General features: G+C 52.0%; 2 protein-coding genes across 10 annotated transcripts; one reads left to right on the plus strand and one right to left on the minus strand.

The window, feature by feature from the left end:
* Positions 1-15,976: 15,976 nt before the first annotated feature.
* LOC120386494 lies at positions 15,977-78,732 on the minus strand. 9 transcript variants are annotated; one of them, XM_039505894.1, is made up of 10 exons: positions 78,528-78,730; positions 76,809-76,979; positions 59,900-60,098; positions 48,941-48,992; positions 43,119-43,309; positions 42,270-42,467; positions 30,536-30,700; positions 22,679-22,813; positions 19,833-19,925; positions 15,977-16,730 (listed from the first exon to the last, which is right to left on the minus strand). In XM_039505894.1, the coding sequence occupies exons 3-10, from the start codon at positions 60,035-60,037 to the stop codon at positions 16,188-16,190; spliced, it is 1,515 nt and encodes a 504-aa protein (XP_039361828.1). In that variant the 5' UTR covers positions 60,038-60,098; positions 76,809-76,979; positions 78,528-78,730; the 3' UTR covers positions 15,977-16,187. The 9 variants fall into 9 exon arrangements, with proteins under 9 accessions (XP_039361828.1, XP_039361822.1, XP_039361823.1 ...); XM_039505888.1 differs by lacking the exon at positions 48,941-48,992 and having other exon boundaries at positions 76,741-76,979; positions 78,528-78,732; XM_039505889.1 differs by lacking the exons at positions 48,941-48,992; positions 78,528-78,730 and adding an exon at positions 78,115-78,339 and having other exon boundaries at positions 76,741-76,979.
* Positions 78,733-99,947: 21,215 nt separating this feature from the next.
* Positions 99,948-111,068, plus strand: NEFH (neurofilament heavy). The gene is made up of 4 exons (XM_039505902.1): positions 99,948-100,759; positions 105,062-105,261; positions 107,702-107,826; positions 109,014-111,068. The coding sequence occupies exons 1-4, from the start codon at positions 99,955-99,957 to the stop codon at positions 110,290-110,292; spliced, it is 2,409 nt and encodes an 802-aa protein (XP_039361836.1). The 5' UTR covers positions 99,948-99,954; the 3' UTR covers positions 110,293-111,068.
* Positions 111,069-111,322: the final 254 nt, after the last annotated feature.

Consider the following 111,322-nt stretch of genomic DNA (forward strand, 5'->3'; position numbering starts at 1 on the left):
GGCGGGGGGAGCACAGGCCACTGGCTGCGCAACGGTGGGAGATCACCCGGCAGCCTCCCCACCCCCGGGACAGAGTCAGTGGTGGGGCTGCTCCTGACCCTGGCCTGGGCCTGCCCCAGAAAGGGTGGGGGGCAGGCAGGCGCCAAGTGTGGAGGAGCTCGGAGTGGGAGGATCCAGGTGTGGGCTGAGAGGATTTTGTGTGGGACAATCTGGGTGTAGGCAGCTCAGTGGGGTCGAGGTGGGGGGGGAATCTGGATGCACAGAGGCTTGGGGGGTTCCAGGTGCAGGGGCAATGGGACTCTGCAGGGGCTTTCAGGTGAAGGTGGTTCTGGCTCAGTGGAGGGGTCTCAGCAGGGGGGGTCTGTGTGCTGGAGGAGTGGGGCAGGGATCTTGGTGCAGCTAGTTGGTCAGCAGTGTGGGGGCTCAGGGGTGCATGGGGTGGGGCTTGTCAGGGTGGGGGTTTGAGTGTAGGGAGCTCAGTGGGGGGTGGCCTGGGTGCAGGGGGACTCCAGATGCAGGGGTTGAGGTTCAGGGGAGTGGGGTTTGGATATGGAGGGCTAGGAGGGTTCTGGATGTATGGGGTGAGGCTTGGTGGGGGTGTCCGGGTATGGGAGGTCCAGATGCACAGGAATTGCCAGATGGGGGAGCAGCTTCCCATACAGTGACCCCTCCCCCCGCAGCTGAGGACTGATGAGGGCAGGAAGCAGGGATGGATGCTGAGCTTCCTACAGCTGCGGGAGGTTTCTGGGGATGGCTCTGACACAGCCCCAGATGCTCCTTGCAGGGGAAGAGGAAGTTCTGTTATCTCCTGCCTCCATCCCAGCCAGGACTAACAGCTGATCCCAGTTCATGGTAGGAGCCACAGGCTGGGGTGTCCCCAGCCCTGTAGTGATTTACCTCTTTGCTGGCTGCTCTGGGTGCCTGAAACTATGTACCTGCTCTGCTAGGGAGTGGTGCATAGCTGCTCTTGCAGCTTCCCTGTCAGAAAGTCATTTTTCTCTGGGGAAGCAAAGAAATCTGTGGGGGACCTGAATTTTGCGCATGTGCAGTGGCACAGAATTCCCCCAAGAGTATTGTGTGCCCGAGGCTCCTGCACTGGCAGAGAAATGATTAAGTGAGATACACCCAGATAATGCTGGCAAATGACCTGCACCCCACACTGCAGCAGAATGCAAAAATTTCCTGACTCCACATATGGTGATCAGTTAGACCTTGAACATGTGAGCAAGAACCAGCCCACCAAGCATCTGAAAGAGAAAATGCTCAGTGCCACCTCACAGCCCTTCAGCCCCTCGATCTGCTGCCAATGCCCCTACTTATACAGCCCAAAAAGCCGTTAACCTTCTTGGCAACAAGGGCACACTGTCGACTCATATCCAGCTTCTCGTCCACTGTAACCCCCAGGTCCTTTTCTGCAGAACTGCTGCCTAGCCATTCGGTCCCTAGTCTGTAACAGTGAATGGGATTCTTCCGTCCTAAGTACAAGACTCTGCACTTGTCCTTGTTGAACCTCATCAGATTTCTTTTGGCCCAATCCTCTAATTTTGGCCCAATCCTCTGTATCCTATCCCTACCCTCCAGCGTATCTACCACTCCTCCCAGTTTAGTGTCATCTGCAAATTTGCTGAGGGTGCAGTTCACACCATCCTCCAGATCATTAATGAAGATATTGAACAAAACCGGCCCCAGGACCGACCTTTGGGGCACTCCACTTGATACCGGCTGCCAACTGGACATGGAGTCATTGATCACTACCTGTTGAGCCCGACAATCTAGCCAGCTTTCTATCCACGTTATAGTCCATTCATCCAGCCCATACTTCTTTAACTTGCTGGCAAGAATACTATGGGAGACTGTATCAAAAGCTTTGCTAAAGTCAAGATATATCACGTCCACTGCTTTCCCCATATCAACAGACCCAGTTATCTCCTCATAGAAGGCAATTAGGTTAGTCAGGCATGATTTGCCCTTGGTGAATCCATGCTGACTGTTCATGATCACTTTCCTCTCCTCTAAGTGCTTCAGAATTGATTCCTTGAGGACCTGCTCCATGATTTTTCCAGGGACTGAGATGAGGCTGACTGTTCTGTAGTTCCCTGGATCCCCCTCGTTCCCTTTTTTTAAAGATGGGCACTACATTAGCCTTTTTCCAGTCATCCGGGACCTCCCCCAATCGCCATGAGTTTTCAGAGATGATGGCCAATGGCTCTGCAATCACATTCGCCAACTCCTTTAGCACCCTTGGATGCAGCGCATCCGGCCCCATGGACTTGTGCTCATCCAGCTTTTCTAAATAGTCCTGAACCACTTCTTTCTCCACAGAGGGCTGGTCACCTCTTCCCCATACTGTGCTGCCCAGTGCAGCTGTCTGGAAGCTGACCTGGTGGCTGTGTTAGTCTGTATCAGCAAAAACAACTCCCAGTCTTTATTCAGGTCTAATTTGATGGTGTCCAATTTGCAAATTAATTCCAGTTCTGCAGTTTCTCGTTGGAGTCTGTTTTTGAATTTATTTTTGTTGAAGAATTGCCAGTTTTAAGTCTGTTATAGAGTGTCCAGGGAGATTGAATGTTCTCCTACTGGTTTTTGAATGTTATAATTCTTGATGTCTGATTTGTGTCCATTTATTCTTTGGCCAAACTGGACAGTCTCTACACAAATGTACATGGCAGAGGGGCATTGCTGGCACATATCACACTGGTAGATGTGCAGGTGAATGAGCCCCTGATGCTGTGGCTGATGTGTTCATAGAATCATAGAATATCAGGGTTGGAAGGGACCTCAGGAGGTCATCTAGTCCAACCCCCTGCTCAAAGCAGGACCAAACCCAACTAAATCATCCTAGCCAGGGCTCTGTCAAGCCTGACCTTAAAAACCTCTAAGGAAGGAGATTCCACCACCTCCCTAGGTAACCCATTCCAGTTCTTCACTGCTCTCTGAGTGAAAAAGTTTTTCCTAATATCCAACCTAAACTCCCCCACTGCAACTTGAGACCATTACTCCTTGTTCTGTCATCAGGTACCACTGAGAACAGCCAAGCTCCATCCTCTTTGGAACCCCCTTTCAGGTAGTTGAAAGCAGCTATCAAATCCCCCCTCATTCTTCTCTTCTGCAGACTAGGTGTTTAGGTCCTATGATGGTGTTTGCAAACTGGACACCATCAAATTAGGCCTGAACAAAGACTGGGAAATGGATGGGTCATTACAAAACCTAATTTCCCCCTGCTGATACTCACATCTTATCAACTGTTTGAAATGAGCCACCTTGATTACATTGGCCTCATTAGCACTATAAAAGTGATTTTTCCTCCCTTGGTATTCACCCCTTCTTGTCAACTGTTGAGAATAGCCCACTTCCACCTTAATTGATTTGGCTCATTAGCACAGACTCCCCCACTTGGTAAGGCAACTCCCATCTTTTCATGTGCTGTGTATTTATACCTGCCTCTGTATTTTCCACTCCATGTATCTGATGAAGTGGGTTGTATCCCACTTATGCCCAAATACATTTGTTAGTCTCTAAGGTGCCATAAGGACTCCTGGTTGTTTTTTCACCCAATCCAGTGTCCTACCTCCAGCTGTGGCTGGCCCTGATGCTTCAGAGGAAGGAGACCAAAAAAAACCCTCAAAAATCAAACCACCTGTGTGGGGGGGAATCCCTGAAGAATGAGCTTTTAGGAACATGAGACATAAACCAGAAGTGAGCCCCAGGACTACTGAGTCCTGCTCCCCCACCATCACAAGCAACCCAGCCATACAATCCTACTCATAAATGTGTCCGTCTCTCTCTCTAAACTAATTGTTTGCCCCACAATTCCTATCGGGCGGCTGTTCCAGACACACTCTCCTCTGATGGTTAGAAACCTTCTCACTTCCTGCCTCAATTTATTCAAGGCCAGTTTATCCTTGTTTGTTCTTATGCCAACATTGTCCTTTAGCTCCGGGAGCTCTTTCCTCTCCCTGGTGTTTGTCCTCCAGCGTATTAATAGAGAGCAATGAGATCTCCTCACAGCCTGCTTTTTGCTAGACAAGCCAAGTTTTCCCGTCTCCTCTCCTCCATACCTCTGCTCACCAAGTAGTTCTTCTGTGGCCCTGTTCCCACTTGAATATCTTTCTTGAACATGGGTGATGGCACGGAGCAGGTTCAGATCTCCTGGTGATGGATGCTGTATAGGAGCTTGTCTACACTGGCACTTTACAGCGCTGCAACTTTCTCACTCGGGTGTGAAAAACCACCCCCCTGAGCACAGCAAGTTTCAGTGCTGGGAGCTGCGCCCCTCGTGGAGGTGGGGTTTTAGAGCTCTGGGAGAGCTCTCTCCAAGCACTCTGCCCTGACTACACAAGCCACGTTTAAAGTTGCCAGTGTAGACTAGCCCTAAGAATCTAAACCAGAGGTGGGCAAACTATGGCCCGCAGGACCGTCCTGCCCAGCCCCCAAGCTCCTGGCCCGGGGTGCTACCCCCAGCCCCTCCCCTGCTGTCCCTCCTCCCCCGCAGCCTCAGCTCGCTCGCCCCTTCCACTGCCGGCACAATGCTTTGGGCGGCAGGGCTGTCAGCTCCTGGGGCAGCGCAGCCGCAGCCTGACCTGGTGCTCTGTGCCACGTGGCTGACTGATACAACGCTGAAATCAATCTGGCTCACCTGGGTGTTAGTATTGTTAAAATAGGTATTAGGATGATAAAAATGGGCTTAGTGATTAGACTTTATTGAATGTTTGTTTGTAAACTGCTGCAGGCATTAATCTCCCTCCTAACATCTGTAACCCGTATTGCAAGGTAATATTTAAACATTTGGATTGCAGTAGAAGCCTCTGTGACTGTGTAAATCGCCAGATAGGAGAGAGACATGAACTAGTGTGAAATGCTGGTCTCCAGCAGAATGTGTTACACCCTGGCCAACAAGAAGGGCCCACTGACACCAGGTGAACTACTGTGGAACATTAATTGCTCTCCCCTCCCATGAAGATGAGTCATGTGAGTGAATTCCTTCCGTCAGCTGAGTTTGCAGCTCAAGGTGCAAGGGTGGGGAAGGGAATAAAAAAACAAGAAGGAACTGTATCTGTGTGCTGCTTGCAATCTGAAGGGCAAGGTTTTCTAGCCATAAGCAAGATGTTCCCAACTGCTTAGCCTGGGTTAGCCCTTAAGGATATATAGAGCTTGCTTATTATCGAAGCTTCTGTTACCTTTTGAACCTTAAGATTGTAACTCATTTATAAGTGTCTGTGTTTGTGTATAAATAACTCACTTATTTCCTTTTTCCTATTAATAAATCTTTCAATAGTTTGGCTACAAGCATGGTCTTTTTGGTGTGAGACCCCAGGTCAATTGCACCTTAGATAAGGGACTGGTCCTTTGGACTGGAAGTAACTTGAATATTGCCAGGTTTCAGAGTAGCAGCCGTGTTAGTCTGTATCCGCAAAAAGAACAGGAGTCCTTGTGGCACCTTAGAGACTAACACATTTATTTGAGCATAAGCTTTCGTGGGCTACAGCTCACTTCATCAGATGCATAGAATGGAACATATAGTAAGGAGATATATACATATACAGAACATGAAAAGGTGGGAGCTGCCCTATCAACTCTAAGAGGCTAATTAATTAAGATGAGCTGTTATCAGCAGGAGAAAAAAAACTTTTGTAGTGATAATCAAGATGGCCTATTTCAGACAGTTGACAAGAAGGTGTGAGGATACTTAACGTGGGGAAATAGATTCAGTCTGTGTAATGACTCAGTCATTCCCAGTCTCTATTCAAGCCTAAATTAATGGTATCTAGTTTGCATATTAATTCCAGTTCAGCAGTTTCTCATTGGAGTCTGTTTCTGAAGCTTTTCTGTTGCAAAATTGCCACCTTTAAGTCTGTTACTGAGTGACCAGAGAGGTTGAAGTGTTCTACTACTGGTTTTTGAATGTCATGATTCCTGATGTCAGATTTGTGTTCATTTATTCTTTTGCACAGAGACTGTCTGGTTTGGCCAATGTACATGGCAGATGGGCATTGCTGGCACATGATGGCATATATCACATTGGTAGATGTGCAGGTGAACGAGCCCCTGATGGCGTGGCTGATGTGATTAGGTCCTATGATGGTGTCCCTTGAATAGATATGTGGACAGAGTTGGTATCGGGCTTTGTTGCAAGGATAGGTTCCTGGGTTGGTGTTTTTATTGTGTGGTTGCTGGTGAGTATTTGCTTCAGGTTGCAGGGCTGTCTGTCAGCGAGGACTGGTCTGTCTCCCAAGATCTGTGAGAGTGAGGGATCATCCTTCAGGATAGGTTGTAGATCTTTGATGATGCACTGGAGAGGTTTTAGTTGGGGACAGTAGGTGACGGCTAGTGGTGTTCTGTTACTTTCTTTGTTGGGCCTGTCCTGTAGTAGGTGACTTCTGGGTACTCTTCTGGCTCTGTCAATCTGTTTACTCACTTCCTCAGGTGGGTACTGTAGTTTTAAGAACGCTTGATAGAGACCTTGTGGGTGTTTGTCTCTGTCTGAGGGGTTGGAGCAAATGTGGTTGTCTCTTAGAGCTTGGCTGTAGACAATGGATCGTGTGATGTGGTCTGGATGAAAGCTGGAGGCATGTAGGTAAGTGTAGCAGTCAGTAGGTTTCTGGTATAGGGTGGTGTTTATGTGACCATTGTTTATTAGCTGCTTATTATTACTGCTGTGATTCCTGCTGTGAGGGACCATCTCTCACAATGGTTGACTTGCCTAGGTGACAAGATAGTGCACCCCAGGGGGACTGTCTGTGACTCTATGGCCTGTCTACACTGGCAAGTTTCTGCGCTGTAACTCTGAGGTTACACACTGCCAAGCCACTTAGTGCGCAGAAACTGCGCAGTTGCAGCACTTTAAAAAACCCACCCTGCCGAGAGGCGTGCAGCTTTCTGCACCGGGGCTACAGCGCTGCGGTGCCAGTGTAGACACCCTGGTCGATTCCAGCGCTGAGATTGGCCTCCAGGAGGTGTCTCTCAATGCCTGTTCTCACCTCTCTGGCCACCCGTTTGAACTCTACTTCCCTACCCTCAGGTGACCAACTGTCAGCCCCACCCCGTACATTCCTTTTGAAATTCCTTCCTGCTTGCTTGCTGATGCGTCTCAGCACCTCTTTCCAGGTGGCCATGCCTGCTCCACGCACCAGGCGATCCCCCGCTTGGAGCAATGCTGAGCTGCTGGACCTCATCGGCATCTGGGGAGAGGAGGCTGTCCAGTCCCAGCTGCGCTCCAGCCATAGGAATTATGATACCTATGGACAGATTTCACGATGCATGACCGAAAGGGGCCATGACCGGGACTCACTGCAGTGCAGGGACAAAGTGAAGATGCTGCGGAACGCCTACCACAAGGTGCGGGAGGCAAAACGCCGCTCCGGTGCTGTGCCCACGAGCTGCCGGTTCTACAAAGAGCTGGATGCGATACTTGGTGGCGACTCCACCCCCACTGCCAAGGCCACTGTGAATTGAGTGGACCGAGCCAGGAAGAGGAAATCTTGGACGAGGATGTGGACGGGGAGAGGGACCCAGAGGCAGAGGATGACTCATAGGTCAGAGATGCAGGCAGCCAGGAGCTCTTTTCTACCCCAGAGGAAGCTCGCCAGTCACAGCAGTCGGATCTTGGCAAAGCGCAAACAGGAGAGGAGGCCCCTGGTAAGTGGATCTGATCTGGGGAATTGCTGAAGCGAGTTGTTGGGGGCAGGAGGGTTGCAGAAAGCAGGCTTGTCTCCCACCACATGCCTAGTCTGAGCAGCAGAACAGGGTGCTGATTGACTCCCCCACTTCACGGGAATCTGCCTCAGAGATCTCCAGGAAACGCTCATGGAGATACTGGGCAATCCGCTGACGCAGGTTCTTCGGCAGAGCTGCTTTGTTTCTTGCCCCATTAACGGTAACTCTCCCGCGCCACTGTGCCATCACGGGGTGGGGTGGGGTGGGGGACGGACCATTGCTGCACACAGGCGAGCCGCATAGGGGCCAGGGTAGAAGCTGCAGTCTTGGAGAAGACCCTCCCTTGATTCCCTGCTCACCCTCAGCAGCGAGATCTTCCATAATGATCCGTCCTGTGGAAAGCGTGGGGCAGGAATGATTATCAGGTCCCCGCTACAGTGCTGGCTCTCCCCAAGAGCAACGTGCCCAGTGTACAGCAGGGTCCGGGAAGAGTGATTTCCCCTGCGGCTACTCACCATTTTGGGGGGCTTGTGGCTCACGTGTGCTTGCCTGGGGCCAGCCAGTTAGTGACAGGTGTGTGCGCACTGGCTGTGTTTTAAAGCACTGAATCAGTGTTGTCTGTGTTGCAAACAATCCTGCTACTGTACAATGTTGCATGTAAACTTCACAGAGATGACCTGGGGAGCCCAGCCTCCCGCTTTGTTATCGGTGGCTGAACGGCTGCGCAGAATTAGAAAGCAGCCAAGAAGAACTAAGGAGGACTTTCTGCGGGAGGTCATGATGCACTCCGATGCCGAGAAACAAGAATTGAAGGAGTGGTGGGACAGCGAGAAGAGGGACCGAAAGGAGAATTCTGCGCACCAGAATGGAGCCACAGAGCGGCTCTTAAAGTTTATGGAGCACCAAGCGGACATACTCCAGGCGCTATTAGCTCTGCAAACCGAGCAGCTCCGTGCCCGCCTCCCCTGCAGCCGCTGTCGCAAAACTCTTTCCTATGCGCCCCCCAGACAATGCCAACACACTCTTATCAACCTCCTGGCTCCACTCTATACCCGCGGCGTTCCACTCCTCCCGCCTCACAGGCCAGCACTGCAGAGTCCCACTGCACTCAACACCCATCCCTCTGCAGCTTGGCCCTGCTGCATTGTACTCCAAAGGAGAAGGCTGGATATGATCCCTGGACAGACACAAATCTTTATCCGTCCCGGGACCCCTCCCCCTCCTGGGACCTTCCCTTCCCCATCCCCCTCCCTGCTGATGGTTTTTTTGTTTGTTTGTTTGATTCTCTCCTCCGGTTGTTGTATTTTAATAAAATAATTGTGTTGGTCTGAAAGCAATCTTTATTCTATTCATTGAAAACAAAAAGACCACTGCAAAGCAACATACAATTATGTTAACCCCCCTTATTGCATCATGTGCACCAATCACCTCCTAGCATTACAAGCACTGCAATCCTGAGCACAGCAGCAAATACTAGTGGCTTTCAGCTTCAAATTGCTGCCTCAAGGCATCCCTGGTCCTTATGACCCTGTGCTGTGCCCCTCTAATAGCCCTGGTCTCTGGCTGTTCAAACTCAGCCTCCAGGTGCTGAGCCTCTGTGGTCTAGCTCTGAGTGAAGCTTTCACCCTTCCCTTCACAAATATTATGGAGCATACACACGCAGCTATAAGCACAGGAATATTGTCATCGGCCAGGTCCAGCTTCTCATAGAGGCAGCGCTAGCGGGCTTTTAAACGGCCAAAAGCACACTCAGCAGCCATTCGGCACTTGCTCAGCCTGTTGTTGAACTGCTCCTTGCTGCTGTCTAGGTGCCCCATGTATGACTTCATAAGCTTCATAAGCCACAGCATTAAGGGGTAGGCAGGTCTCACTAATGTCTCAGATGACACTAAACTACTCAAGATAGTTAAGACCAAAGCAGATTGTGAAGAACTTCAAAAAGATCTCACAAAACTAAGTGATTGGGCAACAAAATGGCAAATGAAATTTAATGTGGAATAAAAAAGTATGCATATTGGAAAAAAAAAAACACTATACATACAATAACATGATGGGGGCTAATTTAGCAACGACAGCAAAAAAAAAAAAAGATCTTGGAGGATAGATGTCCACGCAGTGTGCAGAGGCGGCAAAAAAAAAACAGGATGTTAGGAATCATTAAAAAGGATAGAAAGAATAAGACTGAGAATATATTTGCCCTTATAATAAAATGGACATACGCCAAATCTCAAAATATGTGTACAGATGTGTGATCCTCACCTCAAAAAAAAAGTTCTTTACTAGAAAAGGTTAAAGAAAGAACTAAAAAAAATTAGGGGGGGGGTAGAGGGTCAGTAGAAGGAAAAAAAAAAAAGGGGAGTCTTCTTCAGCAGTCAAAAAAGAAGACTGAGACTAGGGGGAAGAGGAGGTATATATGAATGGATAATATGAGAAAGAGAATAAGAAAAAGTAAATAATTATTCACATAAATACAAGAACTAGGGCTAGGTTCATGAAAAATAAAGGGCATAGAAAAAAGGTTAAAAAGAAATCTTCTTTGGTTGGAGGAGAGAGATCAAGACAACTTGTTCAAGGGAGGCTGTTAGAGGGGGCAAGGAGGGGATATAGGGAAAATGATGATGATGTATTCAAAATGGCTAGATGGCTAGTGCAAAAGGCGGCAATTAGCCAGTAAGGGTGGTGTCCGTAATAGTAGAGTCAGAGGATGGAGATGGATGGCAGATGAGAGAGAGAGATCAGATCAATGTGTTGCTTCTTCCCTCAGGCAGGCTCACCTGGCAGGCACCTGTAGACAGATACTGAGGGGGCTGATGGAGGGTCTGGACTCTGACCCACTTTGGCTCGTCTCCCAGGATCACAGTGGGCATTTCGACTTCCCCTACAGTGATCTGGTCAGGGAAGAAAGTCCCTGCTTGCAGCTTCCTGAACAGGCCAGTGTTCTAAAAGATGTGGGCATCATGCACCTTTCCGGACCAGCCTGTGTTAATGTCTGCAAAATGCCCACGGTGATCCACAAGCGCCTGGAGAACCATTGAGAAATACCTCTTGCGATTAATATACTCGGTGGCTAAGTGGTCTGGTGCCAGAATTGGAATATGCGTGCCATCTATCCCCCCTGCTCAGTTAGGGAAGCCCATTTGTGCAAAGCCATCCACAATGTCATTCACGTTGCCAAGAGTCATGGTCTTTCGGAGCAGGCCCTGCACACTTAATTAATGGCCCTACATCTGTCAACACGAGTGCCAATCCGAACTGGTTAGCGACTGATCGGTAGCAATCTGGAGTAGCCAGCTTCCACAGTTCATTCACTCCGGGCTTTCCCAATGACAGAGTAGCTCTCATTCTCATGTCCTTGCACCACAGGGCTGAGGCAAGCTCCTCACACAGTCCCATGAATGTGGCTTTTCTCATCCGAAAACTCTGCAGCCACTGCTCATCATCCCAGATGTGCATGACGATGTGATCCCACCACTCAGTGCTTGTTTCCCAAGCCCAAAAGTGGCATTTCACTGTGGTCAGCACCTCTGTGAATGCTACAAGCAAACTCGTGTCATAGCTACTACACGTGGTGAGATCAGTGTCACACTCCTCTTGCCTTTGTAATTTCAGGAATAACTCCACCGCTACTTGTGAGGTGTTGGTTAGAGCGAGCAGCATACTGGGCAGCAGTTCGGGATCCATTCCTGCAGCCTGAAGAGGCAGGACGCACAGTACACAAACGGTTGAAAGATGGCGCCAAATGCAGACAGAAGCACAGGGATTGCTGGGATGTGAAGCAATGCATCATGGGGCATTGGGACAGGACTCATGATGCCCCGTGACCCCCTCCGCCTTCCCACAAGTCTTAGCAGCAGAAGAGGAAGAGATGCTCTGTGGGAAAGCTGCCCAGAGTGCACTGCTCGGAATAGTGCTGCAGGTGTGAACACGCTATTGCTCAGGCAGCCGTCAGTGTGAACACACAACAGCAGTTTCCCTTCAGCGCTCTCTGAGCAGCGCTGTAACTTTGCCAGTGTAGCCGTCCGTGCCCCATGTTTAGGCTGTTATAGAGCCTGAGGTGTTTACACTTGATAACTGGGGGGTGAAATCTCAGTATAGAACTCCAGACAATGTGGGGTCTGTGCCCTGGTTCTTAGCTGTCTGCCCTGAGGCTGGTTCTCATGCGCCGGAGTCACGGCAGGATAACTTGATACTGATATTTTACGGGGCTGGTCCCAAATGCCACCAGGGTTGTGGCTATTACAACACAACGCTACCATTTCTTTAAGGGGGGGGCAAAAGGAGGCCTTTCGTTTTGGTGACTGGACGCTTTCTTAACTAATCCACTGCTAGGTAACCAGCCCCACCTCTTTCAGCAGTGATCCTAGGGGGGTAGCATAGTCCTCTTGGGAGAGGATAGGGATTGCGATGGCAGGGCTGCACCAGAATAGCCAGCTTGTGTATCCATTTCCAGCTGCTCCTACAGCTGCTGCAGAGTGAGACTGGCAGATTTGATAGTGTGAGGGAAGGAAGGGCTGCTGATGCAGCTTCAAGTGTAATTTTGTTAGTGTCTCTCCCCCTCCCATGTTTCGCTGACCTTGTTGTCCTCTGATCAGGCTGCCAAGGGCCTCAGAAAGCCAGTTGTAACTGTCAGAAGATCTTTCAGAGCCTGTTGTTTTCCTCCATTCTTACAGTGCTAGCCAAAGAGCCAGGACTCTTAAAACAACACCTTGACAAATAAAAGGGAGGGGATTGCAGATCTTGAGGATACATAGGAAAAGTCAGCCTAGATAGGTAACATTAGGTTGTCTTCTTATCATCATGAGTCCCTGACTGTTTTATGATTGGCAACAGTTACGACAGCAATGGGCCCAAGTTGCAAAATTCACATCCAGGGGCAGAGTTCAACCACCTCAAAATTGAGAGATGTTCAGAGCAGGCCAGTTAGAGAAGAGCTGCTGTTGGATTCCAATGCCAACACCTTCCTGCGCCCTTAAAAATCAGCTGTGTCTTGATCCAGGCTTTAGGTTTGGGTTTCCCTCTAAATATATTACACTTCTACCCTGAAGGCGCCCCAGCACTTTATTAGAGACCAGGCTGGTAGTGCTACCTATGCGTAAGGTTTCCCAACACTTTCCGTTATAAGATCCTGTTTTCAGTCACTTTTAACTTGACCAAACTTCAACCATTCAGGCTGACGTTTCCATGCTGGGTGTCTACCTCAGGCTAATTTTTTTTCTCTTTTTTATTTAACATTTCAGCTAAACCAGTTCAGCCATTTCTGAGGAGGAGGTTGGGCCCATGTTAAAAACAATTCTTACATATGTGTTGTTGAGAGGCTGTAGCGCCTCCTAGCTGCTTCCCTTGGAATTCCAGCTGTCATCTAGTGTGGAGCGCGAATCTCTAACTCTAGTGGTGCTCAAGCATATAGCAAAGACTAAAATCATGTTGCAATGTAAGTGGGAAACTAAAGCATTATAGTCACCAGAATAACGTGACTGAGGCCAGGTCTACACTACAGCCCTACATTGGTACAACTACATCGCTCAAGGGTGTAGAAAACACCCCTGAGCGACACAGTTACATTGACCTAACACCCCACCCCATCCCTATCATGTAGACAGTGCTATGTCAATGGGAGAGCTGCTCCCATCCACAGCTCCTGCCTCTCGGGGAGGTGGATTAACTACGCTGCCAGGAAAAGCTCTCCCATCAGCATAGTAGTGTCTTCACCTGAATGCTACAGGGATGCGGTATGTCACATGTGAAGATAAGCCCTTGTGGGCAGTCCCGGCAGAGAGCTCAAGGCCAGTGTGGCCTTTCACTGCTAGAGGTTGATCTCAAGCTCAGGGCTGAGACTCATTGGCAGGGCAGTGTCTGGGAAGCTTCCCTCCTGCTGACAGTAAAGTATCCGACCTATGGAAAAACAGGAGGACATAAATTTCCAGACTTGTCTCTCCAGCCCTTCCCCAGCAGGAAGTGCACAGGAAATCAAAAGAATATTTAACAGCACTTGCCATCCAGAATCACACTCACCTTGGCTTCACCGCATAGCTCCTTCTAGGACCAAGTTTATGCCTGGTGTAAATCTATTGACTCCAATGAGCTTTACTCCAGGGAGGAACTCAGTCCCATGTGCATCATTCCCACTGCATCCCCAGGTAGCCTATGCACTTCCTGAAATATATGGCAAAACAGCAAACCTGGGGGGCAGAATTGACAGAGGAAACTGCCACATGTTCAGATGTACCCTGATCGCCACCTCCATCCTTCCTGCAGGGATCAGTTATGGAGATATGGGCCCTTGCTCTGGGTATCAAGACCCATCAAATGCTGTAGCACTACATGACTCCTTACATCAATGTTGAGCTATCAAAGATACAGTGTGATTCTGACTGGGCAGATCAGCAAAGCAGGCACCCCAGTGATGGTGTATCTCAAGGATCTGTGCTGGCTCCTCTGCTAGTTAACATCTACATTAGCAATTTACCTGACACAATTTTGTATAAATTCATTTATGCTGACAACATCAATCTTGCAATACAGGGCAAAGATCTTACCACAAGTGGTGACACCTTGGCCATCGACCTCAACATAATACTTTTAATACTGGAAACGCCACCTCAACACCTCCAAAATCTCAGTAATAGACTTTCAAGTAAACGGCAAAACCACAAAGGAACAACTCAGTGTCACGTTTTGAGGTCAACGGGTCAGAAGTGAGCCCTGTCCAAAGTACTTGGGTGCAACCTTGACCAGAAGCTTGGCTCCTAAAGCTTGCATGGAAGATATGTGAAAAGGTAACAGCAAGGACTAGCCTCACCCAAAAACGTGCAGGCCCAACATGCAGTGTTGATGCACACACGCTTTGAACTGCGCCTCTGGCACTGGGTATTCTCAACTGCAGAATATTATGCATAGGCAGCTACATACCAAGTTTTTGGACATGCAGCTTAATGCTGCAACAAAAATTATAACTGGAACATTAAAATCAATGGTTGCCCACTCTAGCACATACACCCACACCCAAAATCCAGAGTACAATTGTGAATACAATCAAACCATGGCTAATTTGAACTTACCAATACATGAGGAGCTTCCGAACCTTCCGATGACACACCTGAACTCTGAAAGCCTTTTGGGGATCAGGGTAAATGCTTTCAGCATCCCCATTCAATCCTAGGGCCACTGGGGAGCGTTTTCAGAGAATGCTGATTCACAAACACACACCTGATGGCCGACCCCGCAAAAAAACTTTCAGGCTTCAACCTACCCCAGAAACAATGGTCCACATTGAATTTATTTCAGAAAATTGCATGGCAGATGCTGTTATCTCTTACACCTCTAGAAGATGAGAGACGACGCACAGTGTGACTATGGATGCCAGTCACAAACTATGGACATATTGTAAATCAGTGCCCATTTCAATCATTTGCTGGCCAAGCCACTTCTGAAGCTGCTTACTGATCTGGACTTGGTTCTTTGAACACTGCTAATCACCTCCCTTTACCTAACGAAAGAAGAAGGGCTCAGTTCCAATCCTATGGTGCTGGAAGCTCACAGATAAACGGAGATGCTAAGAAAGATTTGTCAGTCCACTCTTCTCCCCACCACAGCACCGTGATGTCTGTGTTGAACTGGCTTTCGCATACCTCCTCTGCTAGCAGATAGTGAGATGTCAGTTGCTCTGCTGCGCTGTTCAGGGTGTGGTGGTGGGAAGAGCCAGGTCCTAGGTGCAACTGCTCCACTGAGATATTTCCACCTGTCTAAGCAACCACCACCACAGCTCCCCCGGGCAGGGAGTGGATGGCAGGTTCACGGCTCCTAAGCACCATTTCTTGTAACTCCCCTGCTCCCGTCTCCTCAGGTCTAGCTTAGCATTTGAAACGAGCACATGGGGACATTGGGGTGGGGACTCCTTTGGCAGAGTCTTGCTCCTCAGGTTGCTGGAGCAGTGAACAGGCAGGGAACTTGCATCGTGTGTGTTTATAGTGTTGCTATAAACATGTGAACTGAGGGGGACAGATTTCTGTATTGCCTCTGAACACACCTTCCATTTTCTGGCCCAAATATGGGAATGGCGCAGAACATTTGGAACATAAGAACGGCCAGACTGGATCAGACCAAAGGTCCATCTAGCCCAGAATCCTGTACCTCACAGTGGTCAGTGCCAGGTGCTTCAGAGGGAATGAAGAGAACAGGTAATCATCAAGTGATCCATCCCCTGTTGCCCATTCCTTGGAATGACACGATCAGTTTATTTTGTTTAATTAACAGGCATTTCAAGGGTTAAATCTATTCTGTTGGAGAAAAGTCAGCTGGGCCCTGTGGTGTGTGTAACTCTTTTCTGCCCAGTACGCACCAGACATACGCCGAGGAAAGAATTTCATACTTAAATATATGGATAAATGTATAACTTAAGGGCAGTTTAATAACTGACAGCACCATGTATAACTATCAGTTTAAAGCACTGGCTACAAAACAGGGAACTGGCAAGTTTGTTTGGCTACGGGCTTAGGAAGAGAGAGGCTTGTGTGGTGTAAGTTCCCCGCGTGGGATCAGACTGTCCGCTGCTGTTTGGCTTTGGTTTCTCTTGCCAACATGTGCTGTGCCAGCCGCTTCTCTCCGCCCGGTGAAGGGAGCAGTCCCATGGGTTCGTTCATTTCACCAATGGGTAGGAGCTGGGCATGAGCTGGTGGGGAGCCAGCTTCCTGGTTCGCTATGATCGGTTTTGTGTCCAGATGCAGCTCCACGATCCCCAGCTTTTCCAGGCTGTTGCCCCCAGTGCCAGGTAAGCTTTCTGGCAGATCAATGAAGGAAACAACATCCCCAGTGCTAATGTCTAACGGCCTGGGCGTCGCAGTGTCCTGGGGACTGTTGGGCAGGGTGAACTGGGTGCTGTTTGTGGAGGCCAGGGCAGCGTTGGCCAGAAGAGTGTGCATGGAGGAGGTCACAGCTGGCTTCCTGGTTTCCAGGGCAGCGTCTGCTGGAGGTGTGGATTTGCCATTTGTCAGCCGACTCTCTTTCTGGGCAAACTCCTTCCGCAGGGCTGCCACCTGCATCTGCAGCAATTCCCGGTGCTGCCACTCCATCTGCTCAACCTGCGTGCAAAGCAAACACATTCAAATTAGGAGGCTAAGCCCATCATCCCATAGGATACTGCGGTCCCTGCTGGAGTTGGCAGGAGCCATCACTGGCAGATTACATCACGAGAAGGATCTTACAGCAATGTGGTACCTTTCATCCTGATGGAGGCCAAAGAGCTTTACAAACTATTTATATGAGTGGTCCCCAAACTGTGGGATGTGCCCCTTTAGGAGGTGTGGAGGAACATCCAGGGGGCACGGCAGGGCCAGAGCCAGCCCCCATGGGGGGATGGGGAAGGAACCACCCAGCCCCGTTCTGTCCCCATCTCTGCTCCAGCCCTGGCCACAGCTGCGGTCCCAGCTCCACTCCCTGGCCACCAGCTCCCGGCCATAGCTCAGCCACTGGCCTCTGCTCCTAGCCCTGGCTCAGCCGTGACTCCACTCCCAGCTGGGGGGCGGGGGGCGTGGCGTGGCCCCATTCCATTACTAGCAAGGGGGGACAAGAGTAAAAGTTTGGGTGCCACTGGGTTATAGGAATCAATTCATCCATCACAGATATGCAGCCCCCTCTGGTGTGGAATAGGACAGCTGTTTAAAAGCCATAGCAATGCTGCACAAACGCTTAGGGCAGAAACGAAACGGAAAAGCCCGTCCGACTGAAACAGAAAGGGGAACATAGGGAAGGGAGGTACCTTAGATTGTAATCACCCGAGCTGGAATTGGAGCAAGATTCTGCTTTAGGCATCTAACTCCTACTGAAATCACTGGGGGTTAGGCACCAAAATACCTTTGAGGATCTGGACCTGGGTTAACATTTCTACTATATGAAAAGTGTCATGTGACCTTCAGCAGCACCGTGCTGGGGCACCAGGGTTAGGAGTGACTCAAAGGGAAGGGCCCCACCTGCTGAGTCACTGACATCCCTTCCTATAGCATCTACATTTTCCTTAAACCTCTTCCAAGTACTGACCCCTCCAGCCTTAGCTCGGCATGTGACATTACAGTCATGGCTACAGGAGTCAGGACTGGGGCACAGGCCGGCTGACCTAGTGGTTAGAGCAGGAGTACGGGGCCAGGCCAGGTCAGATACCAGGAGGTCAGAGTCTGAGGCAAGCCAGAGGGTAAAACTAACAGTCACATGTCAGGAAGCAGACAGGGTCAGGTATCTCAGAGGAAGCAGTCCTGAGCAGGGAGAACCCAGTTGTGTGGACAACTTCCTGTTCCTGTGCTTGGGTTAAAATAGAGGCTGGAGACCAATCAGAACTGCCAGTGTTCCACCAATCAGATTCCAGGGCTGGGGTCCTCTGTCAGAGTTCGGCTGCTATTCCTGCAGCTGTTCGCAGGTTACTGGGTGGCAGGTCAGGACTGCCTAGCCCCTAGAGGTATGTCTCTATGGCAATTAGACTGGCCCAGGCTGACCCAGGTAAGCTGACTCTGGCTCACAGGGCTTCGGCTAGAGCCTGGGCTCTGGGATCCTCCCCGCTCGCAGGTCAGAGCCCCAACGTCTTCACCACAGTTAAACAGCCCCTTAACGCGAGCTGGAGTCGTGACCAGGGCCAGCCACAGGTGTCTAACTGCAGTGTAGACATATCAGAAGAGGCCTGTGGACCAGGATTCCAGACCTGCGGTCCCAGACATCAGGAGCTGCAAAGCAAAGATGCAGCAGGCACCGTTCCCAGACAGTTTGGCTTTGCCAAGCGGACATCTGCCTGTCCCAAGTCAGGGTAAAGGAGGAGGGGTTGGGCGTGGGGCTAGCCTCCACCCTGTAAAAAATCAGCTTGCTACAGAAGCGCCAAAACAATAGAGAAAACAGAGACTTTTAGCCTGGAAAAGAAGGGTTCAAGATGATGCATGCATGGGGGGTGGTGTGAAGCCCAAGAGCCACCACTAGGATCACAGCCCTTGCAGCCAGAGGGAGGACCCATCGGCACATGGAGAGTGAGGATGTGTGTCAGTCAGGAAAGGCAGCGCAGGCAGGCAGCAGAGATGAACAACAACCCCCTACTAGGCTACTAGGCATTAGCGAGACAAGATGGCTGGACAGAGGAGACAGGCGACTGTTGACAGGAGAGCTGTTGCTGGATTCAGGACACAGCACACAGACACCACACACAGGGATAGGATAAGCAAAAAAAATGGGCTATACCTGGAACCAGCTGAGCTAAGGATGAAGGAAGAAAGACTATGGAAATCGGTTGTGGTGGGCCATACCCGGGTGAATGAATGAATGAATGAAGCGGACATAGACCCTGAGGCCTTGTAAAGGTCTAAAGCATTAGGAATAAATGGCAGAAAGAGTTTCCAAACTGTGAGTATAGGGAGGAAGAGGAGAATCCCAACCAACCCCTTGGAAAATATATATTGTGGCACCAGAGTTGCCATGCAAAGAGTCACATGCTGGCACAGCAGGGTGGTCACAAGATCATGGTTCCTTCTCCTCTCCAGCTACTGCTAATGCATGTCCAGGCTCTACGCTGCCAGGCAGAACCTGGAGGGCTCTAAAAGCAGCTGGAAATGAGGACGAGGAGCTAGCTTGCTGCCTCTTGTCACCACTGGTGCTACAGATGGGTGGAAAAGGAAATAGTTTCAGAGCCTGGAGCTGCAGAAGAGAGGACTGTCCAAGAGTCCAGGGGACGAGGAGGATGAGATGGACTGGCAGCACATCCTGGGGATGAGGAGGAGGATGTGCTCACAGGGTTCAGTGGGAGTTAAGTATACTCCAGGAGGTGCCCAGCACCTACATTACTAACACAAGTGCTCTGGGTTTTACACTAAATAGCTTTTAATCACTAATGCTGCTTGTTTCCTTAGTGGGATAGCAAAACCAGGCTGGGCAGTTTCACTTCCTGGTTCCCATGCCCCGGCCCCATGCCGCTGAGTTCTCTGACTACAATGGTGCTGCACTAGTCTAAAATCTGGCACGTTGTTTAACAAACAAACAATGCATGAAATTCTGTCTGTTCTTGTTGTTTTGTGAAGCATTCACAGCCACAGCTAGAACGTTGGGCTCAGAACTACTTTCTCAGCATGCCCCAGGGTTTAACCATGAAGCTAGAGTCAAATGGTAGCAGCATAAGGCGATCATTCAAGCAGCGAAGGAGAAGGAGAGAGACCTACCATCTTGCTGACTTTCTTCTCCAGGTCATCTGAGGTTCGGTACCGTTTCAGCTCCTCTGCCATGCGGATGTTAGCTTGGACAATGCTGGCAATCTGAAACAAAGAAAGCACTCACATGGAGGCAGCATGAAAGAGGCACCCTTGATCATAAATAGGAGCTAGGGTCATATTTGGCAGTGGCCAATTCCTTCATGCCAAAACACAAGCAAAGCAGGTCAAACCCAATGCAGCAGACAGCTTGCTGGATACAGAAATCTTTGGTTCCCCATAGCACAAGGCACTGTAACAACTGCTGCTCTCCCCCACTTCCCCATTGCCGCGCCATCCTGCTCTGCACTGTGCACTAAGCTCTAGGGGTTACCTAGACATCAGCAGAGCATAGATCAGGTGGCTACAGTTAACCTCACCGGTCACCTCTGGGGACCTGGGTGCAGTTTTGACTCTGGTAAATGCATTTGCAGACCACCGCTTTGTCCCCACATCCCAAAACACCACATCATTTTACGATGTTTGCCAGTCCATGTTCAGGAGGAGCCCAGAACTACAACAGCAGGGAGGGCTGCTGGTCAGCACTGAGGGACAATGGCAGAGAAAGGAAAAAAGCCTGAATACAGTCTACCCTCTCTCTGCCTGGGCTGTAGCCACTGCTAACAACCCATCATTTCCATAAGGATTATATATGCACCCAGCAAAAAGAATGGGTGAAATCCCAGCGTGACACATCTCCTGCTGACAGCAGCAGGGTCAGGAGTTCAAAGCCTCTAAGCCAGAGGCAGCTGAGCACTGGGCCTAAGGGAGTCTCTCTTCATGTCGACAGTAGCTGGCTGGGATTGATTATCCCCAAGTGTTCTGAGTGCTTTAGCCAGGTGAGAGTTGACTCTGACTCCCAATGCCATTTGGATTCTGATAGTGTCTGGAACTCCCAGGTGTCTGCCCCCGAAGCTTCACTGCTGTGGGGACAGTAGTTTGTGGGTGACCTGAGATTGTGGGAGAAACAGGACACATCTGTGACCCTGCATGCTAGGCCTGATGCAGTCTCCTCTCTCCCTGCATGCCCAGGAAGGAGCAAGCTGCCTCTGCTGCACATGCTACCATGGGCTAAGCAGGGAGGCTTTTGGGAAGATAGAGGGAGGTAGAAAGTGACCAGGAGGATGATACAAGAAGGAAAAGGGTTATACACAAGTAACTCCTTTAGATCTCTGGAAGTAGAGAAAGAACTGACAGGGATTTGTAGGGGATCTTAATGCAAGACAGTCTCTGTTAGCAAGAGTTAGACTAACTGTAACCCTAATAATGCGAGATTTGTAGAAGCGAGGATTGTGTGAGGCGAGTGGAAAAGAACTGTGTGAGAAGTTGTTGTGACCTTGTGTAGATAATGTGTAGATAATACGAAATGTAGACTGGAGTCTCTTAAGTGAGAAAAACAAGATATCAGGATGACCTATGTATAAACAAAATGCAGCTGTTGCTTATTATTGTCTGTAACAAAAGTATAAATGCTGCTGTAATTGTTTACCTGTTGAGAGACCTGTCTAGGAAGGGGAGACCCTATGTCCTAGTGCACTCTCTCCCTGCTGTAACTGCTAAACAGAATAAAGTATCTGACTCTGCTGCACCCAAACAAAAAGTGAGAACTGAGTTTTTCTCCTTTAGATCTTCCATCTTCTTTCACATTCAGGTGAGATCCTTTCACATTCGGGTCTGAAATGTTACTGGGCAAGAATGAAAGCATGTATTAAAATCAGTGGTATGGACAACGCTTCTGTTCATCAGGGGTTATTAATTTCAGTTTTCAATTTTTGAGTTCTAGGTAGATCTCTAAAAATCAGGAGGGTTCAGACCGTCTCTTTGCATACACTGTCATGAGTAATGTATATACTGCAATGAGTAATCTCTTTGTAATGTTCCCTAGTACACTTTATGGTAGTAGTGTTTCAAAAGCATACCTTAAAGCACACTCAGGAACCTTTAGTGCACACAAGCAGGGTCTATGTGGACCAATTAACACATAACACATTAGCGCCCTTCAGAAAGCACAACCTCACAGAGCATGTTACTGCTCCATGTAGACAAGCCTTTAGATACAAGTAACCGTTTCCAGTGTTTTTCTGGTGGTTTATTGGATAAATGCCAGTTTCAGTTTGCTGGTATTGGGGGTATTTTGTTGGTCTTTAGCAGTTAAACCCAAAAGTCAGAAGCCTGAGATATGGAGGAAGGTGAAGGATGAGCCACATTGCTTCCAGGTGCCCTATTCTAGAGCAGTCTGGAGAACTCATGCACTGTGACTTCAGGACTCAGCAAGGCAGACTGGATGTTAAATTAACGGGATGTATTCTCCAGCAGCCTTGCTTTCTGCCCCCTTCCTCTACAAGGGTTCCAAAGCTGAGTTCCCCTCTCCTCTTCCCACCCCATGGCAGGAATTCAAAACCATTTGGGCTGAAGAACAAGGAGCCCCCAGTTACTGTTCTCCCAGCCTTCCTGGGCTGCAGATTTTCCAACCTGATGGAATGTCAGAGGCAGCCAGGGTGGTGCGGTGGGAGCAGACAGATGGCCTTGTTCATTACTGTTCCACAGAACAGGCTGCATGGATCACCCAAGCAGAGAGACCTGAAAAGATGGTCCTGCAGTCAGATCTCCTCCAAGAAAGGCCCACTGAGCTGCCTCTCTCCCAAGTCCAGTTGTTGCTTCCCCCAAGAGATTTCACACCTGAAGAACAGCTGCCAGAGCCCTTCAGGGTGCCTGTCATGGAGACCCTGTGCCCTGTATAAACTCTCAGGAGGCCCATCCAGCTGTGCTGCAGTCCCTGGTGCATGCTCCGTGAGGTGACACTCCCGCTCTGTACCTACATGTTCCTTTAGCTGCAGGATCTCTGCCTGAAGCTTCTGTTCCATCTCCTTCTTCTCCTCCAGCAGCTGCTGGTTCTGCTGGTGCAGCTCAACCAGTTGTTTCTCCAGCAGGTTCTGATCCAGCCCCTCACTGGGCTGTGGGGAGAAGGAAAAAGAGAAAGAGGTCCCCTAAGTGGAGCAGTGAAAGGAGAGGGCAAGGGACGATGCAGTGTAGCACCCTGCTCTAGCACCAGATCCTCAAGTCTGACTCCCTGCTCCTGAAGGAACATTCCGGACCCAAACGGATTGTTTTGGGTCCTGCCATGGCAGGTGCCCAGTCAGCAGGCAGCTTGGCTGGGTCTGGGAAGAACAGAAAGGTGGGACTCGGCTACTGGGCCCATGCTCAGTTTCAGCAGAAATGAGAATTGGCCAAGTGCTGCTACTGTTAAGGGATGAGGAAGGAGAAAATCAGAGAGTGACAAAGGATCATGAAGGGGAGGCAAAACTCTGCTATTGTGTAGTCTCAAAACCCCCGCTGCACCACCAGATTAATGTGCAGCGCCCCCAAGCCAGGTCTAAGGCTTGCAAGCATCATGTGTAATACATACAGACAATTGTATAAGGTACCTTCTCCCCACCTGGCCTTCAGCAGCAGACATGGGGGGGTTGCAGGGAAACAGAAAGAGCGACCTCTAGTCAAGTCAAAGCCCTTTAATCTCCACATTTTGCCCCCTTTTATTCTTAGCAAGTCTTGGCAAAACTCACCCCCGCACACACTCAGGGATTTATGTCCAGGCCAAAAATGAAGGTTTCAAACCAAGCCATTTGAGTGGAATTATCTAAGCACTGAGAAGCAATCAGCATGAACTCCTGGCTGCTCAGACATTTCTTCTGACCCTCCGAAGAAAACCTCTCGCAGAAATTTGGTACTGATGGATATTACAGGTTTTTAATCCTTCCTCAACATTTCTTCTGGCCAAGTCCCCAAAGCACACCAATGGCCTTGACTGACAGAGGAGGAAGATGGGGAAAGGAAAACCATCTACTATAGGCCAAAAAGGCCTTGCTGATCACTAATGCTAACAGTGCATTCCAAGAGCTCTAATGGGGTCAGGCGCAACCTCCAAAAAAGGGCTGAACTGGTTGTTACTAAACTAACAGCAGCCACCCAACCCCCTCTTCCTGTCCCTACACACATACAAGAAGAAGGGGGAGACATTTCAGCCCAGTGTAATTTTTTCTGAACAGGAGCTTATTGCCAAGGCATCTCTGTGCCACTCTGCCTTAGGACCTGAGTAGCCCTGTACGGCTGCTTAGCTGAATTTGCCTTGCAGAGGTACAGGTAGCAGAGCCAACACGCTGCAACCGAGAATCCAGTCCCAGGTGTAATGGCAGCCCGCTTCTACAGGCTCCTCCCCCAGCCTTGAAGTCGGGGGACAACTAAAGAATAACAGGGTCTGGAGTTGACCAGGCCCAGAGGTGCAGCAGACAACCCGGCATGACCTCGGTGACCTTCAGCACCTCGGGCCGTAGGTCGAGGGAGAACAGGGTGGCCACCCCAGCCAAATGAGTGCTGAGGGGCTAAAGTATACCCCATCCCCCCACTCCAGCCTCCAACTAGCCTTGGTGGCTGCAGCTGTGTGGGTCTCCTACAGGAAAATCACAAAGGAAGGAGAGCACCTGGCACCTGTGGAGACCCACCCTACAGCACCGGGTGCCCAACCCCAAAAGCCAGCAGGGAGTCACAGAAGTTGGGGGCGCACTGGTAGGCCGCAATGTCCTGCCTCTCGGGTCCCCCTCCGCTCCTCCAAAACAGCCTTCATGGCCTGGACGATGAGGTGGAAGTCCCCCCAGCGCTGGAGAGCGAGCTGCACCTTATCCTTGAAACCACGGGTTTCCACCGGGAAGGGGCGCAGCTCATTCCGCAATGCAGCGGGGGATGGAGTCACAGACCCACAATCGTCCTCCGGTTGGGTCCCTGTGATGACCCCACTGTTCACAGAGACAGGCAAACGGGGCAGACGCACGGTGCCTGTAGCGGTGGCACCGTGCAACCCGTCTGTGATAAATTAAGGGGCGGGGAGGTAAGTCCCTTTTATTGACAGCCAGTTAGCTATAAAGTCCCTCTTGGTGTCTGTTTTCTGCTTGCTTTACCTGTAAAGAGTTAAAAAGTCCCTCAGGTAAAGGAAAGGGAGTGGGCGCCTGACCAATAGAGCCAATGGGAAGGCTAGAACTTTTTAAAATGGGAAAAAAGCTTTCCCTTTGTCGTGAGGTGGCAAAGTTTGCAGATGATACGAAACTGCTCAAGATAGTTAAGACCAAAGCAGATTGTGAAGAACTTCACAAAGATCTCACAAAACTAAGTGATTCGGCAACAAAATGGCAAATGAAATGTAATGTGGATAAATGTAAAGTAATGCACATTGGAAAAAATAACCCCAACTATACATTCAATATGATGGGCAGGGCTGGCTCCAGACCCCAGCGCGCCAAGCACGCGCTTGGGGCGGCATTTTGCCGGGAGGGCGGCAGGCGGCTCCGGCGGACCTCCCGCAGAAATGCCTTCAGAGGGTCCGCTGGTCCCGCGGCTCCGGTGGAGAATCCGCAGGCGTGCCTGCGGGAGGTCCACCAGAGCCGCGGGACCAGCGGACCCTCCACAGGCACGTCTGCAAGAGGTCCCCCAGAGCTGCGGGACCGGCGACTGCCAGAGCGCGCCCCGCGGCGCGCCGCCCTAGAGCCGCTCCTGATGATGGGGGCTAATTTAGCTACAACAAGTAAGGAAAAAGATCTTGGAGTCATCGTGGATAGTTCTCTGAAGATGTCCACGCAGTGTGCAGAGGCCGTCAAAAAAGCAAACAGGATGTTAGGAATCATTAAAAAGGGGATAGAGAATAAGACTGAGAATATATTATTGCCCTTATATAAATCCATGGTACGCCCACATCTCCAATACTGTGTACAGATGTGGTCTCCTCACCTCAAAAAGATATTCTAGCACTAGAAAAGGTTCAGAAAAGGGCAATTAAAATGATTAGGGGTTTGGAGAGGGTCCCATACGAGGAAAGATTAAAGAGGCTAGGCAGCCTACCGAGGGAAACAGTGGGGGCGAAGGACCTCCATGACTTTAAGATTAAGCTGGATAAGTTTATGGAGGGGATGGTATGATAGGATAACAGGTTTAGTCAATAGGTCAATAACGTGCCACACTGGTAATTAGTACAAAGGGTCAATGATAGGATATTGTTAGCCTTTTTCCAGAGGGTCTGGCTTGAGAGTCTTGCCCGCATGCTCGGGGTTCAGCTGATCGCCATATTTGGGGTCGGGAAGGAATTTTCCTTCAGGGTAGATTGGCAGTGGCCCTGGAGGTTTTTCGCCTTCCTCCGAAGCATGGGGCAGGGGTCGCTTGCTGGTGGATTATCTGCTACTAGAAGTCTTTAAATCATGATTTCGAGCATTCAACAGCAGAGTCAAGGGAGATAATTATTTCAGGAGTTGGTGGATCGGCTTATGTGGCCTGCATCTTGCAGGAGGTCAGACTAGATGATCATAATGGTCCCTTCTGATCTTGAATTCTATGATTCTATGATTCTATGACTCTTCAGCTTGGAAAAGAGGAGACTAAGGGGGATATCATATCAGAGGTATATAAAATCATGAGTGATGTTGAGAAAATGGATAGGGAAAAGTTATTTACTTATTCTCATAATACAAGAACTAGGGGTCACCAAATGAAATTAATAGGCAGCAGGTTTAAAACAAATAAAAGAAAGTTCTTCTTCACGCAGCGCACAGTCAACTTGTGGAACTCCTTACCTGAGGAGGTTGTGAAGGCTAGGACTATAACAATGTTTAAAAGGGAACTGGATAAATTCATGGTGGCTAAGTCCATAAATGGCTATTAGCCAGGATGGGTAAAGAATGGTGTCCCTAGCCTCTGTTCGGCAGAGGATGGAGATGGATGGCAGGAGAGAGATCACTTGATCATTGCCTGTTAGGTTCACTCCCTCTGGGGCTCCTGGTATTGGCCACTGTCGGTAGACAGATACTGGGCTAGATGGACCTTTGGTCTGACCCGGTACGGCCATTCTTATGTTCTTATGTTCTCTCTGTTGTTCTCTCTTGGCTGAAGAGACGGGGCAGCAGGAATGCTGTGTAAAGTTTGGACCAGGGATGAAAAATTATCTTCCATAACTAGAAGGATTCATTGGGACAGGGAATGTTTAGATAGATGTGATCAGGTTCATTTCTTTATTTTGGCTTGTGGATTTCCTGTGTGCTAAGCTCAGGTATTTTTGTTTTCTTTTGTAATGTTAAGCTGGATCCCAGGGAGCCATTCCTGGTGTTTAACCCGTTCAGTTGCTCTATAAAATCTAGCATTAGCCTGATGTTCCAGATGTGTTTCTTCTTTTTTTAAATAAAATTTACGTTTTTAAAGAACCTGATTGGTTTTGTGTCCTAAAAGGTCTGTGCATACGTTTCTCAATTAGCTGGTGGCAATGGCTGGGTTTTGGTCTCCCATGTTTAAGAAGGATGAATTCAAACTGAATGATCCTAGATGAAGGTTTCTAACCATCAGAGATTCTATGATTCCCTTTTGTTTGTTTTCTTTCTCGGCTTCCTCGAGGGAGGGGTGGAAAAGCCGAGGGGCCTCAGGGAAAACTTCCCAAGTGAGTGTTTCCAGGATTTACAAGAGACAGTTTTTCCCTTGGGTGGTGGCAGCGTTTACCAAGCCAAGGTCAGAGAAAAGCTGTAACCTTGGGAGTTTGATACAATCCTTGCGGGCCCCACCTTCTGCACTCGAAGTGCCAGTGTGGAGAATCAGCCTTGACACCTTCCCCCTCCCCATCCCCAGCAAGGGAGGGAGTGGCGGAGGGAACAGAGCAGCCCCTAAAGGTTCAGGGAAGGGAGACGCAAAAACAGCCCCCTGAGGGTTGTCCGAATATTGGGGAAACGAGACAACGCCAGGGGTGGCAGCTGTACGGGAGGCAGAGGGGAAGAAGGCAGGCAATGCATCGGGGCAGGAGCGGGGCTGAGGCCAGCAGTGGGATCAGGAGCAGGGGTGGAAGTGGGCTATGGATCCCCAGCAGCTAAGCCATGAGGGCGTGGCACCTCTCGACCAGAATCAGGGGCTGAGGGGACGGGAGGGGGAACCTGAACAATGCCAGGCCCGGACACTGCAACGAGCTCAGCACCCACAACCATGGTGTTGGGCATGGTGGCATCAGCGGTAGGGCCCCCAATGGGGAAGGGAGGCAGCTGCTCCGCCTCAGAGTGGGGGGCACCCAAGGGCTCAGGCCCTGGCCGCTCAGCACCAGTCGTCATGCCCAGGGGCTCGGCGGCCATGAACAAGGTGCCGTCTGCGGGCAGGCAGATAGAGGAACCCAGGGGCGCCCCAGAGTCGAGAGCAGCAGTGGCAGCCTGGGGCAAGGGGAGAGAGGAAAAGGGGGCGACGTGACTAAGCTGCCCTCCAGATCTAGGTCTGTTGGCAATGGCCCTGGGTGATTGAGGTCAGTCTCCCTCCACTGCCCCAAAGTCCTCCCGGCCAGCAACCGAGGCAACAATTGCCCCAGCATCGACGGAGGGCACAGATGACACGGCGGCTGGGGCAACTCCATCCGAGGCCTCCTCAGGGACAGACTCCAAGAGGGGGTCGGTACCGCCCCCCCTCTGCTGCCATGGCAACCTCAGCCGGCTCCACTTGCTGGGCGCTATCAAGGGCCATGGTGGAAGGCTCGGCAGCAGTGGCCCTCCTCATGGTCTTGTGGGGGCCTCCTTCCCCTCTGCGTTGAGAGGTGCTGAACCTGCGCCTTCCTCTTGCCACACTTCCCCTGAACGAGTATCCAGCCAGACTACTCCCGATAGAGGCAGGACCCACCTGCTCGTCTGGGTGTGACAGGGGGCTGCTGCCGGGGCCCGAGCAGAAACGATGGCAGGAGGAGTGGTGACTACAGGGGCCATGCCACCAGGATCACCGGCGATGGCAGGGCCGGTGCCCTCCCAGGTCTCGGGGGTCCCAGGCGCCCCTCCATGCTGGACCAGGAGCAGTCCCCCGTCGCCCAGCAGAGGTAACACTGGGCCTCCCCCGAGGAATAGTGCATCTGGTAGTGGGCCCCCTGGTAGGGCACCAAAAAGGACCCCTCCAGCGCCACCCCGTCACACGCTGCCGATGGTAACTGAATCTGCACCTGCCGGCGGAAGGACAGAGCATGACGGAGGGCAGGGTCCTTACAGCCCAATGGGAGAGGGCTGGGGACAGAGATGGGCTTCCCTAGGGTGGAAAGGAAGGGCATAGGGCAGCGTTGGGAAGGAAGCGCGGGATGGAGGTGAAAAGCACCCCTACGCCCAGGTCCTCAAGGGGCTCATTGGGAACATATACACCCCCCACCACCACCACCACCAGGCCCTTCTCCACCGCCTCCTGGGCAGCGGCCTCCAATGCCAGGAAGAAGACAACCTTCCCATACCCCACAGCCGTGGGCCCCACCACATGCGCCAACGCCCACACGTAGGTCTCCATGTGGGACAAGGCAGGTGCCACGAGACAACGGACACCATGCTTCCTGGTCAGGGTGGGGAAGGGACCCCGGTCACTGGGGATGGAGCTGGAAGCGGCGGTCGGGGCAGATGATGTGGAGGGACTGTGGCCATCTGGGCGTACGCTCTGAGAGCCAAGGGTGGAACGCTTCCAGAGCTGGTGGAGGGAACAGCAGGGGTGATTGCCCTTCCCCACCCTGAGGGCCAGAGCCCCTAGGCTAGTGATTGCCCTGTCGTCCCGTCCCGTCCCCCCAAGGGCTGGTGACAGCCCTGCCCTGCCCAGAGGGCTTGAGCTCTGAGACGCCTGATTATTGCTAGGCCCTGCCCAAGGGGACAGGGCTACAGACTGGTGCTTTGCTAGTTCCCCTGCTAGTTAACGGCCACCGCTGTGATGCAGTGAGACAGAGTGGCCGCCTGCTGAGCCTCAGGGGGAGGGAGGCCGCCCGCCAATGCATTACACGGTCACAGCAATAAACACAGTCATATGCATGCTTGCCTCACCCTTTGACTAAAACTACTGCCCTGTATTTCCAACCTCCCCGTATACAAGGCATGAAATGTGTATCCAGCAGGGGCGGCTCTATGTTTTTTGCCGCCCCAAGCATGGCAGTCAGGCGGCCTTCGGTGGCAAACTTGCGGGTGGTCTGCTGGTCACGCGGATTCAGCGGCATTTCTGCGAGTGATCTGCCGGTCCCGTGCCTTCAGCGTACCCGTCGCCGAATTGCCACCGAAGCCACAGGACTGGCCCTAACAGCGACCGGCAGGCCACCCCCCACGGCTTGCCGCCCCAGGCACGCGCTTGCTGCGCTGGTGCCTGGAGCCGCCCCTGGTATCCAGGCAGGCTCTGACTGCGGAGCAATGGTTCTTCTATAGCACTGTGACTTGGAATCTCAGCACCAAACAATCCTTACCTCCCAACCCTGCTCAGGTCCCCTTTTTACAGATGAAGCAGCAAAGAATCCTGTGGCACCTTATAGACTAACAGACGTTTTGCAGCATGAGCTTTCGTGGGTGAATACCCACTTCGTTGGATGCAAGCAGCTTGCATCCGAAGAAGTGGGTATTCACCCACGAAAGCTCATGCTGCAAAATGTCTGTTAGTCTATAAGGTGCCACAGGATTCTTTGCTGCTTCTACAGAACCAGACTAACACGGCTACCCCTCTGATACTTTTTACAGATGGGGAACTGAGGCAGAGAGACTAAGTGACTTGCCCCAGGTCACACATGGTGTCTGTGGTGGAGCAGAGATTTGAATCCAGGTCTCCAAAGCCCAGCCTAGTACCCTAACTGCTGGGTCATCCTTCCTCTGACTGTCCTGCTACAATTCCAGCTCCCTTCTTACCTGCCCTGCCACAGAATTGGCTCCCTCTTCAAAGATGATGTTGCCACCATCTCCATCAGGGTCCATCAGCACCAGGGTCTGATGGGTGGGAAGGGATGAGGAGGAGGTGCTGAGCCCCGCCATCTCTTCTACTCCCAGCATGATCCTGCTGTTCAAACGGCTGTCCTTTGAAAAGAGAAGACAGAGTGAGACGCTACTCTGGGGGTGTGCTAGGGACAGAATGTGCACTCGGGACTCGGCACAAGGTGTACTGGCTTAAGGAGAATGTTCAAGAAGGAGATTGATAAACTGGAGAGGGTTCCAAGAAGAGCTATGAGAATGATTAAAGGATTAGACAACCTGCCGTATAGAGAGAGATGCAAAGACCTCCATCTATTTAGTTTAATAAGGAGAAAGTTAAGGGGTGACTTGATCACGGTCTATAAGTACCTACATGGGGTACAAATATTTAATAATGGGCTCTTACTGAGAAAGGTCTAACATGATCCAATGGATGGAAGTTGAAGCCAGACAAATTCAGATTGGAAATAAGGTGTCATTGTTTAACAGTGAGAGGAATTAACCACTGGAACAATTTACCAATGATCATGGTGGATTCTCCATCACTAACAATTTTTAAATCAAGATTAGATGTTTTTCTAAATGATCTGCTCGAGGAATTATGTTTGGGAGGTTCTGTGGCCTGTGTGATACAGAAGGTCAGACTAGATGATCACAATGGTCCCTTCTAGCTTGGAATCTATAAAGAAATTATGCACTCCTGGGTCTCAGCCTGACTCAGGGAACAAGTGATTGTCTCTCTGTCTAGGTTTTTTCATGGCACTCATCAGTGTAGCATCTGAGCCCCTCGCTACAAGGAGTGCACCTGGAGATAGAGAAATTGCTCCCTCTCATCCTTGCAGCCAGCAGGAACTCGACATTGCTCATATGCACAAAGACAGCTCTAAAGCTGCTTTTGTCTTGTGTTCTGAAGGCTCCGAGAATCACGCCCATTCTGGTGCCGTCTGGCAGCAAGTTCCAGATTCATGGCCCAGCCTCCTGCATTAACTGGTCTTGCTCTTGAGACTGACAGTCCCTGCTGTTCCAGCAGCTGTTGTGGGAGGCCACGATCTCACAAGGTGAGGTGATTTCCCATGTAACTCGGGCCAATCCCATGACAGGCTTTGAAGGGGTCGACCAAGATCTGGAGCCAGTGCAGAGCAGGGAGTAGCATCCCGCTGGGCTCTCTGAGGCCTGTGCTGCTGTGTTCTGGAACAACTACAGCTTCTAAAAATTGTCCCACTAGTAGGGAGGGATAGAGAGGGGAAGTGGGGGGGGGCATCGTTGCGTTGCTATGTATGTCTGAAGGGGAGAGGGAATGATCATCTCCATAGCTAGCTAGAGCTAGAGAGCTTTGTGTATCTGTGTCTGTTGGGGTATCCAGGTGGACACTGACTGTCTGGTCCAAGGAGAGCAGGGCAGTTTGGCCTCAGGGATACAAACATGACACAACATGGCTCTCTCTCTTCTCCTCCCTCACCACACACCACTTGATCTGATTCTTTCTCAGCAGGATTCAGCAGTCTGAGGTTTTTTGGCTTTGTGGATGAGTGTCAGTCAGAGCAGAAGTGTGGTGTGGCTTGGGCTGGCACCTAGGAGGCTGGGTAAGATGTCGAGATGTTAAAATATGCCTGAAAAATAAATATAATATGCCCTTTTTGTTTTTTTTTTTTCTTTGGCAACCAGCAGGTGGCAATCACTCCTAAAGGGCTAACAGGCAATAGGGCAATGACAGGGCAATAGGCCCAACCCAACAGGTGATGGTTTTGTGGGGGGGCATGGGCGAGAGCTAGAAGTAGAGCTAGGCCCACCCCCCTGCAGCACCCCCCCCACCCTGCCTCCCTCACTCTCCTCCTCAGCCTCCCTCGGCGGGGCGGGGGGGGGGGGGTGGGGGCTGGGGTTGGGGGGGGGCTGGCAGGGCTGCTGGGGCAGGGGTGGCAGGGGGCGGGGGCTGGCTGCTGGCTGGGGAGGGCGGGCAGGGAGCCTGGGACTCGGGGTGGCTGGGGCAGGCAGGGGGCGGGGAGGGGGGGTGGGGCGGGGCGGGAGCGGCGGGGAGTGGGGGGGCGGGGGGGGAGCGAGGGGGGGGGGGGGGGAGGGGCTGGGGCTGAGGGGTTGCAGCCCCTGCATTGGAAAGTGGGGCGCTGGGCCTGGCTGGGGCTGGCTGGAGGGAGGGAGGCTGGGGGGAGGGGGGGCTGAGCGAGGGGAGCAGGGGAGGCAGCCAGAACCAGAGAAGAAGCAGAGAAAGCCCAGAGTGCAGGAGAGTGAGCCAGAGCAGCAGACAGCAGAGGAAGCAGCCCAAGAGCCCAGGGAGAGCCAGAGAGCAGGAGAGAGAGGGGCAGGCCAGAGGAGAGAGCCAGGGCAGGGTGGCAGCTGGGGAAAGCAGGGGGGCAGGAGGCAGCAGAAAGTGAGCAGGGGGGGGGGGGCAGAAAGAGGGGCAGGAGGCCCAGCCAGGAGATGCCAGGGCCCAGCCCCAGGGAGGGAGAGGAGAGGAGATGCAATGGAGGGGCAGCCAGGGGGGGAGGGAGACCCCAGGGTGAGCCAGAGGGAGCCTGGGCAGCCAGCCCTGCAGGTGTCCCAGAGCCTCACTGCCCAGGCCTGCCTGGGGCCTGTGACTTGTGAGGAACAGACTGAACTTCCTGGGGACCTGAGTGGCGGTGGTTTTGTCCCTGTGCCACAGAGCGGGATTTACGTTTTTTGTTTTTTTTTTTATTTTTTTTTTTTTTTTTTTTTTTAACTGGTTGCTTTTCATATTATATTTTTTTGAGTATTGTAATGACAGCGTGGGTCAGGAAGCATCCAGAGCGGAAGAGCACCCTGGAGGAGGACACCCCCTGAGCTCCCAGACCCACGACAAGGCCCTGGTCGAGAGCCCCCAGATCCCAGGCCCAGCCTTGTCGGGGGGAGGACTCTCTGCCACAGGAGAGGAGAGGGAAGGGGAGCCCTGAGGGCAGAGGAGGGAGGTGGAGTGAGGACTGGGAGAGCCTCGGATCCTCACCACAGTAGTGGGATCAATCCCCCGCTTACATATGTAAATAATCTCTCTTGTTCCTAATGTATATGACAAGCTTTGAAAGGCATAAAGTGAAGAGTATTAGATAAAACCAGAGAACGTATGGATCACATCCATAAGATTTAGAAGACTAAGATATTTTGTTTCCCTGGTAAATGATTGTTGTACCCTAGCAGTGATAAGAATTATTGAAAGACATATTCACTTAACCAGGGTAAAACTTTGGAATATTAAAAGAAATTGCTTAAAAGGGGGGGATACCAAATCAATACTCAGGGCAAATTATGAAATACAATCCATGAAATGAGTAAACCTCAGACTAAAGGAAGCATCAAAGAAATTTCTTACACACTCTCGCTCTCTACTGGATATCAACAGAAGCAGCAGAGAAGCTGAAAGCTGAGAGCAATATGGCAAATGGCCAACAGAAATCAGAGGGCTGCCCATTCCACCAAGCCCTGAAAAAGAGGATAAACCAGGAACCCACCCAGATTGGACCCCCACAAAGTGAACTGACAAAGAAGCTGCAGGATCCCCCCCCCAAATCAGGCCGCCACAGCCCAATCCCACCCCAGGCCGCGCAGGCGCACGCGGCGCGCTATGCGCGGGAGCAGGTGCCCGGCCCGGGGGCTCCGGGGACCTCTTGCAGAGTTCCGGCCCCGGGCCCTGCCAGACAGGCCTGGCATGCCTGCTGGGAGGTAGGCCGACGCGCAGGCCCTCACCAGGCATGCAGGCATGGACCCTGAAGGTCCTGCTGCCGCCCACCCACTGCAAGCCCCTAACTGGCTGCCCGCGGCTGGCGAAGCGGGTCTGGAGCCTGCACTGAATGGGGGGGACCACCTACCATCAGGCTGGGAGGGACTCACCAGCTTGGTGGATACTAAGGAGTGGTGAGATTTTCAGGATAGAAGGTAGTGAGATTTCTGTTTGTAAGAAAATAACTGTAGGTTGTCTTGATTAAGTCTACACACTCTCTAAGTAGACACCAGGTAAACTATCTATTTTATAATTGGCCTAAGAGAGAATTGAACTATAACTTCAAGCAATTGCTTTTGATTGTCTAATTTTTTTCCTTGTCTTAAAGACAAGTATATCGTTATTCTTTGGAGAAATACTAGAAGGGTGATAAATGTGTTAGGTACTAAAAAATATGTTCATAAGTAACTGTAATAAGAAATCTTGGTGATTTGCATGTTCCTTGGTGTAACTGCTGAGCCTCAACCCTAGTTTTTGACAACTGCTGGCATATAAGAATATAAGTGAGGCCAGTGTCGTCAGAAAGGTCCATCTAGCCCAGTATGTGTCTGACAGTGGCCAATGCCAGGTCCAGGGAGGCCATCCATTCCATCCTCTGACGAACAGAGGCTAGGGACACCATTCTTACCCATCCTAGCTAATAGCCATTTATGGACTTAGCCACCATGAATTTATCCAGTCCCCTTTTAAACACTGTTATAGTCCTAGCCTTCACAACCTCCTCAGGTAAGGAGTTCCACAAGTTGACTGTGCGCTGCGTGAAGAAGAACTTTCTTTTATTTGTTTTAAACCTGCTGCCTATTAATTTCATTTGGTGACCCCTAGTTCTTGTATTATGGGAATAAGTAAATAACTTTTCCTTATCCACTTTCTCAACATCACTCATGATTTTATATATCTCTATCATATCCCCCCTTAGTCTTCTCTTTTCCAAGCTGAAGAGTCCTAGCCTCTTTAATCTTTCCTCATATGGGACCCTCTCTAAACCCCTAATCATTTTAATTGCCCTTTTCTGAACCTTTTCTAGTGCTAGAATATCTTTTTTGAGGTGAGGAGACCACATCTGTACACAGTATTCGAGATGTGGGTGTACCATGGATTTATATAAGGGCAATAATATATTCTCAGTCTTATTCTCTATCCCCTTTTTAATGATTCCTAACATCCTGTTTGCTTTTTTGACCGCCTCTGCACACTGCGTGGACATCTTCAGAGAACTATCCACGATGACTCCAAGATCTTTTTCCTGACTCAGCTAAATTAGCCCCCATCATGTTGTATGTATAGTTGGGGTTATTTTTTCCAATGTGCATTACTTTACATTTATCCACATTAAATTTCATTTGCCATTTTGTTGCCCAATCACTTAGTTTTGTGAGATCTTTTTGAAGTTCTTCACAATCTGCTTTGGTCTTAACTATCTTGAGTAGTTTAGTATCATCTGCAAACTTTGCCACCTCACTGTTTACTCCTTTCTCCAGATCATTTATGAATAAATTGAATAGGACTGGTCCTAGGACTGACCCTTGGGGAACACCACTAGTTACCCCTCTCCATTCTGAGAATTTACCATTAATTCCTACCCTTTGTTCCCTGTCCTTTAACCAGTTCTCAATCCATGAAAAGACCTTCCCTTTTATCCCATGACAGCTTAATTTACATAAGAGCCTTTGGTGAGGGACCTTGTCAAAGGCTTTCTGGAAATCTAAGTACACTATGTCCACCGGATCCCCCTGTCCACATGTTTGTTGACCCCTTCAAAGAACTCTAATAGATTAGTAAGACACGATTTCCCTTTACAGAAACCATGTTGACTATTGCTCAACAGTTTATGTTTTTCTATGTGTCTGACCATTTTATTCTTAACTATTGTTTCGACTAATTTGCCCAGTACCGACGTTAGACTTACCGGTCTGTAATTGCCGGGATCACCCCTAGAGCCCTTTTTAAATATTGGCATTACATTAGCTAACTTCCAGTCATTGGGTACCGAAGCCGATTTAAAGGACAGGTTACAAACCTTAGTTAATAGTTCCGCAACTTCACATATGAGTTCTTTCAGAACTCTTGGGTGAATGCCATCTGGTCCCGGTGACTTGTTAATGTTGAGTTTATCAATTAATTCCAAAACCTCCTCTAGTGACACTTCAATCTGTGACAGTTCCTCAGATTTGTCACCTACAAAAGCCAGCTCAGGTTTGGGAATCTTCCTAACATCCTCAGCCGTGAAGACTGAAGCAAAGATTGTATTGGTGCCTGTGCAGTACGTGCCTACAACATCATCTGTGTCTACACTTGATTGGTAAACAGTTGATTGTATATTGTAGTTCTGGGTGAAATAGTAACTTGTTGATTAGTTAAAAATAACCAAATGTCCTGATTTGAGAAATACTGTTTAAGTTAAAAGCTGGCCTGAAAAGAACCTAGCAAGCTAACGCTCCTTAGAGTCAGTGAAAAGAGGCTATCCTATTAGATTTCATTTAACATTAAGTATAACACTTATGCAGTTGGCAAATCTAGGTTGTTAAATTTCAGCTTTAAAATCTAACTGGCACCTCAGCAAATTTGCAAAATTGACCCCCTTTCAGACCGACACTGTTTCACAATCTCTCCCAGTGGCTCCATACAGATATGGACCAGGCTGGGGAAAAGGTTGGATTCCCTCTGGGATGTTGCAGGCCAGGGCTCTGGAGTTGGAGGAGCAGGGGTCCATTAAGACTCTCTGGGTGCAGCTTGAGAATGATTGAAGCCACCGCAGCATTAACCCACAGCTCCCTGCCATGTCTCTGAGGACGGACAGAAGGACTCCATTGTCAGCTGTATCAAACACTTGAGAGAGGCCCAGCAATGGCAATATGGGTGTACTGCCCCGTCCATGGTCAAGAGATGTTACTATCCTGAAGTCTGAGTGGTTCAGGATATTGGCAGTGTCTAGATGCAGATGGCGATGACCTGTGGTGTGCTTCTCAGTTAGCTTGCTCAGGAATGGAAGGGGAGCTGGGTACCAGGCTATCATTGGAGAAGCTGGTTTCTCAAGTGCTGCTGACTTATGGGCCACTTTGGGGTGCATGGTAGATTTCCCTCCTCAAGGGACATGTTGACAATCTCCTTTGTAGGGATCCTAATACTCTTGGATCTTTCATTATCCAAGAAGGGCCAGAGTTGGGGGCTCAGTTTCCGGCAGTGTTTCTAGGACTTCCTGACTCTGATATCTTGTACTAGTCCCAGCTGGACTCATAGACTCATAGACTTTAAGGTCAGAAGGGACCATTATGATCATCTAGTCTGACCTCCTGCACAATGCAGGCCACAGAATCCCACCCATCCATTTCTATAACAAACCCCTAACCTATGTCTGAGTTATTGAAGTCCTCAAATTGTGGTTTGAAGACCTCAAGCTGCAGAGAATCCTCCAGCAAGTGACCCGTGCCCCATGCTGCAGAGGAAGGCGAAAAACCTCCAGAGCCTCTGCCAATCTGCCCTGGAGGAAAATTCCTTCCCGACCCCAAATATGGCGATCAGTTAAACCCTGAGCATGTGGGCAAGACTCACCTGCCAGCACCCAAGAAAGAATTCTCTGTAGTAACTCAGATCCCAACCCATCTAACATCTCGTCACAGACCACTGGGCATACTTACCTGCTGATAATCAAAGATCAATTGCTAAATTAATTGCCAAAATTAGGCTATCCCATCATACCATCCCCTCCATAAACTTATCAAGCTTAGTCTTAAAGCCAGATATGTCTTTTGCCCCCACTACTCCCCTTGGAAGGCTGTTCCAGAACTTCACTCCTCTAATGGTTAGAAACCTTCGCCTAATTTCAAGTCTAAACTTCCTAGTGTCCAGTTTATATCCAATTGTCTATGTTGCAAAACTGTCACCTCTTTTGGCAGGATTGCCTATTGTTCAGGTGTGACCCAGGACTGGAATAGCAAGGGTATGCAGGTGAGGCTCGAGGTGCACTGGCAGAACTCTGAGGGGTAGTCTTGCATACCTATTATCTGCATTATACCTGGCTGTAGCCAGAGCCTTTAGTCCTCTCACTTTCTTGGGTACTAAAGCTCCCCAAATTCATTCACATTAACAGGCACTTGACTTTTGAGGCCACACTGCAACCACTCTCCCATATACAAAGGCTCCCCGGGTGCCTCTGGGGCATTCAGTGTCTGTGCTCCTGCACTCTTCACCAAGTGTCCCACAATCTAGAGCTGCAGAAGCCACCCCCCATCTGGCGTAAGTGAAGCCAGTCTCAAATCCTCAGCTTCTCTGCACAGCCTTGGCAATGCATCACCCTCACAGGAAGTAAAGTACTGGCAGTTCCTACTCTGTGGGACTGCATCTGCTCATGGTGTAATTCTGGGGTCTCAAATTCAAATGACCACGAGGGCCACATGAGGACTAGTACGTTGGCCCAAGGGCTGCATTACTGACACCTCCCCCCGACCGCCCTTGGCCCCGCCCCCACTCCACCCCTTCCATGAAGCCCCACCTCTTCCCACACCTTTCCTGCCCCCATTCGAACCCCTTCCCCGAAATCCCCACCCCAACTCTGTCCCCTCCCTGCCCCCAGGGGGTGCAGGAGGGGTGTGAGGTGTGGCAGGGGCTCAGGGCAGGGAGTTGGGGTGTGGGGTGCAGGAGGGATGAGGGGTGCGGCAGGGGGTCAGGGCAGGGGGTTGGGGTGCGGGAAGGGTGGAGCAGGGGTTCAGGGCAGGGGGTTCGACTGCAGGAGGGGTTCGGGGGGCGGGCTCTGGCTCTGGCTCCCTCCCTCCCTGCCCGCCCCCTGTCCCCGCCCACTCCAGGAAGCGGCTGGAACGTGGGGCAGCAGGGGCACAGGGTGTGTATGTTGCTGTTGCTTCAGGCACTGCCCCCAGCATCTCCCATTGGCCGGGAACAGGGAACCGCGGCCAATGGGAGCTGCTGGAGGCGGTGCCTGAAGCAACAGCAACACACACCCCTGTACCCCTCCTCCCGCAGGTTCGGTCCGCTTCCCGGAGCGGCGCGGGGGCAGGGCAGGCAGGTGCCTGTCGGGCCGGAGCTGCTCTAGGTAAACGCTGGGGGAGGGCGGGGGGCTGCGAGGACCTCGCGGGCCACAGAAAATAACCTTGTGGGCGGCGTGTTTGAGATCCCGGTATAATTCATGGCCACACCAACAGAGAAAGGCCAGTCTGACATCACAATGCCCTGTCTGACACGGGAACTCGGGGCACAGAGGTTATAAACCAGGTGTCCGAGCCACATAGTGGCCAGCTGTCAGGCAGTACCTGCACTACAGATTACACTGGCTCCCCACTGAGCTTCAGATCCAGTTCCAGGTCCTGGTCCTCATCTGCCAGGGGACCACCTCTCCCCCCACACTACTTCAAGGAATTGCAATCAGCACAGTCAATGCAGGCTAGGGCTCGCTGGAGATGGAGGCACAGCCATTCCTGCGAAGAGGATTTCCCTGCCACTGGGAATCAGGCTCAGTTCACAGCCCTCCTACAAGAGACTTGTGTGTGCACGTTGCCTTTCCTCAGTAGAGGCAGCAGCATCCAGGCTGGCGAGCCCTGTCCCTGAGTGGAGCAGCCCTACCGAGAGCGGAGCAGAGCCAGGGCAACACTGAAGCAGAACTGCTTCTATTTGGTGCCTTGATCCCATGGTGACCAGAGCCAGAAGGTTCGGTGAGATACACATGTCCTGGACACTGCCCCGGGATGTCGGAAGTTCTGTGCCCAGCAGGAGAAACGGCACGGAACACATCACCCAAGGAGATCAGCATGAAAGCAGCTACCGGCCCCCGCCCCAGCCTTGTTCTCACCAGAACCTGTAGCACAGGGGTGGGCAAACTTATTGGCCCAAGGGCCACATTGGGGTGCAAAACTATATGGAGGGCCGGGTAGGGAAGGCTGTGCCCCCCCCCAAACAACCTGGCCCCGCCCCATCCACCCTCCCACTTCCCGCACCCTGACTGCCCCCCTCAGAACCTCCGACCCATCCAACCCCCCGATCCTTGTCCCCTGACCCTCCCAGACCCTCCACCCCTAACCATGCCCCCAGGACCCCACCCCATATCCAACCCCCTGCTCCCTGTCTTCCTCCCGGGACCCCTCGACCCCGGGGACCCCATCCCCTACCCAACCCCTGCTCCTTGTCCCCTGACCACCCTCCCGGGACTCCCTGCCCCTAACCACGCCCCAGGACCCCACCCCATATCCAACCCCCTGCTCCCTGTCCCCTGACTGCCCTGATCCCTATCCACACCCCGATCCTGACAGGCCCCTGGAACCCCGACCCCTATACACCCCCCCGACCACTGTTAGGCCCCCTGGGACCCCCGACCCATCCACCACCACCCCACTTCTTGTACCCTGACCGCCCCCTCCCGGGACCCCCGGCCCCTAACTGCGCCCCCGGGACCCCACCCCATATCCAACCATCCCTGCTCCCTGTCTCCCCACGCCCGGGACCTCCCGACCCCCCACCCCCATTCAACCCCCTGCTTCTTGTCCCTTGACCTCCCCTTCCCGGGACCCCCGCCCTAGGTCCCCACCCCATAGCCAACTCCCCTGCTCCCTGTCCCCTGACCACCTCCCGGGACCCCACCCCTAACCGCACCCCCATGACCCCACCCCATATCCAACACCCCCGACTCCCAGTCCCCGGACCGCCCCCCCCGGGACCCCACCCCTAACTGTGCCCCCATGACCCCACCCCATATCCAACTCCCCTACTCCCTGTCCCCTGACCCCTCCCGGGACCCCACCCCTAACCGTGCCCCCATGACCCCACCCCATATCCAACTCCCCCTGCTCCGTGTCCCCTGACCGCCTCCCGGGACCCCACCCCTAACCGCACCCCATGACCCCACCCCATATCCAACTCCCCTGCTCCCTGTCCCCTGACCGCCTCCCGGGACCCCACCCCTAACCGCACCCCATGACCCCACCCCATATCCAACTCCCCTGCTCCTGTCCCCCGCCCTCCCGGGAACCCCCACCCCTAACTGTGCCCCACCCCCTATTCAACCCCCCTGCGCCTTGTCCCCTGACCACCCCCTCCCGGGACTCCCTGCCCCTAACTGGGCCCCCAGGACCGCACCCCATATCCACTCCCCGCTCCCTGTCCCCTGACTGCCCCAACCCCTATCCACCCCCTGCCCCGACAGGCCCTCCAGAATCCCCAACCCATCCACCTCCCCATTTTTGTCCCCTGACCGCCTCCCAGGACCCCGCCCATAACTGCGCCCGGGACTCCACCCCATATCCAACCCCTGCTCCCTGTCCCCTGACTGTCCTGACCCTTATCCACACCCCGACAGGCTCCCCGGGACCCCTAACCCATCCACCCACACACACTTCTTGCTCCCTCCCCAATCCCTAACTTCCCTCCCCATGACCCCACCCCCTATCCAAACTCCCCTGCTCCCTGTCTCCCCCCTCTCGGGACCCCGACCCCCTACTCCCTATCCAATCCCCCCTACTCCCTGTCTCCCGCCTCCCGGGACCCTCCGACCCCGGGACCCCACCCGCTATCCAAGGCCCCCTCCTCTCTGTCTCCTGAGTGCCCCCCTACCCGAACCTCTGCCCCATCCAACCATCCCCTGTCCCCTGACTGCTCCCCAGGACCTCCTGCCTCCTCCGCCCCCTTACCAGGCCGCTCAGAGCAGCAGGACAGGCTTATTGTAAAGCCTGGGAGGTGGTGTAGCTGCGGGGGAGGGGGGCAGTGGGGGAGGGAGGGGTAGCCTCCCTGGCCGGGAGCTCGGGGCCAGGCAGGACGGTCCTGTGAGCCGGACAGGGCCCGCAGGACGTAGTTTGCCCACTTCTGGTGTAGCAGGACTGAGTTCCCAGGCTTGATCAAGTCTCAGTGCCCTGTGCCCCCCGTTCTTGCCCCATGCCTGGCCTGTGACCGTTCGCTCTGAGAGAGTCCCCATTGTGTGATAAAATGTACCTTGGCAGGGCTGTCCAAGAGGTTTTCTGTCCCTTTGTCGGTGGTGAAGGCAGGCGATTCTGATGCCAGGACGGTCTGGGCCAGCACCGAGCCTATGGCCATCACATTGACGCTGGCTCCGGTGGAGACATGGAGGCCGCCATAGGCTTTGGGGTGGGCTTCGGCGCTGTGCTGGTAATACTGGCGGCTGTTGACATCCTGCATGGAGGCAGAGGCTGTGACAAACATTCATAGAGGTGACAGCTGCCTATGCCTCCTGCAGCCACATGTCGTGCGGGAGACAGGGAGAGCTGGGGTGGCTGTCACAGCTGCACAAACTCAACAGTAGCAGAGTTAAAAATCACACAAGACCCGGTGAAGTCAAGCTTCTTAGTTCATCTAGTCCAGTGGCTGTGAAGCTGTGATGACCACCCGGGGGTCTTGAACCTGAGAGCTGCAGTTAAACCATCTTTGATAGCTCCCACTAACAGTGCTTAACGTTACAGTGTAGACAGGGCTTGTTTTCCAGGGAGGTTTGCTAGTGGGGGGGTTGGATTCTCCCTGAGGCTGGTGGCCTGCCCAGCAATCCTTGCATTCTACCCACACAGATCGCTCGGAGAATACGCAGTGCTTCTGGCGGGGGTTTCGTGTCAGCGCTGTGCGGGCACCAGCCCCTTTCCCTAAGGAGGAAACAGACACAGCAAGGAGAAGGGACTTACACAGGCCAGCCGGGGAGTCAGTGGCAGAGCTGGGAATAGAGCCCAGTCTAGTGCCCTGAACTATCCCCCTGCAGACCCTCACCCCTCCGTGCCTGCCCAGAGGTCTCCCTGGATCTAGATCCCTTGTGCTGGCTCACACCCCAGTGCTCACCTGTGTGATCTGGATCTGGAAGGTGGTGTGGGGGTTCCGGAAGTGGGTTTTGTAGTGCTTCACTGCCTCGTCCCGCCGGTTGAAGCCATTGCGGCAGCGGTAGCAGTGCCAGTGCGCCCCTTTGAACTTCTTCTCCCCTTTGATCGTGCCCACGATCTCACAGTGATTGCAGCAGCGCAGGATCTTCAGTCCTGGCAACGGGAAAGCCCCAGTGAGGAGCGAAGGGTTTTCAACTGGCTCTGCTACAACTACAAGCACGTCCCACCAGGCGGGTGCTCAGGGCCTGGAGATGGTGGAAAGGCTCCTCTTGACTTTAGGCCTTACATGCTGCATGTCAGGGAGGTTATCACTGCCCCCTGCCTCAGCAGGGCTGAAGTTGTCACTTCCCGGAGTGAGCAAGGAGACATCCCACACTGGGGAAAGCATCTACACCTTTTCCATTGCAGCTAACACCAGCTCAACAGGGGGAGCCCTGCTCTCAATGGGGTGTTGGCAGCACAGGGAGCCCTGCTCTCAATGGGGCGGCGGCAGCACAGGCAGCCCTGCTCTCAATGGGGTGGAGGCAGGGGCAGCCCTGCTCTCAATGGGGTGGCGGCAGCACGGGGAGCCCTGCTCTCAATGGGGTGGAGGCAGGGGCAGCCCTGCTCTCAATGGGGTGGCGGCAGCACGGGGAGCCCTGCTCTCAATGGGGCGGCGGCAGCACGGGGAGCCCTGCTCTCAATGGGGCGGAGGCAGCACGGGGAGCCCTGCTCTCAATGGGGCGGAGGCAGCACGGGGAGCCCTGCTCTCAATGGGGTGGAGGCAGCACGGGGAGCCCTGCTCTCAATGGGGTGGAGGCAGCACGGGGAGCCCTGCTCTCACTGGGGCGGCGGCAGGGGGAGCCCTGCTCTCAATGGGGTGGTGGCAGCACAGGGAGCCCTGCTCTCAATGGGGTGGCAGCACGGGGAGCCCTGCTCTCAATGGGGTGGTGGCAGCACGGGGAGCCCTGCTCTCAATGGGGTGGCGGCAGCACGGGGAGCCCTGCTCTCAATGGGGTGGCAGCACGGGGAGCCCTGCTCTCAATGGGGTGGTGGCAGGGGGAGCCCTGCTCTCAATGGGGTGGCGGCAGCACGGGGAGCCCTGCTCTCAATGGGGTGGTGGCAGAGGGAGCCCTGCTCTCAATGGGGTGGAGGCAGCACGGGGAGCCCTGCTCTCAATGGGGTGGCGGCAGCACGGGGAGCCCTGCTCTGAATGGGCTGGCGGCAGCACGGGGAGCCCTGCTCTCAATGGGGTAGTGGCAGCACAGGGAGCCCTGCTCTCAATGGGGTGGTGGCAGGGGGAGCCCTGCTCTCAATGGGGTGGCAGCACGGGGAGCCCTGCTCTCAATGGGGTGGTGGCAGGGGGAGCCCTGCTCTCAATGGGGTGGAGGCAGCACGGGGAGCCCTGCTCTCAATGGGGTGGTGGCAGGGGGAGCCCTGCTCTCAATGGGGTGGTGGCAGCATGGGGAGCCCTGCTCTCAATGGGGCGGCGGCAGCACGGGGAGCCCTGCTCTCAATGGGGTGGTGGCAGGGGGAGCCCTGCTCTCAATGGGGTGGATGCTGCACGGGGTGCCCTGCTCTCAATGGGGTGGTGGCAGGGGGAGCCCTGCTCTCAATGGGCTGGCGGCAGCACAGGGAGCCCTGCTCTCAATGGGGTGGTGGCAGGGGGAGCCCTGCTCTCAATGGGTGGCAGCATGGGTAGCCCTGCTCTCAATGGGGTGGAGGCAGCACGGGGAGCCCTGCTCTCAATGGGGTGGAGGCAGGGGGAGCCCTGCTCTCAATGGGGTGGTGGCAGCACGGGGAGCCCTGCTCTCAATGGGGCGGCGGCAGCACGGGGAGCCCTGCTCTCAATGGGGTGGTGGCAGGGGGAGCCCTGCTCTCAATGGGGTGGTGGCAGCACGGGGAGCCCTGCTCTCAATGGGGTGGTGGCAGCACAGGGAGCCCTGCTCTCAATGGGGTGGAGGCAGGGGGAGCCCTGCTCTCAATGGGGTGGTGGCAGCACAGGGAGCCCTGCTCTCAATGGGGTGGAGGCAGCACGGGGAGCCCTGCTCTCAATGGGGTGTTGGCAGCACAGGGAGCCCTGCTCTCAATGGGGCGGAGGCAGCACGGGGAGCCCTGCTCTCAATGGGCTGGTGGCAGCACGGGGAGCCCTGCTCTCAGTGGGGCGGTGGCGGCACGGAGAGCCCTGCTCTCAATGGGGTGGTGGCAGCACAGGGAGCCCTGCTCTCAATGGGGTGGTGGCAGCATGGGGAGCCCTGCTCTCAATGGGGTAGTGGCAGCACGGAGAGCCCTGCTCTCAATGGGGTGGTGGCAGCATGGGGAGCCCTGCTCTCAATGGGTGGCAGCACGGGGAGCCCTGCTCTCAATGGGGTGGTGGCAGCACGGGGAGCCCTGCTCTCAATGGGGTGGTGGCAGCACGGGGAGCCCTGCTCTCAATGGGGTGGTGGCAGCACGGGGAGCCCTGCTCTCAATGGGCTGGTGGCAGCACGGGGAGCCCTGCTCTCAGTGGGGTGGTGGTAGCCCCCCTGTATTTTAACACTGTCACATAATCCTTCTTGCAGCAGGTCTAAGCAATGTGGTGTTTTGGAGTCCTGTCTACACTAGGGTGACCAGACGTCCCGATATTAGGTGCTTTCTCTTATATACACAACTATAATCTCCCCACCTACCCCCTCGCCCCCCTTCTCATGCCCCTAAACAAAAGTATTTGGGGTTTTTTGCACTTGCTAGCTGGTCTCCTAATCTACACTAGGGCTCCTAATGGTGCTTACACTATGGGTGCTGCTCAACTGCATGAGCAATGGTGGGAAATGTTGAGCCCATGTGCTCAGCACAGCCAGGGCCAGGCTGAATGTAGGCCTTCCGAGGGATCCCTGCCATGGCAAAACCAAAACGAGGCTCTGCCACTATCATGTGCCAGGTGGGCCCCTCGTTATAGCAGAACCACCCCCAACACTTCCTCGGCTCTATTAGTCATAAGAATGCAAAGGCCTGAGAATCTAGAGAATGAGCAAATGTCCAGGCTCTGACATGCTGGACATTCGCAGGGCTAAGCCTGACCAGCACTATCCCTCTTGCAGGCGTTGCTAGTTGATGATGTTTAGTTTCTGCTCTGCGGAGAACAGAGCCTTCTACCTGCTATTGTTTAGAATTACTCTGTGCCCTGTCTACACAATGTTTTCGTCTGGCACCCTCAATCCCTGAGGGTGGCTGGGGTGAGGGGCCCTGTGGAGGTGAGGGAGATTTCTGGGTGAGCAGGCCCAGGCACCCCAAAGCCTGGGAAAGGAAGCTGCGCATGTGAACCCCCTCCAGGAAGGGACTCCAAACATCACAGACACTCCAGCAACATTAAAAATAACACCAGTATTTTCTATTAAAAGCTCTCCCTATCCCTGCCCCCTCTTGCCCCAATGCAGCCGTGAGCTGCCAGCCGCCGGCTTGCTCACATGCAGGGTGGGCTAAGTAATTGTCGTATTGATCTGAATGAGCTCACTGGCTGACAGCAGGTGATGGAAAGCTGCTGACGGCTGCTGGCAGAGCCACCAGTGCTGCAGTGGTTCTGGGACTGCAGCAGGGCACTAGCTACTTCTAACCAGGCAGGAGTTTCTTTGGGGATGGGATGGAGAAGCAGCAAACTCCTTGGCCTTTGGAGCAGATGCCCAAGTGGGATCAAACCCCATAAGGTAGCCTGAGGTGGCGTTAAACCAAACCAGCAGCCAATAGGATTCCTGGGAACCTGGGGCACCACCCCCTCGTATGAGGACTGCTTTTCAGAGACATCAAAGCCAGCCAAGCTGCCAGATTTATGGCCTGAATTTCGCTGTAGGAGAGAGTGCGAACGCCCAATGCAACACCGGCCCCATGCCAAGTCCAGGCTGCCTCCACAGAAAGAACAGAGCTTTGACAAGGAGCCAGCTCAATGTTTCACAGGCTCTTCCACCTCCACCCCATTTCCATGGCCTTCCCTCTTCAGCTCCCAGCTAGGAGGTCAGCTTCTACTCAAGCTAATTTCCAGCTGGGGCAGCTCTCCACTCAGTCTCTTTGCATCAGGCAAGGCTTCCCAGGGCCATGGGCAGAGGGAGGAAGATCTCCTGACAGTTGATCCGTGAAGCAGCAACCCTCTCTCTGGATCCCAGCACTGCCCTCCAAGACCCAGCTGGGGGTCACCGGGATGAGGAGCAGCCATGCAATCCAGAATATCAGAGCCAGATTGTCAGAAGGTCTCAGCTTCCATTTGCTCTCAGTGGGAGGGAATTTGCCACTATTCCACTGGAGGAGGTAATTAGAATCATAGATTATTAGGATTGGAAGGGACCTCAAGAGATCATCTAGTCCAACCCCCTGCTCAAAGCAGGACCAATCCCCAAATCGCCCCCTCAAGGATTGAACTCACAACCCTGGGTTTAGCAGGCCAGTGCTCAAACCACTGAGCTATCCCTCCCCCACAAATTCTCTGTTGTTCTATGGGAATGGGGCAAGGTTTTGCCACTGTTCATCATGGGCCGGGAGAAGGGACTCTGGGGGGCTCAGCTGAAAATCTGGCCATTCCTTTAGGTGCTAAAATGGGAACAGAGTTCTCTGGGGAATCTGGCCATTGGCTGCGGTCTCCGCAGGGTTCCTAGTCCCTGCCAGGCGGGCTGGGGTCTCCACTTTCTCACTGGTTTTAGAATTGCATCACTCCCTTGACTTTAATGGAGCTATTTCTGATTCACACACACCCTGAATGGTGCATTACAGCCCTGAATTCTGAGCAAGATGCACTGGGCCAGGCACACAGCTGCTGCTGTAGTGGATCAGAGTAGGAGAACTCCTCCCTGGCCCTTGCAGGAGTCAGCTTGTGCCCTGTAAACTTAGAACATAGGCTGGGCCAGAAATGGGAGACCTCTTTGGGAGGGGAAAACAACAGACCCCAGAGAGAAGCAGTAGGATCCTGGACATCATCTGATGAGGGTGTAATGAGGGACCCTCCCACAGCCAATGTCCAACAACAGCTGAGGCAATTATCTGCTGTGGCAGTTCCTGAGAAGCTAGTGGGAATCATGCCATTTAAACACAGCTTCTACAGTTCTCATTGTCCTCCAGCTTCTATTCAGAGGTCACCACAGTGATCTGAACCGATAGAAACAGATGTGTGTGATCTGGCGGCTAGAGCAGAGGACTGGGAGCCATAGGGTGACCAGACAGCAAGTGTGAAAAATCAGGATGGGGGTGGGGGTAATAGGAGCCCATATTAAAAAAAGCCCAAATATCGGTACATCTGGTCACCCTAGGGAGCCAGGACTCCTGGGTTGTACTCCTAGCTCTGCCACTGGTGGGCAGCATTATCGTGGCCAAAGTAATTCACCTCCCTGCACCTGTTTCCCTGTCAGTGATCTATACAGCTCACTCCTGCCTACATCTCCGATCCATTCCTCCTGGATCCTACTTCATTCCACACAAGCCTGCTCTCATCTTCTTCCATGCTGCCTCCCTGCCACACAGCCACACTTCCTTTCATGCAGGTCCCTTGACAGGTGCTTTTAACAACAATCCAACTATAAAATGAGCAAGGAGCAAACTGCCCTGGGCAGCGGCTGCACCTGTTGTGAGTCTGTATTGCACCATCTGGGCCAGCACAGCTCCTTTGTCTTCCTCTCCGTACTCTACAATGCCCAGCATGGCCTGACCAGCACTCAGTACATAACAATCAGTGGAGTGCTGGGAGTGTTCATTAGAGTTCACACAGTGCTTTGAGGGCCTTGGATGGAAGATGCTGTAACAGGCTGGCGGGGTTTGCCTGAAGCACCCAACTCTGTTAACACATACCCGGCAAGATCGGAAGCTGCTTAAGTGGGTTCTCCTGACTCATGAGCCTTACCTGGACAGAAGAGAGGTGGGAGGGAAGATTTAGTGTGAGCTGAGCAGCCCTGAGGGACGAACCCCAGGAGCGGCCAATCCTGCAAGGAAGGTTTGAGCTCATCATTATGATAATAGCTTGGTGATTTCTTTGTTCACACAGGCAAGCCCAGCAGAGAATGTGGGCTGTGTTGGCAGAGCAGACCGAGAGGCTTCACAGTGCTGTCCTCTCCACATGGTTAGAATGGTCCTCAGTCAGCAGTTACTCTGGACCACGTGTTCTGTACATTGATGCTTTATGGCAATGAAGCGGTTGCAGAGGACCTTGGCCGAAAGACAGGGCCGGCTCCAGGCACCAGCTGAGCAAGCTGGTGCTTGGGGCGGCAGATTCTAGGGGGCGGCATTCTGCCCAATCCTAGGGCAGCACTGACGCTTTGTTTTTGGTTTTGTTTGCTGCTCTGGCCGCCCTGTAGGGGGCAGAGGAAGGGAGCGCCCTGCAGCAAACTCCGCAGGGCAGCCCGCGTCCTTCCCTCCCTGCCGACCGGAGCAGCGCGGAGCCCTCCCGGCAGACGGCGCGGCAATCGGGGCCGCGGGGTGAGCTCCCTGCTGAAGCGCTGGCCGCCCCTTCTCTCTCTTCCCCCCCCTTCCTCCCCCCCACTAGACCAGGCACGCACTCTGCAGCACAGGGAGTCCCCCCGCACCCTGGATCCAGCCGCCCTGTAGGGGTTTTTGTTTTGTTTTTTCCCCTGCTTTGCCAGCCGCGCCGTTGTCCCCCCCCCATCCCCCTTTTTGCCGCTCCAGCCGTGGTTTTTTGTTTGTTTGTTTTTTCTCCCCCCGGCTTTACCGCTCCGGCTGCGCTGCTGGTTTTTCCCCCCCTGCTTTGCCGCTCCAGCCGCGCCGGTTTTTTGTTCCCCCCACCCTGCTTTGCTGCCCTGCCTGTGCTGGTTTTTTTGTCCCCCCCACCCCCGGCTTTACCGCTCCGGCTGTGCTGCAGGTTTGTTTGGTTTTTTCACCTGCTTTGCCGCTCCAGCCGCACCGTTTTTTTGTTTTTGTCCCCACAGCCGCGCTATGGTTTTTTTTTGCCCTTTTTTTTTTTTTTTTGCTTGGGGCAGCAAAAAAGCCAGAGCCGGCCCTGCCGAAAGAACTGTTTATCCAGGACTCCTGGTGTCACACTCACTCCAATAAAGATTTAATTAAATCATCTCCCTCTCTCTCTTTTTGTGTGTGTGTCGAGACAGAAGGACAAATATGCTAAAAATAAACAGCGATCTGCTTTCCCAAGGCTCCCGAATCAGCAGCTGATCGATCACAAGAGCATCACCTATGAAGGACACTTTCCGAGGGGTTGGTTTCTCTGTAATGGATGCCTGCGAAGCCATGTCAGGCCCTGTGTGTATCTCATTAACAGCCCAGGCTCTCCGCCCGTTACACAGCTAAACCCAGTGTACAATGGCCAGTGTGCTACCCTGCGAGGGAAACTGCTGCATTCCCAGGGCCACAGGGCTGTACATAGATCCTTTCAACACTGCCATCCAGCTACTCCCTCTGCTGCAGGAGCCCCTCTGACTCTCTGCTCTTGGGCACAAGCTAGGACGGCCTTCAGGCTACTCTAGTCTGTGCTGGGGGCCAGCGAAGGATAGGGAAGAGGCAAAGGTAGAAGGAAGCCCTCAGCTCTATGGCAGGGATGAATTGGGCTTCTGGTGACCTAAGCTCTTGGCTTTCCAGGGAGAATGGCACAAAAAAGTCCCAATTAAATAGCAAAATGTACACTCTCTAAAGCATCCTCAGCTGGCTGTTCTGTAACATAGCAATTAGCAATTACTGCATACAGGGCAGTGGAGGATTGGTACAGAGATGAGGGTGCTATTGGTACTCACGCGGGATGGCCTGGGTTATTTACTCTTGGATTCACTCCCCAGGAGTGGATCAGCCATCTCAAATTCATGCTGATGATACCTTCCTACTCCACTTCACCATCATGTATTCCCTATGTGCTGGTCCTCATGTGTTAAAAAATATGTACTTAGAATCCCAGCACCGAATGCAGCAGCTGTTTAAGCAGGTGATGCTCTAGATCAGAGGTTCTCAAACGTCATTGCACCGCAACCCCCTTCTGACAACAAAAAATACTTCACGACTCCAGGAGGGGGGCCGAATCCTGAGCCCGCCCAAGCCCCACTACACTGGGTGGGGCAGCCAAAGCCTGAGCCCCACCACTCTGAGCAGGGGAGCCAACGCTGAAGCTCAAGGGCTTGAGCCCCAGGCAGGGGGCCTGCAATCTGAGTCTTGCGGCCCAGGGCTGAAGCCCTCGGGCTTTGGTTTTGGCCCTGGGTAGTGGAGCCTGGGCTTCAGCCCTGGGCCCAGCATTTCTAAGCCAGCCCTGGTGACCCCATTCAAAGGGAGTCCCAACCCCCACGTTGAGTCTAGGAGGGTGAAATTCACCCCTGTGCCAAGGTTTTGCACTGACGACTCATGTATGTGGGCTCACTTCCGTGGTGCATGGAGGCTGTATGGCCCCTCTGCGCGGAGGTGAATTTCTCCTGAGGTGAAACGATGACGGTGTTTCTAAAGCAGCTTTCAGGGTGCAGTACAGCCAAACAGGCCCATTCACTAAACCCCCAAAGCATTAATACGTCACCTTGGGATTGATAAGCAACTGAAGAGGGCACTAGAGGAAGGAAAGGCTCTACATGAGGGCCAGCAGTACGAATAATAAAAGCCACAGGAACTGCCAGATTGGATCAGACCCAAAGTCCATTTAGTCCAATATCCAACTTCCAATAATGGGCAGCACCAGATGCTTCAAATCATCTTTGGTAACGCAATGTTCTGCAGGTCTCTCCACCTGAGCCTGCAGTGGGGATTCTGGGTGGGCAGAATGTAATGACCCACACGGAACGTTGGCCAGGTTAACCTATATTAGGTGGCACGACCCCACAGATTTCTTCTATGCTGTGTCCTTCCTGATGTGGGCAGTGTGCCTGGATGAGTGCAGGGGGAGGGGATTGCCTTGCTTGCTTTAACCTGCTGCTCTTTAAATATCAGATCTATTTATAAAAGCTAATCAAAGGGTCACATGACTGGCTAGAAACTACTTTGTAATGGGATTTGGGAGTGGCCACAGAGCCATGTTGACAAAATCTTTCCTTACAAAATAGTGGGCCCCGTCTATTTTTTTCCCCAATCAAAAATACAATAATTCTGAAAACTACACTTCGATCCAGTGGAAGCTATCCCATAGTGCATGGAGCTGAGCGGAATGTTGGGTTGGGCTTGCAATGCATTATGGGATCAAAACATTGGTGCGGGTGGTTATGGGAACATGTTGTTAGCCTCCCATGATGCACTTACCTCCCTCCCTCCCTGAAATCAATGGCAAACAAACCAAGCCTTGTTCGTACGCCTGGGTTATCTGCGCAGATGCTATAGCACAGGGGTGGGCAAACTTTTTGGCCCGAGGGCCACCACTGGGGATAGAAATTGTACGGCGGACCATGAATGCTCACAAAATTGGGGTTGGGGTGCAGGAGGGGGTGAGGGCTGTGGATGGGGGTGTGGGCTCTGGGGTGGGGCCAGAAATGAGGAGTTTAGGGTGTGGGAGGGGGCTTTGGGCTGGGCAGGGGAGTGGGGTGTGGGCTAAAGCTGGAGGTGCGGGCTCTGGGGTGGGGCTGGGAATGAGGAGTTTGGGGTGTAGCATACGCAAAGTACGCAGCTGCGTAAGGCACCAGGAAATTTGGGGCACCAAATTTCCTGGTGCCCTACGCAGCTACCTGCTGCTCCAGCCCAGGGATGCCCGGGGGGGGCCAAGTGGGGCAATTTGCCCCAGGCCCCACAGGGGCCCCCATGAGAGTTTTCGGTGAGTCTTCGGCGGCAGGTCCTTCAGTGCCGCCGAACACACCCGGATTGAGTGAAGGACCCGCTGCCGAAGACCCAGAGCTTCTTCCGCTCCGGGTCTTCGGCGGCAATTCAGTGGCGGGGGCTCCTTCTGCTCCGGGTCTTCAGCGGCAGTTTGGCAGTTGGTCCTTCACTCACTCCGGGACCCGCCGCCGAAGTGCCCCGAAGACCCGGAGCGGAAGGACCCCCCCGTCGCAGACCCCAGGCCCCCTGAATCCTCTGGGCGGCCCTGCTCCAGCCCCTGCTCTGGCTCTTCCCCACGGCCCCTGCCCCAGCCTCGCCCCCACGGCCCCTGCCCCAGCCTCGCCCCCACTCCACCCCTTCCCCAAAGCCCTGCCCCACTCCATTCTGCCCCGCCTCTTCTTGCCCTGCTCCGCCCCCACTCCACCCCTTCCTCTGAGGACTGCAGCAGGGGTTGGGTGCCCTGCACTCACCAGGCGGCAGGAAGTGGAGCGACCCGGCCCCAACCTGCTCCGCTTCGCCGGCTCGTGCTGGGGGGCGTTTTCCCCCCGGCCCCCAAGCCCACTTCTGTCACCCCACGGAGGCCTGGGGCCAGCCCCACCACCCTCTTGTGGAGGCCTGGGGCCACACACACACACCTGTGGGGGGGGCTGCCTAGGGCACCAAAATGGCAAGGGATGGCCCTAGTAGGAGGGTGGGACTGAGGGGTTCAGAGGGCAGGAGGGGGATCAGGGTTGAGGCAGGGGGTTGGGGCATGGGGAGAGGCTCAGGGGTGCAGACTCTGAGCGGTGCTTACCTCAAGTGGCTCCCAGAAGCAGCGACATGCCCCTTCTTCGCCTCCTACGCTAAGGCTCAGCCAGGCAGCTCTGCACGCTGCCCCGTCCACAGACACCGCCCCTGCAGCTCCCATTGGCTGTGGTTCCTGACCAATGGGAGCTGCAGGGGAGGAATTTGGGGCGGGGGCAGCATGCAGAGTGGACGCTCCTGGCTGCCCTGACACATAGGAACCAGAGAGGGGGGCCATGCCGCTGCTTCCAGGAGACGTGTGGCATGGCCCCCGACCCTGCTCCCTGGCTGAAACGCCAGAGCGGGGCCATGTGGCTGCTTCCAGGAGACACGTGGAGCAGCCCTCAACCCTGCTCCCCAGCTGGAGCGCCAGAGCGGGGCAAGCCTCAGACCCCGCTCCCCAGTGGGAGCTCGAGGGCCGGATTAAAATGGCTGGCGGGCTGTAGCTTGTAGTTTGCCCACCCCTGCTATAACACAAGAAGCATGGCCCCCGCTCAGCTGTACACTGTTGTCGTGAGCATTACAAACACCTCGTGCCTTATCCTGCAGTATTTACACTGCCGATACAGGAGCCGCTGCACGGAACAACGTGATGCCACGCAAGCAGCCCTGCTGGAAGACATAGAGCTGGTGACAGTCACGCATCACCTTGACACGGTGGAGCACTGCTTCTGGGCCCGGGAAACAAGCACTGACTGGTGGGACAGCATAGTTATGCAGCGATGGGATGATGAACACTGGCTGTAGAACTTTTGAATGCGCAAGGCCACTCTCCAGGAACTGTGCAAAGAGCTTTCCCCAGCCCTGAAGCGCAGTGATACTAAAATGAGAGTGAGTGGCGATAGCTCTGCGGGAGCTTTTAACGCCTGACTGCTACTGGTCAGTGAGGCATCAATATGCAGTGGGTAAATCTAGCATAGGATCTGTTGGGATCCAAGTTTGCAGGGCCATCAACAGACTTCTGCTAAGAAGGGTATTGACTCTGGGCAACATGCATGACATAGTGGGTGGTTTTTCCATGATGGACGATAGACAGAACGCATATCCCTATCTTGGCAATGACCACCTTGCCAAAAAGAACATCAACTGAAAGGGGAACTTCTCAATGGTGTTGCAAGCACTGGTGGATCACAGGGGCCATTTCACCGACATCAATGTGGGATGGTCGGGAAAGATGCATGACGTGTGCATCTTCAGAAACACAGATCTGTTCAGAAAGCTGCAAGCAGGGACTTTCTTTCCCAACTGCAAAATAATCATTGTTGATGTTGAAATGCCAATCGTGATCTTGGGAGACCCAGCCTACCGCTTGCTCCCATGGCTCATGAAGCCGTACACAGGCAGCCTGGACAGCAGTAAGGACTGGTTCAGTCACAGGCTGAGCAAGTGCAGAATGGTCGTGGAATGTGCCTTTGGACATTTAAAAGGTTGCTGGCATTCTTTGCTTACTAGGTTAGACCTCAGTGAAAGCAGTATCCCCATTGTTATTGCTGCTTGCTGTGTGCTCCATAATATCTGTGAAACAAAGGGAGAAAAGTTTCCGCCGCAGTGAGGGGTTGACGCAGATCGCCTGGCAGCCAATTTTGAGCAACCAGACACCAGGGCAATAAGAAGAGCACACCAAGGAGCTCTGTGTCTCCGTGAGGCTTTGAAAAACAGTCTCAACACTTGTCTGTGTTGTTCCTTACCAAACTGTCCCCTCCAGTGCATTTTCTCCCCTGTAAACTCCACCTCCACCAACCGCCCTGTGTTGAATGAATAAAGAGCCTTTTCTCGTCAATCCATTAATTTTTATTATGCTCAGAGACACATAGACACGGCAAAGAAAAGTAAGATAACCTGGGGCAAAAGGGCTGATAACACTGTGGGGGGAGAAACAAGGAAAGCTTGTTTACAGATGCACTGCAATAGCAATCAAAGGTGTAAAAGCAGCAAAGAATCCTGTGGCACCTTATAGACTAACAGATGTTTTGCAGCATGAGCTTTCGTGGGTGAATACCCACTTCGTAGGATGCAAGTAGTGGAAATTTCCAGGGGCAGGTATATATAAGCAAGCAAGAAGCAAGCTAGAGATAACGAGATTAGTTCAATCAGGGAGGATGAGGCCCTGTTCTAGCAGTTGAGGTGTGAAAACCAAGGGAGGAGAAACTGGTTCTGTAGTTGGCAAGCCATTCACAGTCTTTGTTTAATCCTGAGCTGATGGTGTCAAATTTGCAGATGAACTGGAGCTCAGCAGTTTCTCTTAGAAGTCTGGTCCTAAAGTTTTTTTGCTGCAGGATGGCCACCTTAAGATCTGCTGTTGTGTGGCCAGGGAGGTTGAAGTGTTCTCCTACAGGTTTTTGTATATTGCCATTCCTAATATCTGATTTGTGTCCATTTATCCTTTTCCTTAGAGACTGTCCAGTTTGGCCAATGTACATAGCAGAGGGCATTGCTGGCATATGATGGCATATATTACATTGGTGGACATGCAGGTGAATGAACCGGTGATGGTGTGGCTGATCTGGTTAGGTCCTGTGATGGTGTTGCTGGTGTAGATATGTGGGCAGAGTTGGCATCGAGGTTTGTTGCATGGGTTGTATCCTGAGCTAGAGTTACTATGGTGCGGTGTACAGTTGCTGGTGAGAATATGCTTCAGGTTGGCAGGTTGTCTGTGGGCGAGGACTGGCCTGCCACCCAAGGCCTGTGAAAGTGTGGGATCATTGTCCAGGATGGGTTGTAGATCCCTGATGATGCGTTGGAGGGGCTTTAGCTGGGGACTGTATGTGATGGCCAGTGGAGTCCTGTTGGTTTCTTTCTTGGGTTTGTCTTGCAGTAGGAGGCTTCTGGGTACACGTCTGGCTCTGTTGATCTGTTTCCTTATTTCCTCGTGCGGGTACTGTAGTTTTGAGAATGCTTGGTGGAGATTTTCTAGGTGTTGGTCTCTGTCTGCGGGGTTAGAGCAGATACGGTTGTACCTCAGTGCTTGGCTGTAGACAATGGATCTTGTGGTGTGCCCGGGATGGAAGCTGGAGGCATGAAGGTAGGCATAGCGGTCAGTAGGTTTTCGGTATAGGGTGGTGTTAATGTGACCATCACTTATTAGCACCGTGGTGTCTAGGAAGTGGACCTCCCGTGTAGATTGGTCCAGGCTGAGGTTGATGGAGGGGTGGAAGCTGTTGAAATCGTGGTGGAATTTTTCCAGAGTCTCCTTCCCATGGGTCCAGATGATGAAGATGTCATCAATGTAGTGTAGGTAGAGAAGGGGTGTGAGTGGACGGGAACTGAGGAAGCGTTGTTCCAGGTCGGCCATAAAAATATTGGCATATTGTGGGGCCATGCGGGTGCCCATAGCGGTGCCACTGATCTGGAGATATATATTGTCATCAAATTTGGAATAGTTGTGTGAGAGGATAAAGGCACAGAGCTCAGCAACCAGTTGTGCTGTGGCATCATCAGGGATACTGTTCCTGACAGCTTGTATTCCATCAGTGTGTGGGATGTTTGTGTAGAGAGCCTCTACACAATCAAAGGTGTGGGAATGGGCACCTTCTGGTCCTACTCTCCACTGGTATTGAGTGCAAAGGATACCAAATACCCCCCACCTCATAGGACATTTGGGGGAGGAGGATGTGGAACTGGGTGATGATGGCAGCAGGTTCAGCATAGGCTGCAGCGGGACTCTAGCATCCAGCTGCTTTTCTTGAACCTCAGACAGATGCCTCAACATGTCTGATTTCTCCTTCGTAATCCACACCATCTCTTCCTGCATGGCACGCTCTTGTTCCCTGCATGCTCTCCTGTCCTCCCTGTGCCTGGCCAGGTTCTCAGACAGTGCAATCCTCCATGCTCTGAGCTCCATCTTGTCACTCTCGGAGGCACGCATTAACTCATTGAACATGTCCTCCCGAGTCTTCTTTTTCCACTTTCTAATCTGGGAAAGTTTTCAGCTGCAAGGAATGCAAAGCACAAGGGGAGTACTGACAGTGCAGACATTGTTTCTGGTGCACAGTTAATTTTTTTTTAATTAAAAAAAACACCCTTCAATACACTTCACTGCAAGCCACAATGTAATCACAACTGCTGGATATTGCAAGAGTTGGTGTGCTGCTCCAGCCATGGTGAGTAAGGCCACAAGGTATGGGCAAGAGGTCTTGTGCTGCTGCTTTTGTGAAGACATCCTTGGGACCCCAGGTTGGAACTTGAGAATAGCCCCCTGTCCCCCAGCAACCTGGATGGTGCGGGAGGACCAGTACCAGTGTAAAGCCCCCCAGATAGTTTGTTTTTTGCAAAAGCAGCACTGGGTTGGTGGGGAAGGGAGACAAACAGGAAGTCGCCGCCCCCCCTTTTTTTCAATGCTGTTTGCAATACACAGTGATCCCTTCCAACCATAACCACGGCACGTTTCAGAAAGTGTGGTTGTGTGACCCAGATTTCACCAAACAGGGGGCAGATTACTTGTTGTATTGTTTGTGGGTTAAGGGCTAGCATTGAAAACTTCCGTTTCCCCTTGGTGACCCTATGCGATATTACTCTCCTGAGGGTAACAGAGGCGGCAAGGGTACAGATGCTGCAGGCATCTGGGTACAGACCTGGTCCTTATGCTTCAATGCTGTGTGCTCACAATGATGCCAGCAGAGTTAATACTGGAGTGGTGCAGGAAAGTGTCCTACTGTGGATTGCAGAAAACCTCCATTAAAGCATCCTAAAGCTCTCCCTGGAGGATTCCCGGGCCATCCCTGTGCATATAAACAGTCTTTTTTGGCGAGCACCCTCTGCATAGCTGGAGTGGCCACCAATACCCACTACACCTACTTTTTTGTTCAGATTAAACATAAAAATGATAGCATGTAGCCCCTACAGTTTGATTGGAAATATGTACTCACCAGAGGTGCCTTCCCCGGCATCCCGCTCCGCTGCCAACCGGTCCTGTGAAGGGATGGGCTCCAGGGTTAAAAATAGTTCTTGGCTGTTGGGCAGAATTGATCCTCTGCTTGCCAATCTCACATTCTCCTCCTCAACAATGTCCTCCTTGTTATTGCTCAAGGTGGCCCGGGGCTCCTGGGAGCTATCTACAGAGTGTTTTGGGGTAGTGGGGAGGTTGCTGCCGAGAATCGCATGCAGCTCTTCATAAAAGCGGCATGTCTGTGGGGCAGAACCAGAACAACTGTTCGCCCCCCTTGTCTTCTGGTACACTTGCCGAGGCACCTTTATTTTCACGCGGCATTGCTGCATGTCCCTGGTGCTGCCCTTCTCCCCCATGCCCCGCGCAATCTTGGCATAGATGTCAGCGTTTCTTCTCCTTCACTTCCTCTCCCAAGCTGTTGCATACTGTGCAGTTTGACAAATGAGTGCCAGCTGTGGCAGTGGTTTTTGTGACATAGGCACCTGTCCACTGATCCACTAGCTAATTTCTCATAGGCCACTGAATGGGCTCCTCATCTCAGAAAAGATATACTGGCACTAGAAAAGGTTCAGAGAAAGGCAACTAAAATGATTAGGGATTTGGAATGGGTCCCATATGAGGAGAGATTAAAGAGGCTAGGACTTTTCAGCTTGGAAAAGAGGAGACTAAGGGGGGATATGATAGAGGTATATAAAATCATGAGTGACGTGGAGAAAATAGATAAGGAAAAGTAATTTACTTATTTCCATAATACAAGAACTAGGGGTCACCACATGAAATGAATGGGCAGCAGGTTTAAAACAAATAAAAGGAAGTTCTTCTTCACACAGCGCACTTGTGGAACTATAACAGGGTTTAAAAGAGAACTGGATAAATTCATGGAGGTTAAGTCCATTAATGCTGTTAGCCAGGATGGGTAAGGAATGGTGTCCCTAGCCTCTGTTTGTCAGAGGATGGAGATGGATGGTAGGAGAGAGATCACTTGATCATTACATGTTAGGTTCACTCCCTCTGGGGCACCTGGCATTGGCCACTGTCGGCAGACAGGATACTGGGCTGGATGGACCTTTGGTCTGACCAGGTACGGCCATTCTTATGTTCTTATGAACAGGCATCACATGGTATCAACCTTTCAGTCTCCCCTGCCCCGAACCTGGGCTGCATACAAACTGGCAACCTAGGCTTTATATTCCGTTATCATTAGCCACCACCTGAGTGTATGCATCCACTGCTGGGGAATCAGCCTATTCCCCACCACACACAGAGCTACGGGAGGTCTAGGGATATCTGTTGTGAGTCAAGGATCAGTGTGGGCTGCAACTTCTGTAGAGAGTACAGGAGCATCTGCAGAAGCTCCAATCCAACCGGGCGAGCTGTCCAACCATTTCAAAGTGGCATCTTACCTGCAAAGTCAAGTCCCTTGTCCACGTGTTTGACCCGGTAGTGAGCCCGGAGAATGAACGGGTCCTGATAAGCCTCCGAAATGCTGCAGAATGGACAGTGGGTGTGCCTCCCTTTGATACTGGCAGCACACTGCTCATCTTGGCACAGGACTGGGCTGTAGCTGTGTTCTGTTCCTTTGATGCGTACGGAAGGATGAGCCTGGAGAGACAAGAAGACATGGCATCATTACAATAACACTGCGCCGGCAGAGCGGGATCAAGAACCATCCTAGGGGGGTATGAAGCAAGAGACTTCACAGCTACTTCTGCTCCAGATTCTCCTAACAGAATCACATAGGAGCATTGGCCTCACAAGGACTCATAGCATCCCAAGCCGTCTCTGCCAGCAGGAGGTGCTGAAGGGATGCTGTAGGAGCAATGAATGTGGGAGAACAGTTCCAGCTTCTCCCAGCAGGAGGTGCTGTGGGAGCTCCCAGCTAAGCCAGTCCTAGCCTTGTGCCAGGTCTACTATTAAACAGAAGCAATGAGTTCAGCAGTCTTGTTTGCGCAGGAGAGGTAGAGAGCAGTGTGGGAGCACCTCCCCTTTGAAACCGGAGTAATCCAGACACCAAAATGGCAAGCCAAGCCCTGGCATGGGTTATTAAGAGGTTAATACATTTTTGAGGTCACCTCCTGTCGGGAGCTCTCCAGACACTAACGCTATTAAAAGAGATACAGTGTTGCATCCCTAATGAGAGGCAGGAGACGGAAGAGGGCCCTAGAATCATTAGACTGCAAGATATTGGAGACTGCAGCCGAGGAAAATGCTGCATGAGGCTCTTTGTTTCATTTCATGACCTCCACCACTCTCCCACCCCTGCTCCAACACACACACACACACACCCTCGGCAGAAAATTCTCTTGCTGCAAATCAGTTTTTTCCCAAGTCTAGGATTGCAGTGAAAAAAACCCTCCAGCCAGCATCTTCCAGGGAAGGCATGAGGCAGAGTTAGAGCGTTACTGCAGTGCTGTGATGCCTGTCCCCTCCTCTGGATACTCCGAGAGGCTGCTCAGAGCTGTGTGCCCACAAATCCAGGGCTTTACTCCTAGGCAGCCCCACACAGGCCAGATGCCCCCTGCCCCAGCGCAATCAGCCCTAAAGGAAATCAGTCACAGCAGGCTTGCAGTGGGTCAAATAAGCAACTTAGAGAATTTCAAGCTAGTACATCCCCTCTGTGCATCTCAAAGCTGCACCTTATTGGTCCAGGGTATCCTTGGCGTGAGGAATCCCTGAGGATCCTGCACCTTTACTTCTCCCAATCTCAAAAGGTTCCTGCAGCATGGCAACCCTCTCTCCTGCCAGAGAGAACTGAACACAGTTCCTTGGTACCGTTTTGGCAACAGCTAGAGGATATGGGGACACACTGCATCCGCAGATGCCTCCACAGCATGCCACCAGTCCGGTCCGCAAGAGACAGGTTCCAGAGTTTGGCAACAAAATGCTGGTGGGGAGGGAGTCCTTTCCCCTTTAAAGCTGGACTGGGACTGCTCAAGTTGTATAGTTCCATGTGAAATGTATCCATGTGTTTGTATGAAGAAACCAATACAGTGTTGTAACAAGACTTTGGCCTTCTATAGTATCTTCCATCCAAGAGTCCCAAAGTGCTTAGAAACATCAATGAATTGTGCTTCACAGCACCCCGTGTTGTTATTGCCAGATGGGGAAACCAAGCAGAGAGAGGTGAAGCGACTTGCTCAAGGTCACATGGCAAGTCAGTGGCAGAGCCGAGAACAGAAGCCAGGAGTCCTGACCTCCAGCCCATTGTTCTAGCCAGTGGACAATAATCCTCTCCAATCTATACCATCTTTAACAGCAGTGCAACAGTCTGTATTCCTATGTTCACCATTTTTACAAAACTATAATGGATTCTGTACAAAGTATGCCTTGTGAGGTATCATTTGAAAACTCATAATTTGCTGATCATTATTATCTTGGTAAAATATGTGTGCAACATTCTCTGTAAAGTTATAAGATTCCACTGTATAATATTACTGAGACATGTTCCAAGTTAGAACAGGGCTGCCCCGGAGGGGGGGCAGGCCCCGTGATCCCTGACCTGGTGGTGGTCCAGGTCTTCGGCGGTGGGGGGCCTTCAGTGCTGCCGAAGATGCGGAGTGATTGAAGGGCCCCCCGCCGCCAAAATGCCACCGAAGACCCAGACCGCCACCGGGTGAGTACAAGTGCCACAGCTCCCCCACTTTGCTCCAGGCCCCCTGAATCAGAAAAGCAGGCACAAACCAGTTCCTCGAAGACAAAAGGCAAACTGATGTCTCAGCCAGGCGACAACAAAATCAAATGGATTATCACCAGGTGAAGCAGCCATTCTTTGGCAGGAAAAAGGGTGAGAGCAAAAAATCGTTTGGCAAAGAAACAGCTGAGGTTACCACCCCCAAAGACCTGCTGTCTCCTGAACCTCAGCTAGAGATGATTTTCAAAGAGAGCTATAAGAAAGGGGAACAGATGCCCACAAATACTCCTCACTTTCTCTTTGCTCACAGCATCAACACCACCTGAAGGACAAGAAAATTAACACTGAACTGGGGGATGGGTCCTGGCTGAACGGATTCCAGCCAGTAAGACTGCTAGAGCGTGTGGTGAGAGAAACCTTTGCTTTGAATTCATTTAGCTTGTTAACTTAGACATTAATTGTTTTATCTTATATTTTCTTGTAACCAATTCTGACTTTTATGCCTCATTACCTGTAATCACTTAAAATCTCTCTTTCTGTAGTTAATAAACTTGTTTTATTGTTTTATCTAAACCAGTGTGTTTGGATTAAAGTTTTTGGGAAACTTTATTTGGGATAACAAGATTTGTGCATATTATTTTCTATTAATGAAATGGCAGACTTTATATGAGCTTGTATTGTCCAGGAGGGCCTGGGCAGTACAAGACGCACATTTCTGGGGAAATGTCTGGGACTGGGAGTTTGCTGGCTATAGCACTCCTACAGTATAGCTGGAATGATTTACATTCTGGAGGCCGTGTGTGAACAGACCAAAGTGGTGGCGCTCACAGCAAAGCAGTGTAAAAGGCATCCCAGGTTGGGGAATTGAGGAGACACAGCTGTCCGTCAGTCCAGACTGTAACCTGGGGAATGTCACAAGCAGATCTGTGACCAAATTCTTTGCTGAAAGTGGCTTCAGTGGAGATAAGACCAGGAGAAAATTCCACCTCTTGATTCCACCTCAGTCCCATCACACTGGCAATTCAGAATCCACCTGGTTCCAAATGTGGATACATGCAGTATTAACCCCTTCAACCCTGAATTCTTTGCTACGGGATGTAAAATTCACCATATATGTGGGGCACTTCGTAGTTAAGATTTGTTTCAGGCAACACTCAAATTTAGGAAAGCATTACAGGTGGTTATGTCACACCCCCGCTCACTGCTACTAAGGAAAGAGAGTCATGAGAGAGTTGGAGTGCACCAACCATTCTTTGGAGGGAGTACATCCCCGCCCCCGCCGGTTCAAGTCCTGGGGTTAGAAAATGCCATGCCGTTAGTGGTAGCGAAATGGTTTGCCCGGTGCAGCCCAAAATGCTCTGTTTATGGAAATATCGCTCAAGCTCAGATAGGATCACAGCAGATTTGTATTGCTTGTGGACTCAAACAAGCAGCAATTTCTGCTCTGCTCTTGAGGGAAGACCCAAGTACTGGCAAGCAGTATGGCAGTGTGCATTCATTCCTGAGTGAAACATTGAGGGCTATGTAAATTAGTTGCAGCCCTGGTACATTGCCAAAGAGGCTCCCACTATCACAGAGGTTGAGTATCCTGCACTACAATAACTGCACTCGTATTGATTATTAAAGCATCATCATATTCCTTAGGGGGCATTTTTCAGCCATTAGTTTTCAGCAAGTTGTGCCAGAACAAAAAGACAGTCCCTGCCTCACAGAGCTTACAATCTAAGTACAAGACAAGAGACAACTGATGGGTAGAGACTGACAGATGGGGGAGAGCCACAGAGCTCAGAGCACTTTACAAAATAGGTAACTATCATGACACTGTTACATCTGGAGAAACTGAGGCACAGAGGGGCAAAATGACTTCCTGAAGGCCACACTGAGTCAAGAGCAGAACAGGGTACAGAATCCATGTCTCCTGTCTCCCAGCCTGTTACACCATCCACTGAAGGAGGAGTTAAAAAAAATCACAAATATGCAGTGATGTTCCGGTCCCTACTAACATCAATCCGCAGCTGCAAATGTGCTGAGCAGGAGCAGCTCTCCAGTGGCTTAGAACAGTGCTCTGCTCTCCAACTGATGGACACATCCAAGGAATACCAGCTGTACCAGGCTTTCCCTGTCCCCTCGCCATCATGTCCTTGGTAAAGGATCATGTCTGGAAAATACATTGATTGAGCCTGGAACTAAGAGACACTCAACGGGGAAATACTGCAGCCTAGTACGCTGGGACCGGAGCTACTGAGTGTGGCTGTGGTACTAGTGAAAGGGTTTGATTGGCTAGCAGGAGAGGGTGGAACAGGGCCGGCTCTAGGCTCCAGCATTCCAAACATGTGCTTTGGGCAGCACTTCTCAAGGGGCGGCCTTCCAGCCCTTGGGGGGCGGCTCTTTCCAAGGGGCGGCTCTTTCCTTTTTTTTTGTTTTTGTTTTTTTCCCGCTTCGGCGGCACTCCGGGGTTTTTTGGGGTTTTTTTGCTTGGGACAGCAAAAAACCTGGAGCCGGCCCTGGGTGGAGCCTGATCCAGAGGCATGCTGAAGTCAATGTGGCTGCTCAGTACCTCTCAGGATCAAGGCATATCCACAGAATAAATAGAGGTCGGGCATTGTAAGCTTCCCTGTTACTGCTTCTCACCAAGGTGACTCTCCTTCCTCTGAAGATCCGGGTCAGGATGCATCTTCTCTCTACAGGCCATACATTTCCCTATCATGGTTTGCTAGCCCCTGATGGAGAAGCGTCATTCTGTGCTACGGTGGTTTTATAGCCCGGATCTAGGATGCTGTACAAATGTAGCACACACTGTGTAAACATGAGGGGCCCAAACAGGTTGCACAGTCGCGTACTCTGGTCAAACCAAATCAACCATATTTTAGGCCTGACTCTTCTCTCCCTTACACTGGCTTTACACTAGTTCACATCCACTGGGTTCACATGAAGTTATTTCTGATATACACCCAGGCAAGAGCAGAATCAGAACCTTTATGTTTTATTATTAAGCGGTTAGGAGACATGAGCAATATTAGCCCCTTGCATATGGACTGAAAAAAAATCCAATAAAGAAAAACATGGTGAAAGAGCCTCCTTGTAAAAAGTTTTGATGTGAAACTGATCCTGCAAAGTGCTATAAGACCCACTGAATTTAGCCTCTTGCAGGGTGTGTGTGTGTCTCTCTCTCTTAAATTATCCAGATAAGATGCGGGGTCAGAAATAATTACACAGTGGCATCAGCATTTTATTTATGTCAACTGGCCTTTGCAATAAGAACTGATCAGACAATGCAAAGCAACATAATGCAACAAATACAACACGTCCATCCATCCCCAGCAAAATCCAGCCTCAGTACGTCACGGCACAGAGGGGTATGTCTGAGTGTTATTCAATTTACCACCATTACTGGTAGCAGTTCATGTGTTGTTTCGCACCATGACTTCTTGGGTATTTTATTGCAAGAGGTAGATCCAACACGTCTGAGAATTTATCCTTTGCAGAAGGAAACCTTCCTGCCCTGAAAAACATGACAGAGAGAAATGTATGTGCCAGACAGTGTGAGACTCCCTAGTTAAAGAACTTTGCAGGATCAGTTTCACACCAAAACTTTCAATGGGCAGGCTCTTTCCCTGTGTTTTTCTTTATTGGATTTTTTTCCAGTCCATGTGCAAAGGACTAATATTGCTCATGTCTCCCGAACATTTACTAATAAAACATAAAAGTTCAGATTCTCCTCTTGCCTGGGAGTATATCAGGAATAACTCCATTTGAACCCAGTGGATGTGAACTAGTGTAAAACCAGGATAAGGGAGAGGAGAATCAGGCCTAAAATGTGGTTTGATTTTGGTGCCCTGGGACTCTGACTCCCTATAATCTCCTGCGGCTGTTAAGGAGCAGAGAAACAAGAAGCATCTGTAGGGGGAAAGTGAACTGAATGCAGTGGGAAACCAGCACATTTACTAATGGCCCCAGCGCCAGCCCTGACAAATTGGTTGTGAACCAGCAGAATAGGGATCTGTGACAGCTGTGAATCTGGACTGGGTCTCTGGCATTCCCTGATCACGGTTGTGCTGTTGTATCTTCTCAATCAGTGTTTTGACTAGGCTGTCATGTTGCATCACAAAGAATGTGTCCTGCTGCATGAAAAATACATTCTCTCAGAATGAAATGTGAGCAAGACACGAGAAGTCATTCTTCCGCTCTACTCTGCGCTGGTTAGGCCTCAACTGGAGTATTGTGTCCAGTTCTGGGCACCGCATTTCAAGAAAGATGTGGAGAAATTGGAGAGGGTCCAGAGAATAGCAACAAGAATGATTAAAGGTCTTGAGAACATGACCTCTGAAGGAAGGCTGAAAGAATTGGGTTTGTTTAGTTTGGAAAAGAGAAGACTGAGAGGGGACATGATAGCAGTTTTCAAGTATCTAAAAGGGTGTCATCAGGAGGAGGTAGAAAACTTGTTCACCTTAGCCTCTAAGGATAGAACAAGAAGCAATGGGCTTAAACTGCAGCAAGGGAGGTTTAGGTTGGACATTAGGAAAAAGTTCCTAACTGTCAGGGTGGTTAAACACTGGAATAAATTGCCTAGGGAGGTTGTGGAATCTCCATCTCTGGAGATATTTAAGAGTAGGTTAGATCAATGTCTATCAGGGATGGTCTAGACAGTATTTGGTCCTGCCATGAGGGCAGGGGCTGGACTCGATGACCTCTCGAGGTCCCTTCCAGTCCTAGAGTCTATGAAAGGCTGTGAAAAAACTGCATAGAAGCAGGCTGTAAGAACATAAGAACGGCCATACTGGGTCAGACCAAAGGTCCATCCAGCCCAGAATCCTGTCTACCGACAGTGGCCAATGCCAAGTGCCCCACAGGGAGTGAACGTAACAGGTAATGATCAAGTGATCTCTCTCCTGCCATCCATCTCCACCCTCTGACAAACAGAGGCTAGGAGCACCATTCCTTACCCATCCTGGCTAACAGTATTAATGAACTTAACCTCCATGAATTTATCCAGTTCTCTTTTAAACGCTGTTATAGTCCCAGCCTTCACAACCTCCTCAGGTAAGGAGTTCCACAAGTTGACTGTGCGCTGCGTGAAGAAGAACTTCCTTTTGTTTGTTTTAAACCTGCTGCCTATTCATTTCATTTGGTAACTCCTAGTTCTTGTATTATGGGAATAAGTAAATAACTTTTCCTTATCCACTTTCTCAACATCACTCATGATTTTATATACCTCTATCATATCCCCCCTTAGTCTCCTCTTTTCCAAGCTGAAAAGTCCTAGCCTCTTTAATCTGTCCTCATATGGGACGCGTTCCAAACCCCTAATCATTTTAGTTCCCCTTCTCTGAACCTTTTCTAGTGCCAGTATAAAGTATAAAGTATGTGCAGCATATCTGTCCTGAAAGCCTACTGTAAAATGATAATACCTCATCCTGGACCTCTGCTTAAGTGATGATTCCCAGCACATGCTCTCTCCCTGCTGCAGATCAGTAGGCATGGCCTGCTCCCTTCCTGGCAGTGGCAAACTAGCACAGACCTGCAGAAAACTTCTCCTGCATCAGCAACAATGACACCTCCCACCACCACCACCCAGTGAGATGCATGATTACTGACTGCACAGAGCTGCTTTCAGGAGGCTGAGAGGCAGCGACAACAGCTCTGCCTACAGATTGGGAGAGGGGAGAATCAATGAGAAGGCAGCTGCGGTGACCTCGGAATGAGAGCCAAGGGGGTCCCCTCAAACTTCTAATCAAAAAATGTTCAATGGCACTGTTAACCCCGTCTGCTGAGGGGCTAAATATGTGCCTGGGAAGCAGTTTGCTCCATTTCTGTCCAGTGCTTTTGAAAGGTGCTTTGGACTGACAAACCTCAGAGACTGAAGCCCTTATTCATGTATACAACAGCCAACACAAGGGACTGCCAACAGGGATTTTTTATGACATGGACATCTCTCTAGAGGGAGCTAGATTGAGATCCACCAAACTCAGTTCACCCAAGCCACAGAAAAGCCAAACTGATGGTAACAAAGTTGGTCCCAACCAACCCAAGCTGGATTTGAAATGGTGACCTGCAGAAGGAAGGCTCCATATCCTATTATGCATAGGCGCCGACTCCGTGGGTGCTCCAGGGCTGAAGCACCCACAGAAAAAAATAGGGGGTGCTCAGTACCACCAGCCCCAGCTGTTCAGTAGGGCCCCGGGACTGGTGTCGTAGGGAGCATCTGTTCACGTGCACGGAATGTCAGAGTGGGTCAGGTAGACAGGGCTTAGGGGACATGATGGGCAAACAGAATGCCACAGCGGGTTTAAAAAGCAGGTAATGCCATGCTGGTGTGCCGGCTGCATGATTATGATACAGACAGTCTCCTGCAGCATTATGGAAGTACCACTACAAACCACCGAGGCTGTCCTGTACATTTAGCGCAAGCTGCACCAGTCATATGGGCATTGGGATGGAGGTTTTCACATCAGCCTGTATATGGGGCTTGTGACAAAGGGAGTCAGCCAAGACCAAATAGGCTGATGAAGAACCATAGAACTACACAACCAATGCCTGGCTCTCTCCTCTTGGTGCATCTAACACTAGGCAGGGAACACTGGCTGACACAGGAAATTCAGCGCCTATGCCAAGATGAGATCTGAACCAAGACCTATTTCTTTGTCTCTCTCATGTGCACATATCGGTACCTTCTTGCATACAGGCCTCACACTGCCATGACAAAGCTCCCCTTTCAGATCCCAGTTAGCTGCCTGCCACACTAGCAAAGCACATCCAGTTTATCTGAGCCTCCTGTCCTGTCCCAACGTACATGGTACATCCATCAAACATCTCCCTTCCATGTTAGCAGGTCACCCAACTGAGCCACTGTTCGGACAGGCGCCTTCTTCTCCGCAGCCTCCTGGTGTTTCCTAGCTCCACTCATTGACATCTTTCTTACGATCTCACCTGAAACCATCCTTTCTCCCTTACCTGAACCTCTCCATTTTCTCCCCCACTCTGCTGTGTATTATTTATACCGGTAACTGTAGTTAGATATATAAAGAGCTTTAGGATACAGTTTGTATTAAAGATTCTTTACATTACTAGACAGAGCAGGATCTACTATTAGTGTATTTAATGGTTTCTGAGGCAGCCAGCACCATAGTGTCTAGGCTTAGTACACGCTTAAAAACAGCTTATTAATAGAGCCTGCCCACAATGGACAGCAAAGATAGATCAGTCACCTCCCCAGCACCCTCCCAGATGCTCAGTTACTACAGTGATGGGAGCCATCTAAGAACCTAAACAGACAGATTAGAGAGAAATGCCTGAGCAGAAGATCCCCTCGCACCATGCTCTGAAAGGCAAACTCTCTTGAGCACCAAAGAACAAGGAGGAGGGAATTACCCAACAGAGACCTCCACCCAAACGTCCTGCTTCCAGTCCTCAAGATCACCTCAGCTGAACTCAGTTGTAGCCACAGGACCTGATCCTGATCCCACTGAGGTAGACAGCAAACTCCCATTGACACTAATGGGAGCAGAGTGTGCTTTGCAGGGGCAAGGTCTAGCAAAAGAGTCACGGCTGCTTCAGGGTGGCTGCTTAGCAATCAACAGCCTGAGCGGTGTGCACTCTACCAAGTAGGAAACCTCCCACTGGGATGGGAAACACCCAGCAGTGTATTTGCAAAGATCAGGCTAGGTTCATGGGGCATATCTCCTTTAATCAGTTCCCTGCCATTGCAAGGGCATTGGTGCGCCTCCATCCCTCCTGTTCTCTGCTTGTGGCACACAACAGTTTAGTCTCCTCACAGCTGTGATACTTTGGTCTAATTCTGGTTGTTGGGTTTCGTGTGCAGGTGCTGGGGGGTGTTGGTGTCCTGTGATGTGCAGGAGGAGAAATGAGATGATCTGATGGTCCCTTCTGGATTTATACTCTGACTCTGTCTCTGTAACACAAAAAAGAGCAGATGCTGAATGCGCTCAGTCCCAAACTCCAGGCAGCTTTGAAAATGGACGCTGCTCTCATCCTTTGAGGAATCTGTGGTAGCCAGAAGCACAACAGGGCTGGCAAGGAACCTACCAAGAAATCTTGCCAATTATCAATTGCCACTGGCACCCTCAAGGCCTTTGGAAAGCACAGTCAGTAAGCCCAGTCCAGAGAGGAGGAGACTATGCAAGAGGAAGTCCTGGGTTCGGGAATGCAGCCTGGATGTCAGCAGCACTCACTCACAAAGCCTCATTGTGGCCTGGGCCAGTTTATCGTCTCCTGCAGAATGGTTAAAAATTCCAGTGTGGGATGCAGCAGGCACTGACCCTCTCCGTGCCTTCTACAGGCTCAGTCAGAAAGATGCTGTAACCATCCCAGCTGCACAGCCGGGGCTTAGTAATAATAGCATAGTCCACAAGATGACCTCAAAGCATTGTACAAACATGAATTAATCCTTACCGCACAACTATAAGGTTGGTAAGTAAGAACCCCATTTTGCAGATAGGGAAATTGAGGCACAGAGCAGCAAAGCTGGGAATAGAAGCCAGTTAGTCTGATTTCTGCAGAGCTGATCAATGCTGCAGGTTTCTCACAGAGCAAAAGAAAGGCCAAGTGTTTGCTGGAGCTTATAAAGAACCCTGGCACACATCCAATCAAGAAGAGTTTATACACTCTATGGGCTGAACAAGTTCAAAGAGGTTAAAAGCATTATAAAATAAAATAATAATAATAGCCTAGCTCTTATATAGTGCTTTCCATCAGTAGATCTCAAAACACTTGACAAAGAGGTGAAGTGACTTGTCCAAGACCACTGGTACGGCCAGGAATAGAACTCCAGTCTTTTGAGTCCCTGACCCAACCCCTAACCACTAGGCAACTCTGTCTTCGCCTTACTACAGTAAGTAATTCAAAGTGCTTGCTTCTGATCTCAGTGAAATGGAGTTACTCTTGATTCACCCCAGCTTGAATGAGAGGAGAATCAAGCTCTAAGTCTATATTGGCCAGTGTTTAATCAAAGTACATGTATTGTTTACAGCTAATCTGTAATGACGGCAAAAGAATAGCCTCACTATCTGAAGACACAGTAACAATCTACAATAAGTTTTCACATCTAGGTTTTTCAATACTTGCTTTGAAAGCAAAAATAATCGACTTAAAGCTTCACTTAGATATTGTTAAGTTGCAAAGGCATCTCAGTTACTTCTTCTATAAACCTTATTAGAATATTACAATTATAAACCTACCATGTCTGAAAAGCAGGAAATTCTGCACCACATTCTCCGCTGGCACTGTCATTGGATTTACGCTAGCCCAGAATCTGGCCTGCTAAGACAAGGCTAAGCGTATGGAAAAAATAAATCTTCAAAAAATCTGGAAATTCAGAGTTAAGGTTCCGCAAACCCTCTAAGTTCTGCCCCTTCCCCATGCCCCAGAACACCCTACTCTGACTCCCAAAGACTCTTAGGCCAGATTCTCTAACATATTTTGGGGCCTAACTCCAGTGGGAGTCAGGAAGCTAAATGCTTTTCTAGATCCGGGTTTTCTACCACCACATTGTACCTTTCCGTACATTCCCATTGTGAAAGACATCATATCCCCTAAGTATACAAATGACATTGACTATAAAGGCCCATCCAGCCAGCCACAGATGCTCCTCGAATGCATTGTCCCAGAATGAGCCAGACACAGTGTCTCAAGTCCTACCCCCCAAGTACAGATCAAAGACCTTCCCTCTCACCTCACCTTCCCACTAGAGTCAAAAGACTGCAATATTTTCACATTTTACCATCTACCCACAACCCCCAAACACCTACCACTTTGTACCATTCCACCATCTTCTCTAAGGAGAGTGCAAACAGAGCTATACTCATCCGATTCTCCTTCCGTTGGGCGGCTGAGAAACAACTACCTCATACAGCCACTATGGCCTCGACTGTACACATCTCTACCTAACATCTCCACAGGGTAGCAATCAACTTCCACAGATTCACACCTTTCATAGTCTGACCTGAATAACACCCACCAGAGAACCTCACCCAATGATTTCTGCATAAAGCCCATAACTCCTGTTTGAGCGACAACATGGCTTTTAAAAAGTCATCCAGATTTGACCGAAAGACTTCAAGTGATGGAGAATCCACAACATCCCTATGTAAGTTGTTCCAGTGGTTAACTACTCTCAGTGTTAAACACTTGTACTTTATCTGATATCTAATGCTAGCTGCAGACAACAGAGCACTGCACCTTATTCTCCAAAACAGGGTCTTGGCCTTCCCAGTTCCACACAAAGAGGAGCTCATGAGAATTCCAAAGGTACCTGCAATACCTAGCACAGCTGACCATCTATGCCAGGGGGCTGCAAGGTCTGGTAAGGAATGGGGAGGAGTTAAGGTGGTTTGTGAAAGCATAATCTAAATTTCCAGGCTTCTAAACAGCTTGGTGCTCTTTTCTTCCCCACAAATGTAATCTTGATTTACAATTTGTTGTCTTTCGAGTGCTTGTTCCTTTTGAGAGCAACAGCCTTCTAATAAGGTCTTCAGCAGAAGTAATTGAGACATCTTTACCACCTTAACTGGGTCTTTGTGTCTGGGAATAATTCCTTCCAAGATTTTAAGAAGCTCCTTTTTTCACTGCAGGGGAAGGGGAAGAGGAAAAGATTCAGAAATAACCCACTGGTCTTAAATCTACAGACTCCAAAGAAAGGATAGGAGTAACCAAACCAAATACCTCCCCTCATCAAACCGCCCCTGAACACAAGGAAGGAGGAAAAAATATACTAAGGATCAAAGCCTAATAATGGTGTATTCTGACCCTCACCACAGCGAGACATCATGGCAAGGGTGCTCAAAGTGCAGCTGTTGCAATGAAAGAAAACATGCCAGTCACGATGCCACAGTAAAGCTATGCTAAGCAGGAAGATATGGGGCTGGAGGAAGGGGAGCTAAACATAAACATATATGGAGATATACCTATCTCCTAGAACTGGAAGGGACCCTGAAAGGTCATCGAGTCCAGCCGCTTCACTAGCAGGACCAAGTACTGATTTGCCCTAGATCCCTAAGTGGCCCCCTCAAGGATTGAACTCACAACCCTGGGTTTAGCAGGCCAATGCTCAAACCACTGAGTCCCCACTGTAAAAGTACAGGGCTGAAATAACTGTTACAGTCATTTTTATGGGGCACTGATCACCTTGGTGCTACAGCAAAGCAGTCTGGAATGAGCCTTAAAATGTGGTTCTGCCAGGAAAAGTGACTTCTCAATCAACAGATCTACTTTCTGTATCAGTCACATTTGCTGCTTGTACTGCTTTTTACTGCTCTTATCCCTGCAGACCCAGCACAGAGAGCTGAGAGGGAGCTGGAATCTATTCCTCCTTGGGCACCATCTACAGAACTGTTTATTAAGTTCCAATCAGTGACACCTGTGCAAACAAAGTGATGGCCATGGAGGTTGCACAGGTGTAAACTGAGGGCAAAATTCTTCCTGCAGAATTATTATTGCTGGTGATTGTATATGAGAAGGAAAGAGCCCAGCAGGAGTTTGCAGAGCTGACATTTAAAAATAAGAGGCCTGATTCTCCTCTCAAATTGGCTTCAGTCCAGTCATTCCTGATTTACATTGGTGTAAGAACAGAATTTGGCCTGATATTTTTTTACATGTGAACTAAGCAAATCTGATCTGTTTTTTTCTGAATGAAAGAAACCAGGCATGTGACCGGGAGATTTTGCATTATTCTCTTGAACCTATGAACAACAAACACATGCTGCAGTATGATGTGACTTAAACTGGGAGCCCGGACTTCAGCTAATAGTCTTCAGGAACTTTCAGCAAGTAAAGAACTTTAGAATCATTTATATCTTCCTGGTATTGTTGCTGAAAAAGAATGGAAAGCAACAGGCTAATTAGATTTGCCAGCCCTGTTACCACTGATGAGAGCCACTGCTTAGATAGATGCCCAAGGGGAAGAAGAGAAGGACCGAAGATAAAGGAACATGAGACTTGCCTATTCATGCTTCCTTCCTGGATTTTGTTTCCTTTTCCTCTCTTGAGTGTCTGTCTTTTTCCTCAGATTAACTGCTGTAAGGATGCTAAATGGCTTGAACGAGGAAGGGCTACTCTGCATTAACTAGAAAGGGTATTGACAATATGCAAGGCACTGTGTGCTCTGCAACAAGCTGGACCTAAATTTTGCAGGTAGGATCCTGTATTTGTAGCAGCTTCATCTGAATTTAAAACTTGAGGTTTTAAATACATTAATGACAATGAATAATCCAATCAATGCACTAGTCCACACATTTGCAGTTTCTGATGAGCTGCAGAAATTTGTACTGACAACCCATGACTACATAATTGTGACACTCTGTATCTCGAGGGAACACCAGCACCCTTGTAAAACAATTGTGTGGTATCCAATGCAGTTTGTCATGCCAGGTGTCTTCGGAAGGCTCATGATGCACTTAGCATTGTTGCTATAATGATGTTATAGGTTGTAATTTCATGTATATAGTTATGAGGCTGAAAATTTGTCTTCATGGCTTAAAATAAGCCCAGGCAAAAACTCTCCAAGAGCAGAGTTCACACCTCATCAGGGCATGTATGGGACAAACCCATCCCAGCCTCACAGAAACAAAGGACACTGGCCTAGGCAGTAACAAAAGGATCTGTTGGACTCTCCAGTGAGTCACCCCCTTCCTTTGGCCAGTGTAGGACTGCAATGAGGTAATGCTCACCTGACTCTGAAGGGGTGGGGGGGGGGGGGGAGTCAAGAGGAAAGAACATGATAAAAGGGAGAGATGTTTACCAAGCTCTTCCTCTCTCTTCCATCTACATCTACAGACACTACACCAAGCAACTGAAGCGCTGATCAAAGGGGAGAGCCTGACTGAAGGGCAACCAGCCAGCTTGTGGTGAGAAACATCTAAGTTCGTAAGGACACTGAAAGTATTAAGATGAGCATAGAATGCGTTTTGCTTTTATTTCATTTGACCAAATCTGACTTACTACGCTTTGACGTATAATCACTTAAAATCTCTTTATAGTTCATAAATCTGTTTGTTTATTCTACCTGAAGCCGTGCGCTTGGTTTGAAGCACGTCAGAGACTCCCCTTCAGATAACAAGCTCGGTGCATATCAATTTCTTTGTTAAATTGATGAATTCATATAAGTTTGCAGCGTCCAGTGGGCATAACTGGACACCCCAAGACAGAAGTTCCTAGGGTTGTGTCTGGTACCTGAGATATTGGCTAGTGTCATTTGGTTGCACAATTTAAGAAGCAGCTTACAGGCCAGAGGCTGTGCATGAACAGCCCAGGAGTGGGGTTCTTACAGCAGAGCAGGGTAAGGCTGGCTCCCGGAGTCAAGGATTGGAGTGACCTAGCAGATCAGCGGTCAAGATAACAAGAGAGGGGAACGTCACAATCATAGAACTGGCAGAAGTGAGGCTGGAGTACTTTGATGAGGCTATTCGGAATTCTAATACCTGCGAAGGAGTGGGAGGCAGCTTGGGACTGTGGGATAAGCACATTAGCTGATGTTTCTGCAAAAATATTAGCAGTGAAATAGTTAACAATTTTGCCATTTATGTTGCTATTGTTATATTTCAGAATCAATATCACAGTGAGATGAATGGGGGTAGCTCACATCTGTCAAAGCTCTTAGAATCATAGAATGATAGAAGATTAGGGTTGGAAGAGACCTCAGGAGGTCATCCAGTCCAACCCCCTGCTGAAAGCAGGACCAATCCCCAACTAAATCATCCCAGCCAGGGCTTTGTCAAGCCTGACCTTAAAAACCACTAAGGATGGAGAAGCAGCAAAGAGTCCTGTGGCACCTTATAGACTAACAGACGTTTTGCAGCATGAGCTTTCGTGGGTGAATACCCACTTCTTCAGATGCAAGCAGTGGAAATTTCCAGGGGCAGGTGATAATAAGGATGGAGAGTCCACTACCTCCCTAGGGAACCCATTCCAAATTCTGCAGCTGTGGAATCGTAGGCCCTTGAAAATACGTTATGATTAAACACAATGCACAATCGTTCTATTCCTTTCAATTGAAAGGGTTGAGTGGGGGGAGAGCAGCACAGGTATCTGTCATTTTCAAGCCCTATTTTTATAAACGTGACCAACAAAAGGGGGAAAATGGGATATGTACCTCATTTTTTGCTTTTATAAATGTTTAAAGAAAGCTTGAAAGGAGTTTCTGTACACATTTCTTGTTCTGCTTATTTTTTAGAAAATCCAAATATCTTAAGTATCTTAAGTATCTTATACCTTAAAAATATCAAGACTATCAAGTTTCATCTTCATTGATTTTGCTAAAGGACTCCATGGATGACTCAGAATATCTCAGTCTGAATAAAAATCCCTTCCTCTTCCACTTCCTTTCATATCTATGTTGTCATAAATCTGCTAGTCCTCCACTTATCCATAAAGTTCCCTGACAAGGCCTGAATTTCTAAGGTAAAAACAAGCCAGGGGAAAAAAAACTTTTTTTCTGGGGGGAAAAAATCTTCCATGCCTTCTTTAAAAGAAAAAAGGGGGAACGCAGTATTTTTTTCCTTTAGAAACCCCCTTTACTATGAGCTGTGGCCACAAGAGACTGCAGCTCCCAGCACATGTTGCTACAAGTGGTCTTTCATCAGGAGACAGGCACTATACAAAAACCTGATATTGACCGATGCTCCCTCTCAATCTGGACAGCCTCCTCAGGTCAAAATAAGAGCACTGCATACTGGGACCAGTAGTCTCCATCCGTCACACCTCCACATTAGAGATGACAAGCAACTGCAATTTGTTTCACTTCATGCACATTTGTGGTGGCTCTTGGAAAATTGTGGGCACAGCTTTTTCTATGGCAGGGCATGCACATACACCCCTCTGTGTGTGCATCTCCAGCAAGGTTACTAAAAGACACACACAAAATGAGAATTACTATTGAATAAATGCAAGGAAATAAGCTTCAGCTATTAAATTAATACTACAAACATTTCTAAGAAGCTCTGTTGCTGCTGCTGAGTCCCTTTGGCCTGATTACAGCTGAAATTGTTTCGCCAGATCCTCAGGTTGTGACTAAGCAGTACCTGGTTTGCATGCATGCTATTTTTCTGTATGCTGCAGTTCATCTGTTGCTTGGTTTTCTTTTTGCCATCAGTGGCATTTTGAATAACTCCCTCATTAAATAACACTCCCATGAAGCCCACATTTTATGTACTTTGAACGTCCCCTCTCAAATTTGCATTTAGGCACTCGGATACTGCAGTGAGGAGGGCTGCTCAACTACCAGATAGGTAGATTCCATTTCCCAGTTTCTCATTAAGTCCTTAGGCCTTTGCAACTTTTATCCTTCCTAAGCAAAGCACGTGAACCTAAAGAGTGATTCTAAGGTTATTCCATGCATGAGACCGTATGTGTGTGTGTGAGAGAGAAATCAGAGGCTTGACCATGATTGAATCTGTGGGGTCTCAAAGGCCCTTTCAGTCCAGGCATTACTGGATAGGTTGTTGGGGGTGGAAACAGGACTCTGGGGTTTGTGCACGAGGGGCTGGGCTCTAGAACTGTGGGGGGAGATATGAGCTCCACTCTGCCTTGTGGACTGCCAGTGCCTCACAATACAGAGAGGTTACAAAACACTGAACTGCAAGTGCTGTATTTCTTGCCTCCATAGGACAGTGAGCATGAGTCCCACAAAGGATGGCTCTGCAGGAGCCCCAGTGGTTCTAGGTAGAGGAGGACAGCAAGAGCTCAGTTGGTTACAGAAACACAAGCTATGGAGGGAGATCCATGCCCCACCAGCTAGATGATTTGTTGGGATTGCCCATACTAATCCCCTCTCCTTAGAGCCCCATGATGCACAGTGACTCTGGAGACTGCCACAGACATGCTCCAGGAAGCAGGCGCAGGGAGTCATGTCCACAGCTGCTATGCCCTAGTGTGCATTAGAGGTGTGGGGGCAAAGGAGACTGCAAGTAGGACACGAAGCAATGCACTGAGTCTGCAGCAAGGGAGCCTGAGGTTAGCTATTAGGAAAGCCAGTCTCACTGGAAGGGCAGTTCCCCTTGGAGCGAGTGCCCATCACTGGAGGTCTGAGGCCAGGCTGGCCACCCCTGGCAGGGATGCTCCGGAGACTCGACGCTGGCTCGGTGCGGGGCTGACCCAGATGGCCTCGCGGCCCCCCCCTGCTGCAGGGGGCCAGGGCCCAGCGCGCACGGGCGGCAGCCAGGCCCCGCCCGCACGAGGCCGGAGGAGGAGGGGTGCGATGTCCCGGCATGCACTGCGTGGGAGGGGGCGGCAAGGACGGGAACGGTGCCCCATCATGCAGTGGGGCAGGGCTGCAGGGGGGCTGATGTCCCGGCATGCACCGTGTCTGGTTTCCCATCATGCATTGGGCGACAGGGGTCGGGGGGCCGCCTCTCCCGGGTCCTGTCTCCTCAGTCCCGAGCCCCCGTACTCACGATGAAGGAGGCCATGTCCGGGCCGGCCGCTGCGCCGGGCGGCTACTCACGGAAACCACCGCCCAGGGCCGGACGGTACCGGCCTCCGAGCACGTTCGGGCAGCTTCGGCAACACTCGGGCCTTTCCGCCTCTCTCCGCTCGGGGAGCTTCGGCAACACCCGGGCCTTTCCGCCTCTCTCCGCTCGGGGAGCTTCGGCAACACTCGGGCCTTTCCGCCTCTCTCCGCTCGGGGAGCTTCGGTAACACTCGGGCCTTTCCGCCTCTCTCCGCTCGGGGAGCTTCGGCAACACTCGGGCCTTTCCGCTTCTCTCCGCTCGGGGAGCTTCGGCAACACTCGGGCCTTTCCGCCTCTCTCCGCTCGGGGAGCTTCGGTAATACTCGGAGCCGTGGCAGGACTCTGGAGCGTTCGGAAAGTTCCGGCTCCACTCGGGCCAGACCGGCTGCTGCAGCTGGGACTTGCTCGTGGGACGTGTTGGGAGCATGGGGCCGCCCAAGCTGGTCGAGGCCTGTCCACGCGGGGTTGGGGCCGCCTGGCAGGGTCAGGCCCCTGGGTGAAGCGATTTGTGGGTTTCTAAAGTTTGTAAAGTCCCAGGCAGAAGTTACCACTGCCCTTCCCCCCCCACACTCAGCCAGAGCCACAGCCCCCCACACCCGAGCCCCCAACTCAACCAGAGCCACAGCCCCCCCACACCCGAACCCCCAGCTCAGCCAGAGACCCAGCCCCACCCCCGAACTCCCAGCTCAGCCAGAGACCCAGCCCCCCACACCCGAACTCCCAGCTCAGCCAGAGACCCAGCCCCCCACACCCGAACCCCCAACTCAGCCAGAGACCCAGCCCCCACCCCTGAACCCCAGCTCAGCCAGAGACCCAGCCCCCCACACCCGAACCCCCAACTCAGCCAGAGACCCAGCCTCCCAACGCCACAGCTCCCCTGCTGTTTCCTATAATTCAGGCTACGTTTTAGTCATGGCCAGATATTTTTAGTAAAAGTCCTGGACAGGTCACAGGCAATAAACAAAAACACAGCCCGTGACCTGTCCATGACTTGTCCTATATACCCCTAACTAAAAGAGGGGCCGTGGATATTCTGGTGGGGGCAATCCAGAGACGCTGCGGGTGCAGGGGTGGGGGGCAGCCAGTGGCACGCAGCCTGGGACCCCCACTGGTGCTGGGGGGGAGGGGAAGGTTGGCAGGGCTGCCAGGCTCCCTACCTGGCTCTGTGTGTCTCCGCAGCTCCAAGTCCTAGGGGGAGGGAAGGCCAGGGGGCTCCCTGGAGTCCCCACATTGCCCCAGCCATGAGCTGCAGGGGTGCTACACGGAGCTCCCTGGCCCCTCCACCTAGGAGCTGCAGGGACATGCCAGCCGCTTTGCTGCCCCGCACCCCAACCTCCTCCTGAGCCCCCTCCCACACCCAAACTGCCCCAGCAGCAGCTGGTGCTGCTGGCCCAGAGGCTGCCCTGATCTGCTCGGGCAGCCCTGGAGCCAGCAGCACTGGCCGCTGTAGAAGTCATGGGGGTCATGGAATCCATGACCTCCATGACAGACATACCTATAAATTGTGCCGGTAACACTGGTGAAGAAGGTGGCAACCTCAGTTGTTTGGACCGAACTGATTAAGCCTTATACAGCAGTTGTGCCCTTCTGTATAAGGCTTAATCAGTTCAGTCCAAGTGACCTCACCATTCCTCACCAGTATTTTCCACACAATTTAGGGCACCCTGCCTATACCCTACTGAGGTGCCCTAAATTGTGCGAGTTACACCAGACCCAACCCCAGAACCCCCCACCTAGCCCCAGCCCTCCCCACTCAACCCCAAAACTCCAGCCTCAGTGTCCCACACCCAGCTACAGGCCTCAGCCCCGTCCGTTCGGCTGCAGAGCGTGGTGGCCAGAGGTACTCTACTCCAGCAGGCTGTGGAGAGCACGTCTGGCGTGAGCGGTGAGGTGGGAAAGCTTCCTGGCCAGTGAGCCTCAGCTTGGCCCAAGGACCTGACTAGAGTGAAAGAGGAGTTCAGGCCCCTTGGCCCGTCCAAACTCTGGCCTTTCTGAAGCTGCCCGCAGGGCCTGCTCGTGAGGTGCCCATCTGCCAACCACAGCCTGGACCGAGACCCACCCAACTCAGTTCAGCTCTTGTTGGGGCTGAGCTGTATTTTGTTCCTTAGCTTCGCTTTTCTAGTAAATGCTTCCTCCCCAGCTCCCACCCCCCCTCTCTTCTCCTGCCCTGTTCCATTCCTTCTGCCCTGCACTCAGCTGTCTTCCATCGCCTGGAAAAAATACTGGCTGCTTTAAAACAGCTGCTCTCCAGTTTCACTCCAGGCATGTAGCCGCTGTAATCGTTACTGGGCTGCAGGGTGTTTTGTATCTGAAGTCCCCCCAGAAACACTTTTATTCAAAGACAGTTGATTATGCTCAGAGATCATCCCCCTTTTTTGGCATGGTAAAAAGGCAGTAAGAATTCATGCCCAACTGTCCCCTTTGCCTTGACTGATGAGATAATGCAGGGCTGAGTTGTTGTTTTCTTTTTCTTTGTGTTAAAATTTAAATAAAACTTAAAAAAACCTGATCAGTGGTTGGGGGATAGGGGGTTAAAAATGTTAATAAAAATGCTAAGTCATGCCTCTTGCAGTAGAATAGAAACATTTAAATAATGCAGCTGCTGGGCTCTGCTGTTTCTCATGAGCAGCTTTGAGGATGTAGGTGTGTAGAATCCCCAGGATGGCTCCCGTACTGAATTAAAAGAAACAGGATTTCAGGTTAAAAAAAAATAAACCATGCAATAAAAGCCCTTCAGCCATCAAACCTAGTTCTTAATAGGAATTTCATAAAGGGAAAATCTTGTGTAGCTCAGCCTTGTAGCTGAGAAAGCAAAACACTGTTTACAAAATGGTGCTGCATTTGCCCATGTTTTAGAGGTGGGGCATGTCTTCATGTTTTTTTGTTGTTGTTACCCTTTTTGAACCCAAGGGCTAGCTAAAAATTCAGGGGCTAGTCGATTTCTCCTCCTAACCAGAACAATCGGTGATAGTCAGGTATTTCTTGAATGCAGCTTTGCACACTTACAAAGAATATACACAGTCCTCTGTCCCTGAACGTAGAATGAACTAGGAGGAAACAGCACCAAAACCCCTCTGTTCTGCCTGCACTCCTGACCCAAACCCAACTCCTCAGGCTTCTTCCAGGGGCATTCGCCATGCTTTCAGCTGCTCCTCCAGACTGGCTGTGTCACGCTCTAGTTCTCACCCCCCCATTGCCCCTCTTTCCAGCTAGACCAGGGGTGGGCAAACTTTTTGGCCTGAGGGCCACATTGGGGTTCCAAAACTGTATAGAGAGCCAGGTAGGGAAGGCTGTGCCTCCCCAGACAGCCTGGTCCCCACCCCCTCCCACTTCCCACCCCCCGACTGCCTCCCTCAGAACGCCTGACCCATCCAACCCCCCTGCTCCCTGACTGACCTGCCCCCTATCCACACCCCCACACCCTGACAAGCCCCCTGGGACTCCCACGCCCTATCCAACCGCCCGCTGCTCCCGGTCTGCCCCCTGGGACCTCCGCCCCCTTACCATGCCACTCAGAGCACCAGGACTGGGAGCCAGAGCCAGCCATGCCACCGCACAGCCTAGAGCACTGGGCCAGGCCGGCGGATCTCACAGCCCCACTGCCCAGAGCGCTGGCGGCACGGCGAGCTAAGGCTGCGGGGGAGGGAGGACAGCAGGGGAGGGGCCGGGGGCTAGCCCCCCTGGCCAGGAGCTCAAGAGCCAGGCAGGACGGTCCCGCAGGATGGATGTGGCCCGTGGGCTGTAGTTTGCCCACCTCTGAGCTAGACCAAAACTCCTGGGTGGATTCACAGACCCTTTTATTAAATGAAGGGTGTGTTCGGGCTCTGAAGTCACCAATCCCTCTCAGCATAACAGGGTCACCACCGACTGAATTGTACTATCAAGTGCTGCACATGCAAAACGGAGTAAATGCTTGACCGTGTTATATAGTATTTCCTCCTTCCTCATCTCATCCCTTCCCTGCTGTCTGTGGCCAGCGTTTGCCAGCTCTTAGCGATCTGTCTGTGCACTGCCCAGGCTGATTCTGGGTGCTGGGGGGGGGGGAATGAAGGGGGGATTTTCAAAGTAGTCGAGCACTCAACTCCTTTTCCTTTGAAAATCCCAACCCAAGGTAAGTGCACAGAAGAGAAAAAGGAGTAGAGGCTAGGAGGGGGGTCAGGCCTGTGCAGAACTCTCCCTGCTCCTCCTCTTGTCTCTCCCATGTACTCCTGCTCTTTTCTTGTGGGGAAACCTCAGGACTCAATGGGAGCATCAAACACAGGTGGCTACAGAATACAGTTCCCAAATCCCAACCCATGCAGTGGGAGAGAGGATTTGCCCCAGGAGTAAATTTCTGCAGGTAGCAGCCAGAGGAGATTACATCAGGGCTGCCCCGCTCAGGGCTCCGTGGGCCACCTGAGCACCATAACAGAGGCTGGGGCAGCCAGCTCCATCTTCAGTCTGGAGATGTGGCCTGCATACTGCAAGACCAGCAGCCAAGTGTTCCAGCTGGATTCGCGTGGCCAGAGCACACTGCACTCTGGGAACTGTGGTCTCCATCTCAGTGACAGCTGCAGGCAGCTGAGAGCCCAAAGGCTCCATCCCTTATTGTAATAAAAGGCTACCACTGTCTGCATTACTGATCCCAAACCGCTGCCCATTCCACGAGCCTCAGGCAGTGGTTGGGACTGTTGCTGTAGAATACTGTGGCGTTGTTGTACAGGGTGAGCTATATTTTGACACACTGCCTCTCAGGCACTAAAATATCATTGTCTCCTTGGCAGCCCTTCCTTGGGAAGCGAACAGAGCTAACTTCAGGTTCCAAGTCACAGGCACATCCATGGAAACAGCAGCCCATTTCATTGCATTGTCAGTATAATGGAGTTGTTTGACCCATTGTAAGTAACAGGTATATTCAATACTATTAAAATATATCCCCACATAAACCCCTAATAATAATGCCTAGCTTTTATATAGCACTTCATATCAGCAGATCTCCAAGCACTTTACAAAGGCGGTCAGTAGTATTAGCCCTGTTTTACAGATGGGGAAACTGAGGCACAGGGGAGGGAGTGACTTGCCCAAGGCTATGAGCAGACCAGTGGTAGAGACTGGATTTAAACCCAGGTTTCCCCAGTCCTAGTCCAATGTTTTAGCTTCTAGGCCACACATGGATTTTCTTAACTTCATGCATATTCATACCATTAGAAAGCTGGATATCCTTTTCTTGTTTTCATTGAGTCCTTAGAATCAGAGAACTGTCGGGCTGGAAGGGACCTTGAGACGTCACCAAGTGCAGCCCCTTCGCTGAGGCAGGACCAAATCAACCTAGACCGTCCCTGACAGGTGTTTGTCCAGCCTGTTTTCAAACCGCCAATGGCAGGGATTCCACAACCTCCCTTGGAAGCCTCTTCCTTTAACTACACTTTCGTACATTAAGAAAAACTTTCTAACTGTGAGAGCCAGCTGGATACATTTCATTCTGCCTGGAATGTCATTCATAACCCTCTGCTGTACCTATTCCCAAATCAGACATTAATGGATTCAGAAAATAATAACCAGTCCATTTAGCACAAACAAAATATTTAGTCACCCAGTGTGCTGTCCACCTACAGCCTTCACTATTGCCAAGGGTCATCCAGTTACACATCTGGGCTGGGTTTGGCTGGCAGATTTATATAGTGCCCATTGCTGCCACTGAGGGTTAAACGGAGTCATGCTGGTTTGGGGACTTGTTCAAATTAGGAAGTTTGCCCAAGTCAGTTGCTTTGGATAAAATATGGATTGACTTCAATCCTCCTCCTCCTCCTCCATTCAAGCTTTGAGGCAGACCAGACCTGGGCCTTTTAAAGGGAAGTTCCATTGGCTTTTTGGCTAGTTTTGTAAGTTTCTGCAGCACAAAGCACTAAAACAGGGTCCGATTCCTCAAAGTGAGGTGAGCTCCTCCGGAGGCAGATGGAAGTTGGGTGCACTCAGATCTCAGGTGGTGAAGGCTGATCACTACTTCTTCTTTGCCCCAAACCAGGAAGTGTTTGCAAGAGAGACAGAATTTCCAGTCCAATTTCAAGGCTGAAGAGGTTCTTCAAAGCATCCAAGCCTTTTAATGCTCACTGTTCCGTAGTAATCTGCCACACTATTTGTTACCTTAATAGCTGAAATGCCATATGTAAAAAAGCCAAAAATGTCTGGGAACTTAAAAACTGGATGGTAACAAACCACCAATCCTCATGATGATTCCACTGGCGATATTCTAAACAAGAGGAGCTCTCAGCCACGCTTGTAGCTGTTTCCATCAGTTCACCCTGCCTTCACAGACATTCTAGGCTTCAGCGTGACAAAGCTGGAATCTTATTATGTAGATTGACAGACCTGGGCAGACCTGTCATGCTAGGTCTGTCAACCTACATAAGAAATGAAAAAAAAAAAAAAGATAGGCCTTGCACCAAAGCTTACAGTCAAAAAGAGCTTTCCATCATACCCAGACCCACCTCAGAGCTCTGGCCCAAACACTGAACTAACCCTTTACCCACCCAGCACCACACTTCCCCCAGGCACACCTGCACCGTTATCCACCCTTCCCCAGTGCTGCTGGAAGCTATCTGATGCTGCATCCCACACACTGCTTTGTATCACTGCTCAGTTAAACTACAGAGGGGCTTCTGAGGTTTCATATCTCACCTCAGAGCTTTTCAGGACTTTGCTGAGTTTAGCTTATGTTGGGCTATTTCTTACACCAAGTTTTAGAAGCAGATATTCACCCAGGATCCAAGGGGCCCTGTAAAGAGGCACTGTCCTCACATGCCCCACTAGCCTCAGAGTTTCTGTCTGTTGAATGGCAGCTTTGTGTGATTTATTCACATTCCCATCCCCAGGACTATGCCAAGCAGCAATATGCTATACTATGCTTCTCTACCTTTATTCCCACAGGGCCAGCATGTTGACAGATGTCGCCACATAGGCATTACTGGGCCTACATTCTCCCCCCTAGTAACTGCATCCTCTGTCCTTCTTATACCTTGCTGCCAATGGATTAATTGGCTCATCCAGCCTGACAAGCCAACTAGCTTGCACATCCCCAGTCAGCCTTCTCCAGGTGAGTTGACTGATGCCTAAGTGCTCAGAGTCCTGGCTCACCTGCCCGCTCCCAGCACTCTGCCACAGGTCTGAAACCAAACCATTCCCAGTTCCATAGCTTTCTGATGGGATGATCCAACCGCCCAGCTCTGAGCACGTCAATGCATGAAGATTTAAAATCCCCATGTAAACCTGAATTAACCCAACAGGGGAAGGGTTAAACTATGAATTTGGCTGAGCCCAAAGCCAGAGCTGAGGGATTAATTGGGAGCTACTTTCTCTCAATTAATTTCTATACAGGAGGAGGGCTGGGACGTATCTCTGCATCACACACACCAGTAGAAGCAAGCAGAGCTTCCCTGGTGCTGCCCAGATGTGGCATCCTGGGCTTTAAAATGTGCATGACAAAACAACATACAGTGAGGGACATAAGAGGGAGGGGGGGAGGGATAGTTTTTCCTGGGTCTTTCGCTCTAACCTCAGTTTCCTGAGTCAGCATTTCTGAGGATGGTAGGCGATAGCCAAGCAGCCAAATAACACAAGGCTTACACGGGCATGAAAGTCAATTTGAATCTAAAAAACGGAGGTCCCTGATAATTGTAGGGTGGGGGGACACTCGGGAGAAACCAAGGCAGTTTGTTTTAAACCGTAACATTAAAAAGTGAAATAAAATTATTTTTAAAACAGATGAAACCAAATATAAACCCTTGGCATAGCAGAGACAGACCCATAGGGACCTTGCATCTCCCTCCATGACCTTGAGTCACTATGGGGGTGGGTTTTGGGGAGCTCTCAGGCATGACTGAGGGAGGCAGGTCCCCGACAGCCAAAACAGTGTAGCAGCTTTCGGCTTACTGAGTATTGACTCCACATGGAGCGGGGGGGAGAAATGCTACAAAAATTGTCTTTGCTATTCAAATTCAAGGACACTTCTCTGGGTCTCCAGGGCCTCCTGGAGCCCAGTCCTGCTGGATCTCAGCTGTAATAATGACACTTTGTTTTTCACCAGTCCCTTCAGGCTGAGAATCTCCAAACACTTTACAAACACTAATGACTCATCACCTCTGAGGTGGGCCCAGATTATTATCCCATTTCACAGCTGGGAAAACCAAGGCACAGACAGAGTGAGTGATCATTAATGATCTGGAAGATGGCATGGACTGCACCCTCAGCAAGTTTGCAGATGACACTAAACTGGGAGGTGTAGTACATACGCTGGAGAGTAGGGATAGGATACAGAGGGACCTAGACAAATTAGAGGACCGGGCAAAAAGAAATCTGATGAGGTTCAACAAGGACAAGTGCAAAGTCCTGCACTTAGGACGGAAGAATCCCATTCACTGTTACAGACTAGGGACCGAGTGGCTAGGCAGCAGTTCTGCAGAAAAGGACTTAGGGTTACAGTGGACGAGAAGCTGGATATGAGTCAGCAGCGTGCCCTTGTTGCCAAGAAGGCTAATGGCATTTTGGGCTATATAAGTAGGGGCATTGCCAGCAGATCGAGGGACATGATCATTCCCCTCTGTTCGACATTGGTGAGGCCTCATCTGGAGTACTGTGTCCAGTTTTGGGCCCCACACTACAAGAAGGTTGTGGAAAAATTGGAAAGAGTCCACTGGAGGGCAAAAAAATGATTAGGGGGCTGGAGCACATGACTTATGAGGAGAGGCTGAGGGAACTGGGATTGTTTAGTCTGCAGAAGAGAAGAATGAGGGGGGATTTGATAGCTGCTTTCAACTACCTGAAAGGGGGTTCCAAAGAGGATGGAGCTAGACTGTTTTCAGTGGTACTTGATGACAGAACAAGGAGTAATGGTCTCAAGTTGCAGTGGGGGAGGTTTAGGTTGGATATTAGGAAACACTATTTCACTAGGAGGGTGGTGAAGAACTGGAATGGGTTACCTAGGGAGGTGGTGGAATCTCCTTCCTTAGAGGTTTTTAAGGCCCAGCTTGACAAAGCCCTGGCTGGGATGATTTAGTTGGGTTTGGTCCTGCTTTGAGCAGGGGGTGGGACTAGATACCTCCTGAGGTCCCTTCCAACCCTGATATTCTGTGATTTGCCCAAGGTCACCCAGCAAGACAGTGGCAGAGCCAGGCACAGAAATTTGCAACACTCCTGTTCTTTTTCTAAAATGCCCAAGTCCCTGAGTTTATTTATTTATCATTTTCATATTTGCTGAGCCAAGTAATAGGGTTCTTAATGGCCAAAGGGAGCTCTCGGAGCCCACCACTGACTTTGGTTAGCAGACAATTCTCCACAACCAGTATCATGGCTCAGCATTCTTATCGCGTCACCTATCAGTACCCTGCACAGTCCAGGGAAGCTAATGATCCTCCTTCAAAAAAAATTCCACAAGCTCCTACTTGAAGAATCTCGGTATCACATGTCCATGGTACGCCCACATCTCGAATACTGTGTACAGATGTGGTCTCCTCACCTCAAAAAAGATATACTAGCACTAGAAAAAGTTCAGAAAAGGGCAACTAAAATGATTAGGGGTTTAGAGAGGGTCCCATACAAGGAAAGATTAAAGAGACTAGGACTCTTCAGCTTGGAAAAGAGAAGACTAAGGGGGGACATGATAGAGATATATAAAATCATGAGTGATGTTGAGAAAGTGGATAAGGAAAAGTTATTTACTTATTCCCATAATACAAGAACTAGGGGTCACCAAATGAAATTAATAGGCAGCAGGTTTAAAACAAATAAAAGGAAATTCTTCTTCATGCAGCGCACAGTCAACTTGTGGAACTCCTTGCCTGAGGAGGTTGTGAAGGCTAGGACTATAACAATGTTTAAAAGGGGACTGGATAAATTCATGGTGGCTAAGTCCATAAATGGCTATTAGCCAGGATGGGTAAGAATGGTGTCCCTAGCCTCTGTTCGTCAGAGGATGGAGATGGATGGCAGGAGAGAGATCACTTGATCATCGCCTGTTAGATTCACTCCCTCAGGGGCACCTGGCATTGGCCACTGTCGGTAGACGGATACTGGGCTAGATGGACCTTTGGTCTGACCCGGTACGGCCTTTCTTATGTTCTTATGTTATGTTCTTATTGACCACCTGATAGGACAGTGATAGTGACTATGAAATGCTAAGTAAGATTAGAGAGGCTATCAAAATAAAGAACTCAATAATAGTGGGGGATTTCAATTATCCCCATATTGACTGGGTACATGTCACCTCAGGACAAAATGCAGAGACAAAATTTCTTGATAGTTTAAAAAGCAACAAAGAGTCCTGTGGCACTTTATAGACTAACAGATGGAGCATGAGCATGCATCCGATGAAGTGGGTATTCACCCACAAAAGCTCATGCTCCAATACGTCTGTTAGTCTATAGGGTGCCACAAGGCTCTTTGTTGCTTTTTACAGATCCAGACTAACACGGCTACCCCTCTGATATTTGATACTTTAAATGACTACTTCTTGGAGCAGCTGGTACAGGAACCCACAAGGGGAGAGGCAATTCTTGATTTAGTCCTGAGTGGAGCACAGGATCTGGTCCAAGAGGTAACTATAACAGGACCGCTGGGAAATAGTGACTATAATATAATAACATTTAACATTTCTGTGGTGGGAAGAACACCTCAACAGCCCAACACTCTGGCTGAGCGGGGACTATGCAAAAATGAGGAGATTAGTTAAACAGAAATTAAAAGGTACAATGACGAGAGTGAATCCCTGCAAGCTGCATGGACACTTTTCAAAGACACCATAATAGAGGCCCAACTTCAATGTATACCCCAAATTAAAAAACACAGTAAAAGAACTAAAGAAGAGCCACCATGGCTTAACAACCATGTGAGAAACAGTGAGAGATAAAAAGGCATATTTTAAAAAGTGGAAGTCAATTCCTAGTGAGGTAAATAGAAGGGAGCATAAACTGCCAAATTAAGTGTAAAAATGTAATAGGAAAAGCCAAAAAGGAGTTTGAAGAACAGCTAGTCAAAACCTCAAAAGGTAATAACAAAATGTTTTTTAAGTAGATCAGAAGCAGGAAGCCTGCTAAACAACCAGTGGGGCCCCTTGATGATTGAGATACAAAAGGAGCGCTTAAAGACGATAAAGTAATTGCGGAGAAACTACATTAATTCTTTGCTTCAGTCTTCACAGCTGAGGATGTTAGGGAGATTCCCAAACCTGAGGCGTCCTTTGTAGGTGACAAATCTGAGGAATTGTCACAGATTGAAGTGTCACTAGAGGAGGTTTTGGAATTAATTGATAAACTCAACATTAACAAGTCACGGGGACCAGATGGCATTCACCCAAGAAGAGTTCTGAAAGAACTCAAATGTGAAATTGCGGAACTATTAACTACGGTTTGTAACCTGTCCTTTAAATCAGCTTCGGTACCCAATGACTGGAAGATAGCTAATCTAACGCCAATATTTAAAAAGGGCTCTAGAGGTGATCCTGGCAATTACAGACCGGTGAGTCTAATGTCAGTACCGGGCAAATTAGTCAAAACAATTGTAAAGAATAAAATTGTCAGACACATAGAAGAACATAAATTGTTGGGCAAAAGTCAACATGGTTTCTGTAAAGGGAAATCAGGTCTTACTAATCTATTAGAGTTCTTTGAAGGGGTCAACATGTGGACAAGGAGGATCCAGTGGACATAGTGCACTTAGATTTCCAGAAAGCCTTTGACAAGGTCCCTCACCAAAGGCTCTTATGTAAATTAAGCTGTCATGGGATAAAAGGAAAGGTCCTTTCATGGATTGAGAACTGGTTAAAAGACAGGGAACAAAGGGTAGGAATTAATGGTAAATTCTCAGAATGGAGAGGGGTAACTAGTGGTGTTCCCCAAGGGTCAGTCCTAGGACCAATCCTATTCAATTTATTCATAAATGATCTGGAGAAAGGAGTAAACAGTGAGGTGGCAAAGTTTGCAGATGATACTAAACTGCTCAAGATAGTTAAGACTAAAGCAGACTGTGAAGAACTTCAAAAAGATCTCACGAAACTAAGTGATTGGGCAACAAAATGGCAAATGAAATTTAATGTGGATAAATGTAAAGTAATGCACATCGGAAAAAATAACCCCAACTATACATACAACATGATGGGGGCTAATTTAGCTACAACTAATCAGGAAAGAGATCTTGGAGTCATTGTGGATAGTTCTCTGAAGATGTCCACGCAGTGTGCCGAGGCAGTCAAAAAAGCAAACAGGATGTTAGGAATCATTAAAAAAGGGATAGAGAATAAGTGAGGGAATATCTTATTGCCCTTATATAAATCCATGGTACGCCCACATCTCGAATACTGTGTACAGATGTGGTCTCCTCATCTCAAAAAAGATATACTGGCACTAGAAAAGGTTCATAGAAGGACAACTAAAATGATTAGGGGTTTGGAATGGGTCCCATGTGAGGAGAAATTAAAGAGGCTAGGACTTTTCAGCTTGGAAAAGAGGACACTAAGGGGGGATATGATAGAGGTATATAAAATCATGAGTGATGTTGAGAAAGTGGATAAGGAAAAGTTATTTACTTGTTCCCATAATATAAGAACTAGGGGTCACCAAATGAAATTAACAGGCAGCAGGTTTAAAACAAATAAAAGGAAGTTCTTCACGCAGCGCACAGTCAACTTGTGGAACTCCTTGCCTGAGGAGGTTGTGAAGGCTGGGACTATAACAGGGTTTAAAAGAAAACTGGATAAATTCATGGTGGTTAAGTCCATAAATGGCTATTAGCCAGGATGGGTAAGGAATGGTGTCCCTAGCCTCTGTTTGTCAGAGGATGGAGATGGATGGCAGGAGAGAGATCACTTGATCATTGCCTGTTAGGTTCACTCCCTCTGGGGCACCTGGCATTGGCCACTGTTGGTAGACAGGATACTGGGCTGGATGGACCTTTGGTCTGACCCGGTATGGCCGTTCTTATGTTCTTAAGTATTAAACCCTTGTTTTCATAGGGCAGGTAAGAGAACTCAAGCATGAGCATACTGATCACAGGAAATATTTCAAGTTCCCAAGTTGTATCCTGAGACGACGGTTGTGACCATCTGACAACTGTTTTCTGGCTCTGTGCCATGAGTCTAGTCCCCAGTCAGTCCATGCCAAAAACACCATCACAACTGGATTACTTGAGCTTCTTGCTCACAATCTCTACAGGCTGGCCAAGGACTGAACGGAGATTGGTCCAAGAGGGGATTCCCCGCTGGGCAAGTTTGGGGCCCTGTTGCAAAGGTGCTGCCCAGCACACCCCCTCATGGCCAGAAGTGTTATTGCAGCACCTCTGCCCCATTTCCCCCGGCTCGTCTCTGACCTACTCTGGTCAGAGTGTCTTGACCTTCTAGCCCAGCCTCCTTCCAGAGTCCTACCTTTCTGAGGCCTCAGAGTCCACTTAACGTGTGATATAAAATAGCAACACAACCAAGTCTTCAGCCCAGCCAGGCTCAGGTGGTGACCTCTGCCTTGCAGGCCCGCCCCAGTTGCTATAAAATATCCTAATGCCAGCCCCATCCATGGGCATCCATCTCACCACCCAAGATCTCACGCAGTCTGAAGTGCCTGGTCGGTACCCATACTGAGCCAGGCTCCTTGCCACCCTAAAGCAGCTCATGGCCCAGCCAGGACAGTCTCCAATTGTTGGGCTTCCCCCTTTTAAACTCCCTTCTCAAGCTTCCCAGACAACCCAGGTGTAGCAGGGCATGGTGCATGAGCCTCAAGCCACTGGTTAACCCTTTCCGGGCAGGGGTGGGGTTTGTACACCCCATCAAAGGCCCATTGCCTATCCCTGTGGCACTGAGCCACTATATGCATGAGGAAAGCAAGGGTGAATATTGTGTGGTACCTAGCCCCTCCCATGTGTGGGTGCATGGGGATAGAGCGGGGGTAGGCAACCTATGGCACACGTGCCGAAGGCGGCACGCGAGCTGATTTTCAGTGGCACTCACACCGCCCGGGTCCCGGCCACCAGTCTGGGGGGCTCTGCATTTTAATTTAATTTTAAATGAAGCTTCTTAAACATTTTAAAAGCCTTATTTACTTTACATACAACAATAGTTCCGTTATATATTATAGACTTATAGAAAGAGACCTTCTAAAAATGTTAAAATGTATGACTGGCACATGAAACCTTAAATTAGAGTGAATTTATGAAGATTCGGCACACCACTTCTGAAAGGCTGCCAACCCCTGGGATAGAGTCTGTGCAGACCTCACCTCTTCCATGGCTTCCCCTGGATCACACCACACAGACCCCCCGCACCCAGTCCAGACCAACCCCCGGCTCCATTTCCTGCACTGGGCTGGGTCCCTTTTCTCTGGAGTAAGACGAGCCAGGGCTGCCCAATGCACATTCCCTCTGGGGCTCGCCCTGATGAGACTGATGGAGTCTCCAGCTACTGGAAATCCGCTTACACCTGGTAATAATGTTTCTGGATCCGATCCCGCCACCGTCCCCCGTCACAGCTCATCCCCTCTCAGTAACTAGAGCTGGGATAGCAGAAATCCCAGGGCTGCCTCACATAAATTACAGCTGCGATCAGAGGCTTTCCTCTCCCCTCCCACCCCACCAGGGCTCCATGGGAGGCCGTCCCCAGATGACCCCCAGCCCCAGTTCCTGAGACCTGGCAGTGCTTCCTCCCAAGAGCAGGTGGAGGTCTGGTGAATGGATCTGACAGCAGCTCTGCAGCTCTCTCTTTGGGTCCCTATCTCAGGCTCCCCCTCTGTCAAGGTCACACCATTCACTAGGCAGGACACACTAGCCCAGCTTCCCAGCCCCACAGTGGCTAGGGCAGGGAATGCAGGCTCTTAACACGCTGTGTGTTTCAGCCCCACCACTTGCAAACTGGAGCAGAGAAGCACTGGAGGATATGCTGCAAGGGGCTGTCCAGGACCCTGCTTCTCCCCCCACAGGACGCCAGTAACTGCCATTGCTTCCTCCCTTGCTGTGGGAATGGGGAAGGTGGTGGGGAGATGAACTAGAGAGACTCCAAAAGGTATTTTCCAACTGTCATGTCTGTGGGCCTGATCCTGCACTGCTTAGTCATGCAAAATGCCCATTGAGGTCAGTGGGAGCTTGGCCTGAGTAAGGACTACAGGATCAGGCCCTGCGGTTTGTGATCTCTCAGGGACCCCTTCCCATGCTGTCCTAGGCCTGCAGCCATCACTGCTGGCCAGTCCGGCCTAGATCCACAGAGGGGCTGGCGTTGCAATGCCTAGCTTTTGGGTGCCCTGCTGCCCTGTGGAATCCGCAGCTCCCCCTACGACACATGGGCAAGCTCGCGCCCAAGAAAGGGATTCCCAGAAGTCAGCTTGCCAAGCAGGGAGCCAGCTCAGCTGGCCCAGGGGGTTTGGCACCTAACTGCAGCTGCCTCCACTTGGGGATCACAACGACCAACCCTCTCCTGGAGCTAGCACCCAAACCCAGAGACAGCCCCTCCCCCATTATAGCCAATAGTCCCGGGGGCAGGGCCACAGGGCACTCCTGGTTTTCAATCCCTACTTCTCCTGATCTGGAGCAGAGAGATGAGCCCAGTTCTCCTTATGCCAGGAAAGCACCTCAGCCACTGGACTCTTGGCTATTCCACTGTGGTGCTGGGGGCAGGGGCTCTCTCTTAATCTCTCCTGCTGAAGCAGCTCCACTTGTAGAAATCATTAAATACTCATTTGAGCAGGGACTGGAACTTGGGTGTCCCACAGCCCAGCTGAGTGCCCTAACCACTGGGCTAGAGAGTCAATCCCCCGGGGTGTGGGGGGGATAATAAAAAAATCCTCCTCTGGCCGCCCGCCCTGTCGTGTGTGTGTGATAGTCCTGCTCAGTGCACGTCTCCGCTCAGTAAGGCCCCGCAGGCGAGCTAGGCAGGGGAACGCCTGGTTTGGGAATGCACCTGGGCTCAGGTATGAGCTGGGGGGCCGAGCTGCTCAAACAGAACAGAAACGTAGGCACCTGCAGAGCAAGACAGCACCTCAGTGTTGAACTTGGGATCTAGCCCTCGGCAACTGAGCCTCAGCCACATGCACTCAGGGAGAGAACCTCCCCCAGATGCTGCTTAGAGCTCACCTCTCATTCTAACCGAGCTAATTCCATTTGGAGAGGAAATCAAATTGCTCCCTCCTAATGCCTGGCCAATAAGATCATCTGCTGGGCTATTTCCCAGTCTCAGCCTGGCCAAAGACTAGTGCAGTTCCAGAAAGAGCACCCCATGCTCCAGAGGCAGAGCCAGGCAGGGCCACCTTCCCTCTGACAGGTTTCAGAGTAGCAGCCGTGTTAGTCTGTATCCGCAAAAAGAACAGGAGGACTTGTGGCACCTTAGAGACTAATAAATTTATTTCAGCATAAGCTTTCGTGAGCTACAGCTCACTTCTTCGGATGCATAGAATGGAACACACAGACAGGGGATATTTATATATCTGAGTTCACTCACTCTCACTGCCCAAGTGGGACTGGATCAGACAAGACAAACCTTCCTCTCTCCTTCCACTCCTCCACGGTTACCAAAGGGCCCCCCTTTGCCCTCCATGTTTCCAGAAACATCTCAGGCCCTGCAGCAAAGCATTCAGAGCTTATTGCAAAGGCTGATGAGACCCCTGGCCAAACATGTCCTGGGCCTAACCCTCAGCTGAAGAGTGTTTTGTACTTGGGAAATGCCTTTCACACAAGGACCTCAACGCATTTGACAGATGGGGAAACAGTCAAACAGTGAGTCAGAGAGTGAAATAAAACCCATGAGTTCTGACTGCTCCAACCACCCAAAGCCAGAAATAGAACCCAGGAGTCCTGACCCCCAAGCTATTGCTCTAAGCCCTGGCTGGCATTGTCTCCCCAGTGTATTTCCTCTGTAAAACTGGGTTTCAGTTTAATTCCAAACTGTTGCAGGTGAAGGAACCTTCCAGCTACACCCCCACTCCCTCACCCTGATGTCACATTGAGCCCTAGGTTCAGGTCTCCTGATGGCTCCAGCCTGGCTGCCAAGGTACTTTGCTGTATTACAGCCAGCAGCATCCTCCAGCAGCTCCCAGTGATCGTGGCAGGGGTCAGGACACTCCTCAGCAGCTTCTCTCTAAGGCCTGACTCTCAGATGTGCTGAGCAAGTGCAGCTCCCATTGGCTTCTGTTGGGGTTGTGGTACTCAGCACTTCTGTAGACCATAGGCATGCGCAGCACATTTCATTAGGGTGTGCACCCAGGGAATTTTTTAAAGGTGAACATTTATTGAATACTCAATCATAAAGGACATTATTTCTACATCTATATTATGCAATTCGGCGCTTATTGCATGATACAACAATCCATACTTTAAAACGAAAAAAGGGTATCATGCCATTAAATTAAAATGCAAAGCCACTTTTTTTGAGACATTAGGGTGTGCCTGGGCACACCCGGCACACCCCGTTTGCACACCTATGCTGCAGACCCAGCTGGGAAGGCCTCTGAGCCAGGTCTAACCAGGCTGTTTCTGTGGCTTTAAGAAAAATGCTAGCTCATGTTCAGCTGGTCTGTGGTAAAACAAGAGCATCCCGGGGCTCTGGGGAGTGCAGAAGATGCTTTCAATGTATTACAGTTAAAGGGCCAGCACTTCCCACTTCGATGCTACCAGCGAATGGGCACCCTGATACTCTTGCAGTGACCAGGAGGTCTGGTGGGCATTCATGTCTTTTCAAGCCTAAATTGACCAATGATGTAAGGTGGGGGAGGAGAGTGGCTGGGGAAGTTGGCTCAGCTTATTGTAAAGGGTGTGGGATCCACCCCAGTCTCCCCATGAGATCTGGATCTGTCACATAGGACGATTCCTAGGGCAGACCAGTGTCACCATCTTCTGCCATAGGGGATCTGAGCTTGAGCCTCGACTCCACAAGGCCCAGGGGGTTGGGAAAATGCCACTTTATTCTCAAGCAACCACTTTTTGAGAGAATGCTCAGAGCGCCATGGACAGACTGCAGAGGAAGCTTCACCCATGGGGGGGGGGGGGTGCGCGCTGCTTTGACAGGGAGAGGGGTAATCAGGCAGGGGCTACCAGAACCTGGCCTGCAACAACATCTGGCAAAAAGACACCAGGAGACTGAGGGGCTGCTTGGTGTGTTTCACTGCAGAGCACTTGCAGAGATGTGTGGGTGCAGGGGGTGGGGGTTAGGGAAGGGGATGGCTGCTAGGTCCTGCTTGCACAGTGCATCGAAACCCTGGAGCCTCATGACACTCTGAATGCATATAAGCAATGTTCATCAACGTCCACAGCAGCAGGCCTGGATGCTGAGGTGGCCTAACCAGGCCTCTGGCTAGCAGGGACTTGTCCATCTGTTTCACTTCTGACTTTCAAAGGTAGTTTGGCTTTGCCGTGGTGCAAGCTCTGTAAGGAGGCAGGGAGCCCTGCTGGCTCATTGCACATAGTTAACCTAGAGAACCCTTGTCACCTGCTGCTCGCAAAGCACTTGATGATTCTTATTTCACAACTGAGGAAACTGAGGCACAGGAAGAGGGAGTGACACACATAAGATCAAAGTGTGAGTTAATGGCAGAGGCAGGAATAGAAGCCAGGTCCCCTGACTCCCAGGCCATTATTGCTCTGTTCAGAGCCAGTTGTGACTAGAAAAGGGACAACCAACCCCCAGTGAAGTTACGGCCTAGCTGCCACTTGGAAGCAGTCCTGCTGCTGGCAGGTCTGCCTGGGCTGCTGCAGCAGTTCAGCATCAGATGGTGATGTAAGCGGGGTCACTCCTGCTCTGAGCTACTGGTTGCTGGAGGAAGAGATGCTTGACTCGTAGGGAGAAGAGGACGAAAACTAGCTACAGAGCCAAGCTGCCCACTAAAGCAGCCAGACCCCTTCATGCTGTGATGTCCTCAGCTCTGAGCCATGAAGCAGGTTCTAGCCAGGCGAGTAGTTTGAGAGGAGACCTCCTGGACCCCCGGCTGTGACGGAAGTTGGGATTGGGTGCTCTTCTCTCTGTATCAGTAAACCAATGTCCCAGGCAGGAGAGAGAGAAAACCAAGCGCCTGCCCATTTCTGCAAGACTCTGGGTGCTAAGTCCAGCATCTTGGCCAAGTAATTTCATTCTGCCTCCCTCTCGTGAATTCGATCCGGCACTACATCCTTTTGCTGTGTGTGTTGAATGGGTTGTTAAATTGCCGTTTCACTGGCCAAGGAGCTGCAGGCCCGTGTCACAGGAGGCAGAGTGACGGGCAAACTCCTTTTGACTAGGAAATGTCAATTTGGCAACATCATACCAGGAATTGTACTGGAGTTGCCAGGAAAATGGAAAATTCCTAGGGCCAAATTCTCCTGCAGCACCATTGGAATCAAATCTATTTGCTCCTTGCCTCTGAAAATCAGGCCACTTATTTAGCCACCTAAATGAGGTTGTAGCATCTAACTTTAGCAACCCAGGTTTGAAAATGTTGGCTTCAACCTTTCTGTGTCTCCGTTCCTCCATCTGTGAAATGAGGCTAATACTGAACAGTAAAGCAAGTTCAGCTCAGCTACATCCGGACAGTGGAAGGGTGTTTGCTAGGTCATTGAAAAGCAAACAGCTGAGCAATGCAGGGGTCTGAATGGCTCAGAGAGGTGGTAAAGGAAGACTGGCACTTGTAGGCCCTAGTCCAAGTGGGTAGAGTTGGAAAGATGCCACCATCCGATGGAAATGAGCTGTAGACAATGTCCCCTGTTGTTGGCTATCTCAGCCGTGAGGCCTGGTTCTGCCAGCTGAGAGCCACTCTTTTCCCAGATGGGCCAGGGTTGAGGCACATTTGTGGCTAGCAGGGGTATACCTGTTCCCTAGTCAGAGGTCTCCCCCTCCCCCCAGTCAAACAGCTCAGCAGTGACATTCTTAGAAGTAAAATCCCACTCCCAGCTCCCCCCATTTAAAGAAACTCCCTCCCCGTGCAGCACAAGGGAAAGGAACCCCCCCCCAGCCCAGAGCCACCCTAGCTCACCCTCAGTTGCTCTATCCTCGGGGCTCCTCCTCTCCCATGTGCCAATGATGCTGCCCTGGGGACTCACCTGTGGCCACCCGGCTGTGAGAGCTCACAAGTATCATGCAAGAGATCTCTCCCTCCTAGGGAGCAGCACGGGAAAAGCGTGGAGGGACCCAGCCGCAGCCCTTTAAACAGCAATGGCTTCACCCCCCCCCCCCGCCCCCGCAGCACAGGCTGAAAGAGGGGTGTTGTCTGCATGTGTAGCCCGGTGCTGGGCGGGTGGATGGGTTAGACATGCAGAGAGAGAGATCGCTTCGGGGTGCCCACCCGGGGGCTTCAGCCTCCCAAACTCTCCTGAGGAGGCGGCCCCGCCCCCAGGACAGGCCATGCCGGCAAGCACACACCTCGCTCCTCCCTGCACAGATCGGACTGGCCGGCAGCACCTGTGAAATGGGAGAGAAATAAGCCCTGGTTCAGGCCAGGCCGGTGTCATTCCCGGGACCTGGTGCGTCCTCCGAGCGCCTCTCCGCTGTTCCTGCAGCAGCCCCTCCCTCCTTCCCGCAGCGGGGCCGGGCTGCGGCAGCGCGGGGTGGCTCACGGGTGATTCGAGTTTGCAAGTCATCAGCCTGCGCTGCTCCCTTGCCCCCAGGACCAGGGCCCGTGCAGCAGCGATCGCCGCCGGGGAAGTGTCCCCCGTCCCCACTCCCTCCGCAGGCTCCAGCTCGGGGGAGTTACAATGAGGCGCCTGGCTTCTTGCCAAGCGTTTGCCTGTGAGCGGGAGGCCAGAGCAGGCCAGCGAGCCCGCCACGAGAGGAGCGCCCGCCTGGGCAGAGCTCCTAGCACAGCTCCCGGCCCCGGCCCCTGCTGGGGCGGGCCAGTGACCAGCCTGTCCTCTAGCCCACAGCGGCAAAGCCCGGCGGCGCGACCCCTGCAAGCGCCGGGGATGGAGCGGCGGGGACCTGCCGCCCTCCCATCACCTGGGCGTCTCCGCCCCGCCGCCCTGCCCCGCTCACCCGGCGCAAAGGGGCTCTCGTTGGCGGAGGGGTCAAGAGGAGAGGGGCCCTGCTCCTGGGGGCTGCCCGCCCCATCTCCCCAGCGAGGAAAGGGAGGGGCGAGGGGGGACTTTCTAACTCCCGATCTTCTCTTCTCCTGGGCCTCGCCTGCTCCTTTGGGGGCGCGGTGGGGAATCCCGCGGGTGGGAAGGGGTCAGCGGGTCTCCTAACTCCGGATCCCTCTGGGGCTCTCGCCTCCCCGCTACACCTGGCACTTGGCTCTTGCCTTTGCGCCCCCCCCCGGAACGGTCGGCGAGGGGGGCGAGGGAGGAGGGGGCGAGGGAGGAGGAGACGCCCCCCCCGCCGGCTCGCTGTCTGGAAGGAGGGGGCGTGTGCCGGAGCCCTATATAAGCGGCGGCTCCCCTCGCCTGCCGCAGTCCCGGCCCGCCTCGCCCGCACCATGCTGAGCTACAGCGTGGACTCGCTCTTCGGGGCCAGCTCGCTCCGCAAGGAGAGCGCCCGGAGCGGCTCCCGCTCGCTGGGCTCCAGCGGCTTCCACTCGCAGTCCTGGTCCCGCGGCTCCACCGCCGCCTCCCCGCTGCGGCGCGGCGCGGGCGGCTACAGCCAGCTGGGCTCGTCGGCCGAGAGCCTGGAGTCGCTGAACGGCGAGCTGCGCGCCCGCTCCGAGAAGGAGGTGCTGCAGGCGCTCAACGAGCGCTTCGCCGGCTACATCGACAAGGTGCGGCAGCTGGAGGCGCGCAACCGGCAGCTGGAGGGCGAGGCGGCGGCGCTGCGGCAGCAGCAGGCCGGGCGCTCGGCGCTGGGCGAGCTCTACGAGCGGGAGATCGGCGAGATGCGGGGCGCCGTGGTGCGGCTGGGCAGCGAGAAGGGGCAGCTGCAGCTGGAGCTGGAGCGGCTGGAGGAGGACGTCCAGCACCTCCGGCAGCGGCTGGACGACGAGGCCCGGCAGCGGGAGGAGGCCGAGGCGGCCGCCCGCGCCCTGGGCCGCTACACGGAGGAGTCGAGCCTGGCCAAGGGCGAGCTGGAGAAGAAGGCGCAGGCGCTGCTGGACGAGGCGCTCTTCCTCCGCCGCACGCACGAGGAGGAGGTGAGCGACCTGCTGCTGCAGATCCAGGGCAGCCAGGCCTCGCTCGAGTTCCGCGACACCGCCAAGCCCGACGTCACCTCGGCCCTCAAGGAGATCCGAGCCCAGCTGGAGGGGCACGCGGTGCAGAACTCGCTGCAGTCCGAGGAGTGGTTCCGAGGTGAGCGGCTCGCCTCAGTGCAGGGGGCTGCGGGGAGGGGGTTACGGTATCCCCCACCCCCATAGCCGGCAGGGAGGGGGCTGCGCAGACCCCATTGCGCTGCGGGGAGGGGGTTACGGTACCCCCCACCCCCATAGCCGGCAGGGAGGGGGCTGCGCAGACCCCATTGCGCTGCGGACAGGGGAGGGGGTTACGGTACCCCCCACCCCCATAGCCGGCAGGGAGGGGGGCTGCGCAGACCCCATTGCGCTGCGGGGAGGGGTTACGGTACCTCCAACCCCCATAGCCGGCAGGGAGGAGGGGGCTGGGCAGACCCCATTGCGCTGCGGGGAGGGGTTACGGTACCTCCAACCCCCATAGCTGTCCAGGAAGGAGGAATGTGGGGCCCAGGCACCCCCTTCGTACTGCCTGGAGGGGGACTTGGGGCGGGGGGGCAGGCAGCTAGTGGGGAGTGCTCTGCAGGGATGGGGTGTTGCGGAACCTCGCCCCGATAGTTTGCAGGAGGCTGGGGCGCCCCATTCCCTGCAGCAGAGCGCGGAGAGGCCGTGTGTGTATGGGGGGCAGGGGGGCTCTCCCTTGGCCGGGAGGGCCGTGCAGGAGGTGGGAGCAGCCGGCGTCGCAGTCTGTGCTGAGTCTGGTCAGTCAGAGCCGCCCGGAACTCCATGGTCTGCCCGGCTTGTCCCGCGGGGGCTTCGCTCTCCTCCCGCGGCCCCGCCCCGGGGATGCTGCAAACAGCGAAGCCGGCTGCTTGGGCTGCGACATGTGGCGAGGAGTCAGCCGTGGCACCGCACCCCGGTTGGCTCCTGGAGCCCCTGGGCCGCCAGCCCGGCCCCAGCTCCCGGGAGGGGTCCAATGCCGGGAGTAAGGGCGGCAAGCGCCGACCCTGCACGGACCATCTGGTCCCGTCCACACACTCCCCCGCCGCCTTTTGCAGCGGAGCCTTCCTGACTCGTCACTGGCCTGAGGCCAATGGCTGTTCCCCAGGCCCAGCTCCCCAAAGACCAGCTCTGCAGTCACCCATTTCACACCCTCTAGTCCCCCCCACACCCCATGCCAAGCACTCCCCGGTGGCGCTGCAGGGGGCCGAGGTTCCCGGGGATCAGCCACAACAGCCCGAACTCCTACAAGGTGAGTCCACAAGCCAGCAAGGCTCAGACCCACCCAGCGCCTTGGGAAGGGCTGGGCTGGAGCTGCGCAATCAGCCGCCCAGCACTGGCCATGCGGACCTGCCTGGCTCCCAACGCCCCGTCAGCTCTGCCCCGAGGAGAGGGGCTTAGCGCCCCGTGCCGCTCCCTGGGCAGCGCTGCTGCGGGGCCCGAGGCAGGAACCGGCGCGGGGAGAAGGGGGCGGGCGGGGTGGCGTTGTGCCCCTGGGCTCCCAAAGCCAGGCCCTGGTTTGCTGGGTGCGTAGCTCCCGCCCCGCTGGTCAGATCACCCCGGGCTGGGGCAGGCGGGGCTCTGGCGGCTGCGGAGCCGAGCTGCGCTCCTGGCCTGCCGGGGGGAGCGCTCGCTGGGCGGGCACGGCGCGGATCAGCACCCTGGACAGCGCCTCGGCCGGCGGGGAGCCCCGGCCCGGGCTGCCGGGAGACCAGAGCGCTTGGGGAGCCGCGGCCGCGGGGCTACTTCTTCCCCGCCGCCGTCCAGACAGCTCCGGCCGAGGCGGGACGGGGCAGCCCTGCCCCAGCCCCCGGGCTGAGTAACGCAGCGCTGCCCGCCCCGGGAGAGGAGCAGCGGCAGGCCCGGGCCCCGCCCACTGCCGTCTGGCCCCGCCCCCTGCCCGGGCCCCGCCCCCTGCAGTCCGGCCCCGCAGCCGGGGCCCAGGAACTAGCCGCGAGCTGGTCCGAGCTCTGCCTGGGCTGGACCATCGCCCGGGCTCCTGCAGCCCTGGCACCGCCTCGCTCTCTCCGGAGGGGATGGGCCCGCCGCGGATACTCACTGTGCAGAGCCCGGCTAGGCGCCGGCGGGGCTTGGCCGCGTGCAGCCTGGTGCGCAGCGCGGTACAGCCACGGGCCCGCGGTCTGAGCCGACCGAGCCAGGCGAGGGGCGGTGGGGCTGAAACTTCCCCGGGCAGAGCAGCGCTGCCGTGCCGGGATCGCTCCGCAGCAGAGCCCCAGGCCCCTTCCCATCAGCCCGGCTGCTCCTGTAGCGCGCTCCCGATGGCAGAGCCCTGTTAGCCTGACTCCAGCCGGCGGCCTGGGCATGTCCCTTCCCAGCTCCGGGCATGGCGCGGGGTGTGGGATTTCATTCTGCTACCCCACTCTGGAGCCCCTGTGTCACGATCATCAACTCTTCCCACCAGACGTGGGCTGGGTGCAGCTTCCTTCAGACCCCTGCCACTCCTGGGTGCCAGGAGATTGCAACAGACTGACCTGACCTCCCCCAACCCTCTTACCCAGACTAGGGGGAGCCTTGTGCAGCCCTCCTGGCCTTTGCCAGGCAGCAGCACCGCTGGAGTCAGACTCAGCTGCCCTGTCATGGCTGCCCATTACCCCACTATTCATCCTGCTAGCTCACACTGGTGGGATTTAACCTGCCAGGGTGGATCTGCCAGCCAGAGTGCAAACCCTTTACTTTCTGATGCTATTAGGGAGGGGTTGCATCTGGGGAATTTGCTGCCTCACTCCATCAACATCCTTCTTGGAAAGTCCTTGTAATGAAGAGGACCCACCAGCTACCTGGAACAGCAGAAAACTGCCCCTGAAAACATGCTGTGTCATTGCAGCAGTTTTCTTCTGTGACAGCCTGGGATTGCACGTCAGCTGAGGGTGACTCTTCTGCAGAAGAGAAGGGTGAGGGGGGATTTGATAGCAGCCTTCAACTACCCAAAGAGGAGGGTCCAAAGAGGATTGAGCTCAGCTGTTCTCAGTGGTGGCAGATGACAGAACAAGGAGTAATGGTCTCAAGTTGCAGTGGGGGAGGTTTAGGTTGGACATTAGGAAACACTTTCACTAGGAGGGTGGTAAAGCACTGGAATGGGTTACCTAGCGAGGTTGTGGAATCTCCATCCTCCGAGGTTTTAAGGCCCGGCTTGACAAAGCCCTGGCTGGGATGATTTAGTTGGGGATTTGTCCTGCTTTGAGCAGGGGGTTGGACTAGATACCTCCTGAGGTCCCTTCCAACCCTGAGATTCTATGACTCATACTGGCTTTCCTCACCTGTTTTGCAAAATTGTGGTGCAGGGTAAGATGGAAAAGTTTCCAAGAAGAATGTTAATAGGGCTAATCCAGTTCTGAGATCTTCAGCCCCGTGATTCCTCTCAATGGGGCTCTTGCAGCTTTCTAAAGCAGTCAGTTTTGTGACAATGTTGCAAGAGAAAGGAATGGATTGAATGTTAGGCTTGCATTGGTAGGGTGACACCCCCAGGCTGGCCTGAGGGTCCTCCCTCGGTGCAGGGCTGGCCCAAGCCCTCTCTGCCTCCCACTGGCATGGGGCCGGGCTGAGGTCCCTCTCCCCCTGGAGATGCCCCCCCTCTGCTGCACCCCTGCATGCGGGGCTGCCCAAGCCCTCCCTGCCTCCAGCCTGCGCGGGCCAGCCTGAGGTCCCCCTCCTCACTGGTGCCTGCAGCTGACCCGAGCCCCCTGCTGCCTACCTGAGACCTCCCCTCCCCTCTGCACAGGGGGCTGGCCCTCTGAACCCCCCCCCGCCACCTGCCTGTGCGTGGGGCCACCTGAGGCCCCCCTCTTTCCCCTGCATGTGGGGCAGGCTGGCTGGCATGAGCTACTCTTCCTAGCCCTCCCTCCAGCACTGGTCTGGCATTGCCACTTGACCCCTGCACGCTCCTCCATGCCCTGCTAGTGGTCCCACCCCACTTTTTGACAAAGCTGATGATCAGTTGGCAAAAGCAAACCGGACAAATGCCCAGTTTTGTCAAAAAAAGTTGGGACAGCGGGGACAGGGCATAAAAAAGGGACTGTCCTGGCCAAAATGGGACGTGTGGTCACCCTGTGCATTGGAGAATTTCCTTGCATCGTGGGTAACTACCTCAGCAGATTGCCCTCTCCTGACAGCCTTCGCTTCTCCTAGTCTTTCAGGGACAAGGACACAGCTCTTTGCAATGAAAAGAAGCATTGCACAAAAGAAATTAGTGCTGGGTACGTGAGCAAATTCAGGGCTGCAGGAGGTTTCTGCAGGATACCTCCTCCCTCTGAGAACCTCAGCTGGGAGGGAGGTGGGGACTGAGTGGCGGGCACTCTGACACTACAGTGAAGGGTGCCGTAGAAGAACATAGGATTTATCTAATCAAGGAGGAGATTCTCTCTCTTCTTTCCTCTCTCCAGCTCTCTCTTTCCATCTACCACTGCAGTGAGGTTGGACAAGTTGTCAGAAGCTGCCAAGGTGAACACGGATGCAATCCGCTCTGCTCAGGAGGAGATTTCGGAATACCGCCGGCAGCTCCAGTCCAAGGTCACCGAATTTGAAGCCCTCAAGGGGACCAAGGAATCCTTAGACAGGCAGAGAGCAGACATAGAAGACCGTCATCATGCTAATGTCTTGTCCTATCAGGTAACATGCAGCAGAGGACATAGATTCTCAGGGTTGGAAGGGACCTCAGGAGGTATCTAGTCCAACCCCCTGCTCAAAGCAGGGCCAATCGCCAAATAAATCATCCCAGCCAGGGCTTTGTCAAGCCTGACCTTAAAAACCTCTAAGGAAGGAGATTCCACCACCTCCCTAGGGAACCCATCCCAGTGCTTCACCACCCTCCTAGTGAAATAGTGTTTCCTAATATCCAACCTAAACCTCCCCCACTGCAACTTGAGACCATTGCTCCTTGTTCTGTCAAAGGAGTAAGACATCACCCAGCTGCCGTGTCTCATGGCAGACAAGGCCTGTATAACCCTGTCCCCAGAAGTGCAGGGGGCGGGAAGTGGCACAGCTAAAGGAGTAGGGCATGGCAGCCAGGGCTGGCTCTGGCTTTTTTTGCCGCCCCAAGCAGAAAAAAAGGGGCGGGGCCACTGGAGCAGCAAAGCAGGGGGAAAAAAACAGCGCGGCTGGAGCGGCAAAGCCGGGGGAGGGGAAACACGGCGCGGCTGGAGCGGCAAAGTGGGGGGAGGGGAAACACAGCGCGGCTGGAGCGGCAAAGTGGGGGGAGGGGAAACACAGCGCGGCTGGAGCGGCAAAGCGGGGGGAGGGGAAACACGGTGCGGCTGGAGCGGCAAAGCGGGGGGAGGGGAAACGGCGCGGCTGGAGCGGCAAAGCGGGGGTGGGGGGAACAACACAAAAACGGTGTGGCTGGAGCCACAAAGCGGAGAGGTGGGGGGAGAAACAATGGTGCGGCCGGCAAAGCAGGGGAAAAACAAAACAAAAAACCCTACAGGGCGGCCGGAGCCAGGGGACTCCTGTGCTGCAGAGTGCGGCCCGGTCTAATGGGGGGGGAAGGGGAGGGAGCGGGGGGGAGAGAGAAGGGAGCGGCCAGCGCTTCAGCGGGGCACTCACCCTGCGGCCCCAACCGCCGCGCCACCTGCCGGGAGGGCTCTGCTCCGCTCCGGTTGGCAGGGAGGGAAGGACGCGGGCTGCCCTGCCGAGTTTGCTGCAGGGCGCTCCCCTCCTCCGCGCCGCCGCCCCCTACAGGGCGGCCGGAGCAGCAAAAAAAAAAAAAAAAAAAAAAGCATGGCCGTGCCGCCCTAGGTTTGGGTCGAAGCCGCCCCATAGAATCTGCCGCCCCAAGCATGAGCGTGCTCAGCTGGTGCCTGGAGCCGGCCCTGATGGCAGCCTAGCTGTAGGAGGGTGGAATTTTTTCCAGGCTTTGAGCAGAGTCACATGCACTGGGTAGACTCCAACCCCACCCCTTTCCTGGGACTTGGCTTTACTGGTACTTCACACACCACCAAACCGTAAACTTCAGCCTAAGCTTTTTCCCCAGGCTTGGCTTTTCTAAGATTTCCCCTGCAGAACAGCCTCTGTCCCAGTCTCTGCCTCCTCCTGCCTCAGAGAGACACTCCAGACCAGTCTGATACCCCCAGAGCGACTGATCAAACAAGCCCTCTGCATCCCTAAACAGGATTTAAGCACCTGATGGTGGAATGGCTCAAGGGAGGAGCCTTGAATCACCAGCTGGTCCTAGAACATGCCCTGCCATTGCACTCACTAAGAATGAGAACAGGCTGTCGTGGCTCGGGGAATTTAGGACTATGCTGGGCTCCACTGGGGATAGTTGCACCTTGAGTTATCACCAAAGGGGAACTGCTTCTCTGTGAGAGGTGGGGAGACTCAGTCCCCACTCACTGGTGAGATGGGATATGACTCCTGATGTTTTCATTAGACTATCACCACATGGGGGAGATGGGGTGGATAGTTCTCTCTAAACAGGCTGTGTAGGGCCATGCAGTCACAGAGGCCTGGAGAGGAGAGAGGTAGGGGGTGGGAGGGGAGCAATTTGGGGCATGCAGGGCTGCTGCAGGGAGAGGCGCTTCTCCCCCAGAGCTGCTGCCCACAGGGAGAGAGGGCTGGGGGGAGTCCTTCTCCCTGCCACAGCCTGAGGCAGCCTGAACCCCAAACCCCTCATCCCTGGCCCCACCCCAGAGCCTGCACCCTCAGCCCTCACTCCCCTGCACTCCAACCCTCTACCCCAGCCCTGAGCCCCCTCCCACACTTTGAACCCTTCGGCCCCACCCTGCCACACATCATCTCCTTACTGGTGCACGTAACACAATTCATTCTGCACATGGATGTAAAAAATTAGAGAGAACAGTCTTTGGCTAATCTGAAGATAACTGACCTATCTGAGTGCAGGGGTTACCCAGGCGAGAATGAGCCCAGTGAATTGCTCATCCACATCTAGCTAGCACTGCAGTATCTGAAGGCAGTGAGAGATGAGCACTGGACGCCATGGTGTCCCAAGGTGCACAGTGGCAGCTCAGTCACTGCTTTGCTTGTGAAAAGTGGAAATCGGGAACTGGGGCAGTCCAGCCTGGAACACAGCCCTAATTGTCTTTCTGCCCAGGAAACCATCCAGCAGCTGGACAACGAGCTGAGGAACACCAAGTGGGAGATGGCAGCCCAGCTCCGCGAGTACCAGGACCTGCTGAATGTCAAGATGGCCCTGGATATAGAAATTGCTGCTTACAGGTACAGAGCCACAAGCAGGGGTAGAGGTGAGCTCATGGAGGCAGCTCTCAGCAAGTTCCTTAGAACTACCCAAAGCTAAGCATACAAAATAGACACCAGCACTTGGGGCTTTTCACTAATCTGTATCATCACCCCCACTTCCTTTCAGAGGCCACCCTAAGTCATTTAACAGCCTCTCCTGGGGAGTTCTGCCAAGCCACCACCTTCATCTCACTCAGACTCTATCTCCACTGGAGCTGGAACTCCAGGCATGTGCGAGCTTTGCTTGAAGTAGTGCTCGAAAAAGAGCAGGGAGGCTCTGGTGACGCAGGTAGCAGGACAGGCTTGCTGCCGGGATCTCCGATTGGGGTTGTATTTGGATGACTAGCTCAAGCCCCTGCCTGCACCACTGCGGCCATTCTTCTGTTTTAGCTTGCTAGCACGAGCACAGTTAGTATATATGACGTCTACCCGGGGGCGGCTCTAGGTATTTTGCCGCCCCAAGCACGGCAAGCAGGCTGCCTTCGGCGGCTTGCCTGCGGGAGGTCCCTGGTCCCGCGGATTCAGCGGCATGCCTGCGGGAGGTCCGCCGAAGCCGTGGGACCAGCGGACCCTCCACAGGCAAGCCGCCGAAGGCAACCTGCCTGCTGCCCTTGCAGCGACCAGCAGAGCGCCCCCCCACCCATGGCTTGCCGCCCCAGGCATACGCTTGGCATGCTGGTGCCTGGAGCCACCCCTGTGTCTACCCGAACTGGGAATTACACCTCCCAGCTGCAATGTAGACATAGACTTGGGTACACAGATGGCCCTACCCTAGGGCAGGAGGGGAACCAATATTTTAAGCATCAAGCTGCTCAGGCCCCCAGGTTGTGCATCCCCAGCTACAGCGTGCACATGGAGGCAAGGGGATGAAATCTTACAGCAGGCTTGTATGGACAGCAAGCTGGTTTCCCCAGCGCCACTGGGGAAAATACATCCCCCCTCCAAGGAGCTGGAGGGTGAATGTCAAACCGAAACCAGGACCCCAAGGGAGTCCTTAGGGCCTGATGCAGAACCCATTGTGCTTGACTGAAAGACTCCCATTGAGTTCAGTGGGCTTGGCTCAGACCCAGGTGTTCACAAAAGCAAAGTTAAGATTTACCAGTAACATTTTCAGAGCTGCAAAGTGGACTCTGACTTCCGTTCTCTGTCTCTCTCTCTCACAACAGAAAGCTGTTGGAAGGAGAGGAATGTCGCATCGGGTTTGGACTCGGACCTTTCCCCTTCCCTGAGACACTCCCTAAACCCCCCAGCATTTCCACCCACAGAAAGGTGAAACGTGAGGAGAAAGTCAAAGTGGTGGAGAAGTCTGATAAGGAAACCGTGATTGTGGAGAAGCAGACAGAGGAAATCCAGGTGACTGAAGAGGTAACGGAGGAAGAGGAGGCTGAGAAGAAAGAGGAAGCTGGAGAGGAGGGTGAGGAAGAAGCTGAGGCAAAGGAGGAAGAGAAGGAAGAACCCGAGGAAGAAGTGGAAGGTGAAGAAGAAAAGCCCAAGTCCCCAGAAAAGGAGGAGGCAAAGTCTCCAAAGAAGGCCAGGTCCCCAATGAAGGAGGAAGCCAAATCCCCAGAAGCCAAATCTCCAGAGAAACCTGCATCCCCCACCAAAGAGGAAGCCAAGTCCCCAGAAGCCAAGTCTCCAGAGAAGGTCAAGCCTCCTGTGAAGGGGGAGGCTAAGCCTCCAGAGAAAGAAGCAACCCCCAAAAAGGAATTGGTCAAATCACCCCAGAAAGAAACCAAGGTGCCTGTAAAAGAAGAGACGCCGAAAGAGAGAGAGGAGAAAGCCCCAGCCAAACCTAAAGTGGAGGAGAAGGAAGACAGCAAGAAAGAGGAGGGGCCGAAAAAGGAAATCCCAGCCAAGGAGACTCACAAACCTGAGCCTAAGGTGGAAGAGAAGAAAGAGGAGGAGAAGCCCAAAGAAGATGACAAGAAAAAAGCTGCCAAGCCTGAGCCCCCTGCCCCCGAGGAGAAGAAAAAGGAAGCTGTAAAGGCTGAAGAGAAAGAGGAGAAGGAGCCTGCCAAACCAGCACCAAAACCCAAAGAAGAGAAGACGGAGGAGAAAGCTGCTAAGCAGAAGCCTGAGCCTAAACCTCAGGAAAAGGAAGCCAAGGCCAAGGAGCCCAGCAAACCAGCAGAGAAGGAGCCTGAGAAACCGAAGGCTGAAGAAAAGAAGGAAGAACCTAAAAAGGAGAAGGCTGAGCCCAAAACGGACCAAGAGGAGAAACCCAAAGCTGAAGCTAAACCCAAAGAAGAGTCAAAGGCTGCCAAGACAGAACCCAGCAAAGACACCAAGGAGACTCCCAAGGCAGAGGCACCCAAAGACGCGCCAAAGGCTACCAAGCCCAAGGCAGAGAAAGTGGAGAAGTCCTCCAGCACAGACCCAAAAGAGGGCAAACCCCCAGGGAAAGCTGCTGCTGCCGACGACAAAGGCGAGAAGAGCGAGAAGTGAAGAGCGGGAGGCTGGGACGTGCGAGGAGATGGGCCACCAAAGAGAACTTGGAGGCTCTCTCTGCCAGGTGGTCAGTTATATTTTTGTTTTCACAAGGGGAGATTTTGCTTAGATGGTGGTTGCCCTCCTGCCTCTGAGCTGGAGCTCACATTAGCAATATGTTTATGTGAAAGAAATCAAAACCCAGTACCCGAGCCTCCACCAATGATGTTATGTTATGATAGCTTCAATAGCAGAATGTGATACACGCAGAATGCCACATTTAAACACTTGAATTATAAAAAAACCCTGCCCCTTTTCCAAATAAGTGCATTTATTTACTATATGTGCAATAGATGGACAAATGCAATAAAGAATGTAACAGTTAGAGCTCTGTTACACTGCGGAGAAGTACAGTAAGGTAGGAAACTCAGAGTTTGTAAATGCCTTTTCATTTTACAAATGGAAATTATTGAAATCCTCCTTTTGTAGACGGCGCTATCTGTGGTTGACTTAAAGGGAAGCAGGATAGACACTAGTTGCAGAAACACACGCAGAAATAAGAAGTGCACTATACAAACTCAAGTCCACTTTCAATTGCTTCTGTGCAATAAGAAATAAAATGCTTACAGACGAACTGCTCTGTCTCCTCTCTGCCAGCTCCTTCCCTAGGGGAACAGGAGCACAGTTCACCACTCTAGGAAGGATTTGATACAAACAGCTGCAGTTCCCATTCAGTCCCCCTTAGACATTGGTCCTTATGACAGGACTTGGGCCCAGATGCTCAAAGGAATTTAGGCTCCTCACTTCTGTTGGAATCAATGGGAGTTAGGCACCTGTGAGAATCTAGGCCTTGGTCTCTAAAGAAGGAAGTTCTGCTGTTGAATTAAAGGCTGGCAATGAAAAACAGATGGGATAGATCTGTTCCCTTCCACAGTGCGGTCCAGCGCTCTTAAGCATTCACCAGTAGTATTAGCAATGGTGTGGGGGTCTGCGGCTCTGGCAAGCCTCCTTTAGAGTGTGGGGAACCCAACTTGCATAGAATGTGGAG

The sequence above is a fragment of the Mauremys reevesii genome, linkage group 18, assembly GCF_016161935.1.
Source record: "Mauremys reevesii isolate NIE-2019 linkage group 18, ASM1616193v1, whole genome shotgun sequence".
NCBI lineage: Eukaryota > Metazoa > Chordata > Testudines > Geoemydidae > Mauremys > Mauremys reevesii.

Bases quoted from the DNA above. Each gene is read 5' to 3' on its own strand.
- LOC120386494 (XM_039505888.1), bottom strand. From the start codon at position 76,827: ATGGAGACTACTGGTCCCAGTATGCAGTGCTCTTATTTTGACCTGAGG. The intron at 30,701-42,269 runs GTACATTTTATC...CTCTTTTCAAAG, and splicing joins TCTTGGACAGCCCTGCCAAG to GACAGCCGTTTGAACAGCAG. The intron at 19,926-22,678 runs GTAGGTACAGAG...TCTTTGTTTCAG, and splicing joins TCCTGCAGCTAAAGGAACAT to ATTGCCAGCATTGTCCAAGC.
- NEFH (XM_039505902.1), top strand. From the start codon at position 99,955: ATGCTGAGCTACAGCGTGGACTCGCTCTTCGGGGCCAGCTCGCTCCGC. The intron at 100,760-105,061 runs GTGAGCGGCTCG...CTACCACTGCAG, and splicing joins GTCCGAGGAGTGGTTCCGAG to TGAGGTTGGACAAGTTGTCA. The intron at 107,827-109,013 runs GTACAGAGCCAC...CTCTCACAACAG, and splicing joins ATAGAAATTGCTGCTTACAG to AAAGCTGTTGGAAGGAGAGG.